A 139,847-nucleotide genomic window follows, 5' to 3' on the forward strand; every position below is an offset into this window, starting at 1 on the left:
AAGAGGAGAGAGAGAGACACAACGGGAGAAAGAGCGAGACAACAGGAGAGAGAGAGCGAGACAACAGGAGAGAGACAGACACAATGGGAGAGACAGGTTCGACCTTAAATCTTTGTGTGCCAATGTTTTATTAAAGGTTGAAGCTTTAGCATCGAAAACCTATTCTCCATATTATAACAATCAGATTCTACTAAAAAGGAACATGGCCAATGTCACAGACCAGTCCCTTTATGTATCCACCCAAAGTTTGCTCATATCCATTCTAATGAACACTGGGACGGGTTCATAAAATAAAAATCGGACGGATGGAGCAGGTGGCTAGCGAAGTTATGGTTTCTACTAATCGGGATCATGACGGAAAAGTTATTTGGGCCCAGGGTTCAAAATACCGAACTATTCCTTTAAGAATGGCGTAAGGGAGTTTGAGGTTTAAATTTGCCAGTTTGAATAAAAGTCTGTTATGCCATAGTTTGTGTAATGCTTTTTCTATATCAAAAAAGGCAGCCAGAGTGTGTTATTTTTTATTGAAATTTAAATGTTGTCGGTAGTTGATTGGTGTTTTCTGAAGCCAGCTTGATGTATTGGAAGGAGTCCCAGATGTTGTGATGATCTGCTCAAAGAGTGTTTCTGTACATTTCGCAACTTTTGATTTTGTGGCAGCCGTGGCGATATTGTGGTCGTGTGCCACAGAAGAGCATTGTATGGGAAAATCGCAAATGCACATTTCAGCAATAGGGAGTTAGTCAGTCAGTCAGCTATAATTTAACACTCTGAAAGGGACCATTCTTCAGAATGAGGATTTTTACTTTTGATGCTGATTTTGCTGCTAATACTTCTATAGTTTTACTGAACTAAAGTACATTTACTCAAGTGCAATTTTGAGGGAGTGGCACTTTACTTGAGTATTTCCATCTTGTGAGACTTTTTTGTTTTCCTCCACTACATTTCAGAGGGAAATCTTATACTTTTTCCTCCACTACATTTATCTTACGGCTGGAGTTACTAGTTACTTTGCAGAATAAGGTTTTACATGGAAAACACACAAGAATGCTCAAGAAATACTCAAGTAAAGTGCCACTCCCTCAAAATTGCACTTGAGTAAATGTACTTTAGTTCAGTAAAAGTATAGAAGTATTAGCAGCAAAATGTACATCAGCATCAAAAGTAAAAGTCCTCATTCTGAAGAATGGTCCCTTTCAGAGTGTTAAATTATAGCTGCATTAACCTGTACTGTTATACTGCTGGAGTTTAAAATCTAATGTAAAATATTTTATGAGCTTATTGTGTGTTCAACATATTTATATATATACATACATACACATTTACATATATACGTGCATGCATACATACATATTTACATAAATGTGTTTAATTGATTGATTCATTTTTTTTTAACATTCGTAAGTTCATATATTATTAATTAGTCTTTCTTATTTTATTCATGTTTTGCATTTGCTTTACATGCTAATAAATCCACTGATTTGAATCCTTTGACTGTTGTACATTATTGACAATACAGAAGTTAGAGTTATGCCGTGACTGCATCCATTTTAGACGTATAGAATATAATAACCATTTTTCCCAAAGGTACTTCAGTTATAGTAGTCAGTGTGAAATGGTGTATTTAGTGTGAAGCAATAGTTATTGATGTAGATTAACAGTAGGCCTATATACATAAATTATAGCTAAACGTCGAATTTGGGGGTTATTTGAGGAGTAGGGGCAGTCAAATGAACTGCAAAATCAGTGCGGGCCCTCTGTGGGCCCAGTGAGGGCAGCCCACACAACATTTGGGCTTCTTGAGGGCCAACCGTGGGCAGCCCGCACTTAGGTGAGGGCTGCCTGTGGGCTGCCCGCGCAGGGCCAGCACTGAGGGGCCAACACTTTGCCAATGAGCAAATTCTCAGGGGCCCTGCGCGGGCAGCCCGCTGGGGGCCCTTAGGCCAGCCCTAAGTGGGCCCGTACAGGGCCAGTGCAGGCTTGTACATAACTGTAATTTTGACGTTCATAATATGTATAAAACACGTAATTTTACCATAAAAAATTTAAAAATTGTAAAATTAATGGGAAAAGCATGTAATTACCCTAAAATTTACGGTATTATTCAGTTTAAATTACAGATTTTGCTGATGTGTACATTTAAATTTAGGGCCTACTACAGTATAAAACCATTAACCATTCAGCAAAAACATACCTTAATTTCTATAGCTACAGGATGTTAGAAATATGTTCTATATTGTTGATTGAAAGGAAAAACATTTTTTTTTTTATATAATGATTTTATGAAATGTCCTTATGGATCTAATCTTACACTTATGACACTTAATGCAATAGAAAACTAGCCTATAGCTTGTCTTTTATATTGTCATATACCAAAAACACAGTGATTAGATTTTCCATAGCATACTATTATTTTTATTTTTTTCATCATCACAATTAGCCTACATAGGTTATGCCTGTAGTGATGGGTCCCCGTATGTCAGATAGGAACCACCGATAGGGGGTCATGTTGTTGGACGGGGGAACAATAAAGTAGTTGCTTGAGGACATGAGAGTTGGTTGTGTGTGTTTGGTGTTCGTGTACCACATGAGGTTTCATTGTACCGACAAACAACAGAACATGGTGTCAGAAGTAAAAACCGACAGAAGTAGTGAGTTAGTTGGCGTGTAAAAAAAAAAAAAAAAGCATTGTCAAGTTTAGTCGAAGTTGCGCCTGACTGAGGTTCGCTACGGTTAGCAGTGCTAGTTAGCCTCGGGTAGCTGATCGTCGCGACAACATGAACCAGTTTCAAGTCACCCCACCGGAGAAGTTCACATTCAAAGCGGAAGATTGGCCAAAGTGGATTAAGCGCTTCGACAGGTTCCGTATCGCTTCTGGATTGGAAACGCAGGCGGACGAAAATCAGGTCAACGCATTAATCTACACTATGGGCGAAGAAGCCGAGGACATATTGGTTTCCTTGCACCTCAGCCCTGAAGACGCAAGTGAGTACGCGACTGTCAAAGGAAAGTTAGATGCTCACTTCGTAGCTTGCAGGAATGTGATCTTTGAGAGGGCGAAGTTTAATCTGCGGCAGCAAGAGACGGGCGAGTCGGCTGACTGCTTCATTACGGCGCTGCATTGCCTGGCAGAACGCTGCGGATACGGGCTCTGCATGATGAGATGGTGAGGGACAGGCTTGTGGTGGGTCTGAGGGACAAACGTTTGTCAGAACAATTACAAATGGACCCTGACTTGACACTAGAAAAGGCAGTCACCAGAGCCAGACAAAGTGAGCAGGTGAAAAAGCAACAAGAAATGTTAAAGACTAACTTTAAAGGGGACATCTCGAACACGCAGCTCGACAACGTGCACGCGCAGCAGCGCAGCGGCGCAAGATCAAAGCAAGCCAAACCACAGTCCAGACGAACATTCAAGAAAGCACAGGACAGACAGTGCAAAAGATGTGGGGACACGAGAGGGCATAGCCTACAACAATGTCCAGCGAGGGAAGCAACGTGCAACCAATGCAGAAAGAAAGGACATTACGCTAGAGTGTGCAGAACAAAAACAATGCATGAAGTGAACGTAGCTACAGTACATGAGAACACCGATGACTATGAGGTTGCGTTCCTGGGCTCAATGACGGCTGATACAGGGGACAGCCCCTGGATGACAGAGATAAAAATGGACAACTACAACACAGTGTTCAAAATTGACACCGGCGCAGATGTGACAGCAGTCCCGAAAACGCTGTACGCCTGGGGCCAGTTCAGCAGACTGGAGAGGCCAACAAAGATTCTGAAGGGGCCAGGAAGAAAACCTCTCAAAGTAAAAGGCAAGTTTGCAGCCACCCTCAGCAAGAGAAATAAAACTACGAAAGAGGACATCTATGTCGTGGAGGGGCTGAGCACACCACTGCTAAGCCGGCCGGCTGCCACAGCACTGCAGCTGGTCGCCAGGCTGGATGACGTCAGCCTGGACTCCAAAGAGACTATAAAACAGGAGTTTCCAAAGCTTTTCTCTGGACTAGGGAAGATGGAGAGTACAACATTGTACTGAAGCCGGGGGCAAAGCCTTTTTCCCTCTCGACGCCCAGGCGCATCTCCCTCCCTCTCCTACCCAAGATCAAGGATGAGCTGAATCGCATGGAGCAGCAAGGAGTTATATCAAAGGTGGAGGAGCCCACAGAGTGGTGTGCGCCCATGGTGGTGGTGCCTAAGCACACAGGCAGGGGAGTGAGAATATGCACTGACCTCACCGAGTTGAACAAATCAGTGATGAGAGAGAGGCACCCACTCCCTTCAGTAGAGAACACCCTAGGACAGCTTGCTGGAGCCAAAGTGTTTTCAAAACTAGACGCCAATGCTGGATTTTGGCAGATTCCGCTCTCCAAGGAGTCTTCTCTGCTGACCACATTCATCACTCCGTTCGGGCGGTATTGCTACAACCGTCTCTGCTTTGGCATCTCGTCAGCACCAGAACACTTTCAGAAACGCATGCAGCAGATCCTGGAGGGCTTGGAAGGAGTTCTGTGTCAGATGGACGATGTGCTCATCTGGGGAGCCACACAGATGGAGCACGACGAGAGGCTGCGGAGAGCACTGTCACGGCTGCAGGAGGCGGGAGTGATGCTCAATGACAAGTGTGAGTTCTCGAAGAGCAGGATAAAGTTCCTGGGGCAGATCATTGAGGCATCAGGAGTCAGCGCAGACCCTGACAAGGTGAGCGCTGTGAGAGCCATGACGGAGCCCAGCAACATCAGTGAGGTGAGACACTTTCTGGGGATGACAAATCACCTGGGGAAATTCCTGCCTCACCTAGCCGAAAGAACACGTCCACTCAGAGATCTACTGAGGAAGTCGAATATGTGGGCCTGGGGGTTACAACAGCAGCAAGCCTTCGACAGCATAAAGCAAGAATTGACTACTCCTCCAGGGCTAACTATACGATACAAACGCTGAAACACTAGTCTCTGCTGATTCGTCGTCGTATGGGATGGGTGCTGTTCTCCTCCAGCGGCGAGACAATGCGGAGTGGAAGCCTGTGGCGTATGCTTCGAGGGCTCTCACCAACACCAAACAGCGGTACGCCCAGATTGAGAAGGAGGCGCTGGCCTCCACATGGGCCTGTGAGAGGTTCTCAGAGTTCCTCATCGGGAAAAGTTTCTGTATCGAGACAGACCACAAACCTCTGGTTCCGCTGCTGGGCTCAAGGAGCCTTGATGAACTCCCACCGCGCATACAACGCCTACGCATGCGTCTAATGAGATTTTCCTACACCATATCTCATGTGGCCGGCAAAGAGATTGTGACTGCAGATGTGCTGTCCAGAGCGCCTGTAACCTGCACAACGGAGGGGTTGCAAGAGGAGGAGATCAACCTGTATGCCGACTCTGTCATAGCAAGCCTGCCAGTGACAGAGAAGAGGCTCAGGGAAATTCAGACACACCAGGACAATGACGACATACTACGGCAGCTGAAGCAGTACTGTGTAGGGGGATGGCCAGACAAGTTTTCAATTGGAAGAGTGTTCCAGCCCTATCTGCCATTCTCAGGTGAGCTCACAATTCAAGATGGCCTGTTACTTTTTGGCTGCAGAATTGTAATCCCGGCATCACTCCGAGCAGACATACTGGCCAAGCTGCACGAGGGTCATCTCGGCATAACCAAATGCAGGGAGAGAGCCAAACAATCGGTGTGGTGGCCAGGCTTCAGCAGAGAGCTGACAAAAATGATAGAGAACTGTGACACGTGTGCTCGCGAGAGAACAAACCCCAGAGAAACGATGCTGCCCACTGAGTTCCCGCCGAGGCCATGGTCTACTGTCGGAGCAGACCTGTTTCAGACAGAAAACAAACATTACTTAGTCATTGTGGACTATTTCTCAAGATACTTCGAAGTAGCCAAATTAACATCCACGTCATCAGAAGCCGTGATCGAGCACTTCAAGTCTATCTTTGCACGTCACGGGATACCAGAAGTAGTACACTCGGACAACGGACCACAGTTTGCGTCCGAGTCCTTCCGAAAGTTTGCACAAGATTGGAGCTTCAGCTATGTGACATCCAGTCCACACTTCCCACAGAGCAACGGGGAGGTGGAGCGGGCTGTAAGGACAATCAAAAGTCTCCTCAAGAAGGCCAGTGATCCTTATCTGGCCCTCATGGCCTACCGCGCTGCTCCTCTGGCTAATGGACACAGTCCAACTGAGCTACTCATGGGAAGGAAGATCCGAACAACCGTTCCTGTCATTCCATCCCAGCTCAACCCAGCATGTGCAGACATGGACAACCTGAAAAGGACAGAACAAAGTTACAGACAAAAGCAGCAGAGAAACTACAACCAGACACAGAGCACATGACATGCCACGCCTGCAACCAGGCGATCATGTGTGGGTCAAAGACACGCTTCAGAGAGGCACTGTGGTGTCTACAGCGGAGACACCGAGATCTTACGTCATCGAGACACCCAGAGGCACCCTGCGGAGAAACCGATTCCACCTCTCGCCGACCTCTGTGGCACCTGAGGCACCCACCAACATCCCTGAAACATCGCTGGAAAACATCGCTCCACCTGCAGTGAGTACACCTGCCACTCCTGAAGTCCAGCGTGTCTCCGCTCCACAGACTCCAGTGTGTGAGAGACGTTATCCTGCCAGAGTCAGGGGGACTCCAGGGTACCTACAGGACTATGTGAGGTGAACACTAACACTAACACTGAGTGAACTCTGGGGCAGAATACTCCCCTCACTCAGATGAAGGGTTTGGGCAGTCTACCCCATCCCTTATGCACACACACACACACACACACACAAAAAAACAAAAAAACACAAGAGATTGTTGTTGCTGTGTTATCAGAAAAGATTTTGTTGATGTTTATGATGCCGTGTTTACAGAAGCATAGGTTTGGAAAATGTTTCATGCCAGTGGTTTCATGGATAAGCTAATAGGTGAAGGGTTAAGCCATAAGTGTTCTTATCAATAGTGATATCATTTGTTTTGTTAATACTCGAATCCCCGAACTGTTAGCTGCTGTGTATGTTGGAAGAGAGTAGAGCTTCTCATTACTTTGTCAATATGGTTGTTCTTGTATATCAACAGGAAAGGACTCTTCTCTGGATAAGGGGGATGTAGTGATGGGTCCCCGTATGTCAGATAGGAACCACCGATAGGGGGCATGTTGTTGGACGGGGGAACAATAAAGTAGTTGCTTGAGGACATGAGAGTTGGTCGTGTGTGTTTGGTGTTCGTGTACCACATGAGGTTTCATTGTACCGACAAACAATAGAACAATGCCTAAGACAACTGAATAGAACAAAGAACATTTTAAAAGGAAAGATGTGCAAGCACAAAAAAAAAAAAACGGGCTTATCATGTAGCTCTCTAAAATACTCAAATTATACAAGTTCATCTTTTCATACGGTCATTTGTCCAAAAATTAGAAGCTTAAGAGGGGGTTAGTTATCACAAGCTTAGCGGTGTGAGGCGACAGCGTTACCCACAGGACTTAATCCGGCGATCTTTTGCATTGCAAACCTATGCATTAACCATTAGGCTACTGAGTCCTCTGGATGTTTACCTATGGTCAACTATGGTTACAGTACCACCAAATGTCGCATGCTACCTCAGATTTGACCTGTGCACATATGTACCAAATTTGTTTAAGGTAGGCCAACAACCTCCTGACTTATGGCAATTTTTGTATATTAGGCCTTGTCTACAAATTTTGAAAGCCAGTTGTAGCAAAACGGTATGGACTATCAAAAAACTGCTGAATAACTTTTGTGCAGGACAGTCCAGACATGCTGTGAGCGAGAATTGGTGAAGATTGGACAAAATATGTAGGAAAAGAAGCGAAAAAACTGTTTTGGACAAAATTCAAAATGGCGGAAAATCTAGTTAGGCGTGTCCTATATGGATGGATGCAGAATGAACCAAGGAATCCAGGGAAAGTAGAATTTTGATTGTGGCCCATACGGTTCAGAAGTTATAGGCCAAAACGTAAAGTTGCTTGCTATAGCGCCACCATGAGGCCAATTGACGTGGATTTCGTAACCTGAGTAGTGGCTGAGACTTTGGACCTATCTGCCAAGTTTGGTCGCTGTAGCTCTTACGGTTTCTGAGATCCAGAAGAAGAAGGAGAAGGAGAAGAAGAATCATCCTCGCACTACATGCTTGGACCCCTAAAAATGTGTGTGCATCATAACGTTACAGATATGAGATGAGCACCGATCTCATCCGGTCCGTGGCTCTCCACCACACAGCCAGTAGCTCCAGTCAGACCCGCGGAAGTAGGTTGAAAAAGAGGGGACTACTTTGTGAATCCGGTTTCAAAACAATAGCACCCGTCGTGTTCATAATGTTTTCTGCTTTTATTTTGAAAACAAACGGAGGTGTTTATTTTGTATCGTGGCTAGCTTGAGTGACAATTGTAAAGCCCTTTGGGAATCTAGGTGGTTACTTTCACACCTGGAATTTTCTTTTCAACCGCTGCTGACGCACAGGCGTTTTCTTTATTACCGTATTTCCTCTAATATTGGCCCGGGCCTTTATTTGCCTCAACTGCAGAGGGTACCAGGCCTTTATTGGAAGCAGGCTTATATTAGAGACAGGCCTTTATTTCTAATTCCCTCTATTTGATGAGTATATTTGCTCATATTTTAGTATGAAGCCTCCTTGTTTTCTGATCTGCTTCTGTTTGGGTTCGTGAGGTAGCCGTTTTTTTGTTACTGCAATGCATTACGATAATTACGGTAATCGACGAGGGCACGCTCCAGAGACTTCCGCCAGGAGTTTACCGGTGTCCACCGTTGTTTTTAGCTGTGACCAGCAGCTGTAGAGCTCGCTCTGTCAATCGGTCGGTCGATTGGTTGGTTGGTCCACAAAAAATTCCCCACCCACAGTACGTGGTCGCAGCTATGGCGAATTCACGATTGTTTCCTTTGTTTTTTTCCCCGGCCTTTATTTAGGGCTGGCCTTTATTTGTTCGTGTCGACCACGGCTCCGGCCATTATCGGAGACCCGGCTTTTAATTGACTACCGGCCACTATCAGAGGAAATACGGTATTATTTTTTTTTTAACTAGTTTTTAGTGTAGGGTGCACAACCAGACACCAGTACATTTAGCCTGCGTTACCCGTCGCCCTTGATGCTTATAAATTACTTCAGAGTACAGGGTAACTTATTGCTAATTGAGAGGGTGAGAGACTCTAACACACTTAACTTTTGACCCCATTTTACTGTTTGCCAGCGCCATTTATGAGCGCCCAGCTTCTGTGGAGACTACACACACCGTTCTGACTCTTGGGGACGTAAAACCTGTTATTGAGGTAAGCATACATGCAGATTTTTAATTCTTTTAAATTTCTTGAAAGTTCGTTTGTGTTTGTGTAACGTTGAAGAACTTTATCCAAGTTTGCTAAGTCAGGAGTACATTTGCACACAGATTTTTCGTTGTGCACGCATTAGGCAGTTCAGGCGAGGCGATTCTGAACAGCCATATTGTTCCTGTCTTTTCAACCGCTGAACTACTGACACACAGGCGTTTTCTTTATTTCAACAAGTTTGTAGTGTAGGGTGTCGTCGCTCTTGATGCTTATAAAAATACTTTAGAGTACAGGGTAACTTAATTGTTAATTTGAGAGAGTGAGAGTCTCCGACAGACGCTTAACTTTTGACTCCATTTTACAGAGTTAGCGCCATTTTCCGGCGCCCAGCCTTGAACTTCTGTGGAGACTACGCACACCGTCCTGACTCCTGGGGACATACATTTAAAATCTATTCTTGAGGTAACCATGTCTGCAGATTTTGAGTTCTTTTTCAATTTCTTGAAGGTTGGTTTTGGTTTGTGTAAAATTAAAGTTACTTAAGTTACGTTTGTTAGGTCAGGTCTTTTTGTTTTGCCTTGCAACATTCAGCATTTAACTTCTCTGTTGAACATTAGCTTCGTTAGCAAACTTTAAATAGTTGCCTAAATTGGCTAAGGAAATGTATAACTGTAATTTCTGTGGCAAGTCGGTTAATAAATCAAGGCATTTCATAATCTAGTGTGATTTCAAATTCTTGCCAGTCTCAGCCATCCAAGTCCCTTTCTTCAGTTCTTGAGGGCCTTTTCAATAATTGGTCACTGTTTAATAAATCTTTTATACTTAGTGATTTTATTAAATAGATATTTTATTCTTTATGGACAATTGGCTCAAACCAACATATTGCAGATTGCTGCCTCCTGCTGTTGCCTTTGTCCACATAGTTACAACCTTCTGAGTGCCCTGAGGAGCACAGGCTGTAATGGGGGGCCTTGCAGTTGAACCACCTCAGTTGTGTCTCTACATGACATATTCTAAGGCCTTCTATTACATATTGCTATCTAGTGATCCCCACCCTTAATAAAACTGAGGAAGCTACCCCACATTTCAGTGAATTTAGACACATTATCTTTCAGCTTGGCTAACATTCGTTAGAAGAGTATAGAGTTTACCATGGTGAGATCTTGTGGAAGGATATTCCAGTTTAGCGGAACACAGTGTTCCTGTAAAACCTTTGAAGCCTTTAATAAAAAAACAGTGGAGGACCTCTGTGTTCTGGCAAGGACATAAAATGATGAACAATCTTAAATATGTGACGGACCGCCATTTAGTTTATAGATAATTAAAAGGACTTGAAAATTGACTCTAAAACACACACGTAGCCAGTGTAGTGTTGCAGTGTTCTCTCAGCTTTTGTTAAAATTCTTGCCTCATCATTCTGAATTATTTGTAATTTATCTATGAATTTCTTTGATAGACCAGTGAAAAGAGAGTAACAGTAGTCCAGTCAGCTTGTGATAAAAGCGTGTATAAGTATTTCTGTGTCTTCGTGAATTAAAAAAGGTCTCACTTTAGCTATATTTTTGAGATTAAAAAGTCTGTCTTAGCTTTTTAGAATAAGAGTTAAAACTTTGTCTTTTTTGGTTTTGGGTCCTATGAGGAGAATCTCAGCTTTTTCTTAATGTAATTTTAAAAACTTTTTGCTCATCCAGATATTCAGGATGTCTGTCAGAAAGACAGGCAGTCAGCGCACCCAGAGCATTCAAGTCATCTTGTAAAACAGAAATATACAACTGTGTCATCTGCGTAACAGCGGTAGTTGTGATGACTTATGATGTTCCCTATGGGGAGGTTGAGTAATAATTGCAATTATTCTGTCCATCGTAGTTAAAACATCCATCTGAAATCCAGCTGTTTTCCTCTATAAATGTTATTCAATTACATCTCAATAATTTGAGCAAGACCACTCTAATTACTAGTGGTTTAGAATGAAAGAAGTTATTTTTTATTGTTTATATTTGTTTTGCAGGCACATAAAGAAAGCACACTTTATTTGTAACTTTTATAATTATTCATCACAAGTGTGCATGGGTGCTAGGGGAGGTTGGGGCAGTGTTGCCCTTTTTGTCCAGGTTGCGCAAGTTCCCCTCTTAAAATGAGCAAACATTTCCAAAGGCACATCCAATAATCCCAAACAAGGGTAAATGATAAATCAGTGGGACACTTGTATACTTCAATTTTGCCTCAAGGTCACACTTGGTCAGTCAAGTCAGTCAAGGTCACCCATTTACAGCACTGTATGCAGCTGACATGTAAATCTAGTTCTGGAGCCACATGGTGGTTATTGGTGTGTTTGCAGCAGATCTGTGTGTTCTTTGCACTGAAGAGAAGACAAGTGTTAGACAGGACCAAGAGGGATGAATACTGGAGAGTGACCTTATTGTGGTGAGTAGGTGCTCTCATACAGTTATGTAACAGACAGAGTGAGAGTGTTTCCCGGTCATTGAAGGGTCTTGAAAGCATTATTTTAGGCTTTTCTCAGTATGTTATTCCAGTAGAAATGGTTCCAATTTAACTAAACTCTTTAACTCAGCAATTATAATATAAGTCTACTGACATTATATTTTATACCTATAGTATGCTCAATATACCAAGTCATTTAAAATTTTTACAAACATTATAGTATAAAATTTAAAAAAAGCTCCAGTTCAGTTAGAAAACGGAACTGAAAACCACAGCCCAACTAGTGAGAAGAATCACACCTTATTAGTTTCTCTCATTACATTTATTGTTACAGAACAATGCAGATCACATTGCATGAATATGTTTGTGTCAGAAAAGCAGTAAATACAGACCTACACACATTTGCAGCTCAAGCTGCTTGCTGGTGCAGTAAGCCAAATTCAGTCAGATAAGTTAGATAAAAAAAGGACTTACTCTCTTATGAATTCAGTCAGTCAGTAACCATCTCAAGAGACTACACATCATCTATTGATCACTCTGGCAATCCAACACTGTACATCATTTCCAGTAAAACAACTGTATAATAATGAAACAGCTGTCATGAGTAGAAAAAACAGCATTTGTAATGAAACTATAATTTATCAATGGTACTGAAAGTCAATCCTATCTATCCAGGTTCAGGCACATGGAACACAGTAGATAATGTTCTGACCTTTCTGTTTTTATGTGTGAGGGTTTGTGCTGTGGTTTCATTCTGTGCGTCTGTTCCTCTTTGCATTTGCCTTCCAACTTTCAAATAAATCTTACCATCATCAAACTGGACAGACAAATGGAAAGAGGTGTGCCTCGGACATATTTAGTCCTTGGCAGCAACACTAAAGATTGAACCAATTTATAAAAACTACATTGCACAACGTGGAAGATTTATTAGTGTGAAAAATTTCTCTAATAAATTAAGGGGACAAACATGGCTATCTTAATATTACACCCTTTTAAAATGCAAAATAAATATCTATAAAACAAATATGGCAATGCAAACAAAATCAACAGACATAAAAAATCAATTTGCATAAACTTCTAAAAGCTTGATAACAAATAAATTAGAAAAATATGCAGTGCAATGAAAAATGGCAAACTCACTGATCATCTGTTAGTTACAGGTATTATATCATTATTTGAGACAGAGCATTTTGCCGGCAGTTTTTTAAATTCTTGCATTGGTGCCAAAGTTTGGCATGAAAAAGCATTTTATTTCATGATTGGATTTGGTCCTCAAAGTTAAAGCTTATATCATTTGTATGTTTGCTTATCACCTAAAATTTGGAATGTGAAAAATACACATTTTATTAAAATAAAGTGTAAACAGAAAGACCTTCCAATACGCTTTGTAGCACATTGTATTTGCCTTGTGTATGAAATGTGCTATATAAATAAAGTTTGCCTTGCCTTGCCTTGCTTTACTGCAAACTTGTAAACTAAATTAGACCCTGAAAATAGACTATTTGTCCTGTTACTACACTGTGCCCAGCACTCAACTGGGAGTTAAAAAACGATGGATATGTTTATTGCACTCACTGTCAACAGTGTTGAAATGTCTCGGCATTAACCAGATCATCGGTGCTAATGCATTTCTGGGTCCTGAAGACAAGTCAAGCTTTAGTGGTCACATAGCTCTAAATCAAACATACCCAATTTAGAGGCTTAATCATTAATACTAGATAAATACTGATAAAGAATGATTCTCTTCTGATGTGAATAATCCGTACTGATGATTAAAAAAAAAATGTATTGGCTTGAGGAAAAAAAAAAAGGTGTTCCAGAGTTATTCAGCTGCAATAATGAAAAAAAGTTCTTTGAATGTTTTTGGATAGCAACAAAGACAAAGTCTGTGAGACCGCACTAGAGTCTGGTGCAGTCTGTGAGGTCCATGTACAGTCTCTGTTGACCGTGAAAACAATGGTACTAGTTTAGGGAGGATGGTCCATTTAATGTACATACAAGAGTTGTGGCTTGAGACTGCACCGTCAAAAGCAAAAGGATGATGGAGGATGGTTCCTGTAGAGGTGCTGATGCTCCTGGTTTTAAGGCATCACAGTTGATGGCTTCGATTCTCTTTGATGAGGACTTTACCGATGTCCCACTGAGCTGGAGCGACGGGCAGGAAAGTAAAAGTCAATACAGAGAAGTGAGACAAACCAGCAAATGATGACAGTATTGATTTCCTTTCTACATACCTGCTTACGACTCACTCTCCATTGTGACAGAGACTATCTGGCCTCCATCTGAAAGGCAAAAATTAAAACACAACATCCTTCAGGAAATGGAATTATGCAGTGACCAAAAAAGTGTTAAACAAATCAAAATCGTATATTTTATATTCTTTAAAGCCGCCCTTTGCCTAGATGGAAAGGTAAAGGCTTTGGGAGGAAATTCACACATAGGCATCAACTTCACTATTTATTTCTAAGAAACAAATTTCAAGTATTTAAGCATAAGCCTTTAGATTATGACTTTTGACAGGCAGTGTATATACAGTATATACTGTACTATGGTATGGAGATTATTTAATACATACTACAAAATATAAAGCAAAATTACGAAATGAATATGTGGTAAAAGGATCGACAACACACCAGTTTTCTCTTTGCTGGCATCCGCTGTGTGTTGTATATTGTTACCAAGAACTGAAGGGTTGGGTTCACCATCAACAGGGCTGCAATTAGGTAAATCAGAGATTAATACCCAATAAAAGAAACTGAAAGTAAACTGGTGACAAATTATTTTCGAGAAATATTTCAGCAAAAACTCTGGTGTAACATGATCAATACTAGCCTTTTGCCATTTTGCTGGAGGACAGCATTAGCCTGCTCAGGATCTATGTGAACCAATCTGGTAACAAAGGAATGTCCATCACCCAGACTGACAAAACAGAGACAGAGAGAGCATTAGTCACCATGTCAGAGCTGGAGGGATGCAGGGTTATTATTATAGTTTTGTGTCTACTTCATTAGTCTTTATTTTCATCTCATTTTCCTCCACTCCATTAAAAGGGCTTTTACATTCACAATAGATATGACGTTAACAAGTTTTATGATACAAACATTACGCTAGTATACAGCTAATTAGCCTTGAGCAGCATAGACACAGTCCCACTCATTTATTCATATTGTGTGGAGTCGATTCACCTTGAGAAAACGGGAAAGATCCAGTACGTCTTCTGGTCTCCAAACACCTCAGCCACATTTCGGCTACAACCCAGAGAAAATCCATTTTTGTCTGGACCATTTGGGAAGATGGGGGCCCTAAAAGCCTCTGAAAGGTGGATAACATGCCGAATTTATTATTTTTTATTTTGACAGTGATGATCTTAGCATACTAGCAGACACAGCAGTAAGTGGTGAGTGGTTTTAAAGGATCAGTCAAATTATATGTGAATATTTGTTTGGAAATGCATGATTGACAGCTACCTATCGTGGTCCTGTTCTTTCCCACAAGCCATAGATGGTAGCTGAAAAGTGACAGGATGCTGATAAAGAACATGGCCGCCACGAAAAACAGAAACAAGATGTGGAATTTGGCGTGAGTGTCAGGCAGCTGTTTCTTCAGAGGGAAAAAGAGAGAACAGAAGTGTTAATATTGTCACTCTTCATCTCTGCAACACCATTTCTCTAATAGACTTTGAATGTTTCATTTTTCATCTCAAGCCGTCTTCACACAGCTGGCTGTGCTAAAACCGCCTACATTGCACCATTTTCCAAAATTGTATTTTATTGCTTTTGATGCAACATTTCATCTTTACACTGGACAGGTGAGTCATGGGAAACACTATCTTACGTTGATAAACATTCAGAGCACATGATATTATTATATACTATTATAGTAAGGGCAGACAGAGCGATTTCAGTGACAATCGTACTGGACTCAAATCATAAATATTAATATCTATACAAACATTAAACAGAATTAAAGTAAATTATGAATTTACGATGAACCTAACCATTTGGGCATGCCATGGTAGATACCATACAACACTAATCACCAATACTGATTATATAACCACTTTGCCTAAAGTTGATGGAACATTTACTTGGCACATAATGGTTAGAGGAGTTCAGTCAGTCATTGATGACAGAGTTGACCTACTTCCACACTAAAAACAAGACTAGGCTGCTTAAATGACATCAGGATTGCCCGACGTGAAACCTTTAAAAATATATAGTATTGGGCCGTCTAAACAGCCAATCTAGTAATACAACATATTCCTTCACTGGACTGGATGACAGGAGCCTTTGTCTCCAACAAAGCAGTATGGTGGCACATGGAGAGAGACCTCGTCTTAACCAGGGAGCATGAACAAATAATAAGCTCAGACACTGTAGAGGATCCTCCAATCACATGACACACACAGTTGTGCATCATAGTGACACATTTGTAAACCACTTGGTTAATGATATCTCACTTTGCAATCAGTCACTTTAGTCACTACACAACAACCAGATGATGACGACACCAGTTTTTGCAAAGTTTATTCAGATGTGCTCAAATTTAATTAAAAGTTTTAAATCAAATTTGAATTAAATATGTATCTGCTTATCGTTGGGAATACCTAAGCTTTATGGAAGCCTATTGCAATTTTGTTTCTGGTTAAAATGGTAATATTATTCAGTAACAGATGACGTGGTATTGTTTTGGCTCTACCATCCTCCTGTGGGACTTGTGCCCCTACATCACCTGCCATTCACAGTTTTCCTGTACCGCTTTCCTGGTTTTTAATCCCCTGCTGCTCCTGTTTCTACTGATGAATAAAATGGGCTTCAAAAGATGCTACACCTCCTATGACAACCTGCCATCACAACCACAGTGACAAGTAAGAACATGCCCATTTTTAGCAAAAAGAGGATGTTTGTGTACTTACGGTCCAGAATTTGATGAAATACTGGATGACTGTGGCAGAAATGACTACACAATACAGTGTTGCGTAGGCCAGGAACAAGACAAAGTACTTGTAGTTTGAGAATCCAACACAGTTATTCACCCTGAAAGAAAAGAAGCCAGGGACAGGAGCAAGAAGAGAACGCAGAGGAGAAACAGAGAGAGGAATCAATCACATGCATAATGATAACCCATCCACTGGCTGCCTGTAGAGAATAAAACACTGACAATTTTACAGTAAAAAATGGTCAAACATGATTAATACTGTGGGTAAATAAAGCTGAAGGAGGAAACAGGAAGATGAAAACAGCCTCTTAATCAATATACTACAGCCTCCTATGAATAACACTTCTGAAAGGCAAGTGAACTCAGACCATGATGGGATAAAAACAGGATAAATACAGGACTGTGTAGATACTATAACAGTGATAGGAGAAATAGCGTACCAGGGGCAGTGATGGTCCATCTTCAGCACACACCTTCAGGAAAGGGGGAGGTGATAAGAAAAAGATACAGCCTACTATTACAATCTAATAGACATTTAGCTGATGCTCTTATCCAAAGCGAATTACGAGTTCATCAGTAGAATAAAACATCAATAAAATAGATGACAATAGAATGTGTAGATAGAGGCAGAAACCACTCACATCTCACAGGTTGAGCAGTGATGGCAGCGGTCGGGTTTGACTACCTGGCAGTGGTCACAATATCGGACGGCTGTTGGAAGAAAATCCAAGTGTCATTATTGCAGTGTTAAAGTAATATTCATGTCATTCATTCATTCACACACAAACAATGCAAACATATGAATGACCAGAACCATCATGCTACGCTACTAGCGACAGGTGTTGAGGTGTATTCCCATTCTGTAACAAAACTGACTTCTAGGTGTATATCCTGCAATTTTAAACACTTTACTAAAATTTTTCAATCTTTTTTCCGGTTTCCTGCTATTAGTTTTAAGCAGGAGTTCTCACTGACTGGGTTAGTTGGAAAAAAAATTTTAGAGGACCATTTTCCCTTCCCAATGTTAAACATCTATAACTCTTCTTTGAATAATTCTAGATGTTTAATAAAGGTTGAATTAATAAATATGAGGGAAATGACTGTATATATACGATTTCCTTTCAAATGTCCCAGGCAAGGCATTTTGATATTTGTGTTAAGTAGGGAAGGGATTGGCTGTTGATGGAGAGGTGGAAAGAGCCAGGTGCGACCCATCGGGACAACGAGGTGCACCTGCGCCCAATTAACCATCCTGCTGCACGTCAGTGTGTTTCAGTAAACACAGGAGAGCTGAGTGTCAGCTGGAGCTGCTGCTCTGAGCAGACTCATACATTCTGTTCTTCCTCTTCTGTTCTACAGACTGATGGGACTTATCCCTAAAAGGTGAAGACTCATTATGGCAATAATCTTATGTAATTTTAGTTTCATTGGGTTTGTTTTCTGGCTTTTTTTTGTGTGTGACAAACAAACCCGACTGAACGATTAGGAAATCATCTCAGTGTTCCTCTTTCCATTAAGTGAAGGATCAGGGGAGACAATACTACTGCAGAACAATCGCCTAAACTTCATTTTCTCTGGAAGTCCACTTTCAAGTACCTAGGCCTAACAGTGAGCATAACTTGCTGCTGCAGTGTCAGCCTCACCTCCTCCTGTGGTGCGTGTGTACACCGGTAAATTCCTGGCCACTTTCTTAAGGATCTCCTGCTGCGTCTCGGCTCTCTCCTCTTTCTCGTACAGTTCCTTCTCTGCTTTGGGCAGACAGAACTGACAGGAGGAGAAAAGACTGTCATAGACAGTGGTGGAAAACGTTCTCAAATCCTTTACTTCAGTAACAGTAACAATACCACAATGGAAAAATACTTAATTAAAAGTAAAAGTCCTGCATTCAAAAGTTTACGTAAAAAGTAAAAGCATAGAAGTATTAGCAGTAAAATGTACTTAAGTATCAAAAGTAAAATTAGTAAAAAAAATACTCATTCTTTCAAAGTGTTAAATTATTGATGCATTAACCTGTAAGAAATATTTTAATGTTGTAGGTCTAACTGCTCCATATACTGACAACTAACAATGCAACATATTTTATGAGCTTATTGTATGTTTTGTATGTAAAACCTTATTCTGCAAAGTAACTAGTAACTACAGCTATCAGATAAATGTAGTGGAGTAAAAGTATAAAGTCTCACAAAATGGAAATACTCAAGTAAAGTGCCAGTACCTCAGAATTGTATTTTAGTAAATGTACTTAGTTACTTTCCACCTCTGGTCATAGATGCATTTGTAAATTTGTAGATTTTTCTTTTTTTTTTTTGTGAAATATGTTTTGCGAAAAATATCAGTTCTATATACATAAGTTTGATCAATTCCTGTACTTTTGCCACAGAAATATGATGGTATTCATGGGAGAACAAAAAGACAAGGATCCATTTTTGTCAAGCTTTTTCAAGGAACATTTTTGTGTGTACTTGAGGAAGGGCCATCAAAATGTTTTGAGAGGTCCAAATTCCTAGATGTACCTATTTAAATAAGTAGTCCCTGATTGATTGGCAGGAGCATAGTCCACACACACAGTTGGCCTACCGCTTTGGAGGGGCTGGCTGGCCTGGAGCAGATCGTCTTCCAGTAGGACCACATGAACATAATGAAGAATATGTGGAAGATGACCAAGTAGCTGACTTTTGAAAGATGGACAAAGACAGACAATTTTTAATGCAATTACATTTGTATCTATGACAGGATCTTCACTACTATTAATCAGAAAACATCAGTCACTAGAAGAATGACAGCATCAAGTATGTGAAATAGCAAGTATTATGAATGGAAAAAAATGAAGGTGGTGTGTGGATGTAACTTACTTCGTTCTGCATTATTGGGGATTGTAACTATATGAGACACACAAAAGAGAGCAGAAAGAAATAGGTGTTAGTGAGCGCTAATGAATGTGCCAGGAACGCATTACAACACATCTCTCTTTACCCCCAACCCCACCTCACCCCAGCCCCCATCCTCACGCCATGCGGCAGCAGCCTGGCACGGCCAGCAGTGACCCACCCATAAGAGAGAGCTTTGTTTCGCCAGCAGGGATGTCCCTGTCCCGACCACGGCCACTGAGTGATAACTACAGTAGCTCTATATGCTGTTAGTGGTATCATCAGTTCCAGGCTGAGAGGAACCATAAAAAAAAACTACTGTGTGTACAGGCCTGAGCAGGTCTCAGTTAAGATCTGAATTAAATCCACAAGTAAAATCATTTAAATCACCAAAGATGAACTAGAACTAGATTACCCAAGTGTGCCAAACCACAACTGGAAATCAATTATATACATATCTGCTGCTTTGCCATCTGTGTTTTTGTATGAAATTGAGTCCATTTGCTGTAATTGTTTTATACTGAAATGTTTTGAATTCATACTTATGTTGCTTACTTATGTTTTAAGAACCCATCAGACAAAGTAGGAGGCAAAAACTAGTGCAAGGCCCCTCTGCTGACGGACTTCTTTGTTTTGTTTTATACAAAGGAAAGGTCTACTTCTTAATGAATTTGACTTACTTTTCCTTTTGTAATGCAGCATGTTGCATTCAAAACACTGTATTTTATTTTATTTTTTTAAATATAGAATAATATCTTATGTCAATACATGCCACACTACTTTAAGACCTGTTCCTGCCAGTTGGTAATATTGAGGAAAATATGCTATTTATAAATGTAAATAAGTTAATAAAGTCTCTACTGTGGGCTGAATATATTTACAGTTTTAAAATAAATGATGTGAGTACAAAATAAAACACAATAACCGCTCATTTGTCTTCATGTTTTAGAATTTTATGTAGTTATATATAATTTCAAGATGCTGCTGTCCACACATTAATGGATTTTACATTCTGTAACTATCTGATCCTAATCACATTATTACACCTTTTTGGTCTTGTGATTGGTCATTCACCCATCCATTCATTCATACATTTATTCAATCTGGCAGTAACACATTTTTGCTATTGTATTCTTTTGCAGCCTGATAAAAATGTTTTATAAATAATAATAATAATGCTAATACATTAATCTGGAAATTAATGTATTTATTTTCTGATGTTAAGTATTTTATTGGTTAGAAAAACCATCATCTTAGAGAGACTTTCTATTTGACCATGACTAAAACATTTTACAATCTCTACATTGATAATGAATGCATGTTATGGTCTTGTCTAGAGGCTCAATGAAATCATATCAGCTCACTGAAGATATACTGTACAACAGAGAAATAACATGGAGAGTTGTAAGGAAAACATCTCTGATAAAAAAAAAAAAAAAGTTTTTTAAAATCACGTCTCCATGTCCAATGAGCAATTCCCTCTACATCTAATTAAGCTAAATGGTAAGTTTAAGTTAAAAAGTTAACTCAATATCGCTTCCTCAAAAACGCACTGAGAACATTGGCATTTAAAAAGCTTTTGCAAAATTTTACCATTATCCTGGACTTTATGTAGTTATTAATCTGTCCTATCATCTGGCTGTGTAAAACGGACAAACGAGTATGTTTGCCAAAAACTAATTTCTTCAATTGATGACCAAAAGCTACTCCTGGACTGTCTCTCGTCTATTCACTCTCCCCTGTCACTCTAGCCCAATACGTCCACTTTTTATATGTAGCCTACTGCCATGAACGAATGTGTTTGTGAATAGTTGATTACTATAACTATTAAGAAAGAAAAATCTATTTGTGTTTGCGTCCTTACCTTAGGTACAAACGCGTGCACAATAGGCTATGTATTGATGATAAACACAAATCTCACTCCAACCAGCTGACAAAAGTTGGAAACCCTGAATATTTGTTTCAGTATATGAAAATATCAATAAACACTTAAACAAAAAAAAAGTGTACTTACAGACACAGAGCTCCACGACATACGCATAATAAGACCAGCCGACAACAAGGTTTATAAACAGGACAGGTATCCAATTGACAGCTCGTTTACAGCACCTCAGTGCATGAGAGGGCGCCATCTTTAATCCGTGTGTGCAGGACATTAGTTGTGACGTCAAATTCCGGGTTTTAAAGGGTCGGGTCAAAGATACAGTGTAGCAAGACATGTAACAGGAACAGCGACGCTTGCTGACATTTGCAGATCTGTTTGTAGTTCTTAAGCATTCGACGTCACATTTTCAAGCGTCAGTGGGTTGTTGCTTGATGTATTTTTATCTTCACCACGATGATAATGGCCCATGATGACTTTATCGTACAAGTCGGAAATCTTGAACCTCACCATCTTGGGTTTGGGTGAATAAAAGATACCTCACTGTAGACTACTATCATATTCAGTATAGAAAACCTTTTCTGTTTCTGGTTGCAATGTTGCTTTGTTTTCTATTTTGGAAATATCACATGCTTGCTACTGGACTACACATTTCATTCATCGGCTATATTTGAAAGTAGATCAGAAACATTTGCATACTTTATTTGCCCCATAAACATTTAACATTTTAAAATATAATAATAATACATATATTAATGTATAATAATAACAACCAGTTTAAACAGGTTATGATTTCTTAGGCCTTCTAAAAGACAAAATTTCAGTGCAACATTCCTTGGAGATAATTATGACAATGCCATCCAGGGGAAACATGGAAAACTTAATAACAACAAATGTAGGCCTAATTGCAATTGTAACCTGTATTCACACCAGATCTTGTTAGTGTGAATTTTACACATTTTATGCAATTACCTCTTTAAGTAATGACAACATACTGGACATACTTAAATCAACACCCTACTTCATTAAAGTAGGCTATGATAGTATACATTATAGGCATTTCAAGCATGGGTGTAGGAAGTATCTTTTGGTTTGAGGCAGCTTGTTACCTCTTCCCAAAGAAGAATGAAACTACAGGGGCATATACAGGAGAACACTTATAATGTATAATTAAATAAAGTGTAAAATGGACCACTATTTTTATCCTGTCAAGGCACTTTGTGGTTCATTATTTATCATTTTGGCAAAACAAATTACTGAGCTACTGAAGACTAGTAGACAGAGGAGAAATCACACCCAAAGTGGATTTTAATGACTTTTTGAAAAAACCAATAAACCTTTCCATTAATTTCTTAACAGGAAACATTAAGTGGAAGGAATAAAGATGAAGAAGAATGATCCATTGCAACACTACAATGGTATGATAAGTTACACTTGGATACACCAATAGTAAATTAAGGTGCCTCATTTTCCTTATTCACTATTTTAAATGAATACCTTGCTGGAACATGTTAAGCACCAGGGCAATGAGCAACATATGAAGACATATAATAATGCTCAAAACATGTTGAAATATTTATGGAGCCTCCTGTATGTGTCTGTATGTGGAGGCAGCTTTGAGAGGGGAGGGTGTCTCCTGTCGAGGTGAGGTAGGAGAGGAGGGCGAGTCAGGTGAGAGGGAGCGTCTTCTGGTGGGACTGCTGCTGGGTGAGCCACGGGGTGAGCCACGGGGTGAACCACAGGGTGAGCCACGGGGTGAGCCACGGGGTGAGCCACGGGGTGAGCCATGGGGTGAGCCACGGGGTGACGAGTAGGGTGACAAGGCCTGGAGCATGCGCCCGCTCCGCTCCTGAATCGCATGCTAAACAAGGAGATTGAGAGATAGTTAACACTGTGTTTTGTCATGATTAGTTAGGAAAAAGTCATTTGTTAAGATGTATTTCTTATTTAGCTTAATAGACAGACTAAATTAAAGGAAAATTCCACCCTTGGATACTCTTACACTATTATATCAATCAATCTTTATCGCAATCAATCAATCTTTATTATAGCACTTTTGTAAAACAAGGTTAAGTGCTTTACAAGAGATAACATATCATCATTCTGGGTTGTTCAATGCATCCCAGGAGGTATTTTGTGATGCAAATGTTGCAACTGACCTTTCTGGTGTACCCATTTTCCCTCAACCTGCCTCATATGCTTCTACTCTAGTCAGTGATTTCCTACATTTCCCAGAATGCCTTTTGACAACCCCCAGAGAACGGGCCTGAACTTGTTGCATTCAGCTGCGAGTTACAGGCTATGTGTAGGTGGAGAGAGCAATCGCAATGGTGATAGCAGTGCAAGAGTTTTTCAAGTAGAATCGCTCCCCATACTCGAAACACAACATCTCATGTAGCTGCATTGCATTCTGGTCTATTGAGGCTACTGTCAGTAGAGATATTGGTGTCTCTTTCTCTTCTACGATGGATTTTTCCCTGTATGATTGTTGAATGTTGGTGCAAAATGGTCTAGAAAGAAACCCTTGCTCTTTGATTCTGAGGGACTGACACCAAAACCTGACATTTACTGTTGATGTTTAGGTAGCTGAAACATTTTCAATGATTAAACTGCATAGTTGCACCAGAAATATATAAATAAATATTGTGTGGCCAGTTATCCAAGGGAAAAAAAACATATGGACCCAGAAATGCAAGGTACATCGCCAATGGCTTTTTTTTAAAACAGTGTTAGCTTTTTTGGTGTGGATTTTTCTTCTAAATTAGAGTTAGATATTGATATGATATCCACTGTGGGGTAATGTAAAGGTAAACATGCCCATGCTCCATCGGGACCAAAAAGCTCCAGGAAGTTGCCAATGAATTCTCTCGACTTCTCTTCCCACTTGTGGATGAGGTCCTGACTCTTCTCCTCCACCCTGTAGACAAAGTGCTTGGACTTTTCCTCCACCGTCCGGACCGTCTCTTTCATCTTATCCACCTGGTTCTGGAGCCGGTATTTGTTCTCCTGTCAAAACAGACAAAGCAGGACCAAATAACCATCAGTACATATGCTTTCACGTTCTACATGGTTACAGTTATGGGTTTAATTGAGTATGAATTCAGTAAGGCCTGTCTTACGTTAATGAATCCAACATTTAGCTCTCGGGCTGTGTAGCCTCTTTGCAGGTTGCGTCGGACATAGACGTCGTAGTCCCGGACGATACGAGTGATCAGATCAGATGTGGAGATGCCTTCTGTCCTCTGAGTAGCCACAAACATTCCTGACACAAACACACATCATTCATTCAAGTGATATGACACAGGGCACAAATAATGGATTATATAATTACACATGTCTTCACCTGCTTCCTTGATGTGTTTATAGACATCCTCTGATCCGGCAGACGTGTAAGGGATGTCATCATGGGCCACAAAGTCGATCTGTGAGTGTAACATGACAGCATTCATAACTGATTTAACACCAGACACCTTTGTTAATCTGTATGACATTTGAAGGATAACACCAGTGTAATTTTACTTTTTTCCTATCGCCATTAATGCCCATGAAAAGTCTAAACCTACCTTTGTAATTGCTACAGTCAGAAGCTACTACTGTCTGTTCTGTACTGCAGGTTGGCCCTACATCCTGGAAATCATAGCCTCCCATTGTTTTCAAAAAATACATTAAAAACAGCTCAGATACATACATTGGTGGAGTTAGACTTTTCTTGGGCATTAATAGCAAAAGGAAAAAAATTAAATTACATTGATGTTGTACTTTAAGAGGGTGTGTGTGCAGTGACCGAAGGACCTTGTGTTTCTTGAGGAATTCTGGGGAAAGGGTCCAGGGAGCGTCCCGCACCACCTCATCGACGTAGCGGCAGTGCCTCAGGGCTTCATAGCGTTCGTCCTCTGTCATCACCGTATAGCCTTTATACTTGTGAGTGAGTTCATCACTGCAGACTGGAGGCACAGACACAGAGGAGACATTGCATGGACACGTCTTATTAAACCAGGAATAGGCCTTAATTTGGAATTGTTAAACTAGAAGATTTGGCATTCATGAACATGTTTTAAATTAGGCTTAGTTGCTTCTTGTCTGGGGAGTCTTTGAGGAAAGTCAAAGCCTAATCAGACCCAGTTTAAGAGTTTCCTTAACCCTTGTGTGATGTTCAGGTCTGTGGGACCCGATTTCAATGTTCACTAAAAGAAAAATGATAAAAATAATTATTTTTTCAACCTGAGACTCATTGGGCTTGGCTCATTTTCTGTGAAGAACATGTAAAAGAGCACATTTTCATTGAGTGCCCAGTGGACCACTGGACCCAAGGGTAATAAAAGTGTGTGTGTAGGTGAAAGCAAGTAAAAATGAAACAAAAAGTTTTGCTGTGTGTCTGTGAACCTGTCTGCTCCCGCTTTTGGCTTTCCCCACACTCTTAACCCTCTGTAGTGTGTGAAACTACAAAAAATCTTGCGGGAACCTGCACAATGTTATTTCGAAACATTGTTAACATTCAGTATTTTCCCACACTCTACCCCAGCCAGGTGCAAATTGGAGAAGACACACAACACATAAATCGCTTTACGTGTGTGGCTTTTTATAAATTGTTATGGCTGTATTGTTTTAAAAACCCAATAATGTTGTGGGTCCTCCAGACCCGCGAACATTGAATAACAAAAACATGAAGGGTTAAAAGAGTGAAATGGGTTGAACACATTTTAAAATAATGGATTAATCTGCAATTGCACTTTTTGTGTTTATGCTTAGTGTTATGACTGCCATAGTCCTTTCTCCTAAAGTGCAAGAGCCTAACAATGACATTGAGGGTACACCTGCCTCCTTGGAGGTTTAATGTAAATATTGATTTTGTCTTTGAAAGCTAACTGAATTAAATATACCCCCCACCCCCACCTTAGCCTGTGCAGCTCTTGGTGCAGCTGGCCCATACACTCTTACAAATTCCATACTGTACACAGAGGCTTAAACTGTCAGTGGGATACTACTATCTGAATACACAATATGTTGCCTCTAAAGTTGTAGATTGTTGAATTGTCTGATGTGGAGAGAGAGCAAGCGAGAGAGAGAGAGAGAGAGAGAGAGAGAGAGAGAGATTCGTACTTTACCTCCAACTATCAGGTGTGTGTTGGGGAACAGATTTTTGGCCTGCATCAGAGCTCGAGCATGCCCCGAATGGAAGAGATCAAAGATCCCATCAGCATAGACTCGCACTGGACGGTAAGCTACAAGAAAAGAAATTAACAGGGAAGTCTTCAAATACCAATATGACATTACATCCTCCCTCTCTTTCCATTTGTTTCCTCTCAAACTAGCTTTTCGTTGTTCCTCGCAGCTGAGATTCACCTGATCTGAAGACACATGCTTCTGTCTACACTACAGTGGAGGGGGCAGCTGAAAAGACTATTTATCTACAGGGATCAAGTGTCACATTTATTTATCTGTGATGTACCCAAAAGGATGTACATTGGAATTATATAAAATTGCCCAGGAGGAGACCCATTTATCCAAGTTATAATTGACATGCTGGCAATGGAAATAGAAACTAATTAGATGTGTAACCTGGTGTGCCCCTCCGTGCCTGGGCAACAGTCAGCTTCTCATGGGGAACCTCCGATTCGCAACCTGTAGCTTTGGCAAAAATGGCCGGCTCCCTCAGAGTCTGATTACAGAGACAGGACAAAAACAAGAGAGGAAATAGAACGTGTCGTCAAGTCTGAACCAGTTCTGTATTTTTCAATTCAATTCACTTCCATTCACTTCCATTCAAGTCAAGTCAAGTCAACTTCATTGTCTTTCCACCTTACACAAGTGCACAGTGAAATGAAAAAACGGTTTTATCGGGCTCGTATTACAATCTAAACAAGCATAAACAAAGAGAGCAGCCCAGACTGTGTATAACAAAACAGTGCAGTAAGACAACATAGCACAACAGTGCAATGGTAGGTCAAGTGTCACAAATCAGTAATCAATAATTGGGAATTGGAGAATCAGAACTGTGAATTCAAGGTTTGCAATATTAATGTGAGTGATGCAAAGTAATTCAACTATTTGAAGAGACATAAGCAGAGAAATAACTCAATTTAATAAAGGTAAGGAGTTGTAAATTTAAAGGTAGGGAAAGGCATTTGAACCTTGGCATGATGCCTATCAGTAAATGTGGATGACGTGAACCCACTACATTAAGTATCGTCACACCCATTTACCAACCTCTTTAAACCTCTATTCATTATGTGGCAAGAAAGATATTATCAATGCAAGATAAAATCATAACAACTTTGAATAATCTTAAGACTCTGAGGTAATGAGAGTCTGGATATGTTATGGACTTTGTGTTGTGTGTAGATAAATATACATGGCTTTATCTGCTGTGCTGGAAAGTATACTTTGAACTCTTGAACTGCTTGAAATCCACCCATGATTAACTATGAGATTATTGAGTTTGTAACTTAATCTCATTAAATTCCGTTTTGAAATGTGCAGTAGCCAACTTGTGAATGTATTTGTGAATGCTAATAGTTTTCAGCATACTACCACATTTGCATTGCAGACATGTTCTCTTACAATATGGTGAAACATTCATCTTAGTCGGAACTCAACACACACACTGGCTATGCTTACGTAATGCAACTCTACAGCCGTGAAACACAGTTTTATCATGTGAGTCTGCAAACACTTTATGTAATGAATCTCACTATTCTCTGTCTGACAAATTTCTCACACAAATTTTTTGTCCAGCTGAAATAACTTGTGAGGTTATCAAACATACATTGAATGAATGAATGATATATATAGAGAGATATTTTTGTGTGTGTGTCATGCCACATAATGGAACATTGTATTGCCGACATAAAAATGAGTCACGGCCATATCTTCCCACCTAGCTAACCGGTTAAAATTTAACTTCTGTAATAGTCATTTAAGTTAGTCACACATATTCAGAGAAAAAGCCAATACAAATCAAAGATATTAATTTGGCTTATATCATAGACATTTTCTCATTTCCCATGTCTTCTAATTATTTTATTAAAAATTACAAAAAAATACAAATGTTTCACATTATTTAAAAAATTATCCTTGTTTAAAGCTTTCGTTTTCTGACTTTAAGTTCCCAGATGATTTTTCTTGAAGTGTAGCTACATTAAATAACTTTAAATGAATTAAATGAACAGGACTTTAAATGAATGGAGAAAAAATACAGAATGTAGTTATGACAGGACTTACCCTGCGAGGGCCTCCTCTCTGGCTCTGCGGGGCCTGCTGCGGGACACCGCTGCCTCGGCCTCGTCTCCTTCCAACCATGTTGCTTCCTTATTTACGTACAATGCCACAGTGTCCACCTGCAGTTCCTGTGCTCTGCTGACTGTTGCGCAGGGCCGATTTCTAAGTGTGTGTGTGTTATTAAGTGTGCATCCCATCGGCCAGCCTGACCCTGATGACAGGAAAACGTAGTGAGCAAAGTTCAAGCCACTCTGGTAAAGGTATTCAGAAATTTAGTTTGCACTTGTCATCAATACTGAGCAAGGGGGACTTTCCCTTTCCTCACGTAAAGTAACACTGAAGCTTGTACCAAAAACGTAGGCCTGAATACCTTTGTATGATATTAGTAGACTGTATTTATGTCACAGTCTGTATTTATGCCTTGAATGTCGGCCAATTGGGAAATGTTCATGTTGATGTTGCAACCTTGTAATTCGTTGCTGCAGCTTACAGTATGTTGGGAAAGGCTAAATACGTTCAACTGTATTTAAACTGCACTCCAGCTCTGTCTTTTACACTGACAGCCTTTGGAACCAAACACAGTGGGACAAACCTGTGTACCGAGTGTTACATTGCTACATCTCTTATGCAATTTCAGTTGTGACAATAGTTGAGGCAATACATCTCAGACATTAAATGGCCGACTGCCTACTGTACTGTACTGCACTGCTTGTAAATCAACCATGTCATACGTCTGGTTGTTGTCACCACCTACTGGTAATCCATTACCGTATTGGTTGTTTACATAGGGACAGTTTGTCCCAGATGTGAGAGGCCATGTACAGTAAGACATAATTCAAACTTTGCTGTTCACACACACACACACACACACACACACACACACACACACACACACACACACACAAACACTCACACACACACATGAAACACTCACACATACTATACTCATGCATAAATAGCCTACATGAAACATATATGTAAAATACAAGTATGTGTATACATAGATATATATGAAGCATTCTATTCTATTGCATTGTCATCAAGATATGTTTATAATGCTTATTTTAATGCAGGATCATGTTTTCGCAAATACCATCATTATATACTGTAGGAATTTTCATTTTCAAAATGGGCTACTTTCTGATTTCTTTAAAGTTTGAAGTCAACAAGACTATGCCAATATTAATAATACAAATATTATTAAATGTCCCAAAATATGTATGAATAATGTTATTAAATGTTTATTTGAGTACCTTGTAATGTCTAGTTCTCGGCTTCTATCATGAGTATTGGCCCAAAATCTGACTGACTATGTTATCCGTCACCTTCTTGACAAACATTTACTTTTTTACTCACTTACAAATGCACAAGTGTCTTACATATGTACATGTGAGCAAGACCGTGCACAGACATTTACAGAGGCAGGGCCTCATAACCCAAAAAGTTTCCCTCCTCCTTTTCAGTTTCACAAATACTTCTTTTTTCTTTTTCAAGACCTGTCTTGTCATCTGCCCATTAGACTGAGAGGGGAGATGAAACTTCACCCAACAAACACCCATCCTCCAAGTCCCTTCCTGATAGGAGACTGCTGGCAGTAAGGGCAGAAATTAAAGGAATACTTCACCCCAAAATGAAAAGTCAGTCATTTTCTACTCACCCCCATGTCAGTAGAAACTCCATTGAAGTTAGCCCCCATATCTCATCCTTCTCTCAAACTACTGAAGTTTACGGGGCCATCTCTTTACAGCTCCAACAAAAGCCGAAAATATCATCCATCAAATTTCTCCAAACAGCTTGTGCAGCATAATTGTAGTGTGGGTCCAAAAGTCCAATATTTACCTCATTATCTCCTATATTTTCCACACTGATGATGCTTTGTTCCAGATTGTGCCATGCAATACAGTAGCAATCAACTTGTATGAAACAGAATGGGCTCAATAAACGGAGAAGTGTGTGATCAGGTCATCCTTATATGCACATGTCAAGTTCGCCAGCTACATGAAAAGTTGGCATAACTGGTTTGGCTGCACGAGTATCAGGAAACACTTAACACAACAGGAATGTTTCACCTGTGTACAGACTGGCCTGGGGCAAGGGGCGTGGCTATCCCTGTGAGAGTAAGAGGGTGGGAGAGTATTGCTTGGCTGTTCTTCTTCTCACTTCCTGGAGTGAACACCGTCATACTGTGCAGTTACAAGCTGAGGAGTACCCAAAATATTCTGGACCGTTAACACACCAGGCCAGGAAACACTTGTCCCACAGCAAAGGTAAGGCTCTTACTACATTGCAGCTTCATTATGCCTCTCATGCTTCTCAAATCTGAACATGTTAAATGTTAAAACTGAGGAAGACACTGACCGTGTACAGCCTTGCAGAAGAAACTGTCCGTCACTGGCAGATCTGACTGCCAAAGGAAGACAGGTTGTGTTTGCTGCACATTGGAGTTTTAGTTATACAAACATTTCCCAGAGGCAGAGCTGCTCTTCAGGCAGAAAAAAATCTCATTGGTTGAGTTAAACCTCACTGGGCTGAGCCAAAAAATCACAGTTTTTCAGAGAACAAGTTGGTAAAGATGGAACTCTTGTCAAAATATAAATAAATTTTATAAATGGCAATGGCTTATTTCTTTTCTCATTCATTCATATATGACATTTATGATCTTGGCAGATCAGCAGGCTAGCTAACTAGCTGAAGTTTATCTCTGCCTCTGAGAAATGCTTGTTTAAGTAAAACTCCGATCTCTTGTCCCCAAGGAGAGATGGAGAAAAGTGTCACAGCAAAGTTCTTCCCCAAAATGAAAGAAAGACAATGAATTTGACACCGCTGATAGTTCCATGATCCGATGCATTTTGGGAGAAAAACACAATCTGTGTTTATTCTTGAGGCAACCTGCCATAATCTGAGAGACAGCCAACGGGAGATCAAACCAACCACATTGGATTTGTATCCCAGCATGTTTGGTGTTCACTGGATGTCGCACCCTGTTTTTTTCTGGAGTGATTGTTCAATTGCGTGATATTGGCTTTTTCCAACTGAGTGATCATGTTGAAATATGTCCTCAGTGGTTTCAAGTTCCATTGATTGGTTATATTTAGAGCATTCCTTTTGGTATCTGTTTTGTTATTTAGAGCATTCCTTTTGGTATCTGTTTTGTTATGCATGAGTATAGTATGTGTGAGTGTTTTGTGTGTGTGTGTGTGTGTGTGTGTGTTTGTGTGTGTGTTGAATATCTCATGCTCTCTTTTAATTGAATTATTTCATGTATTTTAAATAATGCTCTGACTCTCTTTCTCTAATGACTCTTTCTGTCTGCAGATTCTTTGCACACTGCTAGTCTCAAGCATGTTCCTTTGGCAATATCTGACACCACTCTTGCTGATAACTATTCAAGTATGCAAAGGTACGGCCTCAAACCTAAAACTCTGATATACATCTTAGCCTTGTGCATGTATGTACACGCGTGCGCTCGCACACACATGATCTAAGTCCCATGTACATTTTTACTGGAAGATATTGGGCAACAGTACTTGTTGGAAAGAGGAAATTCCAACACTTGCAGTACTGAGAATTAAGATTCATTAGAAAAACGGCATGTGTCGGTAAGTGGCCTACGTGACGACTTCCAAAGCCACAGCTCTTGGGCAACAGTGGCTGAGAACAGCTGATGGCATTTCTGCCACTTGGCCATCTCAGCAGAATCTAATAGACACGGGTCATTTCTGTGCTGTTTTTGACTGGGAACTGATTCTCCAGCTGACCTCAATGATGGTGCCAGCCATGGGTTGTAACAGATGTGTGTGCTTATGGTTTGTCACATGACCACCTCCTCATGCTTTTCTATGGGTCCATGAGACTGTATGCATCAGTAGTCTATTGGCTGTGAATTATATTAATTGGTTTTAGTATATTTTTTTGTATTTAGATATCTTGGATGAATTGGTTTACAAACCCAGACAAAGGCCATGTGCCAAAATGTGTTAATTTTACTATTTTAAGTGTTGCTGGAATTTCAGCTTTCCCAGTCTAACTTGCCCATCCCATGCATTTTCACCATAGGGTGAAATTGTGCCAGAAAATTTCATCCTCAAACAACAATACTCCCACACTGACTATGTCATGTATGTAAATTTGTAATTATCAGTGTGGATTTTTGGTGGTTAAGGCCATTATTAAAGGTCATGCAACCTTTCTTGAGCAATAACAGTGGCTATTAAGGTTGATATGGTCAAGTCTAATTTCCTGTTCCTTCCTTTCTTTGTCCACCTCCACCCCTCCATCTCTCTTTCTCTCTCTGCCCTCCTTTTACTCTCACCCCCACATCCAGCCCAGAGATGTGATGAATTTACAGATCTAGATATCCATCACTCAATCATTGGAACCAACCTAAAAATGCGGTTGTTGCTGTACACCAGGGCCAATGCAACCTGCGGTAGACAGCTGTCCCACTCCAACCTGTCGGCCCATCCCAACTTCAACTTCTCCAGACCCACCACCTTTGTCATTCATGGATATCGGCCCACTGGGTCTCCGCCAGCGTGGATGGAAAAGATCATACAGCTGCTCCTGGAAAGGAAAGACATGAATATTGTGGTGGTGGACTGGAACTACGGAGCCACTAATCTAAACTACTTTAAGGTGGTGGAGAACACACACAAGGCAGCAGACAATCTTACAGCTTTCATTGAAAAGATGCAGGTATGAGATGTGTTTGACACTGTGTGGATGAAAATAATAAATTTCCCGCTGTGGCACTTCATTGATTCCTCTCTGCTTCTCTTTTGTCTTGCTAGATGGAAATTCCCCCTTGCACAAAAAGTAAAAACATATCTATTAAAGACTGTGCTGCTACTCTCTGTGTAACAAGACAAATGACCGTTTGATCTTTTCAGGAACATGGTGCCTCTCTGAGCTCCATCCACATGATTGGAATCAGTCTTGGAGCTCACATATCAGGCTTTGTAGGCGCTAACCTGAAAGGGAAAATTGGAAGAATTACAGGTAAGAGTATATGTGTGTGTGTGTATGTATATTTTTGTTAAACAGGCACATAGGGATGAGCAAGATCTGAGTCAGAAATAAAAATCTGAATAATTATATATCGATGATCTTGAATACTTTTGTCTAGATTTGTGAGCAGTAACATGTTTCTCTCAAAGCTGGAAACAAGAGTTAGGTTTCTTGTTGATGTCATCAGGAGACAAATCCTTCAGCTTCTTTTCTCTTTCCGCATAACATTTATGTTATGCGGAAATGGCCACAGTTTTCAATTCATTGCCAAACCGTTAGGACTATAATGAAATGAAGTGCATTTGGACCTGAAGCCATAAACAAATATGTCAAATGAAGGAGCTCCAGGTTTTGCGTCATGATGACATAACAGATTCAACACTTTGTTAATTTACATTTTATTCGTTCATTTGTATTTAGCAGACATACTTATTGAGAGCGACTCACAGTAAATGTGACTATAGGTTAAGCTTTGTGAGTTGTGGACTTCACACAACCACACCAGGGTTTTGCTGTCTGGGCAGGAGTCAATGGTGATCAAGATGTTTTGCAGCGGACAGGATTTGTCAGAGAAAAAGAGAAGCTCAGTCTTGATGAATCCCGGAAAATCCTAGTGGAGAGAGTACATGATGAAGGCGGAAACCCTCTTCACATTACCTTGTAAGAGAAGTCAGTCAGGTATGAGAGTAGTGCAGTGCAGACCCAGAGATTTTGAGGTCAGCAAGGGTGGCAAAGCAGCATCAGATATTAAAGGACCAAGGAGAGAGAAGCAGAACTAGTGGTGTGGACTGCTTCTGTAACAGCAAGGAGCGCAGTTACATTGAATGGGATGCTGTGAAGCCAAACTGGTTGGGATCCAACATGCTATTCTGTGAGAGATTTCAAGAAAGGTGGGTAGAGGCAGCATGTTCAAGGGTTTTGGAAAGAAATGAAAGGAACAATACTCGTCTGTAATTTTTGACTTGTCAGATGGGTCAAAGGTTTGTTTCTTGAGGAGTAACTCTAGCTCACTTGAAGACAGATGGTACACATCCAGGACTTGACAGTAATCAAGAAAGGGGGCAGATCAGCAGTAACAGTTTGGAGAAGGGGATGAGATCGAGAGGCCAGGTGGTAGCTGTGCTGGCGGTAATAGCTTTTAAACTAACCATGACCCAAACCCAGACAATTAAGTGAAAGATTCAGCCTACCCAACCCACTGGGTCTGGGTTCTGTTGGGTTTGGGAATAAACTTCAAGCTCTGTTGAGGCCTAATGATCTAATGTTTCCAGCTCTGGATCCTGCTGGGCCTCAGTTCACCGACAAGCCCCCAGAGGAGCGGCTGGACCCCACTGATGCAGAGTTTGTGGATGTCTTACACACAGACATAGATGGTAAGCTAAGCTGAAATGCAATATCACTGATTTGTAATGCTTTGTAAATTGGGATGGGACAATATGATTTGATACTCAACATGGGGTTTATGATTTGATACAACCACAATACAAGGTAATAAATAAAAGTAAATGTATTGCAATATATTAAATTTCAATATATCGTCCCATCCCTATTTGTAAACTCTTTAAAAATGTATTATTTGTGTTTCTGTTTTTGGAAACGTGTATATACTGTATATACTGTATGTATACAAGTTATGTAAATAAAATTAGTAATGTTGTTGTCATTGTTATTGTTATATAATGTGTCAACTGCGCATTTTACAGCATTGGGCTTCAGAAAGCCTCTAGGTCACATTGATTTCTATGCTAATGGAGGAACAGACCAACCTGGCTGCCCAAAGACCATCTTTTCTGGTAAGGTCATTAAGATTATGAGAGAAAAATTAAAAATACAAAGATTACCAACAAACTGTCGATTCATCTACAGTGACTGATTTTGTAAAGAGGTACTTCATTGTAGAGGGTGTCACACCTCTTTTAACCGATGATGAAACATGTAAGATCTCAAAACTAGTTCCTTAACAGCCGTATGTTTGAGTCATGGTTTCAGTTTCATGGTGATTCATGTTGTAAGAAATTGAACAATGTAGCAATAATCCACTTCAATTTTTTTTTTCCCACCCTGTTTAGGAGGAGCCTATTTTAAATGTGACCACCAGAGATCAGTGTTACTCTTCCTTGACTCTCTGACACGGATCTGCACCAGCAGGGCTTTCCCCTGCTCCTCCTACACAGACTTCCTGGATGGACGCTGCATGGACTGTGATCAGTTCAGTGCTGCTGGATGCCCTGTCTTCGGTTGGCACAAGATTGTCCATTAGTTGAATGAAAAACACAAACACTCCTTCTTCATCATCTCCACTCTCAAAATCAATGCCTTCATCAAGCTTATGCACAGTACTAAATTGTGTATTAAAATGCACATATACATTTATTGTGAAAGTTAGATATTTGTTTCATTACAAAACAAGATAAACACCATTTGAAAAATATAACTTCTACTCTTACAAAGGAATTGATGACATGGATAATGAAGTAAAGAGTAATTAGAGTGTGCTCATTATTTATTTATTTTTTCACCAAGATGGATGTATCTTTGAATGAAACACTTTTCTTCAAAGGTTTGTTGAGCTGACAAAGCTGTCACACTCACTTCCAGGTTATGATGTCACAGAGTGGCGAGACGCCCTAGTGAAGTTACAGCCAACAAAGGCTTTCTTCACCACCAATAAAGAGTCTCCATTCTGCAGTAAGTACTAAATACTAATCAATAATAGGATGGAAGCACATAAGACATACCTTTTAAGATCAATGTCAATTTGTTATTTGAAATTTAATTAATAATTTCAAATATAAATGTGGTATATATGCAGTACATTAGTTATGACTAAGGGAACACATTGAAAGACAAATTAGAATTTTTTATATTATGCAAAAAAAATGTGAAAGAGGGCTTCCAGACTGTCAAATGGATAAACTTCGTACTAAGACCTTTCTAAAAACAGGAAATACTTTAGTGCTTAGTGCTGCAAAAAAAAAGTAAGATGCATCCTGTAAATAAAAGAAATAAAAGAATTAAAAATAAAAAGCACAAAAAACGAAAATACAAAAGTCTGTAAAAAGAAAATATGTTGTAAGAAGAGATGTGAAAGTTGATAGTGACTTACTTTCTTAATGGATGATTATTAACGTTCTATAAATCTCATCAATGGAAAACCTACTGGAAATATTAACACAAAAATTTCTTTGATTGATTCTTTAGAAACTGGCAAAGAAGTTATCTTCTATGTGCGTATGAAGAGTTTAATTTAAAAAAATGCTACTGTATATATCCATATTAAAAAATAATTGCTACCTGAAATTCATTAGTCAATATTTCATTCAGAAGGATGATTTCATCTGCAGAAGTGCTATTGTTTTGTAACCAAAGATGAACGATAACTTCAATAATCTTCCATGTTGAGTTGCACTTTTATGCCAGCGATCATTTTCCAAGAAGAGGTTCAAGTTTATTATCTCATTTTGGAGTTAAAGTCTTCATATCCTCTTGCAGGGACAAACTACAGGGTGGATATAGTGACATGGAATCAGGAGGCAAGCTGGGGCTACATTACTATTAAACTGCACAGTGATGGTAAAGTAGCAGAGGCAATGATCAACCAGTAAGTCTTCCTTCATTCTTCATTAAAGCCTCAAAGTACCAATATTCCACTAGGACTGTTTTACCGTTTCCTCTCTCTCAGAAATCTTTTTTTTCTCTCCTTTTAGTAAAGCATCAAAGTTCAAGAAGTACACAGCGACCCAGTTGTTGGCCCAGTTTGACAAAGACCTTCAGTCGGTGAAAAAGGTCTCCATCAAATTCTCCACTGGGAATGCACTCAAGCACAAATATAAGCTGCGTGTTCTCCGAATCCGTCTCACACATCTGGAACAGAAGGACAGGTACACAAGGACATAATTGTTTTGTGAAACTATTGTGTAATATATTCACAAATTTGACCTAGTTAATGTATTATTTTAGCTATTCTCAACTAGCAGGTAAAGTCATACTTCTCTTAACTCTACCCTTATTACAAAGAGAGTTTCACACATTTTAAATAATGTCAGTCATTGATAAAACTCTCTCTCACTTTACTTTTTTTTCTGTGCTAAATGTTGTGTTCATATTTGGGAATCTAGATGTAGCTACAGACAGCTAGTCATATGTGACTTGTATGAAGTTAGATTTCTGCCGTAATCCCACAGAGTCAGTCACTATCTGGAACATCAGTGCTACACTTTACATAATGTTTATGTGTTTATGCGTTAGAGGATATCACCACTTTGATCATGATGAGGATTATGCGGGAAATTGAACTTCATATGACCTGCTCTGTATCTCTTTGTCTCATCCAGGCCTCTATGTCGATATGACATCCTTCTAGAGGAGAACAAAGAAAGAACCTTCAGACCTATTCCCTGTGAAGAGTCCAACTTCTGAGCCAAAATCAACATTTCACACCCACAGAACGAGATTCAGCAGACTGTTCTGTCCCTCCAGGATTTATTACAGGAAACGTGTGAGGATTGAAGAATAGCATGTCGAAGCACGGACTTGATATCAAACTATTTATTGACAAAATGTGATGATTTGTGATGAGACAACAGAATGTGATGACTGGTGATGGAATGCACAAAAAAGTAATCATCATTTTTAGAGAGTAATTTTGCCCCAAAACAGAATTTGTGTGTTTTGCTCGTAGGGCAAAATTAGACGATTTCATCTTAATTCATATATTTGAACAAGAATGAATCACCTCAAAGCTAGAAGAAAAATGTAGAGATGATGTCATTGGGGAAAAAAATGCTGACGATGAATCACAGTGAATGTGATACTGACTTTGTTGATGCAGCTACAACACCTATGCTGATTTTAAAAGTTGTTATTTATGTTAACATTTTCTGTTTTATATCTGTAAGCACTCTCTCTCCAATTCATTGTCAAAATGTTTTTGTCTCTGAGTGACACTGCAGATTAGAGCCTTGTTTCATTGGAGAGCCTTGGAAAGAGCTGTTCACAAATATTGTTAGAGCTGTTTCAAATCCAACGGCAACACATGAATTCTGGTTTAACAGCGTAAATTTGGGAAAATGGAAAAATCTGCTTCGTCAGTCCCTGCCTATGCCAATGCTCAATGCCCATGTGCAGTTTCCGATTGATTGGCCAACCCATTGAGGAGCAAAGTGGATGCAGACAGACAGACAGAAGGACAGAGTTTTCCTCATTTTATAGTAGGATAGTAGGATTAACTTTGAAACTGCCTTAAAACCTCAAAGATATCAGTATTTATTTTATTTAAAAAAGAAATCACAGGAAATATATTTTTTAAAAATCCCTACATCTTAGATAAACATATTTTTCAATGAGTCAGATATTTTTCAAGGATGATCTTTTTTTGTGTTTTTTTGTTACCTTTTTAAAAAAATAAAAACCTTTATCACAGGCCAGTACACAGTTGGACCTCATTCTTTGGTTTCTTAAATAAAGATCTCTTGACTTTGTTGATGGTGATGTTCTCTGTTCAGCTCATTTAGACATGCGCTTCTTCATGCGTTGCATCTCCATCTGACACAGAAGGAAACATTCAAACCATGAGTACAGTTGCTGTATGATATGAAGTGCAATATTTTAACCTGAAGGTGGTTCAGCCCAAATACTCTTTTTAAAACATATTTTACAGAAATTCTATTATTATTGTATCATATTTTGAGGTTGCAGATTTCCAATTTCAAGAATTTCAGTAGTATTTTGAAGCACAACATAATGTCCAAAAAAAAAGGGGCAATAAATCCTTCTTTTGCGTGACCTTCTATGACGTCACACTTAGATAACGGTTACAAATACATTGTTTGACAAGTATTAAAGTTCATAGTGCAACAAAAAACACAGACATGACAAACAGTGTATAAGTAAAAAAGCAGTAAATACCTGCCATAAAATTGATAGTGTAAACTATTTACAGATTTTACAACTAAACTGTACAGACGCCTTCATGTTCAGGCCATACCTGTAATGTCAAGCGAATCTTTTTCTCCTCATCTAGCTCATTCATCAGCAGTTTAATCTCTTTGCTAAAAACACAAGATGTTGTCAAATTAGTGCAACCAAGAATTCTCCATATGAAACCTTAACAAAGGCACTGATGCAGGGATGGGAATTTCAGTTGCCCACTAACATGTGGCTAATAGTTTACCCTTCCAAGCTAGAATCTTGATGGAGGCTAACGGAGAAAGCATTAAGATGGCGGCTTAATAGTGCAGCTGGGCTAGTGAGCTATATCTTCATATTCCATCCCTGCATTGATGCCATTCAGCTTGTCATGTGTAGACAGAGACTGGGGCACCTGGACTAAAATGACTTTTGTGGTTGTCAAGTGTATATACTGTACATATACAATATCAATATGTGCAAAAGACTTAGGCACATGTAAAAAATTCTGTGATGCAAAGATGCTTTCTAAAATAATGAAATGAAAAGTATCTAAAAATAAAAAAAAATACTATGAAGAGCATTCTACTGATACACTAATGCAGAAAACAAATAAATAAACATCTAAGACAAAATTTATATAAAAAATCATGGGTGCCTAAGACTTTTGCACAGTACTGTGCAAAAGTCTTTGACCATATGTCAAAGAAATCCATAAAGCGAAGATGCTTTCAAAACTAATGAAATGAAAAGTTTCTGAATATCAAAAATTGACAATAAACAGCAGTCTACTGACACACTAATGCAGAAAACAAATAAACATCGAAGACTTCTAAGAAATATATATATATATATATATATTATATTATATATTATATAATATATATTATACATTTATTTCACATTGCTCTGATTCTGAAACATGGTTTGGTTGAAATCTACAAAACTGCAAACAAAACCTTCTCAAAAATATGACACAGCAACTGTTGTGTGATCTGAGACAAACTGGAACAAGCAGGAATACAATTTGGCCAGGTATTTTCCTGAGTAGATTTTAAAAAATGCTGTACTCCCTGGACAGATTTTGAATGGGGTATTACAAATTGGGTTATGACAACTGATTAGCGCTGTCAGGTTAGGGCTCAAAACTCATTATTTCAACTAGGGATGTGCTCAACAATTGATCTGTAAACAAATGTGTGGAGGTGTGTTTGAGTTGTGGCTGGGTGGACATAGATGTTTGTCATAGTTGGAATAATAATGGTGGTGTGGGGATAAGAGGAAAGTGGAGCATAGATCCTGTGCATAGGCCCCATAATTCCTAGCTACGCCCCTGGACAGAGACAAACTTACTTATGCTGACTCTTCATCAGTTCCAACTCGTCCTTCAGATCTTTCAGCTCCGTCTGCAGTTGTTCCAGGTTTGGTGCAGCTGGATTTCTGCCGGGCTTGGGGTCGGAAGTGAGGCATGGGGGCGGGGCGGGACGCAGGACAGCAGACAGAGCCTCAGGTGACAGAGTGGAGAAGGGATGGGCAGCACTGGTGCGGGGGAAGGAACCGAAGGACTTTGTAGGCAAGCTGGTTTTGGTTTCAACCGTCTGTGCAGAACAACTTGTTGTTACAAGCTGACAAAACAGCTTGGGAAAATTCTGAAGCAATTCTTTACTGTCATGCTAATAGCAAAATAGTGCCATGTGGAGAGAATGTGTACAGATATATAGCCCATAGATTTTTCTTTATACTTACAGGTAGGACAGACTCATTGTTACATGTTGCCTGAGTGTTTTCTTGTAGTGTTGAAGAGAGGGAATCCAGCTCCTCTCTCTTTTCTTTAGTATCTTTTCTTTCCACCTCCATCGTGAGTGTTACCTGTAAGTCAATTCTAGTTTGAGACATCTGATAGACATCTATGTAAGGGGCATTTTCACCCGTGTATGAACTATATATTTGATGTAATTGATCCTCCAATGACGATGTTCAACATGGTCTTTGGGTACGTCAGTAACAATTTGGTTGTAACTAAAAAAATTTAAATATAGTTCAGATATATTACAGGGGAAGTACTGCTTTAACCTTGTTTTAAGTAAAGAGTCACTTTGGATATCCTGCTATGTGGCTGTGTGCATATGTCACCTACAATGGCCTGCTCAAAAAAGTTAAATTTATCCCAAGGACAGATGGGACACACAGCAGAGTGAGTAATCTACATGCTCTACGAAAGGGACTGGACCAAAGGGACTCTTTTCACATAATGAGTCCCATTATAATGAACTATTAAACTGACTAATTGAATAATGTAATAGCTTGATTTCTACACACAGTGATATCTTGTGCTAGCAATTCATAATATTGCAGAACTAGTATAAATGTATACTTCCCAAAGTCGGAAGCTCTGACTGTAATCTCTCATCTGCAACATGAGCTGCCTGCTCATTCAGCTTCTCCGTCACTGACACAATTGAATCAAACTCTTCAGTGTCTTGGAGAGAAATGGAGAATAAATGTTAAAACAAGCCTGGCCTCGTGTAGAATCTATTATAACTTTGAGTCCATTATAGAGCATGTAGGCCTAGCTCATTCATTTCAACAATAAGCCTAAGTATCATTCACATTTTCATGATTCCACAGCCTGCATTGACATTCAGCCTTAAACATGCAGTATTCAAGCATGCTCAAATTATGCTGCAACAGGTGTAATAACAATAGTCACAAGGCTTACCAGGAATGAGGGCAGAGCTATAGATGCCCATCGTGACAGAGAAGAATACCAAGGTAAAGTGTAGACAGAGTGAAAGACAGAAAAAGCTGCAGTCTTAAAGTCTAAATCTACAAATGACAGATTGGAGGGAGTCAGATGAGCAGATTCAATAGACAAGACACCAATCAGCTCAGTGCAGCCTGTTGAGGACAGACAGCTTCATGCTACACCTTTTAGAAAATACAAGTATTGTTTATTAGTGTTGAAAAATGTGAATTATTCTCATTTAAATATGACTGTTTTTTGACATAAATGGCTAACCCCAAATTGTATATACAACTGTGATAATTCTTCAAATATGGGGAACCTAAAGGAGGGTGGTACAGTAGAGACAGCTGTTTTTTTCTCATGCCATAGCAGTTAACAAATGTGCTGCACATGCTGCAACCAAGGCACAGGACGAGCACAGTGACAGATTTTACAGTCCTTAGAAAACACACTAATCCAATAACAAGATTATACCCCAGTTGCTGTTAAGGATTCGGTGCGTACACTCACCTTGTTTTGCCAGTGTTGCTCGTGAAATACAGCAGCATCTGCGGTAACTCGACACCGTCCACCCAGGGTCCCATTGTAACCTGCTGGTCTGGAGAGTATGTTGTGATGAGAAGTGCTACTGTCACGGCTAAGTTTAGCACAGGACAGCCTGGTGCTCAGATCTGCTCACAAATATCACTGGGGCAGTGCAGAGTGTGGCAGGCTGAAGGGCAAGAGCTGTGTTTAAAGGGGCAGACTGTGGTGTACAGTTACACAAGAATTAGGAATTGTAGCCTAATGTTTAAATTGGGGGAAACTGGGCAGGAGAAAGTCACTTAACACTGCACCTTACATATTTTCATATCTGGCAGTAGCAGGATAATGATTTGCATTTACTTTGAAACCTCAGAAATTGTTTTGAATGGCATTCATTAATGGTCCATATTCTATACTGGCGTAAGATCATTTTTATGCAGAATTCTTCCTACACCCTAAAAGTTCTCCCAGTCCCATGTTCCAGTTATATCAAGAGAGATTCATTCAAATTATATAATGGTAGTTTCTTTGATAAATATAGGGAATACGCTGTCAAAACAGTAATTACCAAATGTCTCTCATCATTAAAACATCAAATAAAGGTTAAAATAAAGATTTTGTCTCTGTTGTGTGCTTTTGGTTGCTTTGGGGAGAGATGGGTGTCGCTTCTGTAGAGAAGCGTTCTTCAATTTGATCCTCAAACTGGTTTGACAAAACACATCTGAGCGTCCTGGCTGAGAATAGGTAAACTTAATCCAATTGGAAACGCCTCAGCATGACTTGAATATTTAAGAGATTAAAGCCAGTCTGAGAGAGCAGCATCTTAAAGGATGGAACTGGGTGTGAACAGCAAACTTTGGAAAGCATACTGTTTAAACAGTCCATCAGCCTAATGAACTCAGTAATACAAAAGGTGAAAGTAGCGATGGGTGTTCCTCTTAAACAATGCAGCTTTTATTGTTTTGTTATTCAAATTATTGGTTGATTGTTCCATTATTCAGAAGCTATTAGCGTACTCTTGATTTTAAGACTCTGGCTCCCATTCTCTGCTTTGATAGTGCCAAGTCTACTTGGAAATGACTGATGAGATAAAGTGATTGAGTAGAGTGATGCTATCATTTGTCACTAATGATAGCTCATTCATATTTACCGTTGTCTACACACAAGTGATTCTATCACATCTCTGAATCTACATGCAAAACAAATAACTCAAATGAAGGTCACCAAATCCAACTTTTTACACCTTTTTATTTGATGTCTCAAACAATACATTGAACATATGATTATACAGTCATTACAAGTAGTAGCTAATTGTCATTTGACGAGTTGAGAATCATAATTAAACTTCTAACACCCACAAATTATCAATTAGGACCCTTGGAAAAGAATAAGCTTGATAATAAAGTAAACTTTACTTTGACTCGACAACCCTGAAATCTGTTATTCTTACTGCTGGTAAACGAAGATTATACTAAAAACAACAATCAAATGAAATGATAATTGCTAGTATCGCGAGCAGTAATTCCAAAATCAACATAAGCAGCAAAAAGCAGGACAAAAGAATGTAATGGCATACTTTACATACAAATATCCTAAAACAAAGTACTGAAGTACTTCAAATGTGAAACTTAAACACTTGTTTACAAGGGAAAAATTGCAAGCAAGAACACACTTCCAGGAAACATGGGCAGGTTAGAGAAGGTGGTGAGCAGAGAGTTTGTGCAGTTCACCCAGCAGCGAAGACCTTGGTGAGATATCCCACGTTCTCAAGTTTTCAGAACCAGGCGCCTGTGCTGAGACCAAGAGACAAACAAACTAATGAGAATGCTCCCCCAAAGTATTTTTTTGATAAACAGCCTTTAAATCCACCATTTCCTGGAAACCTTTCCGTGTAAATTACAGTCTTGTCACAATAAAACAAAAATTGAAGGTTGCTTTGATACCATTGCGAAGGATTCATATGAATATTAAAAGGAGGAGGGTTGGAATAGAGAGTAGCAATCTGGTGCAAAATTCGCAAAATTCAGTGGAGTCCCACAGCTGAAAACCTGGCAACAGTGTCAAACAGTCCACCGCATCTTGACTTGACCTGAATCCCAGTTCACCTAAACTAACTGACAAAATTGGTGCCAGCAGCAAATAATGGAACTATTTAACATTACAGAGCTGGACACTCAACTGACTGAAATTTTGTCATTTTAAATAGATTCATGTTGATTTTATTACAATTTGGTGCCCAACTAACAATGAAAAATTATTCAAACTACCTGGTACTGTTCTGCTTAAGATTACTTTGGAAATGGAGGTCATGTCATTATTGTTGCTGCCTGTGGATTGTATTGAAGTAAAATTGTGGATCACACATCAAGTAGACAATGGCCAAAAATCATAACTTACCAGAGGTATCACCAGCGTTGTTGGTTGGGTCCTCGGTTGTATGGAACACGCCGCATCACCTGCATGTTGCGGTATTTGGACATGATACTCTGACTTTTTCTGAACATTGGCTTCTGATGTGGGAAGGGACGTGGCACAAAGCTCTCCTAAACAAACACCAAAAATGTAAATATTAGTCCATAAGAAAACATTAGGGTCAATGATTTATTCAAATGGCAAGCAGTTTATCACTGAAGACATGGTGCATACCATGAGTGGTTTTCTAATATTTCCAGACAGTTCCGGGGCCATCTTCCTTGGACCACCAGTGAACTTCGGTCTCTGTAAAATATAAGTGAAGGCTGTTACTTTGCTGTTGCGTTGCTCTTACTTTATTTCTTGTGCATGTAAATTGGCAATAGATTTCATTCGGAAATGTCTATCCAAGGTTTCTGTCCAATAATCACAAACAACAAAATACAAAAAAATGTTTTTAATTGTAACACATAGATGCACAATTTTACTGCGCCGCTCACCTGAGTGGGTCCTGGTCCTGGTCTCCTGAAGGGCTTCCCAGGTCTGTGGCTCTCCTGTGTCATATGCAATGGCCTGCAAAACAATAGGTGAACATCACAACAGGGACATTCTCTACAGAAAGTTTGCACTTCAACAGCTTTTTGTTAAAAGGCTTTGAGAAGCACTGTAACAAAAGGGAATGTGAGCGGAATTCCAGGCAATTTACCTAAACGTTTTCCTGTCCGAATAGCCTCCTCTACGGTCATTGAGCGATGATCTGGAGTCGTGCATTTTTGAGAATCGGTTGTTTGGAGAGACACCCGAATCTGAACTGCGTTCTAAAAAATGAGGGAGAGAATAAGAATAAAAGAACAATATTGGTATGTATAGAGACACAAGACAAATTGTATAGACAAGCAATAAAGAAATGAGCCTTTGAAGTTTCCCATTTACAGTTCACAACATCACACACAGTTTGCCTACCTGTCTTTGACTTGGGGCTGCGATCCCTTGGGGATGAGCAGCCCTTGGAGCTGGAGCTTGGCCCAGCTTGCCAGTGGGAAACGACAACAAGGTCACATGACAGATGTTTTTCTATGGGAGAGGAGCTGAGGAGAGATCAGTAGAAGCAGAGTGTTAAGGATGTCAGCATTTCTAAAGGCTGAACTGACAGTGAACATCACAGTGTTATAATCAACGACACAGAATGGCAAGTGAAAATAGCAGGAAGGGCTGAATATCTACAAATAATATTAACCTTTCATTTCATAGAAGTACTGTAAATCAAACCACTAATGAACAGCACTGTTTGGCAGGCAGAAAATGATCATAAAGCCACGCATCACACATGGGTACTTACAAAAACCATGGAATCTCCATGCGTCTTTACTCCTATTATTGTACCCTGAATCAATCTGAGCTCTCCTCATTCACTCAGTGATTGTTAGAGAGCGGGCATATCTTGCGGAGGACTTTCAGAAATTTGTCTAGAACACATCACCAAATCTTCTATCATCCCTTTCTCTCTCTGAAGCAAAGATGGGCAACATCTTGATGGCAGTGTCACAGAGTCTGATCTTCAAAACGTTCATCTCTAAGCCATTCCTAATTGTTCCTGTAGTTGTCTTCATGTAATTTTCTTTAGGCCGAGTTTTACGAAATTGAGAGTTGACTGGGATTGAGTCTTGGGAAAATTTGTAGTTCTGAAGTGCATGGTTGCGCACATCCAAGTTGGTGATATGTAAGCTTAACAGCTTCTTCTCCACAGCTGTACAGTGGACATAATGAGGAGAGCCAGTGTTTATTTGCCCATGAACAAGGCCAGGTTTCAAAGCAATTTACTTTGGGCTTTCGCAGTGCTCACATCTCAGGCTTCTAGCTCCTGTTACCCTCTATGTCCAAATTAGACTGGGCTTTGGCCATGTCCAACCATCATGGAGATGGTTGGGCTTTAATGATGACGATCACCTGTTTGGTTATGCAATAAAAATACTGTCAAAGTGCACAGTGTTGTCTTCGCCTCTTCTTGAAATAGTTTTTAGGGTAGGTGGGATAAAGTGCCAAGTATTGGATGACAACTTCTTTTTTCATCACAGGGAGCCATGTCTTGTCATGTCTAGCAGATACTGGATACAAATCAAGGCTTGCGTTAGAGACTTTAAGTGCCACGCACTATACTGCCCTTAGTTGCCAGAAGACCCTTGCAACAGGCTTCCTATTGACATGTGGCTATTGAATATTTAGATTTCACTCGTTCACTTGATGCGCATTTATGATGATTATGTTTTGGTCACATGACTGACTGGACAGGGGAACCAACCACAGCACATGTTGACCTGTAGACCCGGCCCCAATTCATGAATCTTTATAAGAATACAAGAAGAGCAAGGTGCTCATAATAATCCTGCGTCTAGACCATGTTGATCTCGCTTGTGTCCCCATGTAGCATCCTCAAATTGGAATTCTAGCCACTTGCGATTTCAGGTTTCACCTTAACGTCCTTTTCAATGGTCATCTCCAGTCAATCCTTTCCCTTAGGTCCGCCTTTGTCGCTTCACCATTTTTGCTTCAGCCTTTTTGACTTTGGCCTCACTTTGCAGTTTGTTTTGTGCTCAGACACTTAAAAACTATCTTTTTCCAGCTGTTCAAGATGTTGCATCAAGGCCTGTTCCACTGAAAGCATTAATGACGTTATTAAAATGCCAGAGAGACTGTCCTGTCAAACCGGACACAGGTTTGTTTTGTCCATCCCTAGTGTACTTAATCAAGACACTGTGCTCCAACTTAGGCTTGGTTCATTCTTGCTCTGTGGCTAGACATGTCCGCGTACTTTGGTATTCATGCTTCTTGTGCTTCTCATGATGACCGTGTGCCTGGAAACTCCAGTACTTTAATGGCACTGTAGGAAATTTCAGCTCTTCAAAACACAAACACCAGAATTGGCCAGTAGTTCCGGTTCCTCTTTGTTCAGCCAATCCTGGACAGCAGCGCTGCGGCATCATCTGTGTCGTTTCAAATTTCAGAAGGTGCACAGCCTCACACATGACTCCAATAACTCAGTCCTTTTGGCCACAATTAAAAAATATTGACTGCGTACACTCTGACGCTTCCATTCTGCGTGAAGCTTGAACCAGGGGTTACTCCAAGAGCACTATGCATGCACGTGTGTCTGAGGGAGGTGTGGAGATTTAAAAAATCCTAATTACACAGTAATATGGTGCCTGAGGTCCAAAAAAGGTCCACGATTTGCTTCCTGTGTTCTTCGTCTTGGGTTTTAAGTATTTTAGAATTTGTTTTTTACTATAAACCTTTTCACACTTCATAAACTAAAAGTTATGATAATTTAAAATGCATTAAGTACGGAACTAGAAATGTCAATCTTTGCATATGAGCGCAGCTGTCAATTCATTTAATAATAATATCATTGAAAATGAATGTAGATGCAGTTTGCCACCTAATTCTGACATTGGCCAGTAATGTTCTTCAGCAAAATAAAAATTCCCCTTCCGTGATTTACGGTTTTTGTCTCTTTTTGGGGTCAGTGATATCATCATCATCATCTGTCTTGACATTGGGGCTACGTTGTCATAGTTCAGACTAGATTCGTTTGTAAAATCCATGTTCAAGTATGCCACTTAGTTAATAACTTTGCTGCCTTATGCTTCAGCTGGTGCTATGAAGTGAGCGAGATATTTCCTGAACTGATGCCCTTGCTGCACAGTCGTCGGTCACCGTCTTTGACATCTGATATTGATGCATCTCTTTTTCCAAGATCCATGTATGCTGGCATGTTTCCACTGATTTAAATAGGGCAGTGTGTGCCACTTCATGTTAAGTGCAGTCCTCTTCGTGTCCATCACTTCTCTCGTGTTACATACATACACTGGTTTAGGCTACATGTAGTAACTTGAGCGTCACTTGGCTTTTGCTCATATCAAGGATGAGGGGGATCTTTACAACATCCTGAACAGCACATCTTTCTATCAATATTGACAAAATATGGGAATCCTTCAGTGAAAGAGATCAACTTATTTTTCCTCACTCCTCCTGCATGATCTGTTTTTTCAGGTTTTAAAAACAGGCTGGCATTGTGGAGGCTCTGAATGACTTGAGCACAAACTTAGTACCTTCTCTTCAGCCCACTTGACATGAAGGTAGTTTGAAACATTTGTAGCACGCAGTGATATGAAGGTATTTCAAAACCTTTGTAGCATGTTTCATCAACTGAATCAATGTTGCACATTTACAGCTCATCACGATATCTCCATTTTCCACAGCTGGTACCCCCTTCATATAGAGAAATTGTTTCTTGACTTCCTAATCATCATCAAGCCCCTGCGCACAGTGTGAGAAGGAAAATACCATACCTGTGTGTGCTCAAGGACCGATGGGACTCCACCTGTTCTTTCACTGTATCAGAGTCTCTTGAAGACTTGCTTGAATTGCCATCTAGGCTGGGTGATGACTGACATGGTTTTGCCCTCCCCAGTTCCACCTTTTTCAGGGGGACAGCATTTGACTGGAAACGCTTCTTCCTGATAGCAAGAATGGAACTGACATTTCCCCGTGAAGCAGACTCTCCCATGTGAGGCTTGGGTTTCAGAGATGGAGGCGCTCTGAGCCTCATCACAGACTCTGCTCTCATTTGTCTGCCCTTCAGTATGCGACTTCTATCCCTGAGAGACAAAGGTTTGCCACCAAATCCCCTGGGAACATTGAGGAGCTGAGGTCTCTCTCTCCTGGGGTGCTTTGGATGGCCGTACTCCAGTGCGGGGCCTGCTGAGGGCATGTTGAGGTCTGGCATCCTCCTTTTGCGGGACATGGCCAGCTGCCTCTCCTGAGGGCTGTTATGGTAGGAGGACGACGATGACGGACCTCCTTTCCATGAGGGGGATCTGTAAGGGGGGAGGTGGGAATGGACTTCCTGTGCCTTCTCTGTGCTGTGGGACCTGCTGCCCTCCCTCTCCACCTCGCCACGCTGCCTCCTGGAGTCTTGCTCAGACGACCACCTGCATATCCATCAAACAATAGAGAAATAATTACAATGGTAGATCCATTGCCGTGTTAAGTGGGAAACGGAACTTTAACTTATCTTTACGCTGCCCCTTCATAATGCCATGATAGTATGTAACAGGTAGGAGAGGTAAACAATGAGCAATTACAGTTGTAATACTCCTCTCAGTGGCAGGTGAAAGCCACCTTTACATCAGAGCCCAATTAATACCCTCTATTAACTATGAGTTGGGGCAGGGTAGAGGTAATCATTATGACCCCTGTGACTGGGAGGACTGGGCCAGCTTCAGGCCTCCCCTTTAATAATTTTACCCAGCCTGCATTGTTGCTTCACTCCTGTACCTCTCTGGACACGAGCCTCTCCCATGTAACTCTCTGGGCTTCCTCTGTGAACCAGAGGGCCCGTGTTCTCCATTGTGCAGATGAGAGAACGCTCCAGCCCCATTCCAGCGCTTCACACCAGGGTGTTCATACGGCCTTTCTCTCGGACTGTAATGCCCCCGGGGGTCTCGACTCCGTTGCTCCTGATGGGGAAAACCCGGCTGCCTTTTGGGGCCCCTGAAAGACCCCTGGTAGGGTGGTGTAGTGCCTGGCCTCCTGTCAGCTGGGTGGTTACGATAATGCCTTGGCGAGGGTGACCTATGACTTGAAGGGTGGCCATGAAAAGGTGGTCCCCTGTGGCTTGGGGACCCTTGTACAGGACTGCGTGAGGATGACTGATGCTGGGCGTGGGGGGGCCGGGTTGGCCTAGATGGGGAAGGCCTCCTCTGGCTATGGTGTGGTTCCATTTGGGAGGGGTATGCTTGAAAGGAATCCTGGTTCTGGGACCTCCAGTGATTGAAAGGTGGTTCCCTTCGTTCTCCCATCAGTGGGGCCCTTTTGGCAAAGGGGGGTCGTCCTCTACCTCTGGATTCTCTCCAGTGGAAAGGGGCCTTTCCTGGGTAGTCCTGGACATCTCTCCGGCTTTTGGAGTTGGGGGTGTAGTGCTCTTCACATGGCGCACTGCTGTGTCCATCTGTGTAGGGTCTGCTAGGACACAAGGACGCAAGAATTATATGACACGCATGCTACCAATCTTTGAATACAACCTTTACATTTACCATTTCACAACAAAAAACATGACAACATCAAGCGTAAATTTGCATGTTTTTAATGCCAGCATCAGTAGCAAGGACGTAACAGTCAAAGACACAACACCAAACCACCTGGTTTCAGCTTCACATAATCAATATCTACATTACCTGGGCTTGAAGCGTGGAGGTCCAAAATGTGGTCGGACCATCTTTGGCAGTGAGTGAGTAATCTATGAACAAAACAGAAACTGTATGAAGTTTATGACATCCCAAGTAGATAAAATACAGCTGTGGCTAAACTAGCTAGATACTTAAAATTAGCCACTTTAGACCTGGCAAGCCCCCCCAGCTTTTACACAAAATAAATAAAGATAATAATAATACATCGTAATGCGTATATCACCTGTCAAAATCTCCAGTTAGAAAGGGAGCTTTTCTGCAGTATTCTACAACTTTTAAAAAGAGGTAAATAATTTTTTATGAAATGCAAACAGAAGAGAATGACAATTGTTTTTAAATGACTCCTTTTATGTTATGTAGGCTATTCTTTTGGATGTTCAACTCATCATGTTAACATGCTGATTAAAGCATGCAAATGGGGCATTCATGCAAAAGTCATGCAGTCATTCAAACCACACTTGCCTATTTGAATAGCTGGCTGAGTGTCAATTTATTCAAAGTGGATTCAAAGTTATGTCCAATTCATATTGCCTTTACTGTAATGTAACCACTGTTTGTCCATTGCGATTATTTTGTACAACATCCCCTATTTTTTTTTTAACCACAACAATATCCTGTCTGCTGGTCAAGGTGTGAAAATGGGGTGAGGAATCTTAGTGATGAATGCTCATCTCAATCATGATCATTTGCCAATGATTAGTTTCATCTGGGCCTGCACCCCATCACGATTTAATACACTCACATGTTTAAATAAGGAAATGTACATCTTAACTTATATTTCGAAAAAGACATGCTACTTCTAAAGGCCATTAAAGTCTTAACAGTCTTTTAGGCCAGCCTTATTGATTTCCCAAGTTGCTATACGGACCCTCAATAGTATAGTAACTACCGCCCAGAGGCACAAAATGGGAGTGTTTCCCTCTACCAGCTGGGACTAATGACGCATTTGATTTCACAACGACACCATAACAAATCAAACATGCAAATTGGTTGTTATGAATTTAATCATGCTTTAGAAGAGTGAACATCATTTTGGAATACATGTTCACTTCCCCTTCAGTATTTTATTTTCACATTACGGTGCAATCTGCTGCAGTCAAATCTACAGAAAAACACCGTCTGACGGCGTGGGGGTAGGAAGGGCTGGCCTGAAATCCACCGTGCCAAGAAAAATAAAGCCACCACAGCTCAACCGTTGTAGCTATCGTTGAAAAGTAGCGTTAATAATACTTCACCTTTTCACCCAACTTTGTCAGTTATTTTTCACGATGCATACCGTCTAGTTTAACTAGAAATCAGACAGAGCTAACAGAGTTCCCATTGTACACAAGGAGTTGAAATCTTTTTAACTAGGCCTATTACAGTGCTTTCTATCGGACTGTTTGCTTACGCCTGATTAGATCATGTAAACTACAGCCAACAATCATTTAAATTCAAATAACAACTTGCCTTTCGTTGGACACTTATGTAGGCAGCCAATAATATGTAGTTAGGTTAATTAGCAGTTACATTGAAACCGAACCGAGTCAACGATGACTGTTCAAGTTTCCCTTTTGGTACTTGCAATTTGCAATGGAAAACAAGATATAAGACGTAGCTAGTAACGTAGCCGCTACCAATATCCTTTTGTTAATTTTTCCTACGTGTGCAAAGCAGACCCATTACCGGAGTAGTGTAATAGTATATCAAGGTAACTGACAAGAAGCAACGCTGGCTGAAGTTCTCGGTTTGCAGCTATATTTAGGAGACGCAGGTCAACTAGTTAGGTAGCACTAGCTTAGCGCGTTGCTAATGCTAGTTAGCTAGATTAGGTATTTTGTTTGTAACGTAAATGGTTTGCAGCTCATATGTAAAACATAACATTCAAATCGCACACCATCCGTTTGCTTTAAAGATAACATATACATAATAAAACACGAAAAGTTCGCGTTTACCAGACATAAATGAGTGAGAATCAATACATACCAAAGATCGTCCTCTAAACGCTACGTGCGACACAACTCGACCAGACTCGTCGGGTTCTTCGGTTCTTCTTCCTCGTCGCCTCCGCCAAAGTGGTTGGCATTCAAAGTTAAGCGCCACCCACTGCTTCGGAGTGGGGACTACAAGTTCACGCTAACATAGGCCCTACGTATTATTTTAATAAAATCAGACCAAAATCCAACGACGACATTTTAAAAGCATTTGTTTTTACCATAATTGTATCGATGAACTAATGATCAAAATCAACAAACAATAGATCTGACTCTACTGATCAGTTAAGTCACCTCTTTCCTTATCAGTCCAGCTAAACCATGATGTGCTGCTGCTTCTACTATCACTACTACCCTGATATCGTATCAGTTTTTGGCTGTATGTGAAGAGCAGTACTACTGTTTGTTATACTTGCAATAAAATTCACCCACCTCCTCCACACCGCTTTATCACTCACTGCCTCACCTGAAATTCATGGATGTAGTCCTTCTTCTCTAGTGGGATTTAGTTCCTTGGCTTTAAAGATCTTATTCCCTACCTTCTCAGTCCTCTTTCTAACCTCTTTCTTCATCACACTCCATGTGATTTTGCAAATTCTCAACACATACCGACCACTATTAGATTGAAGGAGTTGAAACACAAGAGAGAATTAGCAGTTTTACTTTTTATTGATTCAGATAATTATGTTATGACCATGCCAACCATGCACAATGTCTACAGTAGTTACATAACTTACAGAGTTAAGTTGACTGTGATAGGCTGTTGTTGAGATATGGATTTGAAATGACTTGAATATTATTTTTCTATTAACCTGGTTGTGTATATTTGCTTTTCCTTAAATTCAGTTCCTTTTGCATATATCAAAAGCATCATATTAGTCAATGTGGAACAGCAATTTTTGAATAGGCAAAGTATACACCACATTGTAACTTTCAAATACTGTAGGGTACATGGTTAATTAATTTAAGACAACTCATACAACTCTGTCTTACTAGGCTATGTACTGTCCACTGAAGGTAAATGTTTAGTCATAGTATGCGTGACATGAACATGTGCATTAGTTGGCAACCTTGTTTACAGGACGGTGCAGCAGGTACTTGATGCATTTTAAACCAGGGTTCAAGTGTTATGGCACACACACTGCAATGGCCTAGCAGGAGGGATATACAACGAGCATGAGTGTCCACAACCAGAAAACTGCAAAATGGTCAGTACAAAAATGTGGTAACAGCTAGAACAGTCCCCCATAAGGCATACTCAAATTACATTAAGACATCACACAGAAAATGGAAACGTTCAATCATCATGGCAACAATCATTTGAGGAACTATGTTCAAGAAGTTAAAGAAACCTAATGAACATTCTCCATACAGGGACACAGAGGGGGTTTCCCTTACAAGATGGCTACGGTTTAAGGAGAAAAAAACAAAACACCAAACTGCATCTCTACAGCTAGAGAGCTTACTGTGAAAGTGCCCTTTAACTGATTAAGCAAACATCCCTGTCTGTACACTGCAATCTTGCACTTCAACAGCATCCCGCAAGATGTGCACTTGATTGGAATCTATGTATATTAATAAGTCTAACAGATTAATACATCCATCAGCCTTGTGCCTTTGAAACCCTGAACTAACTAGGCTACACATATAGGTTTTACAAGAAAACTTTTTATTACACTCTGACATAAGCTGCTCAGCTGTCACACATTGAAATAGCATTTACTCAGTATAACATATACATATTTGAATTGTTTGAACAGCAGTGCAAAGGACCTGTAGGATTAAGTATATGTGCAAAGCACACAAGAATGTAATCTAATGTAAATAATTTTGTTCGTCATTTGTATGTGAATATAATCTATTATAGCCCATAGGGATCATTTGAAAATAGGCCTCTTGTTGTTGGATTAGAGCTGTTATGATGCAAGTAATAGGGTCAAAATGGAAGATTCAACATGTACATTAACACCACTATTTGTGTTGATGACATGCTGTGATGAGTGTTAACATTCAAAATGACAGCTTTGGACCCATCCTTATCACTCACCTACAGTAACAATAACAAAGTCCCAGTTAAAGGTAAAAATAAAGGGAATAATCTCAACAGCAAGAAATGAAAAATATGAACAATCCATCCCCAGACCCAGAGGGGAAGAAGAGTAAATGACCCTCCATCCAACATGGACACTCTCTAATTCCCCCTTGCTGTATTTGTATAAAATAGGACTAGTCTATTGGAGAATTTACACTATGAATTTTGCAGGACAAAGAGTCCCACTGGATTTCATTTTGCCAGACAAATTGATAGACTTCCAGCCAAATCAGTTACCAATGCATGCATGCACATGATGTGCTAAACAGTATGGGATAACATTATCTAGAAATAGCATTTTAAAGTATTGAAAAGTAGGCTATCAGGAAGATGAAATAGTCATGCCTTGCCCCACAACACTCTGAACTTCATTTAAAGGCTTAACTGGGCACATGGGAAGGCAGAGGTACACAAGTCTTCAGTGGTCAGAGCAGGTTTTACTCCAATCAGGGATCGGACATAGGGACCTAAGGGAGCTGTGCAGGAGAAAATCTTTACCAAGCTACTGTAGCTTAGCAGTAGTGTGTGTTCTAAAGGTCTATAAGATTCAAAACCCTGATATTTGTGTTATTTTGTTATCTCTTTATTACTCTCTCTATTACAGACACATTCTCTCCCTCTCTTTCTTGTGTGCGCTCATCTTACACATACACACTCATACACACAGTTCTCGTTCTACTTGATATTGCACATATCACACAAAGGTATCATAACAAGAATTGTAAATTGAACAATATCTTTGATACTCAAGGTCCATGCTTCATTGCTATGTGGACAGATCAAAGAACGTTTCAATTATACTGCAATTCATGTCTTACAGTGTTTTGAATGATTCAAATCTGTAGTCAGTTTCTCCCCCATCTCACCTCAGTCTGCAGAAGACACCACCAAGACATTTCCACCTCAGGCTCTGTCAAGAGATGACAAGGCTGTCTAGACCAGCTGTTCTCAGCCTCTATGGCTCAAATCCCATAAATGTAATGCAATAACACAGCAGCACATATTCAAAATGGTGAACTGTGACACCATGTAATATGTGTGTGTATACACAAATATGCAAACTTAAAAAATTGCTTTCTTGTGTCAACTCCAAGGCTGAGAACCACTGATTTATCCCGAGACAGAGTACTTAAGTGTGTGTGTATGTGTGTGTCAGAGAGTGACATAAAGAGAAAGAGAGAGGGAGAGAGGGAGAGAGGGCAAGAGAAAGAGAGATTAGTGGACTACTGGATGCTAAGTTTATTTGCGGATGGAGGAGACATCTCAATGAGCTTTGAATCTGACATGGGACTAACAACACCCTCAATCAGGTTCTTGTTGCAGTCGCCTATGTTGCCTTCAGTGGACAATTTGGGGTAGGAAATATTGCCGGTGAGGTCCAGCAGGTCCTCCAGAGCACGGGTGTTACTCATACTGCCGTGCTGCACTTCATTGACTGGCGAAAACTCTGGGATGGAAATCAGTTCTTCTTTAGAAACTGGGCTGAAAAATAATAAAATAAGCAATTACTTATATTGTCCAGGACTAGTTTTATTTGATGACCAAAAGAACCGGTACACTGAAAATGACAAGCTATCCAGTGATTTTAACTTGTTTGCAGAACTATCAAGCTTATTTTGTGATATTTTTAGTCAAATTAAATTCTATTACTGATGTATTTATGAAAGTATGCTTGTCAGAATGTTTACTAGTCCAGTCTTGCATAATACAGTTTAACCTGATGACTTACCTGACCTCCATGGACTGCACCTCATCACAAGACCCGGTGCCCTTCACATCTAGCGGTTCCAGCTTGATGATTGGGGGTGATGGGTGTCCCACTGACATGGGTGTCACAGAGGGTCTGTTAACTTTCAGCTCACACCCTCCTGCAGCCTTCCCTTCAGTTGTTGACACACCGAGTGTCACTTCTACGTTGAGGCTTTGTTGTTTTCTCACCTCAGCGGTAAGTTGACTACTCATCCGGGCACTTCCTTGACCCTTCATTTCTCCGTTCATCATGGCACTCTCCTTTTGGTTGACTTTGGCATCTGCTGTCTTTGTCAGCTCTTTATTTATTTGGTCAGTGGCTTTCACATTTGCCTGTGCTCTATCCTGCTTGTTCACATGGGTTTCCACCTGTTTCTCCTGTTGCTTGAGAACATGAGCTTTACCCTCTTTGTTAAGTCGGCTGCCTTGCTCTTCACTGGCCTGTTTGGTGTCCAGTCCCTTTTCCAGAACAGTATGTGTTGGTGTCACTTGATCAGTTTGTTTTTTAACTTTCGTACTCTTCTGGTTGTCCATCTGTGCCATTGCTTCTTTCTTCACCAGGGCGTTTTCCTTTTTATTACCCTGGACTGAGACCTGCTCATTAACCTGAAATTCAACTTTTTGGATTGCTTGCTCATTCACCTGATCACTAGTTTGAACATTCATCCTTTGTTCCCCTGTGGAGAACAAAAACATCACATTGTACAGAATGGTCCCCTAAGAGCAAGCACCAGATATCCTATCCAAGGGCATTTTCAAAAACTGCTAATTTTACACACAACTCCCATGGTTCTGCTCTTTCTGTAAATTAGCTTTTTAACATTATATTTTGCCACAGTAGAGGTGCCCTATCAGCAATAATAGTAAAGTCCTTGGCTATTGCTCCATATTCCACAAAATGTTTGTGTAGTTCCTGAGATTTGTGCCCTTGGCTGTTTTAAATGGTTGATGCAAAGGCAACACAATATAGCACTTTTTTGCTTGATGGAATTGAGTTGATCATGTGATTTATCTGTGGTCATGACATAGACCATGAGTAAAGTTAGATTCATTGTGAAAATAGCCAAAGACCTCAGAAGTAATTGTTCTGAACACGATATATGATCCTCCAAATCAAAACAAATATTGGAAAAACACTGCCACAACACAGCCATAGTGCAACTGAAAATATAATACTGTCGCCAATCAATATCTCCCATTAACAAACAGCTATTAATGGGTGGGATTGCTGCTCAACATGCTCAAATAAGTAAACAAATTCATCCCATCATGAACCGCACACATCTTCTTAGCATAATTATAGTTACAAGGCACAGGGAGAGGGGTGGAGCAAGTAGGGACAGCAAGCAAAGCTACGGTATTTGGAGGGTGACTGAATAACATACTGTACCTGGTGGTGAGACAGACTTCGTCTCCACCTGTTCCTCCTTCTGATTCAATGCAGAACAGAGATGATCAAGTCAACAGTTGTGGTAATCAGGACACAAAACCAAAGTATCACCATCAATAAAATTTAATCGTGACAACAATTACAAAAAGAGACAGAATTTAATAAATTATGGTTGAAATCAAGATCACAAAATTGCTTAAAAATAGCAGGCGCTTAAAGATAACCTGCTAGAAGCAGAGCAGAACAGCAGGTTTCTCTTACAGTACCTTCAAGTCAGCATCACCCTTCCTAGTTCTCTTCATGATCTCTTCAATTCTCTGTAAAAATATATCATTTGGTTACTGTGTGAACTTATTGAAAGGTATCAACATGTAACAATGAATGGCACTACATTCTAAACATTCTTTCTACTTAAGATGCTGTTAAGTTAAAAACCTTCTTCCTCAGTTGCCTCTCCTCCTCTTCTTGCAGCTTCTGCAGCTCTCTGTCTTGACGCTGGCGCTCTGCGTCCTCTTGAGCCTGCTCTACCTTGGCTTTTTCTCTCTGTTTGGATCAAGGAAATGTATTTGCAATTGGAAACTGTATGCGAGACAGAACATTTTACACACCATGCTAAAAATAAACATCCTATACACCTTAACTGATTTTATGTGTAACTAGCCATCACCATATACTCAAAAAATCCAATGCACATCAAGGCATTAGTTACTGGCTGAAAACGACCCCTGACCTCTTTGTCCATCTGGATCTGTAGTTCCTTTTCCTGCTCCTCCTGCTGTTGTTTCTCATCTTCTTTTTTCAGTCTGTGAGGATCTTCCTCTTTTTTCTTCCCCTCCTTCACATGCTGAGCCTTCGCCTCCTGCCGTGGCTGCTCCTGTGCAAGTTGCTTTTTGAGCTGCTCTGCCTTCAGTCTGATTGGCAGATGCACACACTCGTTAATTCTCACCCGTACACGCTCGCAGACACATATCACACATTCTGTATAAAGCCGCCATTCATTTATTTAATTTATAGTCTCCTCACCTTTCTTCTTCCACCTGTTCACGTTTTTTCTCTTCCAGTTCTTTCTGCGCTCGGGCCTGACGCCTACGCTCCGCTAGCAACCTGGTAGCCTCCTCTGCATTTGTTGTGCCAGCAGCTAGCTTCCCTGTGGGTGTGCATGGTGCCGCTTCTATCACAGATAGAGAGGAAGAAAACCTGGTGTAAGAATTCATCAAAATGTATAAACTGGATAAGCATAGAAACAAAAACTACACTGTCATTTCTATAAAGTCCACCTTTTCTCTTGTCTGCATCTTGGTCATTGCTTTTCAACTTCTTCTTTTCTAAGGTATCCACTTTGGGAGACATAGGGTCCTTTTTGTCAGATGAGTCATTTTTTTCAGATGTGTCACCCCTGAGGTGCTTATCAGACGTTTCGGTCTTAGAAGACTTGTTTTTAGTGATTTCAGTGTTGACCAAATTTTTCTCAGCGGATTTCTCAGCTTGTGAAGATGGATCACGGCTGTTGATGTCAGAAATCTTTTTCCCAGTAGTCTCAGTTTTGGATTCTTCACTGTGTTTTTCCACCCTCTTGTCTTCTACTTTCTTGTTGTCATCAGACAGGTTTGGACGATGTCTTGTAGGAGAGGAATGGTACTGGTGTACATTGCTAGGAGAGTGGGCACGCATCTTGGATGTCAGCCTGCAGCCAGATAGAAATTATTAGCTTCTTATCATTGGCAGAGTTAAGGCTGCTGTACGAAAGGAATGGAATTTAAAAATACTGCTTTGGAAACACCCCACTAGCAATAAATAACACATTTTAGCACGAGGAAACAAAAAGGAGCCCTGGTGAGCTCCCACCAAGAATGGGCCCTAGTTGACTTATGAATGATCTCACTTGGAGGTAGTAGGAGAGGCCAAGTGCTTGGTGACACTAGCAGGGGATTCTGCTCTTCTCACAGGCGATCTGAAACCTGGAGATGCAGTCCTTCTCTCTCTGCGCAGCCGCTCTTTCTGAAAGCACACGAGAGAAAATGTCAGTGTTAAGAATAAAATTAAGAATAAAAGATTTAAGAGTGATTTAAGAGTTCATCTTAAGTAATTAGGACAGACAGGTCTGACCTTAGGGGTGTTGGGAGTGGACTGAGAGCCGTGAATTCCTGCTCTGTTGTGGTCAGCTGGGTTCAGCGACCTGTGAGGGCTGCAGGGAGCTGCATGATGACAAACATCATGCATATCAAGACCAGATGATAAAGAATAACAAGCGAAAGAGGGATACTAACACAGAAGCTAGGGGACATGCCTGTGCTGCACTCAACTGTAGCCTACAGACTCATTTCTGCAGTCAAAGTCAGTTGGCTAGTACACAAAGACTGTTTAAGACTAAGATAAAACAGTACAGCTTGTGATAAAGTCTGCTGCATTTAAAGCCACAATCTTGAATTTCAGTTGGCCATATTAATGTTATGTATATCTGGATATATATCATATAGATTCTTGAAAAGTTTGACTTTTAAATGGAAAAGAAGCTTTTTAAAAAAAACCGCTTACGATTACAAACATTACCAATGTAACCAAAATGCAAGAAAGATCTATAGCTCTAACATACTGTCAGATATTATATCAAAATTTTGTAAAAAATGATTTCAGTTTGGTAACCGAAACATATGCAGACCAAGCTAGTAGTGGAGCAATATTGTTAATGAGAGGCACCACACTGCAATGGCAGATTGGAAAATAAAAGGAATACTAAAGCAAGCATAAGCTATTTTGTTATTTTGTTGCATGTGTGTCATCATAGGCTACTTTGTGTATTTCACTTTGCAACAGTAAAACACTGCATGATTACTTTTATTAAGATTAACTCCCATTCGGCTCCTTTGTCCCTGTGGACTTTCTCCAATTGAGAAAATCAAAATTTTGATTTCCCAATGCTAGGCATGGCTGGGCATACTGGGAAATTGAGCAAACCCCCAAAGCCTTGGCATCCACTGTCTTTAAACTACCAGCATGATTGCTTTGGCTTACAATCAGATATGAGAGGGTGTGTGGATGCCAGAGGTGGTAAGTCAAAGTCCAATCATGTAGTGTTGTTAACAATTAATCATAAACACCTTCACCCAGTCCCATGTTTGCTGTGACTTATTGACTGCCAAGCATTTATGGCAGAGCAGAGTCTGTACGCTTCCCTGCGGTGTGGTGCAAGGACACACATGCCAGCACACTGGGTATGAACACTATCCCAGGATCCTGTTCACAACATGTAGCCATTTTTCTCCTGGCACACCCAAAACACAAACACTTCACAGCAACTGAAAATATACACAGACCTCACACAGACTCACAATCACAAAAGCCAAGGCCCTAAACACAGAACACATACTACAACTCCAAAAACAGAACATTATTTCTATCCTTGAGAAATACTGCCATGCCGTCTCTTGTCACTCCATCACTAATGTGTCAGCATCTCTGAAGAGTTACCTCAGTGGGATGGCTGTGTCTATGTCTATTTTAGTGCACATATTTCTATAGTAGGTCATGTATGATTAATCTGAATGAAACTGTTCTGGGGACCCATAGTCAGCACCACTTAGTTACTTCTATTTTAAAAACCAAGTCTAAAAATTATACTTCTAACACGTCTAAAAAGCACAAAAAAGTATCTCAGTGCATTCTGGATCATTCTTTTCAAGTGATTTTGACCAAATGTCAGTTTGCAGTCATTGACACTAAGAGATGAGAATAATAGCCCTGCATATCCCCAGGGCAGCTAATCCTGGAGGTTGACTTCTGTGAAATGTATATGGACATGCGCATAATAGATTCTCTACCAAAAAGAAATACGGTACACCGCATTAAGATGGGGTGGTGGAGGGGAGATAATGGAGGAGTTGGGTGGTGGGGACCTCGAACAGCTGTGAAACAAAGAGTGCAAAGCAACGAAAATGTCTTCCCACCAACAAGACTCAGGCTATGAATTAGCTGGGGCCTGTGTATTTCCTTATTGTCCTCTTTTTCTTGCATGGTGGTCCGCTTGCAGTGTCATACTGCAGAGTTCGCCTCTACAAGAAAGGGAAGAATGAATGTCCCTCCAGGACATTAGGATGATGAAAATGATGTAGCATGGCTCTGCCTAAAATTAGGTTAGATTATAATTAGACCAGCATTTCTGGATGAATGAAGATTATTTAAAATAGAGATGTTAGTTGTACATGTCATCAACACACTATAGGCTGCAGAAGGTATTAGAGTGAAATCTGCAAATTGATCCCCCCCCCCCCCCCCTCTTTGTATCCCTAAAGCCTGTCTCCACAGTATATTGCTCTAAGTCTTTCTTGGCTGAGTATGACTCCTACCACATAAAATCCACTGCAGTAGAGTGCAAACACACACAGCGCACACTGACGGCTACAGCTGGACATACACAAAGATATATCACATTGCACACAAGAGAACCATTAAAAATTCAACCACAGAGCAACTTGCGCTTCCCACACACAATTAACTTTTTGTTTCATTCAATCTGCATGCATTATGGGAAATACACATTTGCCTTTGGTTTGAGTTGAAACACCAGCCCATCCAAAGGCAAATTAACACTGTGATGGTAACTGTGGGATGAACAAGAGGGGAGATATTGGGAGGGGAGATATTGGGGAGGGGACTTGACTTTACCAGATTCGCTGGCAGCAGGAAGGGGGGAGGCAATGCCATGGGAAAAGGCGGAGGCAGCAGAGAAAGGGAGTGGGGCATTCTCACTGTCACCTATAGGCAGCGGGCGGAGCAGAGCAGAGCAGAGCAGACAGAGCAGAGCGTTATGAACAGTTTACCTGAGGACTTCCTCATCCAACTGTGTAGACCTGGACTGGAGTTTACATACCAGCAGGGATGTAGTGATGTAAACTATCTTAAACTCACTGTACACACATGGTTTGAGTCTAGTAGATCAGTCTGATGTAAGTTAAGAGTATACAGTATAGTAAGTAGAATCAACTCAGTTATATGAAAAAATAAACCATTAAAAGAAAATAAAACACACTTTTTATTATTCTACATCATTTTAAGAATATATTTAATTTTTTGATCATCTACTGGAGTTCATAACTGGTCTACCTTGTCGTAGTTTACTGCTACATCACTACATTCCAGTGTGGGTATGTAACCGCATCCCATCTCTGTGGGAAACCAGGAAGACGCACGTATTTATGCCCATGCTTTCCTCAGCAGCCAGGCTGCAGGCAATGATCAGGCCAAGAGAAAGGCTCTCTTTAACACACACACACACACACACACACACACACACACACACACATACACACACGCATACCTACACCATACTCACACACACACACACACACATACCTACACCATACTCACACACAAACACAACCACACTCACTGTTTGTGTAATGGTATCTCACAGCAACATAGCAAAATGCAATCCTTCTGAAGAGAAAAGACAAATTTCATTACACATCCTGCTGCTGCTCAATTTCTCATCACCCATCTGTCACACAAACCATGTCTTCATCCATGCACTTTGTTATCATTCACACTTGTCTACATCTCCTCATATCGCCTTCCATCCTACCTTTATCCAATACAAACTCTATTAGCATCTACAAAGTCTATTCCTACCTGCTCCTGTAGCACACCCCCTGCTCCAGCGTTTGGCCCTCTGCTCCAGCTGAAGGCTGCGCTCCAGTGAACGCTTCATCAGGGCCTCCAGCCGCTCCTGGACAGTACAACATAGATAGAGTGTTTAGATTCACTGGCGCTCCCTTTTAAAGCCCCCTGTATTGAAACACCATGTCACCTCACCACTTGGTTTGTTTACATAGTAATTTAATTAAAAATGTTTCTTTGTTCTTGCTCGGAAGTGTATTGTGTGAACCTTTCATAACATGAGATTTTCATGTATTCTGAGGCTGTACAGGTTGTGAAAGGTTGATTTACATTTGTAACGTTTGTTAACACTGGAGAAAAATACTGCTATACTTTGATTTACAATGGGTTAAGTTCAGTTAAAAAATATATTTTCCATTTATGTCAACCTCTTCAAGAACATCCATGAATTTCATATTCCTCAACACTATCATCACTGAAAACCTGCACACACATGCATGCAAATTAGATAGAACTACTCTGTGTGTACATATTTAAATGGAAAGAACCAACACTTGATTATAACTTCAAATCAAACTTAAACTTGACTGACCCGCTCTTCCTCAAGCTGCTGCCTCCTCTTCTCCTCCACAGCAGCTCTGCGAAGCTCCTCTTTCTGTCTCTGCTCCTCAAGCCGCCTCCAGCGCTCCTCCACTGTGCGTTCGTACTGCAGCCTCGCTCTGCGCTCCTTCTCCCTGATCAGCTGCTCCCTTGCCGCTGAGAAAGACAATTAACATTAACAACAAGTTTAATAGATAAAATAAGTGGGACAACTGTCTCAATGTTTTTGCCAGTATGTTATTCAGCTAATGCTTTGCACAGTTCAGGCTAGGTGTACAGTATGAACATAAACAAGTATCTCCCAGAGTAGAAACAACACACCCAGATATTTGGCCATTTTTCAATAGCAATTTGTTCAATAACTTCTAATAAATTCTCTCACTATTACAACAACTTATCTGTGTTACAATGAATTTGATTTTGAATTTCGATCCATACCCGAGAAATCACAAAGATACAAATCCTTGTGATGAAGAAGCAAATCCTGGAGCTACAAGATTAACAGTGAGTGACCTGCTACTGTGGACGGCTCCGGTAACGTGACATTCTCTAAAGTGACACAGCTTACCTTATCAGGAAACCAGTGAACTTGAAAGGAATTTCCTACTAGCTAGTGAACGCTTCCATAAGCAATTTCAATTATAGAGAAATGTGTAACGGAAAAAGCAATCTTCCAAGGCAACTGCACTGAAAAATAGCCACAGCAGGAGCAGTAACTTACGAGCTATCAGCTGGCCTATAAAGGTTAGCCTACTACCACAGGTTTTTCAGACATGCACAGTTCAGCAAGGACCTAAGGAAAATACTGCAGTCTCTGTAGGTGCTTGCCCTTCTGGCAAGCCTAAAGAACTCAAATGAATGTGAAAGTTCAAACAAAGCTTCTATGAGTTTGCAAAGTCAGCCTCTCACGACTTGTAAATGTGCCAACATTTGTCAAAAACAAAAAACAAGTAATTCGCCTACCCAGGCTTCTCTCCCTCTCCTCACGTCTCTCTTTGGCTAAACGCATCCTGTCATCTGTCTTCATGTAGCCTTCCACATCTGAAAGATAGAGAGAGATGTGAGAGATAAAAAGGCAGTGGCACTGGAGGCAGTGCAGCCAAACAACAGCAGAGAGACATGAATCTTCAGTAAAGGTAGTGGTATGTGGATGGAAGCTAACAGCGAGACTTACATGGTTTACCTGTGTGGTTGTTGTTGATGCTAGTTGGCAAGTGTAAAGGGGATGGATGCCCATTTGTCTGTGGCTTCTTCTCTGTGTTGGATGGAGCTGACATCACCAAATGTGAAGGAGAGAAAGCACACTCAGCTTGAGTTGAAGAGGAATGACATCAGCATCACAGCATTAATCTGCAGTACTGCTTTGTTGCCAGCAGGGGGAAACAGTTGAATGTCTTCAGCTCTGTGTGAGGCTGCACTACATCAAGGTTGAAAGCACTGTGTTGCAAAATGCCAAGCAGCCCATGCCAAGGACGAACTGCAGCAATATGCGGAGGAATTGAGGGAATTGCCCTTGGTATGATAGTCACCGGATATATGCTGAATGTCTCTTTCTGTTATCGTTGCTGTGCTTTTGTTATGGTCCCCTGAAGCTGCTCCAAGTCCTTAACATTCACTGATAACAGTGCAGCCATGATTCACATTTTCTTTCACCAAAACTCTAGATATGCAATACCATATTATGCATACTACAATATGTATGTAGTATGCAATAATCAAAATCATTGTATAGTAAGAGTGCTTTTCATCCAGATGAAGCCACTGTGAAGGAGTGTGTGAAGGAGTGAGTTGCGAGGCACAAGCTGGAGAGGATTACTCACTAGTTTTTCCACCAGATGCTACTCGGGCTGGAGAGCTTTGACCATTGCTGTGAGATTTCTTGTCAGGAAGTAGATTGATTGATGGAGGTGCCATTGCTTCACCTAACAGAGAAAACAAATATTCTCATATTAATATCACCAATCACAGTAGTTGTAAATTAATGGATCATTTTGCTGGTACGGCTAAATACTATGCAGTGAATGTGCACAACTCACATTTGAAACCCACACATACAGTATCACATATCAACTCATATACTGTAATAAACAGAAAAATAGCTACCTAATGTAGAGAAAGTATGCATAGGGCTTGCCTCTTATTGAACAGCTTTTTTATGGAAGTAAAATGGGCAGGATACTTTACTGAAGCTTCGAGATGAGGATTATGGTAGTTGCACAATTTTGCAGACATAAATGGTCAAAAATTAAATCAACAAATGTCTTAATCCATGTGTTAATTCCTTAATACATTCAAAAAACCTTGGACAATGTTCAGCAAATTTTAATGAATCGTATCTTGTACAAGTTGAAATAAATTAAATAATATGTATACTGAATGTTGATAATGGTAAAAAATAAAGGTTAAAATTGTTTTAGCCACTGACGCCTATTGCTGTTAATTAATTTAGGTGAGCAATTAATATTAGTACTCAATTATTAATTGAGTACTAATATTAATTGCCTATTAATGTACCAGGCACATTATGCTTGCTCTCCCACCTCACCCTCTACATAAAATCAGGCACCAAATATAGGACCAATTGGACAATAGGAGATATAAGAAAAAAAGGACAATAAAAACTAGATTCTTGCATTTAGGCTATATCTCGATATATTCGGTGTAATCTAACTTAGAAAGAGTCTCTCACCTGCCATGTGAAACACAGTAGTTAAATTTCACAAATTCACTGGATAGATTTGTGCACTGTAGGCTAAACCGGCAATAAAAAGTCAATTGCCTTGCTTCACTTGATGAAGTGAATTACTCTCTTTGCAGTCAGGACTTTTTATAATGCAGTCATTTTGAGAAACCTGGCAGACAAGATTGAATCCCTCTTACTGTGGATTGGCTGATGTCAGATAGAAAAGCTTTGCAAATGCTTTCCTGATCTACTGGCTTAAGATTTTCTTCTTCACAGAAAAATGGCTTAACTAAACATAAATCAACAAGAAAACCACCTTTCACTTATCTCGTAAAATCTGCTATTGTGTGTCGTGTGCTTTGTTCTGCTTCCTTGTGTTTGTCTTAGATCATTCTGTTCTGTAGCTGATTGTTGATCAGTTACATCTAGGTAGGCTCATTCTCTGTAAAGTCCATTGAGACATGCTTGTGATAAAGGGCTATGAATAAAATAAACTTGAACTTGAACAACTATTATTTTCCATTATAATCTATTTCAGTGATCTCTTTAATTTCTGGTCTTTAAGTCATTAAAACAAGAAAAAATGTTAACTAAGAATTATGTACTGTTAAATACATGCTCAAACACCCGAATAATCAGGGAAAACAAACTATATTGAGAAAAGTGTTATGGCAACGCTGTTATGGTGTGGGGTGCATTAAGAATTCACATACCCTATAATATTTCTTGTTGGGTCAATATCTGTGAACATAAACAATGTTCTCACAGCCACAGCAAAACTAAAACTGTGTGTTCAAGATGCTAAAATAGAGACGATGAATGCTCCACTGACAATGAACTGAACACTGATTTTCCTGTATCCCTTGAAAATAACCCCATGTCCCATCACAGTCACATTGCATCCTTTCCCAATACCAAAATCTCCTCTCTCATTTCTGACAATATAGGAGATTCAAGTAAACGTCCACTAATACAAACCTAACCACTGCTGTGTATGGGAATAACTTTGAATATTGATATTCAGTGATATTTCCCTGTAAGTCAACTTGACCTCTTTCAGGGAAGGATGGGCAGGGTAAACACTAACATCAAGTCAAACCCAGACTTCAGTAGAAAATGTTCATCTTCATCCTGTGATGAAGCATTTCCACCCTGATGGGAGTGGTCTCTACGCACACAATGCCCCTTTCCACAGGGCACAAGTGATCACAGAATGAACATTTGAACATACAAATTATGTAATCCTCTGGCCCTGTGCCACAGCCCTCTCAGTCCAATCTAGTCTCAGTATCCCAACCCATTTTTTTTTTAAGTCGCGTCATCAGCAAAAACGACAACATGAGCATTTTGCTTCGGAGTGACTCTTGGTAACAAAACTGAGTTCCTTTATGTGAAAATTCAATCACACCTTGGGCTGTATGCAGAAACACTCAAAGAGGCCTCAAGGCTCTCTAGTTTGTCTTTTTATCACTTTAATTCATACGAATAACCACTATAGCCATTCTATGTTTATTTTAAAGAAAACTGAAAATCAATCAGTTCATCTGGTTTTTACAGCATCATATGGGCATCTTGGCATCCCGTGGAAACAACAGCAGCATAGGGAGCTTTTGGGGGGCAAAAAACCCCAAAACAAAACAAAGCAATTTGTCCAGTGGATTGCCCTCTGAGCACAGGCTCAAGTGCTACATCAAAGCCGTATAAATGGTAGTTGCGTCATTTGTGAATCTGCCATGAAGCGCAGCCCAAATACAACAGAGAGCCCGACAGTAGGCTCTAACAGCATCATCTGTAGCCTTGCAACGGGTTACATCGAGCTTACCTGTTATTACACCAGGCGTTGGGTGGGCTGTCTTCGCCATGGTTCGTTGTCACCGGCGGATTGCACTCAAATGTATGGGAGCGCTGTCACCCAAAACACTCTGCAGCGATTCAGTGTCAATCCAGCTACCCGTTATCGCACAGGTATCCGTTTTCCACTAGCCCAGCAATATGCGCAGCCCCCCCCCCCCTTTGAAGGCCAAAAATAAACCACTCAACTAGATACTTTGAAGGTCATTTTGAACGCTAGATGATGTGAAAAGAGTATTCAGTGCCAGGATGGATGGAGGGATGGAGGGATGGAGGAGAGAGACGGGGCTCCTCCAGGATGATGGGAGCAGGGCTGAGCGGAGATGATGCGCACAGAAACTGTTTCACCGACCACACCACGCATCGCCCTGTAGGCCCGCCCCGAGTGATAAATATTAACACGTTACCGGTAGATCGAGGTGATTTAGCCTATTGTCAAAGTCCCTGTCTCTGCTGTTATAATGCAGACCTGGCTACTGCGAGTCCTCATCCACATCCAAACCAAATCAGGCCTCAGCGTCGATCAATAATAGCCTACGTTACAGACAATAGCTTACTTTCCCCAGTAACGAATTACAAATAGATTTTCGATATTACAGTTACAATCTAAAAATGTATTTTTGTTAGTAGCTACCTATAAATACCGGATTGAAGTTGAACAATCCAAAACTGTATCCTCCCGTTTTTTTTTGTTTTTTTGTTGTTGTTTTTTTGGCATATCATCATCCACTCACACAAGGCTAGCTTAGGCTACATGAGAAATAGCATTAAAGTTTAGCATAGCCTACTTTCTCTGAGTGCATATTCTCAGTAGGACCTAGTTTAATTTTACCGAGCAAAACTATGACAAGAACATTTGACAAAAATGCTATTTGGTTACCCCAATCATTCACTGGAGAGATAACCGAGTAATCACATTATTTGAAGGTAAGTTAAGAGGATGCCAACTGCCAAATTGAATTGTGTGGGGTGTAACGAAAAAGTAACGAGGAGTATGACGAATGACTCATCACAGGGAGTAAAGTAATACCATTTATTTTCAAATGAGTAACAAGTAATGAATAATAATGAGTTAATTTTTGACTAACGAGCCGAACCCTGTGCCCGACGTCATAACGTGCTAAACTCCAACAGCTGGTGGCGGCATCAACGTTTTCGAGCCGTAATTGAACACAGCGAAGAAGAAATGTGAGCAGACCGGAAGGACAGAGCCGCGACAAGAAGGACGGAGCCGTAAAGTGGGAAACAGTAGCGAGTTAGCTTAGGAAAGATGCTGGCCAATATCTCTAACGTGCTAAGAGCATGCGCTCAGCGAAATGTAAGTACCTAATTTTTAAGCTAAATATGATGTTAGCTTAAACGTTGCATCATGTTTACCATCTAAAACCACCGATTTTTACCCAAAATAAGATTAGCATTGGTGTTCTGACCTTGCCAGACTGAGGCCGAATGATAGCTTGCTTGGCTAGCGCAGCTAAAGTCAGCACAAAACTTAGGGTCAGTGTTTTGGCATGTGAAGACTCCACCCATTAAGTTTTTGATTTACTAGAATTTATCCCAATGGAAGAATGTAACGTTACAAGGTTGAATATTGTAATCATATGTTTAACTCGCACCTTTATTATCTCCCCACATACAGTATAAACAGAATGCAATTCAATACTAAATCAACAACAACAACAACAAATCTACCTGTATGGACAAAATCTCATCAATTGGGGGGTCCATGGTCTAATTTTGTCTTTTTGGGGGTCCTTGACAAGAAAAAGTTTGTGAGCCCTTGGTCTAACATTCAACGTTATTGTTATTGCACACCTGCAACCGTACTGTCAGCACAGTTGTCAGTTGCGACAGGTGAATATACTGGTAGATATCTGAGTAATGCGTTGAAGGTGTGGACTGCAGTTGAATTAGCATATTAGTTATATTAGATTTTTGTTTTCTCAATATCTTTCCTCCTGGGTATGTCCTTTCATCACATGTGCCTTTTTCTGCCTCTCCTAGCCTGTCTTATGTTTGCAGCACAGTTTATTTTTTACTCAACATTTTTCCCTTTTCTCCTGCTGCAGGGGACTGCAGCGGTCATGTCAGCACGCACATATGCTGACTTCACATCCCAGGCTACTTTTGAAGTAAAGGTAAGCTTCAAACACCAAGTTATATATGTTTTTATTAAACTTATATGTACACATTTCAAACTGTAAGTTACTACCATTTTTTCCCCTTCCTGTAGAAATGTGATGTCCACAAACTGGATGAGGCTCCGGCAACGGAGGTGGTTTTGACTCGTGAGGAGGGTCTGCAGTACTACCGCACCATGCAGACCATGAGGCGTATGGAGCTGAAGGCTGATCAGCTCTATAAGCAGAAGATCATCAGAGGATTTTGCCACTTGTATGATGGCCAGGTTGAGTGCCCAGTCATTTTCCCTAATATGTACAATTACAATGTGTAAAGCATTTCATTCTTCCACCATTTGAAATGGAGACACTGTAGCAAAAAGACTGCTATAAAATACTACCAAAATACTACCTGAAATTATACGTTATCTTAAGACAATTGCTCAGAGACTACAGCTTCATTAAGCCGCCACACAAACTGAATGGCACAGACTGTCAGATGGCACAAATAAAACCAGCTGTTTGTTTTCTCCTGATAGGAAGCTTGTGCGGTTGGTATCGAAGCAGCAATTAACCTGAAAGACCACCTGATCACTGCGTACCGCGCCCACGGCTACACCTTAACCAGGGGAGGGACTGTGAAGGAAATTATGGCCGAGCTCACAGGTGAGTTGGCTCTGCTGAAACAGCATCTCAGTGACATATTAAAGAATGATTTTGAGATCTAAGTTATTCTTCTGTCTTGTCATTCACCCCTGCTATCTCGCTCTGTTATTTTCAGGCCGAAGAGGTGGTATTGCAAAGGGGAAGGGAGGCTCTATGCATATGTACACTAAACACTTCTATGGAGGAAATGGTATTGTTGGAGCTCAGGTAATTCACTTGCTTTTCTTAGTGGAGTGTCTTAAGCCAGGGGGGTCAATGTAAATGTAACAGAGCTAAAGGAAGGTGACATTGGTCATCAACACGCTTAGCCATGCCTATATGTTCAAACAGCCTGTTTTGTGCAAGATTTTTGCTAGAAATGACATAGGAAGAAACCAGGAGGAAATGACATAGGAAGAACCCCCACCCCAAGTGCTTTACAAATAAAGATTAATAAAATGTTTATTATATAGAGGTTGTGTTCCTAATGTAACCTCAGTCATGTCTGGATCCCCTCAGGTCCCCCTGGGTGCTGGTGTAGCTCTTGCCTCCAAGTATCTGGGCACAGACGAGGTGTGTGTCTGTCTCTATGGTGACGGTGCAGCCAACCAGGTACGTCATAGAAAGTTTGTATATTGAATTGAGATACATTCTGACATTGACATTCAATTTAAGAATAAAAAATAAATAAATAAATATATATATATATATATATATACACATATACACATGTATGTATATGTATATATATAGATATAGATATATATACACAGTATATATGTCTATATATATGTATATGTTTTAAATTTATTGCAAGCAAAGGTCGTTGGAAAAAAATACGATAGAGTGAAAATCAGATCTCTTCGCCAAAAAATGTGACCATATTTGTGTTTCACAGGGTCAGATTTTTGAAACCTACAATATGGCATCTCTCTGGAAGTTGCCCGTCATCTTCATCTGTGAGAACAACAAATATGGCATGGGCACTTCAGTAGAGCGAGCTGCAGCCAGCACGGACTACTACAAGAGAGGAGACTTCATCCCTGGTCTCAGGGTAATGCTCTGTCTCGTTTATTTTAACCTTTTTTTTTTTGTTGTTACCACAGGGTAGATTAACTGAGCACACAGGCTCTTTAACACCACTGCTAGCCATTCAGAATCTCAGATGGAACAATTTGGGATTATATACTGTACCTTGCTCATGGGTCCTCAGCAGTATTTGTTAAAGAAGGGGAGTGCATTAGTCATTAGTTTCTTGCACCCACATTTTCCCTGCTGGTCTGAAAATTCAATCTTGCTATCCCAGCTGACTCCTAACTAACTTGAAAAGTGTTGTATTAAGGCTGAGCGGGAGCTCTGTTCTCCTAAGTTCATCATTCCTGTAACTGGGTTTAGTTGTGTTAACAAGTTAAAAGCCTTATAATTATTGTTTAAGTGAATGGTTTTTCTATCAAATGAGTGTACTTACAGATTTAGTTTGTCTATAAACGCATGTCATCGTTCAATATTGTCTGTCTCCGTCTCTGTTTTTAAATAATTGTGTTGGTGGGGGTTGTTGTCTTTTCACTTTTCCGCACCACTTGCTGGAAAAGAGGCACGCATTTATCTAATAAAATGGGGATATGTTATTGTTTCCAGGTGGATGGGATGGATATCCTGTGTGTCAGGGAGGCCACCAGGTTTGCAGCTAATCACTGCCGATCTGGGAAGGTGAGCTAACAACTTGCATTGTATTAAGGAGTCAGTGTGGTGTTTTTTCCCCCCCAAACTAAATTTGTTTCTTTGTTTTTTTTTATTCCACCTGTAATCAGGGTCCTATCCTCATGGAACTTCAGACCTACCGTTACCATGGACACAGTATGAGCGATCCTGGTGTCAGGTAAATGCTCACCTTTCTTGATTATAATAATAATAATGATAATAATAATAACTTTATTTATATAGCACCTTTAAAAACAGAGTTTATATTATACCTTTATTATACCTTTGTAACTTGTGAGTTCTGAGTAATTCATGCATTGATCGCTATTACTGCTTGTTTTTATGATTATCTTTAAAGCAATATTTAAACTATATATGTATAGATTTTTTAATGAATAATAATCTCAATGAAGTTTGCTGACCTAGAAATGTTATCCACACTCTGTTGCTGCCCCTTACTCCTGCTGTGTGCCACAGTAGTCTTCATGCACTCTCCTGCCCGCTGTAGTGGCTCTGCAATGCCCTGACCACAGCATAGGGATGGACTGAGCTCAGATACCAGTACTGTTATTGGCTGTTGGGCTGATACCAGGCTTAAATGTGAACATATCAGAAATAACAGAAAAGCAATTCGATTTTCTGCTAGTTCGCATGCAGAAGGATGTTAGATCTCTCTAATGGAGTAAAGGGGATAATATCATTATATTTTTGTCCAGCAACCTCAAAATAATGATCTTAGTCTTAATGTTGTTTAGTGAACATAATGTATTCTAGTACTGGTAATCAGGATTGTCCAGTACTTCAAGTTTAGTGGTCAGAATTTGTATCAGCTGTAGTATTGTGCTATTAGTGCATCCCTACCATTTCCCTGCCCCAATCTCTCCATCTCAGCTACCGCACACGTGAGGAGATCCAGGAGGTCCGCAGTAAGAGTGATCCCATCTCCTTGCTCAAGGACCGGATGCTCAGCAACAACATGGCCAGTGTGGAGGAGCTCAAGGTAGTTATATTTTCAAACTTGGAAACTGAAAAATGTTACTCCAGTGAGATGTCCAGGGTTACATTACCCTTGATGTTAGGGCTGGGCGATATGACTCAAAATCCATATCACGATATATTGTCACATTTACCTCGATAATGATAAATTAAATGATAATTTGTTTATTTTTTTACCTTGATGCACAAATATTTCAGTCTCTATTAGTGTCATTGCCATTGCCTTTACACCAGAAATTAAAATGCATCCAACAACACAAGCAGGTTAAACAAGTGGCAGGCTTCTCGAATAGTACTATATGTTGTCAAAATATCATAGAAACATACCTGTTGGATTTTCAGGATATTGATGGAACAGGAACGAGCGACACAAGGAATTAACTGTCAGTTTTAAAAGATGTGAATGTTGTGAGAGAAAGTGGCATACCCAGTTTAGGTGAAGGAAAGAGATCCAATTGAATGTGTGTACTGGAGACACATTGTAATGTCAAATGTAATCCAGGTAAATTATATCTAGACACAATACAAATTCAAGATGTGTGTTAATACCAGTTGTAAAGGGGGCCTATGTAAAAATACCTAATGAAACAAAAAAAGTGTTCATAACCAGTTCTATCTTATCTTTTCTCTGCCTTGTGTGTCCTGTCTATGTAGGAGATTGACGTGGAGGTGAGGAAAGAAATTGAAGATGCTGCTCAGTTTGCCACCACAGACCCTGAACCCCCACTGGACGAACTGTGCAACCACATCTTCCACAACGAACCACCGCTGGAGGTGCGCGGCACCAACCCCTGGACCAAGCTGAAGTCTATTAGCTAAAGTTTATTCATCCCTTCTTTCCTTCGCCTCTTCCCCACTATTCTTTATTTACTTGCTGCCCTCCCAAACAGTCTCGTTCTTAACATACAGTCATGATTCGCTCCTAGTCCACATACTGTACCCTAAACTAGTGCCTCAGACCCAGAGCATAATAATGTAAATGATCAGTTATGCTATTTTGAAACGTCAACAAGTAATTTAATGTTGATACTGTATGTTCATTTTAACAACAGGGGCCAAATTCACAAACATTTTCTCAGAGTAAAATTAACAAACACTGATAGGAAGAAAGTTAAGTGCTTAAATGCACTAAAAGGATAATACCAGTGTTTTTATTTTAAAGTTTGTGCCAATTGTCTAGGTTGTCCCTCTCCTTTACAATATTCATGATGGTGTCTACACACAGTCAGCGTAGTTGGAGATATCAGGGCTCATTTCCTACCTTGAGAAGATACTATTTGCTGCCTCTTTCTTCTACTTTGAAATTACCGGTGCTAGATAATCCCTCACAGTAAACATGAAGCATTGCAAAATGACTGAGGGAAATGTAAACTAGACGTAGACAGTAGCTAGAACTCTAAATGACACCAGTATTTTCCTTTTAAAACAACCGTAAGTGCAATTGTTGATTACTTAGTTACAGTGTTGCCAAATTCTTTGCCGAAGCCCTTATGTTTTTTACGTGAGAATATTTAACTATTGGCTACCTCACCTCATGTTGGGACTTCCATTTTACCTTCAGAAATATTGAATTACAGGCCTTGTCTTTGACAATCATTTGACGCTACCCCAGTGTGAAGTTAACAGTGAGAGGAAAACATTAGAAATATTAACTTAGCTTCTCAAAACACCTTTTATCCTAAAGGTTTTTTTTTTTTTTTTAAAGACAAACTCAAGTAAATACTATTTCAAGAATATTAACCTCGATTTAACTTATTGCTGAGGGCAAAAATCACAAAAATAGCACTTAAGGAGTTTTTTGGGTTTTATTTAACTTAAGAACGTTTTGTAAATCTGGCCCCAAGTGAATATATTTGGTTGACAGATCCTAAATTTGCTTGTTTGGCGGTTATCTTGGGTCATTTTCGAGGTGCCATTATCCATATGCCATGTGTCACTATCCATCCAAAAAGAGACCGCCTGGCCTGTGGAAATGGCTTTGTATTAACTCAAGTGAACATAATAAATTATTCTGTGTGAGTTAACTAATTCTTGTCATTTTCACATAGTCCCTTGTTACAAAGGCAGCAGAAAAGGCAGCAGGGTAAAAAGACAAACTTTAGAGAAGTGTGACTTGGAAAGGACTGTTGTTACCCCATATGTTTTTCTTTGAATATATGTAATAAAAGGAGTAAAGAGTTAGCAAGGGAACGGCATCAGGTTTAAAGCATTTTCTTTTATCTTGCCAAACCAAACATGTGCCTGGCAGATCTTGTACTGTTGTTGCTAAGAAGATGAATGTGTCAAATGTCATGTTTGTGTAACACTCCAAGGTGAACAGGCAGACTCTTAAGATCCCCATAGAAAAATTCTTGGTGATTCTATGCATCAAAAAGACAGATGTTTGAATACATATTCAGTGAGTGTGTTTATTCATATGTTAATTTTGGAGATACCTAGGTGTCCTGTCTTTGAGTTGTCTCATGTAAACATTACATCCTATTTACAATAACCTCGGATGAGCTCTTATCCCGATTTCAACAAACCTGGATTAGAAAGCTAGATCACACTAAGCAGCTGGGATGCTAAGGCACGTATGCACCTTATCCCATTTATGTATACAGGGGTATTTATTTTCCCAAATATGCATATTTAAAACAACAATGACTGTAACCGGGATATGAGCTACTATCTGGAACAGCTGTGCATGTTAACACACTTTTACTCTTAGTCTCATTGTCTTCATCAGTCAAATCTTTCTGGTAGCATTACTCTCTTTCAAATCAAAAAGAGATGCTGGATTAATTATTTGTTCATCATTAGCTATTATCTGCCATGTGCATTTATTGCTGAGAATGTGTTTTGTGATAAACATGCCAGCAGTGGTACATTTTAAGTTGGAATTTACAGGGATACTTGGACATTTTGAATTTTCTTGTGCAAGTACTTGACCACATTGTGGTGAAAAAGTTTCACACCAACACCTCAGTTAAAAAATACGGTTCAAACCAACACTTGCAGCTAACAGCAAGCTACCACATTAGCTTGCAGCTATTGGCACCCATCATTTAAGAAATTCTAACAATGCTTGCAATCCTTTATCGGGTAGCAGGAGTAAGACAGTCTTTTCTCTGTAATGTGACAAGTGCTTAATGAAATAAGACGATAAACTAATTCAGAATGTCAGTGTACCTGTTTTAATAGAACTGAAAAACACCTATGAGAGTCTTTGTGGTAGTAAACTGTTACATTGCAGATGGCAGATTATACAAGGAAATGCACATGGAAACATTGGTTTTATGTATGTGTACCCTTGTAATAAAAAGATTGGAAGATGTATGCGTGCCCGTGTTTGTATGTACCTCATTTGCGAAAACTGTACAAAAATAGCCATTGCACTTGTATAAATGCAATGGGGTATGGTTTTCATGTTCATACCTTTCCATTTGGTTCTTCGACAGCCCCAATGCAGATAGCTTCTTCAGTATGAGGATGAGGAGGATGTCTTCCACTATGAAGAGGAAAGTTAAAGTGCAGTCATGGTTGAAGATATTGACACATTTTTTTTTTTTCAAATGATGCATCATTTTTTCCAGAAGATTGTTGCAATTAAAATATATTTTGGTGTCCAAACATGTATTTCTTTGCAGTGGGACAAAATAAAAACACAATTTTGCATATATTCCACATAGAAATCCTAAAATGGCTCAGACAATGTTGCACCATTTAGAAATGGATACAATGATTTAATTTCAAGCAGGAGGTTCTCATTTACTGTGGAACTGAACTCACCTTGAATGGAGAAAATAACTCATTCGGTTGTTTTATTTCACTGTGTACCACAATAAGCAGGGAGAGAATAAAGAACACCAGAGATTTATCTGAACCAAGGAATCTATTAAGATCTTTTAAGTATGGGTATTGTCAAGGCTAGAAGTCTCATCTCCAGAGATCTTCCACAATATGCAATGTTAGATTTTTTAGAGTTCAGTTTTCATGTTACATAATGTATTCAGGTGTACATAAATATATATATATAATTATTTAGAGATTCGACTACAGTTGTGTGATTTTATTAACGTCTTTTTTTGCATCACGAATTTAATGGTGATTCAAAACCACACAGCAGGTCCAGCTTCAGCCCACATCCTCGAAAATTTGGATGGGCCTTGACGGATAGGACACATGCTTTTATTTTGAAACGCCGCACCGGATGAGGCTGCACAGCTCCTGCCAGATTGGTGGATGATTGAGGCGGCTAGTGGCTAGTATTTGCTCTCAAAGGAACGGCGGAATGGAAGTTTTGCCCCACGCGACCACCATGAAGGAGGTTTTCTGTGCGCTGTGCACTCTTCTCCTCATCACCAAAGCCACATCTGCAGAGGAAAGCGCAAATGTGAAAAACTCCCAGTGCCACAACTACGCGGGAGGACACGTCTACCCCGGGGAGGCTTCCCGTGTGCCTGTGTCGGACCACTCCCTGCACCTCAGCAAAGCGAAAAGTGAGTTCCCGAGACGTAGCATTATGTTGCATTGTCCACTGGCTGCAAACTACATAAGGTGCATGGTAATTTTCCTCACTGACAACGCAGGTGCTGTTGCAGCTAGTGCTAGCTACAGCTTGGCTGTCCTGCAGCGGTGCCTCGTACAGTCAGAACAATAGCAACAGCCAGCGAAATGTCAGTGTCTTTTTGTAGTTTATGCTATCACGTGATGGGCTGTGACTTTGGGTGTATTTCTGAGGAGGCAATGTGGGGTTTTTATCGCCACTTTTAACAGTAGGCCTAACTTTTTAACAAACCACTTTGGTAGGACACGTCATTCTATGAATTTCAGTGGTTGTGTTCCTCCCTCCGCCCCTCCGGAGATATTGACGACTGAATCACTCCTGGCAGTGTGGCACAGCACCAACCCTGGTTAATATCATAGACAGGTTAACATAGGAAGATTTTAGCATGACAGTATTCCTCTAACAAGGGGGCGGGTGAAGAGTTGTTGACAGGAAGTGGAGAAAGCACTATAGAGGAAGTGGTGAAGCTCAATAATAATCTCTAATCTGTTATTTTCCCTCATAAAATAACAGAGATGACATTTGAACATTTGCACAAACAAAGAATAGGTCATGGATGCTCCAAAGGACAGTTATGGTTGATATTCATGGTTTGATTGTTTTTTTTCCCACTCCAGTTTCCAAGCCTGCACCACACTGGGAGGGAACAGCTGTTATAAACAGTGAATTCAAGGAGCTGAAACTGTCCGACTACAGAGGCAAATATCTCGTCTTCTTCTTCTACCCCCTGGACTTGTGAGTAATGTTTGAGACAGACGTTCGTACCATAATGACTTTTCATTTGAGTTTTGGCTCTGAGGTTGTGGGTTTTTATGTGTATTTGTTTAATCTTTTTGCAGCACGTTTGTCTGCCCCACTGAGATCATTGCATTCAGCGACCGTGTGCATGAGTTTCAGGCCATCAATGCAGAGGTGGTCGCCTGCTCTGTTGACTCCCAGTTCACCCACCTGGCCTGGTAAGCTTTCCATCCCACTAAACACACTCAATCTACACTTTTATACATCTGGTTTTCCTGTCAAAAAATAGAAACCATTGTAGCCTGACTGAGTTGGTGCCATGATGGAAATACTTGAGAATTTTCTTTTCTATTTCAACCATATGTTGATAATCTGTTGCATTTTATTTTAGAAACAAGCCAAGCTTTTGATTTTAGTGTGGAAGAAAATTGCTTGCTGCAGCATTAATACCTGCACTTGTTTACCTGTTGTACATGAATGCATCAGCTCTTTGTCTTTCCATGTTGGAGACAACTGAACCCTCTCTCTAAAAGCCCTCACTTGTCATGGCATATTTGTTTTTATGGCTGATTGGTCAACCTTGTTTTTTAATCATAATGCAATTATACGATCTTTCACATTTGTTTATATCACAAAAAAACATTTGGATGTCAGCATAGTTTAAGGGACCATGATTCTGCTCTACTGACTGTCCCTTAAAAACAGTTTGACCCTTCATCTTCTGTGGAATAGCAGGGAGAAAGACTGAAACTTAATGAGCTAGTTTCTCTCCTTGCTCTTAGTCTTAATAGATGATTTTTTGGGTGGATGTGGGGTGTGTGAAAAAGTTGTTTGCCATCCAAACCTTCGTTATATGCTCTCCCTCTCTCGCTCCTCAGCATTTCTATTGTCTTGATAATGTTGTAGTCTGATTGTTTGTTTTTGGTTTGATTAATTTTGCTCCTGCCCTCTTGGCTAAAATTAAAGACATTTTGGATCACAGTAGAATGAAAGAGTCTGAGGAAATGTACACACACAGGTCTGTTTTTCTAATATTTCTTGTTATCAACAGGATCAATACCCCCAGGAAACAGGGTGGACTTGGGCAAATGAAAATTCCACTGTTGTCTGACCTCACTCACCAGATTTCCAAAGACTATGGAGTCTTCCTGGAGGACCAGGGACACACACTCAGGTAGAGCATCACATATCTACATTACATTGTAGATCATTAACTTCATATAATGAAACAACACTTGTTATAAGGCCATAATGCCATGCCATGAACTATACAACTAACAGAATAAGGAGAGAAGTGACCTTTGAGTTGCTGCAGGAGTGAATAAGAACTGATTGGATATAGGAACAGGTGTGAACTAGAAGGGCACTCGGAGAGCGCAGACCTCCGCCAAAGCCAATAGTCCAGTCTGCTATGATATGCAAATTTCGTGAGTCGGATCCGATCCACTCCAAAATTTAATGGGTTCTTCCTTGGCCCGTGCTACACCCTTCCCCGAAGTTTCATGAAAATCGGCCCAGTAGTTTTTCCGTAATCCTGCTGACAAACAAACAAACAAACAAACGGCACCAAAAACATAACCTCCGTGGCGGAGGTAATGATAGCTGGGAATCAGCATCTCTCCTCGGTCTTCCTACATATATCCACATAATCATGGACATACACCAGCTTTCATACAGCTGTGGTATGTCAGAATTTCCAAAATTGTAGTTTGTCTGGCATCAATATCTGTATCTTTCTGTAACATCTTAAACTGCCTGCGAATCAAATTTGTTGCTTTTACTAACTTTTTTGAAATGCATCTAAATTGCCCCACTAAATGGGGATTTTTCATACCGAAAAAGTGGAAAGATTTATACAAGGGAACGTTACTGTGTTTTTCACTTGTCTCACTTGTCCCACTTGTCCTTGTCTCTCTCAGGGGGCTCTTCATCATCGATGACAAAGGTGTGCTGAGGCAGATCACCATGAACGACCTGCCAGTGGGACGATCTGTGGATGAGACTCTGCGGCTGGTCCAGGCCTTTCAGTACACTGACAAACACGGCGAAGGTACGTGAAACTCAATATTAATTATAATTTTAATAAATGTCATACATCCATTTTGTTCCCTTGTTGTGACAAAGTCATTCGGTAGCACAGTGAAACTAGTAGCTGGTTTTCAGTGGATGCTTTGAGCTGTCGCTCTTAAGGTACTGACTGGAATGATGTCATTTTTTTCAGTTTGTCCAGCAGGATGGAAGCCAGGCAGTGACACAGTGAGTATCACTGGTTGATAACATGTTCTACTGAATGCGGTTGTGGTGTAGGTATGCATTTGTTATGATAAGAAATATTTCTTGTGTACTAATGCAACACATTTTCTCCCACAGATTATTCCAGACCCTTCGGGCAAGCTGAAGTATTTTGATAAACTGAACTGACCTGCCTTTCTGTGTTACCAGTCTGTGAAAGCCACCACTCACTAAAAGTTCAAATAAAGACCTTTTCGTAAGATGCTGTCTTGTCTGGTCCTTAGGAATTTACCAGCTTGTCTGACTGAAACACCACAGGAAATGGTAACTCAGTTCATGACTTTCGCTTTTTAACCCTGAAAGTTTCAGAGGCTGCACCACACTGGGAAGGAACAGCTGTCATTGACGGTGAATTCAGTGAATGTTTGATAGATTCTCTGAGGCGGCAAGCCAACAGCTGATTACAAAGTATTACAGAATTGGGTAATAAAACAGCAGTGATGAAATACGATTGTAGTCAGACATGTTACCATACTTGCTGGGGGTCACCGTGACCATTTTGAACTTGCTCAAGCACAGTCAATCAAAATTTTTACCTTTCCAAGTGCAGGTTGAGTCAACCACCCTTCACTGAGTTTTTATTCGGGGAATGAAGAACAAATATTTGGGAGTGTTCTAAGTACAGATTACAAATTTTGAGTATGTTTTTCCATGTATTTTTAGGAATATATCAGCACCTTAGAGAAACTGAGTTTGGACATTGCCAAAAAAAAGTCAATACATGTTGTTACATGTTAAATGTGAATTCCATTGGAGCTTGTTATTCTGACAGTTGCCTAAAATTTCCCACAGTTTTTTTTTTTAATTGAGTTGTTGGCTCTCAAGGTAAAGTTAAGTCCAATGGCATTATGAAAATGCACTGCCTGAGGTGGATGAAAGCAATGTTAGCCATGTTCCTGTTCCTACATGAAACTTTTTTTTTTTTTCCTAGATAACATAGGAACAGGAAAGTGAAAGTGTAGTAAATGGCAGCCACAGCTGAGAAGAAAAGCAGTGCTCAGAGAACAAAACGCAAAGTAAAAGACTCTAGTGGTGTGTGTGTGAATTAATGTGCCAAAGCTTCTGTATTGCACATTGGACAGTTGACTGCAAGTCTATTTAATCTTCCTCTATTGAAGCTTGTGGAGAAAACGGTGTTGGTGGATTTTATGAAACTGAACTATTAAAAAGCTGAATACAGCTACTGGGGTGGATCTGAATTTTGTATGTTAAACGGTTCAGGAACACTGATTTTGGAACCGCCTGCTGTAATTTAACATTGAGTAATTAAATATACAAATGAACCACCTTTAAAGAGCCATAAAGAGGGAGAAACATTCATGCTTACCCTTGAGCTTTAGGGCCTTGCATGAAGAGACCACGATAGGAAGTGTAACTAAAATACATGCAAAAAAAAACACACTAAATGGCAGGTTGGTTAGGGAGGATGTTGGTTTCTTCCCTGGTGCTAAAGGTAGCAAAAATAAGAAATTGCATACTGGCCTGTTTCAAAGACAAGTATTGAAAACTAGCCAACTAATACATAACTCTGTTCAGTGCCCTCAAATAACATGCAAGAGTGCTTTTTATTGTGCTATCTGGTAATCTGTCATGCAGTCATTTGGCCACCCTAAAACAGTAAACTGTCTGTGGCAGGCAGGTTTCTTTTTCTTTAGCAAAGCACCAGAGGTCAGGGATGTGATGTTGTGAGAAGCTGCAAACTCTTGAGTTCAGATGGGAACTATACAAAGGCTCCAGCACTGTGCAAGTAAAGTTTGAGTTAGGTAAGGTAACCCTAACCCCATCAGTACAAAATCTCAAATGCATACACACAAAAGGCACTTTCCTGGCCTACCATCAACGCTACTTGGTGACTGTAAGGTTAGCCATGTTTCCAAACATGCAGCATTTATGGCACTGGACTTGCATTTGTCTAGCGGCTGTTTGGCCTCATGAATCTGTTTAAGTAAGAGTGTTTTCCAGGTCAACCAATGACAAATCTCACCTCATGCAGTTTGTCATAGTGTTGGCTGGTAGATAGTAGTGACCATGTGCCTCATAAACAAAACTGATATAGCCAGTAGTTAGCCAATTAATCTACCGTCTGCTCATTCTTACAGTGATGACCTGAACAAATTCATTTTCCACCTTTCCTATGGCAGGAAAATGGACACAGACAGGATTCAAATTAATTGTTCATAATGAACAATATGAAAGGTTACAAACTTGTTTTTAAACAAAGTGGAGGTGAGATGTCAGCAGAAAGCTAACAATATAACTAGCCATTGTATAAAGATAAAGTGGCGATCAATAAAAACTTATTTCCTATCTAAAAAAACATGACTTTGTGCTTGTGTGTCTGTGTCAGTGCATCTCTGTGAATGTTTGCAGAGCAGAAGCAGAAATGACCTACTGAAAAACAATCAGACAATCTGAATCTTTTATTTCTGTGAGAAAGAGATTTCACACTTTTCCCACATATAAGTTACTCTTTACTCAGCTGTGTACCCATACTATATGTAAAGGTGGTCTCGTCTATGTACTCATCTACACTAGGCCAAGTTAATATTTAACTTTTCAACAACATTCAAGTCAGGCACTGTGACCAACATAAAGATAAGCAGTTACAGGAAAAAAACAGAGGCATGATCTAAAGGGCTGTTTGCCCAAATATGGATTTCTGAACACATTTACTTCCTCATAGGAATAGATAAAGAGGGTGGAGGTGCTCAGTGAAGCCACTACACTTTGTGTGAAGAGGCCAATGCAGTTGTGCATAAGGTTTTCTAAATTTACGGGGGGTGAACTCCTGAGGAGCGAATGAAGAAACAGATTTTGCTTACTTTTACATTCAGAGGACTAGTGAGGAAAGGAAAAAAGAGTAAAAAGAGAAAATGGACAAGTTTATATTACGGAAGGCCGAACCCAAGGACGTGTCAGATATCTTGCGACTCATAAAGGTAAGCTAAATGGCATAGCCTAACATTTTGTCAACCAATAAGATATGTGGCCTATTTGGTGGCAAATCAACTAAATATGCTAATTCACTGAGGTTCTAGTTAAACTTAAGTCATGTTTCCTCAGATGTGGGATAGGCATAATTAATTTGCTTTATTGCTTCCTTTCTTTCTTTGCAACTTTTAGGAACTTGCTAAATTTGAAGAGATGGAGGAGCAGGTCATATTGACCGAGAAAGGTGCTTTATTTTACCCTTCAGTATATTTAACTATGTTCATATTTTATACACATATTTACCGATGTTTTTATTATTTTTACCTAGATGTATATATTCTTACAAAGAAAATAAAGTTAGGTCAATATCCCACCCACTCTTAGAGCTACTTGAAGACGGCTTTGGGGATCATCCGTTCTACCATTGTTTTGTTGCTGAAGTTCCAAAAGATCAACAGAGCTCAGAGGGTAAAGAAATCGAACCCCCCCCCCCCCCCCCCCCCCCCCCCCCCCCCCAAAAAAAAACACAAAAATAGCCATGCACTTAACATTCTAGAATGTGCGAATCATACAATAAGCTTCTTTTATGTTTTTTTTTAGGATACACTGTGATTGGCTTTGCCATGTACTACTTCACATACGACCCTTGGATTGGGAAGCTGCTTTACTTGGAGGACTTCTACGTCATGGAGGAGTTTAGGGGTAAGGCAGGTTGACATGCCAGATGTTATATGATGGGCGGTAAAGGTTAATCAGTTCTGGAGAGGCTGTTGCAGCAATAAGGGGCATTTTAACACTGTCCCCTAAACTGCTTGAGTTGCAGTCTGTATATTTAATCTGCTATCTTCTCTCCAGGTCTCGGCATTGGTTCACATATCCTGAAGCTTCTGAGTGAGGTACAGTAGCCCATGTAGTTCTTCATTTGGTGATAGGTTGAACTTCATTTTGACTGCATTCTGTACTCCAGTTGCTGCTTCTAGTAATGTTTTTCTCATCTGCCCCCCCTCAGACAGCCGTGAAGACCCGCTGTAGCAGCATGCACTTCATTGTAGCAGAAAACAACAAGCAGTCTATCGAGTTCTACAAGCGCAGGGGAGCAGCTGATCTCTCCTTTGAGGAAGGCTGGCGTCTTTTTGCGATTGACAAGGAGGAGCTGCTAAAAATGACTTCCAAATAGAGCTGATTGACTTGTACTGATTACTGATAACAATGATCCTGTTTTGCTGTCAGTAATTTGGCAGTTTCGAATAAATACATTCATCAGTTGACTTTCCTCCATGCATGTTACCTTTAATATCAATTTCTGCTGGTCTAAAATTTAGAAAGACTTCTGCTTGTTGGTGATGCGACTTCAAGGTCACAGAACTCATGCTAAAGCTTTACCTCATGTTTTGCTTTATTCTACTTACTTATTATTCTAATTTGTGTTTTGTTTTTCCATCTTATGTTATTCAGCATGTCTAGCCATGAAGATTAAATGTGGATTTGTTTTGATAAACGAGAAAAACAAGTGTTCAAAGTTTCTAAAATGCCTTTTTCCTAAAGCTAGCGTTAGTGTACTTGTTCAAGATACAGTTTTTAGTGTATTTGTTCATTTATTGTCAAACCCCATGCTCAGAATTGAATAAGAAGGTATTGTTTGAGTAGCACTTTGTGAATAACAGGGCAAAGTTCCCCCATAAAATTCCTTGCTTGATAAAACGGAAAAAGTGAACTGTGTTTTTATCTAAGCTTGCCAGGTGCTGCACAGCAGAATGATAAGGGTGTTTATTTATTCTTAATAGTCAGATGTTCTTCATATTTTAACAACTGAAAAAGTCTCACGTACCTTTGATTCATGGACATATATGCATAGCGATATTTATGTTTTGCACTCACATTTTTGTGACTGAAAGGAAACGTAGGGCTTTAATCACATACATTTCCGAATAAATAGCCTGCTGAATTAAAGGGTACCCAGGAATGAACCCTGAGGCATGCCACTGCAGACACCTAACCAACATGAAGTCAGCCCATCAGACTGCACACACTGGACCTACCAGCATGGTGTTATAGGCCTACCTCCTGACAACACCTGAAACTGATCTGTCCCTACCCCACTCCTTTACAACAAGAATACGGGCTTTCCTGGGCGCTGCCTTGTCACCCCAGCTAGAGCAAAACAACAGCTTTCACTTTGCTTTTTAATTTATGGAATGAGGTGATTACTAGCCTACTACTACTAGTAATAATACCGTAATAATAATAATAATATTAATAACAATTTTATTTACTAACATAACGTCAGTAAATCTCACCAAATACAGACTAATTCAATTTATATTCTGGTTATTGGACATTTTACTGGGAATTCAGAAGCAATGCATTGATTTTGCTATTATCAATTATGAAATGCTTGAACCTGAAGTGATGACACTTACCTCCCTTTCAATGGTTTAAATTGTTGGCGGGCAGACAGTGAAAACCACTGACCAGCATGTATGAAGTGGAGGGTAAACCCACCTAAACTCATTTAAAAGACACCTTTTTAGCCTTACATAATATTCGTGATAAGTCAGTGCTTTTCAGAAAATATAATTGCGGTTTGTTTAAATGGTGGATGTTTGCCTCATCATGATGATCACCGTCTCGAGGTCATAGTTTACACACCTTTTTTATTTTCCACTACATCACTGCAGACGAGACTATTTTTGGGCAACTGAAATACAGCTGCTAACAAAACAGCCTGCACCTTAAGGGGACTAACTGAACTAAACGCTGTGAAATGTTTGAACACTTCTTGGCTTGAGCGTGGTTTCAGAAAGTATGGCCTGTTTGGTGACTGCCAGTGTGATTTCCACCACAACCCTTCCGCATTTTCCTGCTAGTCTCAGGCTGTGACGTGTAGTGCTGACGGCGGCCTCGGAGCTGGAGGAGCAGGGGGCTGTAGCATGACAAGATTTGGCTCTAGACGTCCTGCTTTCAGCGGAGCTCCAGAAACAGCCGGCCCCTCCTTCTCTGCTCCTCTCTGGCCCGCCCAAATAACACAAAATTCCCGATTGAATCCTGCCCGAGTCTGGGGAAACCAGGCGGCCTGGGAAACCGAGAAGCGGAGAGAGGCCATCCCTGCAGCATAAATCTGGTATGCAGGCCGTTTTGCTCGTAGGGCGCCCGTTTACAGACAACCGTTGGCCTTTGTGCGCGTATATCTCTGTGTTATTGCATGCGTATTGTGATTTGTTTTATTCTGTCGGAGAGGCCGTAAAGGGCTGGGCCTTTTCTTTTCAGGCCCAGGCCTCAATAGAGGCCATAATCGGTAATTCAGGCCTAGCCGGATAGCTAGCCATCCTGGGGAAAATAATGAGAGGGTATTCATTGTCTGGTCACCGCAATTGTAATTAATTATTTGCATCGAAGTGCACCCATGTCTGCAACGGAAGAATTGTACACGTTTTCGCCACCTCAATTAAATATTATCAATGTTTATTAAAGTTCACATTCGTCCAGACATCAAGCTAACAAAATGGCGCACGCTTCTGTGTTGAAAATCGGTTGTGGAGAAGGCGTTTGTGGAGCCCTCCTCCTCCCGCTAGCTAGCTAGCTAGCTAGCTATCAGAGCCATATCAGCTTTCATGCTCCGCGGTGAAAATGTACCTTCCTCCCTACTTTAGAGAGTACATTGAGTGTGTATGTGCAGTCAGCTGTCTCCTAAATGAATGTTTTGAGCATTAGGTTGGTTTTGGTGTCTGTAAATTAGTGCTGCTTGTGTGATCAGTTGGAAGATGTAAATCGGTTCATTGGTCATCATCACGCTGTATTTAGACTTGCATGGAGCTGCGGTGGATTAATGCAGATAGTCTGTCCATCCTTGCTGGGTTTAATTCATAGCAGCATCTTTCAACACACCGCTGCTGCTGTGCTGTGCGCCACATCTCCACACCGTTGTCATTTTCCACCTGGAGGTGGGGGATGGTACATGCAGTGGAAATTAAATGGCACCCCGGCTGCATCGCTCACATCAGTGTTTACATCTCGGTACCCGTGTGTGTCGCATTATATCAGGTTTACACCTCAGCCTTGTGGAGATGAAGCTAACTGGGCGGTATGGCTTGTCTTTGAGAAATCATTGTAGCTGGTAGCTGAAGTAATGGTGCAATTATGGACGTCTCTAATGCCACTGATCCTCTCATTTGCTGTTCTTTGCCGCAGACACAATCAACGCTGCATAAAATATCCAGCTTATCAAGTCATCTAGTCTACTATTTAGTCTTAAACTGTTATTTTTCCTAAAACAAGTTCATAAATTTGCCAGTGAGATGATTACACTTGCTTCCAATGCAAATTACTTGAATCATGAGATTATTTTGATACTGTGTGATTTGCCCTCTTTCAAGATATGTTGCTTACTTCTAGAAGATTCTTAAAACAGATGAATATTGGATTGCACTGTAAGCAAATGAAATTATTATTATGCCTTTTTTTTACTTTTACTTTTGAGGAAAACAAGATGCTAGATTGGATAAAATTTAGATGATCCCCTTGGGAAATTGGGTCATCGCAGCAGCAAAAAATAGGATACAGCAAAGTGAAACAGGATATAAATAGAACAAATGGGATTATATCAAAGGTAACACAGACAACAGTTACATTTGTAATGTATTAATTAAGTGGAAGTGTGTGGACAGAATGTGCAAAGCGTGCATCATATTCATATTAACAGGTCCACAGAAGGGCAATACACAAAATAAACTCAATGCTAGACTTGTTAAGATGTATGTTTTGCAGTGAGGGCCCAGCTCAGGCTATGGTCTCCCAGCAGTGCAACAGAAGGCCAATGAAATTTATTTCTTTATCACGTGAATCACATGCTATCTTCGAATTAACACACACTCCATGTTTGTGTTCATGCTCCTCAACGGAGCATGAATAACAAGCACACTCTGGCTTTCCCTGGGTACATCTGTGAAAGGAAATTACACAGTTCTGCGTAGGTTAAAAGCATGATGTTCAAATTATGTCCAACATTGTTGTTCTGTTATAAATTATACTTGATCTTTTGAATCGCAAACGCATCAATTGCCAAGTACACTCGCATGAATTTGGCTTGGTGACATTGGTTCAGAGACATGTTGACTGCTTGCAGAGTTTCACAGTGCTAACACACAGTACAAAGGAAAATGACATACAGTGAGCAGCAGACGATACATATCACGCTACATATATATATATTCAACAGCTATGTGCGTTTGAGCAAGGTATGGATTATGGTGCAGTTGGAGAGGAAAGCGAATTGGGTGATCTGTAGTGCATTGGTCCAATGTGCTTTGAGGAAGTTATACTGAATAGAATGAGATGCATGGAATAATGTATCAGCACGGGAAAATGCATTGATGATGCTAAAAAGCATCAGTCTGCAAAATCTAAACTACACAGTTGTGCAGACATACGAAGTGAAGGATTGTGTAAAAACTGAAAATAAATAATAAATAGTATGGTAATACATGGTAACAGTAATAAGGTTTACAAACAGTTGTATGTGATGGTGAGACGGAGTCGAGATTGTGTGGGCTTGAATGATGTCTTGGTGTTTTGTACACTTTATGTTTTTAACATCTTTGGTTAGTAAAGATCTAAGCCTAGCCTTAACTTTTCATCATATGCTTTCAGCTCTCCAGTGACAAATGCAGTGCGAGGACAATGGATGAGGATGACACCAGGCTTGCAATACATTCTCAAGAGCCTAAAATAATCTTACACGGATCGGGTAATTGGTCATACTGTAATTAACGTTTGTTTGCATTTACCACATAATATACAATATGTTTGTGGGTATGTGTGAGTTCCATTGAACATTGTGATGTTAGGATACTTCAAGAAGAGGGATCCTTCAGTTTGCCAGATAACTGTAAAAAAAAAAATGTAATGGCATAAGTTAATCAAGTGTTGTTCATAATGAGATTATGGCTGCTGTGCCTAATTATATTAAAGAAGTTATGATGGCTGCAAGACATCCAAAGGAACCAGTATCCAAGACATACCATTCAAAACACTCAAGAATAACACACAGTTCCTTTTCACCGTTAACTGGTTAATCCTGCTTGTTCCAGATGAGGGTGGTGCCGGCGGGCAGGAGTTTGTTGTGGAGCTACAAGAGACTGTGTTGGTGTCAGAAGGCGAGGGGGAAGGAATGGCGGTTCACAGGTTTGCCCCCGACGAGCTAGTGATCCAGGATGCCGTTGAGGATGTGGTGTCTGAGTATGTGCACTGCGATGAAGATGAAGACGTCGCTGTAGAAACCTGCGTGATGGCCCTGGAGGGCGAGGAGGAAGGCGTTGCCATGGGAGACATCCCTGAAGATGCGCTGGATCCAGAGCAACAGGAGGAGGACCAAGACGGCTGTGGCGATTATCTGATGATATCTTGTAAGTTTACCACTCTTCTATTAGCTCTTGTAGAGGTGTAGTATTTGTGCTATTACCAAAAAATATTTATAAAATAATTAACGGTATAGCCAATAGTGGTTTTAAAGGTTATAGGCTGTTCTACATTACAGAAAAAATGGTTTGTAAGGTAATAGTGAAAAGTGGTTTTAATATTAGTTTGTTTTTCAGCCACCTATTATTGCAGAACTTTGTTGAATACTCAATTCTGATTGGTCAATGAACACTTTCTAAGGTCAGTTATTACTGAACAACAGATCACTGTTTCACATCTAATATTCTGAAGTCGAGAAGTGCAATCGATTTTGTTGATTTCGAATCAAATTAACTAGCGACACCTTGTGCCAAAAAGACGTGACTCTGTTCTGCTGGAGTATTATTGCTTTAGCTTTTAATAAATCATTATAAATCTATATTTTGTGTCAAATGACAAATGTCTTTGCTACATAGTCATGTAAAGAATAGCCATAGTGCTACCTTTTTAGTATAAATGAAATGTTTAAGATCAATTACGTAGGAAGAGTTTTCAAGAGTGAAACTTTGGCCTATCTTATACCTGGCTAGTATAACTTTGCAGAGTGGCAGCGTCCTTGGTGTACTGCTGCCTCTAGAGGTTACGCCTGACTGCAGACAAAGACTGCGGGCTGATTGGGATGAAAATGGAACAAGACACGTTGGAAGCACTGATGGAAATATTAATCAGAGCCTTAATTTTAAGCCATGATTTTATTTTGTTGGGACTACTTCTAAACTACTTCTTCTTCAGTCAATTTTGTGTGAAATGGTAGAAAAGTTGCATAATCAAAAAAAAAAAGTTTTAATTTCATTGCTAAAGATTGCAATCATTGTTAAACAAATGTAGATATCCTGAAATAATAAAAATGCTAATCCAAACAATGTGTTTAATTAAATTGAAACTGCACGTCTTCACCAAAATTAGACTGACAAGATATTTGGCATATGAGTTAAACAACTGATATGGGTGGCAGGATTTACAATGTTTTCACCAGCTCATGGATGGCTGATCACTCAAACCTTTACCTCTGTAATGATATGTGATGTGTAGCTCTCTAGTTTTACAATGTCCTTCTCCCCTTCTCTTTCCCCCCACAAGTGGACGAGGCTGGTAAAATGGTGTCCGATGATGGAACTGAGGTAACAGTGGAGGGGGCTGTGGAGGATCAGGAAGTGGAGAAAGATGAGGATGGGCAGGAGGTGATAAAGGTGTACATCTTCAAAGCCGACTCCGGGGAGGACGACATGGGTGAGTCGCAAGTCCTCAGCGTCCCTGGGCAGGACTGATGCAAGCTCAAATTATACCAGCAACACCCAAAATCACAGTAAAGAATGCCCTGTTATTATGGCTTTTATACAATGGTCACCACATGTACTCTGAAAGGTTTTCTTCAAAGTGGCATATATGCATAAGAATAAAAGTTAAGTGTGGTGTTTAGCTCCAGTTACCACCATTGGCATAGCAACCAATAAATCACAGATAGCTATGTTTTATGGAAATGAACAGCACAGTTTTGACCAGATTGCTTGGCTGAAAGTAACTGTTGTGTAATGGACAATACAATTGTAAAATTGCATTGTAAAGGGTTAGGGTTAACCCTAAATTGTGTAATTGTTCAATACAAATCATTGAGGATGGGTAAGCGCAGGTTTTTTTGACTGAGGATTTATTAAGTGTTGGTTCTACAGGAGAGTCAGTTGACATCAGCGATGGCGACACGGAGAGCGTGGCGCTAACGGAGTCTTCAGGCCAAACACTCAGAGAGAAGATGGTTTACATGTCTGTGGGGGATTCTCATCACAATCAAGGAAACCATGGTGAGTCAGTCAAATCTAACAAGCAGTTTCCGTTGCATAGGGATGATTGTCATGAAACTAAACGTCGCTATGACACATTGGTTTTGTACATGTTGGGCTCATCTGCAGGTGGGTCCAAGGTGACTGATGAGGTTTATATGGAGGTGGTGGTAGGAGGTGAGGAGCCAGTAACTCACGACCGCTCGTATGACAGTGTGTCTCTAAGCAAGGACTTCATGCCTGTGGCCTGGGCAGCTGCTTATGGTCAGCACCCCATCTACTAAATTGATTTCAAAACAACACTGGAAGCCTGTTCATCATACCATGTCTCTTTGTGTCGCGGCTTAAGAATTACAGATGCCAGTTTTTGTGTTTTGTTTTAATGACATCCTGTCGCTCGCACAGGTGCCGAGGATAGCGAGAGTTGTGAAAACCGAAACGGTGCAGCCAGCGCTCTGCTGCACATCGATGAATCGGACGGTGTTGACGAAATCAATAGACAACGCAACAAGAACAAGAGACGGTCGGAGCCTCGGCAGGTCCAGACAGGTAAGGGGCAGCGGAAACTTAACGGATATGTGAGTTAGCCTGTGGGGGTGCTGTGGCTGGAAGGCCACCAGTGCAAATTCCCAGACTAGTTGCAAATGTGAATGATGAATGCTCTTCAGTTCCTCAATGGCAACCATTTTACCACCTTGAGGAAGGCGTTTAGTTCCCAGCTGCTCCGGTGGAGCTGCTATCACTCTCTGTTGGCAAGGCTGTGCAGTATCAGTACATCGACCGCCAGTCACTGTTAGCCTGTTCCCCTCCAGTTCTTCTGTCTGTCCCAGCAACGGCTTCCCCGGGGTTGCAGCTTGACTCACGGTGGCAGCTCATTCTTGCTTCCTTTGCTAATGTGTGGACTCTGATAAAATGCTGTCATCCGTTGCATTTGACAGTGGCATTCTTCTCTGAAACACATTCCTCTCTGCCGCCATAGTTACCTCAGCTTTTGGAAATAAAAGTTCACAGGCTAAGTGGCTAATATGTTGGCATTCAACAACAAGTTTTTGTCCACACTCATTACAAGCAGTCACTGTTAAGACAACCATGATTCTGGCCATGTTTTAATTTCTCTCTCCTTCTTGTCAATTCCCTCTAGCCATCATCATCGGTCCATATGGCCAGCCTCTGACAGTATACCCCTGCATGCTCTGTGGTAAAAAGTTCAAGTCAAGAGGCTTCCTAAAACGCCACACCAAGAACCATCACCAGGATGTTCTGACAAGGAAAAAGTACCAGTGTACAGACTGTGAGTTCACCACCAACAAGAAAGCCAGCCTTCACAACCACATGGAGGTGCACACACTGAGCAGCAAGGCCCCCTTCGAGTGTGAAATGTGTGGCAAGGAGTTCCACCAGCAGGCGGCGCTATTCTCTCACAGACTGCAGCACCACCACCGGGAGCCCAAGAGTCAGGCGCCTCCACCAGCCACCAAGATGCATAAATGCAAGTTCTGTGACTATGAAACTGCTGAGCAAGGACTGCTCAACCGGCACTTGTTGGCTGTTCACAGTAAAAGCTTCCCGCACATCTGTGTGGAGTGTGGCAAGGGCTTCCGACACCCTTCGGAGTTGAAGAAACACATGCGCACGCACACAGGGGAGAAGCCTTACTCCTGCCTCTACTGTGACTACAAGTCAGCCGATTCCTCGAACCTCAAGACGCACATCAAGACTAAGCATAGCAAAGAGATGCCATACAAATGCGAGCGCTGTTTCCAGACCTTTGCCGAGGAGGAGGAGTTACTGCAGCATGGACTGACACACGAGGAGAATAAGACCCACCATTGTGCCCACTGTGATCACAAGAGTTCCAACTCCAGTGACCTGAAACGCCATATCATATCCGTTCACACCAAGGACTATCCCCACAAATGCGCCGTCTGTGGTAAAGGCTTCCACCGGCCATCTGAACTGAAGAAGCACTCGGTGTCCCACCGCACCAAGAAACTCCACCAGTGCCGGCACTGCAACTTCAAAATTGCAGACCCCTTTGTTCTCAGTCGCCATATCCTGTCTGTCCACACTAAGGAGCAACAGGCCTCTCCTGAAAAGAGTGAGGTAAAGAGGACGGTAGAGACACATACTCCTGTTGCAACACCTAAAAAGGCTGCACCCAGCAGTGCCAGCAGCTCTGCTGCACCCACTAGGGTCAGCGCAGCCAGCTTGGCCAGCAGCGTGACTGTGGTTATTGGCAAGGGGCAAAAAGAAAGGAGAATCTACCAGTGCCAGTACTGTGACTACAGCACTGGGGATGCTTCAGGCTTCAAGCGACACGTGATTTCCATTCACACAAAAGACTATCCCCACCGCTGTGAGATCTGTTCGAAAGGCTTCCGAAGACCCTCGGAGAAGAACCAGCATATCATGCGCCACCACAAGGACGTGGTGCAGGCAGAGTGACTGACAGGGCCAAATACTGTGCCACCACAAAGAACACTGTTGCAGCCACCATCACACCACAATCACTGCAACCTCAGCACTACACTTGATTCACATTAAAATAATGTGATGTGTGTGCGTGCTGCACTTAGTCCGTTTTATTGTTTCGCTCTTTTTATGACCCTCAGCCTAATGTTCGTTCAGAAATGTATAAACATGTACATAACATTAATGCTCTTCAGAATAGGCAACAGAACCCCTCCATAGACTTGCACTTTTAACTGCATGTCCCTTGCTGGTGACAGTGTGCATGGCAGATTGTGCAGATGTCTCTGGTCTCTTTGTAGATACACCTTTTTTAATTTTGCAGGCAGCAATCAGTTCTAAATCATGATGGTCCTAATTATTTGTCTCACAACTGAAACGTTATTTGCAAAAGGTTTGCGTCGTTTTGTTAAAATGGAGTTAGATTTTCTGTACTAAACACAGCAGTATGGTTGAGGAACCTGTTTCCAATAGCACTTGCCAACTTGTTGAAGATGATGAATGCAGTAATTAAGTCATGTATGGTATTTACATGTATGTATGTTTGTGTGTGTGTGTGTGTGTGTGTGAGTGAGTGTGTGTGCATGCGTGCGCGCACGCGCATGTGTGTGTATGAGAGATAGAGCGAGAGAGAATGACAGAAAAGTATCTATTGTGCTTCCCGGTGCTCTGATCCCACCACTCTGTAACATATTGCTTTTTGTTTTGTTAACAAAAAAACACAAGGCTGGCTATGTACAGCACCCAGAGAAAAAATACCAATCATTCTCAGCTTTGGTTATATGGGCCTATGGACATGAAAAACACAATGAAATAGTGGATGTATCATGGTAGTGAATAAAAGTTCACATATGCACCCATATTGCAATGCTATCAGTACCCCCAACGCTTGATCATTACACACTTGTCTGAAATTTCTGTTGCAATGCAGTACGAGTCGTTCAGAATGAGAATGCCCAAAGCAGTAGAGATGAAGCCCTGACTGACAGTAATTTTGGATCCAACATCGCTTTCTGGGGAGTAGAGTTACATTCATTTGCAGATGCAGGCCTTTTTTGTGATCAGAGAAAAATGTATGTCTAGCTTTCAACAAAGATTAGTGATGACAAGCTGTTCGAGCGGCTGGTTCCTTTACCTATGAACAAATTGTTTTTCATATGGATTGACATGGCAATATACTTTTAATCATGGACTAAGCATATTCTGCAAGCACCAGTATCTGTGGATAAGAGCTGATACCGATATTAGGCTGGTATAAAAAACGAAAAAAACATTGGCAAATATTAGCCAATCACATCAGTGTACCAATATGTCTGTCTGGCCTTAATAGGGATGGAATATCTGGTGCCGCTGTTATGAAGCTACAGACTGAACTCTTTGTTTTCCCCCACGCAGATCTACTTTTGCCAGTAGAAAGGGAAATGTATTAGTCTCTTTAGATGCAACTTCAGAAGACTGGTGCTGGTGGTGTATTTGTACTATGGCTTTTACTTTTATTTCACCTGTGATTATTTCTGTTTTTATATTTATTTCGTCATTTACAAGTTGTTGTATAGTTAAGTGTAACTAGACTTCTATGGGACGTAAATTATTGTTTTGTACACAAATCTGTAAAAAGTGTGTAGATGTAAACACTTGATAAAAAGGAAATCTGAACTGTGTTGTTATGGATGTACTTCAACGTATTTGTTAAAAAAAGGTAATAAAAGCAAAGTATTTTAGATGCGTATCTTTTATTTGCGTATCTTATGGATGATGGTACTCAGCTAGTGTTCCTGGGAAAAGTGCAGGCGTGTGCAAGCAGAGCAGTCTGTATATCAAACATGTTTCACTGAAGCTACTTTGTGTCGTAGCATCAGGAGTGATTCGTTGCACACACTAAATGGCCTATTTGAAAGAACAGAGTGAATGACACAACTGGAAGGCACTAAACAGTATTTTACTGTCTCATTTCATAGAAGTGACCATGGTAGATTTACCCTGATCACAACAAACATTCAAAGACGAAATGGTTGACGTATGAAGACCAGGGGCAGCAAATTAGGCAGCAGGGCACTCATCTAGAGAAGACACAAAGATTAAGAAACAGTAAGACATTCAGAGTATAACACCATTGCAAATCTTAATGATGGGTTACTTTACATAAAGACTCTACCAAAAAAAAAAAAAAACGTACCATTTTTGGGAAGGATAGCAATATTTTCAGGCAGAATCCCAGTGTCCAAGGAAAACTGCCTGAACTTCTCCAGCAGTTCGGGGCGGAGCTCTGACCCACGGCCTGTGAAACCACATGTTAGACTGCTCAGTATTTTGTTGGGTATAACTGAATTAGTGACTGGAATCAGATTCATTGGACAGTGTGTAGAGACAAGGGTAATGACTATACCATATAGTTTGTTGAGCACGGTGGAAACGCTCCCCTTGGTCTTGATGGTGTGGATCAGAGCGTACTCGTCATACTTCACATCAACCACGCGCATTTCGTTGTCGTTACTCCAGCCTGACAGGGAGGAGGGCAACATGAAGAATTAAGCAGAACGTTTTGGCCTGTACTCACTTCTTCCAGAGGCTATTTTAGGGTTAGGACTTGGTTTTAGGGTTAAGGCTAGAATTAGGATTAGGTTATGGTTAGGGTAAGCGTTCAGGTTAGGCATGCAGTGGTGAGGGTTAAAATTAGGGTGAGTGGATAGGGAATGAATGTCCTCCTGAGGATAGAAGTACAAGGAAGTGTGTGTGTGTGTGTGTGTGTGTGTGCAGTGTACACTCACGCTCGCTCTTGAAAGTGAACTTCCCAGGCATGTCTGTCTTCTTGGCCAGGTGGTTCATTCTCCAGCAGGAGCCCTCAGAGCTGGAAAGAGAGAAAACAGTGAACATGATGAGTGACCATCCTCTCCATTTGTTTCCATTCATCTCCAGCAGCAGCAGCAGCAGCAGCTCTCTCCTCTACACTCACTTGAGACTAGCATATGACATGTCCAGGTCCCCATCAGCAGTTGGAGTGAGTATGGCCGTGCCCATCTTCATGCTGGCTCTGTGGTTCACAAACCACTGGGCATTAGTGGCAAATCCGATCAGGTACCACTTCCCTGTCACCTGTGGACATGCAGAAACACAAGTGGTTTAATCACACAGTAACCTCTTTTACTGCTGTTAACATCTAGGAGGCAAAGCTAGAAGAAATGTGACAAAAACACAATAGCCTTGATCTACTTAAAATCGAGGAATCTGCTTGAAAAACCAGCTGCAAATTTGCATGCATAAAATGTGGAACATAGCTACTGGGGCAAGACTACAGACCTGAGCTGAAAGCATCATTAATGATTAACATTGTAAAAATATATTAGACCCTATTTAGAACCCCCCATATTATAATTAGAATCGCTGTGGGACACTTTTTCCACATTTAATCCTAATTAATAAGCATTTTTAAGTGTGTTCGTCCATATGATTTACTGAACAAGAAAATGCTGAGTTTTATATTTAGTGTCAGAGAAAGCATGCGATGGAAGGCACAGGACGAGTCGAGTGATGCCTATGTTTTTTTTTTTCTCATGACAACTTTGTTTCGACTGATAATTACTAAAACAAAATAGAACAAATGTCTTTTCCCGATGCAGAAATATGGCCAAAGCAGATTTAATCCAAGGACACGTCCACTTATATGGGTATTTTAGCTGATTTTAGCCTTTTTTATAAGTAATAATAATAATAATAATAATAATAATAATAATAATAATAATAATAACTTTATTTATATAGCAACTTTAAAAACAGAGTTTACAAAGTGCTTTGACAGAAAAAATAAAAGCAGAATACTCAAATTATGAATTTAAAAGGCAATAAAACAAGCAAACATTCAAGTAAATAGTGGTATAATTCTAGGATGAAAACCAAAATAAATAAAATAATAGAATAAAAGTAAGATAAAATTAAGATAGAGTTAAGATAAAAGATAAAAGATAAAAGACGTAAAAAGACAATAGAAAGACGATAAAAAGATGATAAAAAGCCGATAAAGAGACAATAAAAAGATGATAAAAGATAAAAAGACGATAAAAAAGACAACATCACATAAAAGCAAGTCTATAAAGATGGGTTTTAAGAAGTGATTTAAAAGAAGTCACTGATTCTGCTAGCCTTCTCTCCTCAGGCAGGTCATTCCAGAGCCAAGGGGCCTGATGGAAAAAGCACGGTCACCTTTAATTTTAAGTCTAGACTTTGGAACAGCCAGAAAGGCCCGCCTGAGGATCTAAGGCCGCGCACCGGCTCATATGGGGTCAACATATCTGTTATGTAGCTTGGAGCCAGACCCAAACGTGCTTTAAAAGTGATCAGTAAAATCTTAAAATCGATTCTAAACCGAACAGGGAGCCAATGGAGAGAAGCCAGGATTTGGGTGATGTGATGTCGTCTGTTAGAACAGTAAGAAGCCGAGCTGCTGCGTTCTGAACTAGTTGGAGGCGAGAGAGTGACTTCTGGTTGATGCCAGGAAGGAGAGAGTTATAGTAGTCTAGTCGTGAGAAGATTAGGGCGTGGATTACTTTAGTGTACAAAGTGTACAAAACATATAGGAAACTTAAAATTATCCGCCTAAATAAGCACGTTTACAACTTCTGGGTATTGAACTTAGCACATTTCATATAGTTAGATTATTTTAGCAAATTTTACATATGCCATGAAATAACCTACTTTGACAAATTATTGGACTACTGTAAAGGCATGCTGTTAAACATGTTCATCTTGAAAAATCCTCAGGTTCTGGTTTTTTTTTTAGACCAAATAGCTATACAGAAATAAAACAGTTGCATAAGTGCACCATGAAATCTAAATGGTAAATGAAAAAATTTCCCCAAAACTAACCACACATTTGATCTTAGTTCAGGTGATCATCTCTCTTACCCCCTGTAAATTGAAGTCTTGTTGGGGTACGACCTCAGAAGAGACCATCAAGGAGCAGAGCGCTGCTCCCAGCAGTCTCAGCAGTAGAGTCATAGCTACTGAGGAGCAGGATTAGTCTCAGAAACTGTGATGGAGGTGAAGCCTGGGTGAAGATCTGGAGGTCTGTTATCTAATTTCTGCCTGACATCCCTTTATATAGTGGAGAGTGAGGTTGCATAAACCCCTATTGTAACCTTTTCCCTCCCAACACACACACACACACACACAAACCCTGGAGCTAGGATGGGTTCAAACATGAGAAGAGTCTCCAAAAGCCACACCTACCACAGCAAATGAACAATGAAAAATGAACTTGTATCCCAAATTCAAGAAAGAAAGAAATGTATGCTGTCTGTTACATACTGTAAGAGAGAACAGCCACAAAAATCTTAATCTTTATAAATCACTGACGAGTCAAAGCAATTAGGAGAAACAAAGCAAAGCACCAACATAATCTGCTAAGATATGAGCAGAGTTAATATACTGTCTGTCAGTTTGTTCAGTATGTTTTTATAATTTACGCACAGTATTTGGTAATGCATTTATAATTTGTGGCTTTGAAGTACTTGTGAACATCAGCCCAAAACTGAAAAAAAAGGAATAACAACAAACAAAAAGTGATAAACAAAGCAGCGGCTGCCCTCCAGTCCTTTCCGTGGGCAGAGACCAGAGAATCAAATCCTCCTGTCAGCAGTTACAATAGTAAACAGAGACACCACTGTAACACATATGCCCTTTGTGCATTTGTGTGTGTGTGCATCTGTGTGTGTCATGCTTGGACGCTTGAGAGAGTGTGTGCTTGATGATGTTGTTTTTTTTTGTTTTTTTTTACAGAACATTCATTTCCTCACCAACATAACATCTATCTTAAATGGTACTCTAAAGCTGCATTGTTGATATGCATTAATTGAAATAAAAAACAGCGTAATACATTTGTGAGAGTGAACTTGAATGCTTTCCTGGGCCGCTGTCTGTGTATTGTACCCTGCATTAGAATCTGTAATGCTTCTCTGTCCCCTTTCCTGTTTAACTTAACTCTAATACTGACATTAACTGAAGTTCTGGAGGAGGATAGCGCTGTATGCAGTCAAATCCCTCTGCTACTCACTAAGCATTCTCTTTCCAGTTTATTTGCTGTTACACAAAGCGCTACACACTTCACAAGCACATTTCTCTGACTTCTGAAACTTAAAAAAAAACTTAGACAACTTCTATTCACCATCCTTCATGAATAATGAATAATCTACAAAATATTTGAGCTACAGTCACCTTGGAACCTGCTTCCTTTCGAGACTTTGAGACAGAAAGGAAGTGGTGAGACCATATCCTGTCTACTGGAACCAGACTCCATGGAAGCCTCATTCCCAAATTCATACACACCATACCTCTACTGGGAATGGGAATGCTAACTAGCAAGAGAGTCAGAGAGTGAATATATCTGGCATTATTTGTTTGCAGGTGTTTGTGGCACCAGAAATAAATAACTCCAGAAAATACTGCCCACCAAACATAGAATTGTAAAGTAATATTGAATATGTTCATACTCTGCTTCTTTTTGCAGTGATGGATTATGCCTCTTAACCAAGCAGTGTGGCTTCATAAAATAGTTTTTGATGCTGTTAGGAACAGAAGTGGAGAGACTGGCATCAGGAAGTGACCACAAAATTCAACAGAGATCCAACAATCTGCAAGATTGACACTTTCCAGAATGGTTAGATTTGTCTGTAATTCTGTTCTCATTACTATTTTTCACCTAAACTTGCTGGAGGCAGCTGTTCCTGCTGCACAGTGTCAAGTTTGAATACAGGAGTGATGAAAAAGAGGTGAAGAATAGTGTAGAGAGTTGGAAATAGATCAGTGGAGTCAGGTGCAGGTAGATACATGCTGCAGACAGACACTCCTCCAACCTACATACCACGCCAGTTTAAACAGGCAGGCCATCTGTCATTCTTATTTCTGAGAAATCTAGACTATATTCTTGGGAAAAAAATATTTTATATTTGCATCATCACAAACACAATCACATAAAAACAATAAAAAAAAAACTGTAATTACTGTATTACTTTGGCTCTGCACTGAATACAGGAATGTGTGATTTGACCTACTTTATTTGCCTTTTGAACTTTTATAAACACCTAAAACTTCCCACTAAAAATTCTTTGATTATTAAGATAAGATAAGATCGCACTTTATTGATCCCCTAGGGAAAATTTGGGAAAAACATCATCACAGAGAAAAGATTGAAGATTGAATGAATACGTTGGTGAGAGCCCACTGCCAAAAGAAATCAGGTTATCTCCAATGCTGAGACATCTGTCCTGCCAAAGGCATAGTAGTCCAAGGCAGGCATGCACACACATACAGTACAGTAATATAGTACACACAGTACATACAGTGCATAGAGGGCAAGAGAAAAGAAAAAAGCAGTGATAAAATAATAGAAATAGAGGTCACATAGGAGGATTAGGGCATAAATAATGCAGAATACAGAGAATTAAAGGTGTTAGACATTATCAAAAACATTAGCATATTGAGTAGATCTAATGCTTAGTGTAACAATATTCCCACATTAAAGGGGGACATTAAAGAAAAGCTCAGTCTGGGCTGCATGAGTCTAAGATAGATAGATAGATAGATAGATAGATGGGCTGAGAACTACAAGAGAACTCCAACCATTTATGGAAAAATAACAAATCTAATGAGAATAATTAAAATAATCAAACATGGTAAAGATATTTGGCTCTGGATTGCCTATTCACATGGGAAACTGTAATGAGAAAAGAAGAAATAGGGTAATTTTGAGACAGAGACAATTATGGCATGTTCAGGGTTATTACCTAAGGGGATTAGCAAATGGAGGTGCACTGCATGAGTGAAAGAAAAATCTATTTCAGTAGGGTTAGAAAATAGAGACAGAACAGTGAGTCTATGTGAAGAGAAGATCTGCTCTCTCAGAAGCTGCCACATGAGGTCAGGCTTACAGAAGAGCCCCCTGAACAGATCAGAGCTGACAGACTGATTAACCTTCTGTCAGACACAGCGACTGGCCCGGGTCTACATGCATGGGGCTATTTAAGGGGCAAAGGGAGAAGACTCACCAAATCTTAGGTGTTCCCTCACATCCCCTTTTTATTGAATTTGACAAGCTTCCCTCTGGCAAGCAATACAGAGTGCCCAGGGCCTCTGAAAACATCATTCACAAGGTCTTTTAGTCCACAGGCCATTAACCTGATAAATTCTTAACTATACTTTTCAGCTATTGTACTTATTTTACTGTGGTGGCCATTGTACCTGTAGCTCTGTGCTGTCTTTTATGTCTGGTACTATTTGTACTTGTTCTATATGTCTATTGAAATTGTTTTTTATCTCAACTACGGTGAAGCCAAAGGCACATTTCCAGAAATGGACAATAGAGTACCTATCTATCTATCTATCTATCTATCTATCTATCTATCTATCTATCTATCAATCTATCTATCTGTCTATCTATCATTACTCAAAATCAGAAATGATCTTTACTGTTGGCTTGCACTGCTCATCTGGGAAGAGTGAAAACTGTTCAGATGAACGTCTTCTCCATATTATACCCTATAAATGTTTTCCATTAAGATTTCTATGTCTGTATGAACTATTTGTGACTGCCTGACCCTCTTATAAGCCATGGCAAGTGAGAATTCAAATCTCTCCACCTGCCAAAAATGAGGAAGGCCTTGTGCTGCCCAGGTTCAAATTGTATTTCTGGGAAATGAAAACTTGTGACCGCTTGGACTGACAAGAGCAGTGATTTAGTGTTTGAACACTGAGAAGGCAGGCGGCCAACATGTGATCGCAGAGTTACCGTTCATGGAGTTACTCTTCAAAGACTGTCATGAGATCAAGTGGGCCAAAGGGATATTGCAAAACTGAAAATAAGTATTACATTCATATGGAAATTCATTTTAAAATTAGAATAGGAAATAGCAGCACTTTATTCAGAAATGAATCCATTTGTCACATCAGCCTGGACAGGCTATACTGACAGCTAAAACTCTTACTGGACTTGACAAACAGAGTAGGCTAGTTAAATTGAAGTAGGGCACTAATATAAGCTATTACAGCTGCTCAAAATTAGATTCAATAATTAAATAAAACACATGTACATCTAGTAGAGGCAAGCGAATAATTGTCACAGCAGTCATCCTAGATAGATTGAAGTACTTGACTAGCTGGAAGGGCAATGTTTGTACAAGAATCGTATTCGTCCTTCACCTGAGAATTGACAGTCTGATGACAAAATATCATTTGCTATCCAGCCTGCGTGAAAAAAGAAAAAATACAAGAGAGTGCAGAAGCTGCATAACCTTGAAGCTGATATACTGAAGAGTGATTTACTTTTAGGAGGTTTATTGATTTAAATAAATTGATTGATAGCTTTAATCCACCCATGATGTGCATAATGACAATTGATAATGGGAAGTAAAGGGAAATGCAAGGGACGAGACAATGGAGTCCGGACATTAATGGAGAGTGCACACACCCGTTATGTTTAGTTTATTATCTTAAGAGAAGATAGAGGAGTTTTACTTTGTTAAACATACATTAAATATTGAACATTAAAGTGGTGGAGTGGTTGATGGCCTTGATCTTGATATAATTAAATAAATACTGCACATGGAAGAGCATATATAATTCTAATGAAGTATAGAGATAAAAATCGTAATAGTATATAGTGTTTGTTTCATACATGTGATTTGTGGGTCTTATAGAACCAGTGGTGCCATGAGAAAGAAATGGGCAGACACCATTAGACTGAAAAAAATCAATAATGTGGAAGATTAAAGAGCAGGAAAAGTGAGATTGAACAGTAAGAGATGAGTTAAGCCAATCCAGGAAGTGTGATGCTACTGTATTCCTGGCATTGACTCACAGGGTCACATACAGGTTTCTATTTGTTTGTGTCAGTGTGTGTATGCACGATTGGGAGTGTTTTGAATATGAATTTTGGTGTGTATCTATTCAGAATTAATAATATTGATTCATAGAAAGTGGTGAAAATGCTGTAATGTACTGTGTCAGTCAAATCACATGCAGAAGAAAAAGTGATGTATATGAGGCCAGAAAAGCACTTTCTGCCACTTTCTGTAAAAAAAAAAAAAAGACACTAACAAGAGCTCTATTATTTTTTTTATTTTTTTTTCATTCATTTCAGGTTGCCTCATCTTTTTTTTTTTAATTTCTTTTAATCTTTTTTACAGACATAAATTCAAAAATAACCCAATCAGCATGATGCTAAGACCTTTCTGCTGGTATAATAAATATGTAACACTGCAGCTGTAACAGAACCAATCTGCATGTGGGTGGATGACAGAGTGAGACGATGTCTGATAGCTTATATTCACAGCCTGATGCCGGTGCTTATTTCTATGGACAGACAAAATTCAACACAAAGGTGTATCAGTGTGTAATCTTTATGCAGTCAATACTGTTAGCACCTTGACATTCCCCTGCAATTTATTTGACAGAATTACAAGTGGCATACACTATAAATGACAAGAGTCTGCAATAACAATAATAAACAATAATAAAAATAATCAGATACACTAGATTTCCACATTTACTTTGTAGCTTTTATTGTAAATAATCAAATGCAGCCAAAGGTTCTGTGATAACTACTGATCTGAGTTGTGCTGAATCACTTTTGTTTAGAAATACATGAAATGTGACTTCTTTAAATGTGCTATGTTCACACTCTATTGTTAGAATATAAATTAAAATAATAATGAGAAACTTCATTGATCCCCACAGGGAAATTCTCTTTCCACTTCCCCTCCTCCACAGAGAGGTCAGAGGTCAGAGTCAGCTACAGAGCAGGAGCCCTGCAGCTGGTGAGGATTCAGTGTCTTGCTCCAGGACACTTCAGCAGGGCTTGAGCTTGGGTGCTTCGTTTTTAAAGGTCTCCCTGCTGCCTCCAAGCAGGTGATGTTGATGCATAGATGTCTTCTGTGTGATGATTAATCCATTTCATTGTCACATTACTGGAAAAAGAGCCAGAGGGGAGCTGCTCTAAATTCTTCACGTGTGGGGAGTTGATTAGTACCTGCGCCCCATCAGTGTGGTGGATGTAAGGGTGTTGAGTCTATAGACTAGACCAGGTCAGTGAGGCTGGAGCGAGGACTGACCGAGGCGTCTGCCATGGTGAGGAACTCAACCCAGTTCTGGTAGAAACCACGTGAATACTCTCCAGTGTCGATGACGAGTCCGTACAGTCGGCTCTGGCCCGTTTTGTTCCTCAGAGCGAGTTGCGCCTCCCGCTCTGTCACGTTGTAGCTGATATTGAGAACTTGTAACACCAGCAGGTGTAGCAATCCACCTGTGACAATACTGCTGTACCAGGCACAGGTGAAGCAAAGTGCTGTGCTGTAAATATAGTAGATTAATAAGGATAGTTATAGTTTAGAAATATTAGTTTCCTTCATTGAAGTGGATCAGTCTTTGAAATTGTTATTTCTTTGTGCAAACAACTGCGAACAAATAGCATTTTACAGCAATCACTCTGTTGGCAATAACAGATAAATTAGAATGTGTTTTTTGGCACTGGGTAAACAATAACAACAATAAGAAGTGGAAAATTATTGTAGCTGTAATGTACAGCTCTACAATATTGTACTACAATACTGTAACTTGTAAAATTTAGTGAATTTTACCTTGTAAATAGTAAAGTCTCTATCAAGCATACAGGTCTGATTTCACAGTAATAATGACAGAATGCATGAGTGAATAATAACACCACAACTGTATTATAATAACTAAAAAGTAATCAGATTTGGAGTCGGGTAAACTGTTTACTGTAGTAAACTGCCAATGTCGAGTTCTCAGAATTTATCTGCTACAAGATTGACATGGCCTTGTTGCTAATGCTATTGATTGTGTTTTTTCCAATGTGTTTTTTACACTAATGTTCACTGTAAAAAAGGGTAATGATGAAAAGGTTGACTCATAATATAATAGCAACCCAGAATGTTCAGATTTTATGACCAATATTTATTTTGATATTTATAATTTTAATAACTTTTACAATGTTGTACAACCTTGTGGCCCTGTAGCAGAGAAAGTGTGTGTGAGAGTAAAGTACCTATAGTGACTGTAGACCCCGGGACAGTAGAGCAGAGCGGTCATCAGGTACTGTCGGGGACAGAGGCTGCGCAGCACCAGACTGATCCCATACAGGGACGTCAGCAGGAACACCAAGAGGGTCAGCAGGAAGCTGCGGTGGTTGGCCTGTCCGACACAGCTGTTTATCCTTCAGCACCTCACCACATACACACACACAACACATGCATGCGCACACACACACACACAAACACACACACACACACACACACACACACACACACACACACACACACACACAGACACAGACATTCAGACTCAGACCCAAAATAATCCACCAGTGTTTGGACAGCGACACACTGTTTGATATTTTGGCTCCATATTCTTATTCTCTTCGTGAAATGATACAATGACAAGGTTTAAATGTAGATTGTTTTAATTTGAGGTTATTTTCAACCATATTGAATGAACTGTTCAAAGAACTACAGCTCTTTTTGTATGTGGCCTCCCCATCTCAGGATGCCAAAATTATTATGTTATTAGTTAAAGATGTCAATTTCCCTGTCTAGCCAAAAATTCTATTGTGCAATTGCTTCTAAAAGTCTGCATCCCATCACCAGACGGTGGGATGCAAAGAGTGGTGCGGGGTGTGAGGTGGGGTGGTGGAGTGATAAAGACCTGTTCTATTCTACATATGCTTTTAGCTATATGCTTTATTTGCTAGATGAAGGTGCCTCTGTTGATGTATCTAGATGACATAATTAACTGACTGTCCTGGTTTGAAGTCACTTCAACCTTTTTAAGTTGAACCTGTGTGTCTCTGCAGCCTGGTTTGTATTTGTGAGGTTTTCTCTGTGTGACCTTGTGCCCATGTGTGACTTTGTAGAATCCAGGCCCAGACAAATTCTATTACGGAGCTTAAGGGGGCTTTGATCTGTTATTAGATGTGTGCACTTAATAAAGTAGCTAATAAACTGGCTGCTGAGTGTATAATGGTGTAATGGTAAGTTTGACATTTCCCCAGTTTCCCTATTATGGAAGGAAACAAGGAGTGGAATGTAGAATCTATGTTGAAGCTATTTTTGTTGCTGTGAAATTATAATGCAGTTATCTATTTCTTTTTGAATTACATTATTTTTCTGCTGCAGCAAAAGTATAACTGAATGACAATTACTGACTCATTGCCCCTGCACCGCAGATGGATACAAGTATTTAATCTGACCCACCAGATACAGTGGTGGTCCAGACGCTGGACACAGGATCCGCAGATACGACAATGTCCCGCCCGCGGGGGACGCATCATTTTGCACACAGCACACCTGCTCCCTTTTGCAGCCAGAGCCTCTGTCCGCGGCTCCACTGAACGGCTAGATCCATTAAGGTGAGGAGAGACTTTGTCCGGCTCTTGGCTCTGACTGTGTGAATCGGCTGGGGAAGTCCTCACAAAGCCTGGGCCCCTCTTGGTGTGAACAAGAGACACAATAGTGAGAATCATCCCAGTGGTCACAGCGGACACCTGCAGCTGACTTACATCCCCACGGGGTAAGATCTCTGTGATGAAGAGATAGTACATGTAGGCCAGAGAGTAGAGCGAGAGGGTGAGGAAGAAGAGGGTGCGTCTCTTCCTTCGATGCGTGGCGTAGTAGTACCACAGCACCAGGCCGGGCAGAGCGGTCAGGATGACGACGCCCAGCAGGACGTGCAGCGCTGCCACTCGCAGCAGGACAGGCAGCAGCAGCAGCGCCGGGATCATAGAGATCTCCAGCTTGTCGATCATGGCCATGAGCAGAGGCCACTGACACCCACTTTGATCAGGTTTACCTTTCAGCCACCTAGAGAAGACACAAAGTCACAGTGGGTGGAGAGGAGGCAGCCTGGATAATAACTAAGATTCTAATTCTGAATGGGGTTTATTATTATTATTATTATGGTTTATGATCCTTTTCCCCCTCAGCCCCTTCTTACCTGTTACAGGCTTCATCCAGATCTTCACAGCAACATCCATACTGGTAGACATCACACTCACAGCAGCACATGGGATCCTCCGGCTCTGGAGGCTTCAACCTCTCCCATTTCATGATGGCTTGCTAAAGATGAATTTTCTGTGAAGTTTCTGTGCAAACAAGCTGTCAATTCAATAAAAAACAACAACATTGTATTAAAATCTTGCACTATGTAGCTATACCTTACAGAATTACAGATCATTAGTGTAAATTGTTTAAAAAAGTAACTCACTGCATTACTGTTTAATTTTGACACATGCACTGAAAGCTTTGTTGGAGAATCACAATCATACATCTTTAGGCTTGGTAATAATTTAAGGAGTGAAAACAAAAAGTGAAAAAAAATAACAGAATTCCTACATAAAAATAAAGACTGTAGCGCGATCAATAACAATCCTCCGTACAAAAAGGTTTTATTGATTAATATGTTAAAATGTTTTTGCCCGTGCTCAGGCAATTTCCTGCAATTAGTGTCTAAACATGCACTCTCTAAGGAGCAAGTGTAGGCGGCCCTCCTGCCCCCCTGACCCTGACTGACCAACCCCCGCCCCTCCCCTCTTCATCTCTCCATGACTGAGAAGCAAAGATGCCAAACAGCACAAACTGTGAATCCCAGGACCTACAGTCCAATTAGGTGTAAAGTTGTAAAAGAGCATAGGAAGAACATGGATTTTGTTTTAAAGAGGATCACATTACAGTAGGCTTAACATGTACAACCATGATGGCCAGTCCAACATAAACTCATGGCATGGATACTGTACAAATTGCCAACACATAGAAATATCTCTGTGTACACACACATAGAAAACAACAACAATACTACCACTACTTATAATGTAGTTTGTCTATAACCCTTCTCTGAAAGCAAAGTTCACAAAGCACTGTACATGAGAATTGTAAAGCCAAATAACAGTTATACAACTAATTACAATACAATACCATACCATACCATACCAAGTAGATGGCTCTACTGTAATTACTCTGTAACACTTTCCTATTTCTACAATAAAAGGGCTGAGTGACTAGCTATAAGATTTTGTTTGTTTTAAAATTATCAAAAATAATTTTCATAATTAGAGGTTTCTCAATCCTGTTATATCCCCAAGAGCTACTAATGTAATTTGTTGAAACAAGGCCACTAAGTCCACAGGGACAAACTATCTGGGCCAACAAACCCAGATCCTCCACAGCCATAGGAATTTGCAATGATAGTATGTACTTGAGTTATTGTCAGTGTGTGTGTTTTTATTTTAGTCGGGTTTATAGTTTTGTCCTCCAGTGTATATCTCTGATCTACAGTGGAATTAAAAGAACACAAAATTCAGCAAAAAAAGACAAAAAACAAAAAAAGTCACTTTTTTAACTATGTAGAATTAATTGGATTAGGTTTTCTCATAAATTTGTCATATCCTAATCTTCCTAATTCCTAATGGAGCTCCTTAGTATGACTTTACATCACGTTGTAGTATCTAATAAAGATACACTGACATAATGCTTTATGCACATAACAAAAGTCTTTTTATAGGCGAATCCTAAAATGTTCTTTGTTAACTTACCTTTTGTTTCCAAACCGAGAACGCAAATTCATCAATAAATGTGGGCTTCAATCTTGCAAAGATCCAATAAGGGGTTATAAAAGTCAGATCTTTACTTTCCAGTCAAAAGTTGTGATCTTCTCCTTGTCACCGACCTCCTTTTTTTGATTGATTGAGGCAAAAAGCAAAAACGACAACGTATTTAATCATCAGTCATTTGTGTTGAAAAAGGAAATTGGCATGCTGCTGCCCCGGTGGTGCTGCAGCGACACCGTATCAGAGCAGAGAGATGGTTGTCATTTCATGGGTTCCCACGCTGGAAGTGTCCCAACAGAAAACAGATTCTTCTGAAGGGCACATAACTCTGATTCCTCTTGACAAGTGGTTTGCACCGGCTAGACATTGTGTTGCACCTGCCAACTCACTTCCCAAAGACCACCATCTTCCTCGTGTTTCATTAAATAGTTCAGAAGTCATTCCTCTAACACACTTAGCCTACTTTTGCTTTATAGCCTCTATCGGTTACCATTTTAGGTTTCAGTGCTGTCATGCTTGGTAAATGTAGGTGCTGCCTCAATTGGTTGGGGAAGCTAGGGTGCCAGCGAGCTGTCATGTCCCTCTCTGCAGCTGAGGGACTATGTTGAGGTGTTCAGAAGTCCAAAAGTATTCCTGATAATCCACACTGAGCAGAATGAGAGTAGATATGAGAAACATGACAGGCACTTATGAGATGAGAGAGTGAGCGGTGATCCACGGGGCAGCCCCACCCTTCGGGATCAGATTTCCTCCCACAGGCAACCTGACCTTGCTGCTCACACATACAAGACTCTGGAAGAGTGTGTGTGATGGGAGGCAGGACCCCGAGGCTCCAGTGCTGCTCCTGATATGAGCCAGTGTTTTTATACATGACACTATGTGTATGACATTATTGACAACATTGTATAGCAAACAAACTGTGATACTTAATTGATCCCTGTAGGGAAATTTGCTTTTTGTTTGCCCCATTCCAGGGAGGTCAAAGTCAGGCTCAGCACTACTGGAGCTGTTAGGGTTTCAGTGTCTTGTCCAAGGACACTTCAGCAGGGCGCTTGGTTGCCAACACAGGGCTTGAACCCTGCTTCCCTATTCACTATGTCATCGAATATCATTTAAAAACAAAACATAAGCTTCTCTTGTAGATGGCTAGTTAGTAACAATATGGAATTAATGTGATAAACAGTGATCAGAAATAACTTGATATTTCAGTTTGTAGGAGTCTTGCAGTGCCACCAGCTGAAGGCAGCTGAACACAGTCCAACAGTTGTGCTCTGTTTGCAGGAAGGCTAATAAACTGCTCCACCCCTAAGCTAAGAGCCACTGAACTGTGACACTGCAACTCAGGAAACCTAAACATAGAATATACCCGTAAGATGCAATACAGAGCGTAGTGGCAGTTGCCATGTGGTTAGAGCAATAGAAGTAACAGGTTGTTTTGATTTGATGCTCAGAATTGAGAGCTCAATGAATTGGAAAAAAACAGTGGCTTCTGCAAGAATGAGCAGATAGGAAACACCATGAAGTTCATGAAGTGGACCAGTATCTGCTCTGGACTGATTCGTGGAGAGCACAACTGAGTCCTCCAGTGGCTGATGGGGTCAGAATTCGACAAATATTAGAATTAAGATAACTTTCAGTCATATTTACTAAATTCAAACACATCAAAGGAGCACTTTATAATTCTGTTTTCTTTGGAGTGGTCAAATCATCCTCCAAGTCCAACAAATTATGGTTGCTTCAAGAATAACCATCCAACAATCAACATCAAATGATACAAAGACACTATTATCTGCATTTGATGGCAGACACAACTGTTATCTGTTTTTGCTGTGAAAATGTTAATTGCTGTTCTTGCTCTCCCTCCTAATCTTTTACACACTCACACCATGTCAGCCATGACAGTTTGATGAAAGAGAGAGGGGGAAGGAGGGGGGGAGGCATTATAAGCTGAGCCTGGGATATTCAAAGACCACTGAAACCTCCTAATGTCCACGCTAGTGCGAGAATATGGATGGACTGAATCAATGCAGAGAAAGATGCTGCCCTTGCTCCTGTGTGTTATGCCTCCATTAGTCTTGATGGAGCCCGGAACCTGAGATACAGGCTCTAATCTATTTTGGTTGGATTAATGCAGTCAATTGTAGACAGTGGAGTAGACAACTAGCACAAGATTACACATCATACAAACTGCACAGATAGTCTGCAGTACATGTTAAATTTGCAAACAACAAACAGTGAAGGTACTTCACGACTTCAAAACATTGTTAAGACCAAATATTTTGGGCTGTCATGTCTATATGTCACCACTGCAGGGCCTCGGACACTGTGTTTCAATCAGTCTGCAACACTTCTGTTTGTACAATGCACATGATGAATGTGGTTATGAGACAATTTCCGGTCATCAACTCAATCATCCTTGAGATAACAAGATTATACTGAAATTGATCAATTACCAAAATGAGCCTTTCCCTAACAGAGTAACCCTATTGCATTAATGCAAAGTGTGTGTGTGTGTGTGTGTGTGTGTGTGTGTGTGTGTGTGTGTGTGTGTAATCATGGAGCTGACGAACAGTGCAAGGTACATTCTCCCACTAATTCTATTTTGAAGGTAAAAGAACCATTGGAAAATAATGTAAAATGGACGCCCTATGACCTTCCCTGTCACACCAGTTGTGTATAGCTGTCATCAATAAGAGTAATGACTGCAGGACATATTGAAAATGATACATCCTGGGTTTAACAGTGGTAGCTTGCAGGCTAGAGAAGTTGGCATGTGAACAAAGGGTTGCTGGCTCAAACCCCTGGACTGACCTGGAAAATCTACACTACATGGCCAAAGGTATGTGGACACCTGTTCGTCAAACATCCAAAGTGATGGGCATTTATATTGAGTTGGTCCCCCTTTGCTGCTATAACAACCTCCACTCTTTAGGAATGCTTTCCGCTAGATATTGGAAGCCACAAGAGCATTAGTGAGGCCGGGCACTGATGTTGGGTGATTAGGCCTGGCTCGCAGTCGGCGTTCCAGTTCATCCCAAAGGTGCTGGATGGGGTTGAGGTCAGGTCAGGACAGGACAGGGCAGTCAAGTTCTTCCACATCGACCTTGCTTTGTGCACTGGGGCGTTGTCATGCTGACACAAAAAGGGCCTTCCCCAAACTGTTGCCCCAAAGTTGAAAGCACACAAGCACACAAGCACAACAATCTAGAATGTCACTGTATGCTGTAGAGTTAAGATTTCCCTTGACTGGTTCCAAGGGGCCTGAACCATGAAAAACAGCCCAGACCATTATTCCTCCTCCAGCAAACTTTACAGTTGGCACTATTATGCATTTGGGCAGGTAGCGTTCTCCTGACATCTGCCAAACTCAGATTCATTCGTCAGACTACCAGATGGTGAAGGGTGATTCATCGCTCCACAGAACGTGTTTCCACTGCTCCAGACTAGTCCAATGGCGGCTGAGCTCTTCAGTACTACTGCCAATGTTTGTCTATGGAGATTGCATGGCTGTGTGCTTGATTTTATACACCTGCTAGCAATGGGTGTGGCTGAAATAGTCGAATCCACCAATTAGAAGGGGTGTCCGCATACTCTTGACCATGTAGTGTATGTGGGTAAAGTGACTGAAGAAACTGTTGACAAAAATAACTAATTACTTTAATTTGATAATTAAAAAATGATTTTTAAAATATCATCTGTGTGCATGCTCCTACTTTTGACACTTTAAGAAAAAAATGAATTTCCCAGTTATTTATTTGGATTTAAATTTATTTCTGGAGACAACAACATGCCATAAATATAACAGTGTGACATCTGTTACAACAGAATTCTAACACAGTCTCATTCATTCACATTTTTACAAATATAGTAATAACAAAGTCAACAACATCACTATCACACTTGAGAGGTAAGAAGAGGAAGAATGCCTCAACCGCCTGATATAACATGGTGCTTCTGTCCCTTTACCCATGTGTATGTTCCCATTTTGTTAATAATCTGTCATGGTCATTGTCACATCTGCAGGAGATAAATGTCCCTCTCCACTGGGGAGGACTCCATGTTGCAGCTAGTAGTTAAGTGCAAGTGGAGCACCTGATTGGGGCCCACTGATTTTAACCGCAACATAGTAATGGGATAGTAATCTGCTCACCATGGTTTACAACCGAGAAGATCAGGCAAGACAACAGGCTGAGTAAAGGTGTTGCTGCTGCAAAGGCAACGGAACCATATTTTCAGGTGTCCTAGAGGATTTCCAGTACCGTCTTGTTGTTAAGCCGGTGAATCGTCAAAATAAACAAAATGTAATGCAAATATGTGAGCATACTGGAATGTGTCAGGGGAAGTAAACAACAAGGAATGAATAAAATCACATGACCTAGGTAGACATTCAAAACAGGGGCCGCTGAATTTGCACTACATTGCACCGCACAGTACAGAGTCTGACAGGTGACACTGGAAACATTATTTTTTAATGCGTGGCCACGACTGGGTAGAGTGTGTGTTATGAGTTACTAAATCATGGGCACGATACAGGTAATACATGGGCACAATATGGGTAAAGGGTGTGCATGGTTTAAAAAATAAAAACCTTTTTGTGAGTAATATTGCCACTATTTTCTGATAGTAGAGATGAGATAGAGATTGAGAGATTGCAATTATTTCATATTGCTGCCATTCTCTGATGGTAGACATGGAGATTAAGACAATTACAATTAATTATTTTTTATCGTTTACCTTGGATTCATGGCTGTAGCCACACCGAGGTCCACATCTCGGAAATTCAAAAAATAATTTTTCCATGTCACCTGGCGGTCTCCGTAGCACTCGGGTTTGGATGGTTAGGAGAGGAACTGAGAGGTAGCAGCTCAGTCTTCCAGGCTACGGAAGGAGTTCTGCATGTCCTCCAGGAGCTGGGCGAAGTCCGCTTTGATCTTGGCCTCACCATCTTTAACTGGGTCCTAGAAAATCAATTAAAGATACAGGGAGATTAGATCCAGAGAGAACAAAGAGCTTTCCAGAAGTTCTTATGCTCACATGGAGGAGGGGGGATAGTACGTTACTACAGGATCACAGATATCAGTGGGTTTTGATAAGAGGTCTGTCTGTTCAATCAGTTAGTTGTCCATCTTGATCGATTGAAATATACGAGAGAAAACTGATGAACCCATTGATCTACCCCAAAATAGTATTGAGTAACATTCCATGTACCTTGAACTTCATGGAGCTGATCTTGTACAAGATCTCTCCCATGTGCTCCTTGATCATGGCCCAGGTGATTTTGTTGTCACTCTGAGCTGTGGTCTCCACTGCGTGTCGGGCCATGTCATAGAAGGCAATCGTGTTGGAGAGGATGCCAACAGTTTTGTAGAAGGGACAGAATCTGTGTGTAGGGGCAGAAGAGAGTGTCAGGCTCAATGATATGTGTATAGGCATTAAATGAAAAAAACGTAAAAGCATTTACAGTGTGAGACTCATCTACCCCCCCTCTCTCCTTGACAACGGCTCAACCTGACAATGTTGCTGCCTTGCATTATACTCACTCGTCTAATGTATCCTATGAGCTTTTCTGCTATTATCAAGGAAATTATTTGACATTCTGAGACTCATTAATTTTTAAGAGGTGTAGCTGCTGGCCAGTAATAACTAGCTCATGCCTAGCTTGTCTAGAAACTTTGCTAACATGCTGTCTTTTAAGGAGAATCCATCTAAAAAAAAAAAAAAAAAGCACTTAATCGATGGAAACATTTTCCATGTTCACATCTACAACTGCTGTGGAGAAAAGCGTTTCTGAAAGAGCAGCTACTATAAGATTACTATTTGAACAGTTTGGATTTGGGTGGAGAAGAATAAAAACACCTCTCCAAACACAATTTTTGACTGCAGTCATTTGTTACTCTTAATCCATTTATTCTATAATGGATGTTAAAGCCGCATCAACCCAAGTAAATTAATCATGCTCAATAGGTCTTGTGATTTTTTATGTATTTCTACTGTGCCCCCTTTCAGCATCAACAACAGAAACACCCCTGAAGATCATTTTCCAAAACTGACAAGTCTGATAGGGCCCTCTACTGGTCGGCCTTGTTCCCAGCATCCCATAGGAGAGGGAGTGTGTGTGTGAATGGAAAGGAATTTGTTTTGTAGTTGGCGAGGTTTGTTTTTACCTGTCATAGGGAGTGTAACCATTCTGCTGCAGGAAGTCATCCTTAATGAGCTTAGCGACTTCTAAAGTAATCTTGTCCGTCTCAGCAAGAGATGCCTATGATGAAAACAAGAACATGAAAATTAGTGCTGGTCCATTTTCACTATTCACTATTTTCACTAAAAATGTGACTGACAAAAAAGAATGGTGTTTTTCTTTGGAAACATCTATTTCATACAACACACGACACAGACTGTAAAAACATGTGCATTTGAAAACTATAAAATGACGTGCTATTTGGAACTGCGAAGGGTGTGATCACACCTTTAGTTTGTTTTCTTTGGTCTGAACTGTAGTGGAAAAGTTTACTTTGCTGCATTTTTGCATTTGATTCATGAAGGTTCACATTGCACAATTACAAATAAACCAGGGCTTTTAAACAAAAGTCACATGGACTCAAAAGTAGTTTGTTTAGTGGACAGAGTTTTGGTAACCTGTCATCCTACAAGGTTAAAGATTTTGGGGGCGGGGCAGGAGGGAATGAAAACAAATCCAATTCCAGTCGCTTTAACATTAGCCAAGAATGATGGACTTGTCTGCGCTCTTTGCTGTAATTTACCTTCTCTGGTGTTCATATCAGTTAAGAAAGCATGAAGAAACAGCTGAAAATGAGCATTAGTCGAGATTTCAGCTGGACTTCATTTGTAGGTACAAAAGAAATTGACCTCATCTCGACTTCAAGTATACCCTCAGTTCCAAGCATAAGTAACTGCTGGCTATCAGATGACAACACCCGTCTCCGTATATCCATAAAACCATGCATTTTGGGTTTTGTCTCCTGTAGTTGATTCGGATTACATTATCACTCCTACTGCAGTTCACTTGGAAGACAACCAAGACTCGTATTTTCAGGTGGTCTCAATGCGTTATGTGATGCTCACCCAAGTTCGACTGGCCTTGTTCTCACCCACCCAAATGAACCAAATTAAAGCTGTAAATTCTCCAGAGTTGAATTAAACTGCTCCAAACATCATTGGTGTGAACGTACCCTAATTCAGACCTAGGCAAGTCACAACCTGTGGGCTGGATTCAACCTGCCGGGGCGGTTGTCAGTCAGTTGCAAAACAAATACTTTTAGAAACTGTAAGCACACCGTTTCCACCTGAGGAGGGCTGAAATTTCACAATAAAAAGTAACCCAACTGCCAGATGCTTTTATACACAACTACTAATGGGGAATTTGATATCAACACTGCTAGTGATGGGTCAGAGCTTTTGATACAAGGACTGAAGGCCCAAACACATGTCGTTGTTAGATGTTTTTACACCATACTGGAATTCGTCATTACAAAGAATATAAGGATTTTGTTAATTATTTTTCCTTGTCCATGTTATGGCTTACTGTAACGTAATTCTCACAAAGAACACCTGGAATAAAAAAAACTTGCATGATGTAGTTTTGCGTCAAAATAGCTTAACAATGATCTTGTTTTCTAAAACATCATGAAAACAGTCGTTGATATCACACCCAGTTCAGAGCAGATGCATCAAGGTGGCTGATGTGCTTGATGTGTCCAGTGCGCTTATTTGAAAACATGCGCATATGATGTTTGCAGTGTGATTCAGTTGTGACAATATGTGACAACTAAGTTTCAAGTGCTTCTGAGGCAGTAAAGGGTTTGTTTGCAATTGTATTATTCATAAACAGAGTAAAACAGACCTGTATTTTAGATTATGGGCTAAGAAATTTGGACCGGTCAGTAGCACTCAAGTACCAGCCAGCTCATGTCACATGTACATGTGAAAGGTTTAAGACTTAAGCTAAATGTCTGTTCTGATTAATCGAAGGATTGATTAATAACACGCATCATTACAATTGATGCCATTCGATGACCAATTTTAGAGTCATGTGAAATCTTAATCTCCTAACAGTCATATTTAGCCATACCTTGCCAACAAGCTGCACGATTTCAGCCAGGTCCTCCTCCTCCTGCAGAATCTCCTTGGCTTTTGTACGGAGAGGCACAAACTCTGGGAAATGCTTGTCGTAGTATTCATCCAGAGCACGCGTGTACTTGCTGTAGCTGATAAGCCAGTTCACTGAAGGGAAATGCTTTCTCTGAGCCAGCTTCTTGTCCAATCCCCAGAACACCTAAAAAGGAGAAAATAAAAAATATTCACACACACACTCAGAATGGCAGGCAAGGAAAAAGAAACTACAATGTGTGTGAAGTCAAATGTTAGTAAAATGTCTGAAAAGCCACTGCTTAAGACTTACCTGAACGATACCCAATGTGGCTGAAGTGACAGGATCTGAGAAGTCTCCACCAGGAGGTGACACACTGAAAGGAGTTAACAGCATTATTAACAAGTCGTCACATTGAGATATTTCCAGCGGAGCTACAATGGAATTTAATAGGAGAACAAATTTCAACTGTTTAAAACAACGGTAAACGTCAGGTTTTGGTGTCAGTCTCTCAGAAACACTATTTTGCACAGACATTCAACAATCATATAGGGAGAAATTCACAATAGAAGTGACTGAGAGACCAATTTCTCCACCAACAGTAGCCTCAATAGTCCATAATGCAATGCAGCCACATGACATGTTGCGTTCTGTTTAGGGGGCACGACTTCTGCTTTTTGTCAACTGCCAACAACAGCTATCGCTTCTGCTCTCTCCACTTACACGTAAAACCTGGAGGGAAGTGAGCTTGATTTTGGATACTGGTTATAGATTATTGATGGTAGAGAAACAAATATCCACTGAATATCCAATATCAAGCTACCTTACAGTAGACGAGGCAGGTTGAAGGATAGTGAGTACATGAAAAAGGTCAATTAAAACACAAAATAACTCCTGGAATGTATTGAACATCACATACTGATGATATATAACAGTGAAAGAGTATCTGAGGGTGGAATTTTCCTTTAAGACATTCACCTATTACAGTAATTCCATTTTAACCTACAAGAGCAAGAATGTTAAACTGTAACAGCAGAAGATGTTGAAAAAAAACTGCTTGACTTAATGAACATAAATCTTGACGTTCCCTGATTGTGCAAAAATCTTCAACTCACGCTCCTACGATGCTGACGCTGCCCTCTCTCTCTGGATTTCCCAGGCACTTCACACGCCCAGCGCGCTCATAGAAGGAGGCCAGCCGGGCGCCCAGGTAGGCAGGGTAGCCGCTGTCTGAAGACAATAATATGCACAACTGTAACTGGCTCATAATAGCTTATCTACTGTTGGAATTGTCTTTACAAATAAGCAGTCCAATTCCTCTGAGAAATGAACTCACCAGCAGGCATTTCAGCCAATCTTCCGGAGATTTCTCTCAGAGCCTCGGCCCATCGGGAGGTTGAGTCAGCCATCATACTCACATTGTACCCCATGTCCCTGAAGTATTCAGACAGTGTGATTCCTGCAGAGGCAAATCAATTCAATTCACAGCCTTATTTTAACCGGAAAGAGCCGTCTTTTGCAGAAATGCCCTTTGACAGAAGTGCTAAAAGATACACAAATAAATAAATGGATGATGAACTAAAGAACAAAAGTAAGTGGAACATGGAAAGCAAGAAAGAAAGAAAGAAAGAAAGAAAAGGCCGTTCTCTTTAATGTGAATGGTTGGTACCTGTGTAGATGGAAGCCTCTCTAGCAGCCACAGGCATGTTGGAAGTGTTAGCAACCAGCGCTGTTCTCTTCATGATGCTCTCAGTCTTGCCATCTACTTCCATTGTAAGCTGTTGGGCACAGAGGTATAACATTATACAAAGTGGACACTGATGCTTTATTACAACATTTTTTTTTTTTTAAAAATACATCAAATTATTCATTCACTTTACCCGTTTATTCCTTTTCAGGGCCATGAGTATACACTGGACAGAAACATGTTAAATCAAAAGGTTTACATTCTTTCACGAACCTCTGGGAAGTCTCTTAACACTTCAGACATTTCATTTCCACGCTCTCCACAGCCCACGTAGATGATGACATCACTGTTGGAGTACTTGGACAAGGACTGTGAGATCACCGTCTTTCCACACCCAAAGGCGCCTGGAATAGCAGTGGTGCCGCCCTGCACACAACTACAGAGCAGGGAAATCACATAGTTTCCAAGGCAATTCCAAGGATTTCTGTCAACTGTTTGTGGCATACAGATTTCACCACACAACATACTGTATGTGGTTCTACACACTCGACAAGTTCAAGCGATTATCCATCAGTATATAAGGAGGAGTAAAAGAAGTTAGAGTGGTGGCTGGAGGTGCTCAACTCAAACCACCACTGTGAGGTGCAAAAGCTTAACAAATCGCAAACTGCAAGAAATGGTCAACGTTCTTTAAAAAAAAACACTAATACACATAATATCAACTTGAACAGCAACTATACAGCCTTGATCAGCATCAAGGATAGAGTAAAAGCAAAAATGACCAAAAGAAGAGAGGACTACTCACGGGAAAAGGGCATCCAGAACTCTCTGGCCAGTAAGCAGAGGATGATTGGCTGGTAGCTTCTCCGTGACTGGGCGGACTTGTCGTACCGGCCATACCTGCAGCATGGTGAACTTCTCCTTCACTCCTTCAAATTCTAGTTCCAGCACCACATCCTGAACACCAAGAGATCAGAAAATCACCATCCCATAGAAATTCTGCTCGAACAAAAAGGACAGTTCTTTCTCGAGCGTCACTCACAGACACGTCATAGTTTCCAGGCGGGGCCACGTAGGTGACAGTGCCTCTGTTGCGAGGCGGAAGCATCAGCTTGTGCCTGATCAGGGAGTTCTCAAACACCATGCCGTAGATATCGCCACCCGTTATGTGGCTGCCAGCCTGGAGAGGGGATCACATGCCATTTGTAAGAGTTGTTGGTAGTGTAGAGATTGAGTACACATTCAAGTACATGCAACACACTAAATGCACTTTTCTTACTCTAAGACTCTGGCCAGGAGAAAATTCCCATTTGATGTCTCTGTTGAGAGCACCAATGTTTACTCCTCTCGGGATGTAGATACTTTGAGTGAGGTCGTTGATGTCTTTTAGGGGACGCTGGATTCCATCAAAGATGGACCCCATGATTCCTGGACCCAACTCAACAGAGAGGGGTTTTCCTGTCCGAAGAACAGGGTCACCGACAGACACACCGGCTGTCGCGCACAGTTAGGGAAAACAAAACCAAACAGCATCACAAATAGCATCACATATGTATATGTATGTATGTATGTATGTATGTATATATGTATGTATGTGTATATGTATATATATAAATCAAACTCTTCACATACTTCTTCTGTCTCTCATAATGTAAATATCTAAGTGATGGGATTTGTAGTTTTTGAGATATGGATGTTTGTTCGGCACTAGTGCTATACCGTGTGTGCCTTTTTTGAACAGATTTTTTCCTTTAACATTACATACATATGTTATATATTAAACTCCTCAGCTACTTCTGCTCGCACTCACAATGTAAATATATAAGCAATATGATGTATAGTTTTTGAGTTATTAACGTTTGTTCGACACTAGGGCTCCACTCTGTTACACTACTTTCTGTTCCACTGCTGCTGTCTTACACATGCAGCTCTTCTCCACTTCTCCTTTTTTCAGTCTTCTCCATTTTAACATGTCTTTTACATATTTTCATACTTGTCACTTCCTTACTTTCAGTTTTATTCTACTCAAAATATACCTTATACTCTACATTTGTACTCCCTATACCTTCAGGCTTTTACACATAAGCCTTTCTAAATATTTTCTTCCTGCTGATCAGCTGCTTACACTGGCTCCACTACCTCTCTCTCTGTGTCTCTCCTCTCTCTAACGTTGTTGCGAGACTTCATACTTCTAATACTTCTACTGCTACTACTACAGTTACTTCTAGTACTACAAATACATCTACTACTACAGCTTCTACTGCTACTACAGCTTACTACTACTAAATACTTTTCATTACCTTTCTCTCACTCTCTCTCTTTCTGTCTCACGTTGTTGGGAGGCTTTATACTTCTAATACTTCTACTGCTACTACTGCTACTACTACAGCTACTTCTAGTACTACAGATATTTCTACTACTACAGCTACTAAATACTTTTCATTCTCTTTCTCTCTCTATCTATCTGTATCTGATCTATCTGTATCTGTGTCTCTTCTTTCTCTTTCTCTGTCTCTCTCACATTGTTGGGAGCCTTTATACTTCTAATAGTTCTACTGCTACTACTACAGCTACTTCTAGTACTACAGATATTTCTACTACTACAACCCCTGCTAGTACAGCTACTAATACTTTTCATTCTCTCTCTGTCTGGCTGTCTGTCTCTCTATATATATCTATCTGTATCTCTCTTCTCTCTCTCTTTCTGTTTCTCTCACATTGTTGGGAGGCTGTATACTTCTGCTGCTACTACAGCTACTTTTACAGCTACTACTATAGCTACAACTACTTCACATACTTTTGTCTGTCTCTCTCTCTCACACACATATTTTCTTACGCTTTTCTTCTCACTATTGTTACATTTTAATACATTTCTAACATCATTACTTGTCACTTCCATACTTTCAGTTTTTTTCAACTCAAAATAGACCTACACTTCATACGATTTATAATCTTGCCACCTCCCAGCTTTTACAAATAAACCTTCCTACATATTTTAGTACATTTCTAACATTATTACTTATCACTTGGACACTCATTACAGCTCCTTCACAGAAGTGTTTTAAACTGTCACATTTCCCACAGTTTTAACATTACATACACATATTATACTTTGTCTCAGCCGCTTCAGTTTGAACAGACGATCCAAGGTCAGTCATGTTCAGAAACCTGCACACACACACACGGACAGGCCCACACACACGCCCATAGTTTGCACTCTCAGCAATCACACGCATTTTCTCCAGAAAATGCACCTTTCTAGTTGTGTATTAATGTTCAGGACTCTTGGAAGAGTAGCCTTTCAGCTGAAAGTGGTCCTAATAAAACTCAAACTCAACATAGCAAAAAGGATACAAGTCTCTTCGTAGACCTGGATAGTTGCCATGTCTCCCTCTAGACGAATGATTTCTCCCACCAGCTCACTGTGTCCCACACGAACCAGCTCATACATGGCTGCTCCTGCCATTGCAGTGGCCGTCACCACTGTGGATGGGATAGGTTCGAAAAGGAATTAACAGAATTAACAAAAATTTACATTTTCAAAAGGGAAGCTCTGAAAATCTTTGCCAATACAGCAGGGGCTTACATCTACATTTTTAAGCCATTTTTGTGTCCACCTAAATAATGCTGTGTGATTTTTGCGATAAATGCGTTTTATTATTTTATAACCTCTAGGTGTGGTCTGAGGCTGTCTCTTCAATGCCTTACTGATTCTATCACTTCAATCTTTGTTAACCTGTGAGTGAATTTCCCCAGGAGGAGAAGAGATTTAAACTTCTGTGCAATCACTGTTTGACTCTGCTAGGATCTGATTGAATCAATCAGCATCTTTATCAGAGTGCTGAGCTCTGTGGAACCGTCTTCCTCAACACAGTGGCAGGGAGTGTCCAAAAGATTTGAGACTAAAATCTGTTCAGATAAAGAAACCACTGTAGCTAAAACAAATGTTTTAAGTGGATGATCCATCAGTTAGACTGCTCTTTGTTGTGATATTAAGTAATAAAACTGAAAAAATGCCAAATACTACATATTCAACCCTATACAATATATATAGTATATATATGTACAATACATAAGGAAAGGCATATCCTCGCTTATAAGCCAGACCTGGTCCAGAGACTCCATGTACATAACCAAACTGGCTTTCTCGCTCCTCGTCCTGGATCTTAGGAAGTTTAGAGGTATCCATCTTCAAAGTAACGGTCCTGCAAATTACAGAGGTATGGATCAGAAAGGGATGATGGACAGTTGATATAAATTGAATTACACTCAAAAGACAAAATTAAACTGTCATCACTTGAAAACACCTAACCTTAGTTAGCCAGTCTACAGAGCAAAGTTACTGCTAATATCTATGGGTACAGATATCTATTCACCACATATGAGAGGAGCGTTTATACATAAGCAACCTGTTACAGAAAACAAAACAAACACAGGATAACGTTGGTAAAATGAATGGCCAAGCTCAGAGCAATTAGCTAGCTAGTAAGGTTACGACTCTGCTGAGGCTGCTAAACATTTCAAGTCTGCGAGAGTAATTTTACTCTCGAGACTTGCTCGCTATTAACATCGACTAGATAAGGCAAAGACATTGCTATTCATTGATAAAACTACGTTAGGTAGTGAGACAGTGTCAATAACGTTTGTTGCTACACACACAGCAGCAAAGCTGATTTGTGCGTGTGCGTGTGCGTGTGTCAGTCAGGTGACTAAGCTAACGCTAGCTAGCTATCCTTCACATCCTAATGCTAAGTTCACGGTTACTCACAAATTATTTGGTTGATTAAAGGGGAAAAATACCAAACTGTTAGAAATATAAAATCACAAATTATATGTCTGATATAAACATGATACCTTGTCTTGATATGCAGAGGTCCAGGTTTGTTTTCTTGTCTCTGACCGAGCAGACTGATCCAGGATGAGGAGGAGCTTCACAGCTAATCACCTGCCAGGCACAGGACTGTCACGGGCAGAAACTCCTCCATTGTGGCTCAACTGACTCACTCCGTCGCCTCACACTGAGCCAACATGGCGTCCAATGGCCAACAGTTTCTTTAAGTGCCGCTGTAGATCTTCTTCTTGTATAATTTCCGGCAGTTTGAATGCTTCCAGGCATATTACTGCCCTCCACAGGTCAAAAACTTCACTTCAACTACTTCAGCCTAGATTATCTGACATAAAGAATCTATATGTAAAAAAAGAAAAAAAAATCAAGACTCTCCTTTCATTTAACTGATGATTCTTGCTTCTGCCAAACAAAGAAGAAATACAACGGTCTGACTTTCTTATGAATAACCATTCCCTTTCTTTGACATAATGTCTTGCAATGTAGCATAATATGTTATACTGTCTCAGGACTTCTGCATTGACAGACCATCTGGGTGTTTACCTAGTCAGTCTTTTCCCATAAAAACACTTATTTTCTCAACTGAATCTTGAAAGGAAAAATAAAGCCTCCCCTTTTTCCCTATTCCTCTCTTCCTGCCATTCCTTCTCAAGTCTCTCCTTAATTATACTGCAACACTGCTCTGCCCAGCTGAACCATAAAATCCTCTTTCTCTCTTCCCAGCATCATTTAGCAATTTTATCTGCTTCTTCATCGTCTGCTTCTTCATTTCCATCCACCACAGCATGTCCTGAAATATGTATGTAAATAGCTACAAGAGGATTGTGGTACCAGGATTCTTTGTGTCACTTTGCCTGTTTGGTGAGTCAATTCTTTTTCTATCCATAGTATTCTGTTACATCACCCACAACCATCTTGGTAGGAAAATAACAGGTGATTGTAATAAATGAATGATTACAATCAAATGACAAACACAGCCAATGAGCTGTGTGTATTGTAATGCATGTGACATCATAGGAATATTATGAAGAGTATAGATACTTTCAGGTAAAAAAGAGAAGACAAACACAATGTGAAGACCAGCTAATACTGAAATAATTTACTGACATGTCAACATTTTCAAAGACATATCACAATAAATGATAATTCAATGGCAGAACAAAACTGCACTCACAGTACATGATACACACACCATGGGAGAATCAAATACTCACAAATTGAGGCAGCTATTACATTTTGCAACTATTAGTTGGCTTACGGGTAGGGTAGTCGTAAAATGGAATGACCTATAAAACACGGACAGAATATATTTTCGTTGTGTGTGTGTGTGTGTGTGTGTGTGGGGGGGGGGGCAATCATTTCCAATCATCACATTTGGTCCAAACAGTTTTGAAGGATAGAGGTATGTGTTTAATAAAGTGATGTTGACCAAGCAAGTTCTTGAGTGTTCATTACCCTGATTTTTAGTTCATTACCCTGCTGTACTTACTAAACTAATACACAATTAAAGCCACATCATATTCCAGGTCTACTGTACTACTTTACTGCAACAGTGCCTGTTTCTGAAGACTAGTGCAAATTGTGCCTTCTAGTAGGCCCCAACTACCTCATGGGTAATTAAATCAGCAGCATAAATATGAAACTAAATAAAGTTACTATGGCAGCACTGGGACAGCTTGTATCTGTTCATGGAGTCCACCAGGTGGAGCCAGAGATAGCCTTTCACAGTCCAGTAGTCTCACAAGCAGCTGGACATGTTTGCCTCATTTGCACTCAATAAAGCCAAACTAACGGCAAACTTCAGTCAGCTGCCACACTTTGGCTCAGTCTGACCACTCGTTGTCGTCCAGCTCCGAGTCGTCGTCAGAGTCGCTGTACTCCACGGCGATCCGGCGGGACAGGATGGTGGCCACGTCGTTCCCCACCGGCTCCCGCTTGCTCTGCTGCTCCTGCTGCTCTTGGACTTTCTTTAGCTGGATGCCTAACAACGGCACACAAAAAAATTAGATTACACACACACACATACAGTATAAACAGTACTGTGCAAAAGTCTTAGGCACCCTAGATTTTTTATATAAATTTCTTAGAAGTCTTAGATGTTTATTTGTTTTCTGCATTAGAGTGTCAGTAGACTGCTGTTTATTGTAAATTTTTGACATTCAGAAACTTTTCATTTCATTAGTTTTGAAAGCATCTTCGTTTTATGGATATCTTTGACATATGCCTAAGATTTTTGCACAGTACTGTATATATACAAAAACCTGAATCCAGGCTCTTAAAATTAGCAGTTATCCCTCATACTCTGAAAAGCTTTGTGAATACAGGTCATGAACCTTATGTACTATAGCGTCTGCCTTTACCTGTCCCATAGAAAACAACAACGAATCACAGGCGTCACCTCGACTCACCCATGCGGATGGCAGAGAGCAGGTCGCTTCTCGCGTCCCTTACAGGCTGATTATCGGCCCTCTTGCCCTCACTGTGTCCTGCCAGGTGGGAGGGTGCAGCCGGAGGGACGGGTGGAGGCGGGGGTCCGGGGGGAGGGGGGACCATGCGAGGCCCCGGGGGAGGAGGTATAGGTGGGAGGGAGTAGCCTGGGCCGACATGCAAAACTCCATTATGGGGGGTGGGGGGTAGTGCGCCCAGAGGGAAACCAAAGGCTGTCTGTGCTGACGGGATGGGCGGGCCTGGGACAGGAGGTGGAGGGCCAGAGAACTCCATCGGGCTATCAGAGAGACAGAGACAGAGTATTATGTTTCAGGTAACACTACAAATGTGCTGGAGAAATTATATTATGTATGTAATTCATTCCGTATTTGACTTATGCAATAGTTGAGACTAGGAATGGGACGTTCTGCTTATTTCACGATGCAATTCGATACGCAGTACCGGGTTCACGATTCGATACGACCACAATACGATGTAATAAATAAACGCTCAATGGCAACAAAGCCTACTGTGCAGAATTCTGTTTATTTCTGAGCCACAAATCTTTCTAGTGATGGCACTGGCTTGCTAGAATGTAAACAACAATTTATAAATGCCATTACAAAGTGCAAATAATATAATTTCGATGGAGAGTTTGTGAAATTGTGATGGTCTCATTTGTGATTACTACAGCAGAATAAAATTTGGCTAATATCACAATTCATTTTTCTGCCCCACGATACGTATTGTCACATGTATTTGTATTGCATTTGTATTGCGATATATTGAATTTGGATGTATCGCCCCATCCCTGGTTGACACAGTTCTTTAAACAAACATACTTGTAATCAACAGGTGGAAGTAATGAGCCATTCATTCGGTTTGCGGAGTGAGGCTCTGCTGCGGAGTAGGTTCCACCCTTGTAGTTGACCTCGATGCTGTGGTATTCATGCTCCACAGGTGGGGAGGGGTGTGTGTTCCCAGGCACATAACTACGAGGCCTGGCGTAGTGACAGGCACCGTGGGCGGGGCCTGGAGGAGCGGGGTAGTCTGGGAGCTCAGGTCTGGATAGACAAAGGAGAAAGAGAGGGCCTCTCATGCTGACACCGTCTTCACAGAACGGCAGATCTGTGGTGGATCTGCTATTACTAAATCAGAACTTTACACAAGAGAGAAAACATGGCATAAGGGCTCTCTGAAGTCTCTGAAGTTGTTTTCTATTATTCAATGTTTGGAGTTTTGGTTTTTTTACACTCAAAATTCCTGCAGCCCGACTTTTTGTCTTGATCATTATATCTATGTGTATGTGTTGTTTACCTTATCTTTGCTCGCAGTATGTTAATCAATATTTACTATATTATCTTAACAAGAATATTTTATCATTATAGACATTGCCATTGTGTGACTGACTTTCCAGTGAAGGTAAAACTATCAGGAAGAGCTGCTCACAGCCTGTAGTAGTTATAAATGTTATTTCTGCAACAATTCAACCAAAACCGCACAATCAGTGGTATTCCCAGTGTAAGTCTCAATCCCATCTGAAAATACTAATTCCATGATTCCATCTGCAGTTTCGACACGAGGTCATACTGTATGTAAAAGCACAGACCTGCCGTCAGGGGAGAGGGAGCCCTCAGACGACGCCCCTCGACGCAGAGTGTGTGGATGGCGGTGATCTGGGCGGAGCTCTTTATCAAACGCCATCATGTTCCACTCTTGCCTGCGGTTTCGGGCCTTTCTCACCTTCTTCACCTCCCGCTGGAGCGTGCTGTCAACTACACAGCGCTTCTGTTCCTGGGAAAGGGAGAGGGACGGACAGCAAATGAGACGGAAACTAATGGTTAAATAAATATATAAAAATAAACAGAAGAAGTCAGTGGTCAGAAATAAGTCTTCTCTAACCCTTTGCCTCCGCCTTTCTTTCCTCTTGTCCTCTGTGTCCTGCAGCATCTTCTCCTTCCACAAGTCAAAAAAGTACGATGGGTCTGTGTAGAACTTCATCGCATCTATGCAATCCTCTCTGTGTTAAGATTTAGAAAACAATCATCCACATGAAACGAGACACATGAACTGACAACTTAACCTGACTGGATGGCGGTAACGTCCAGTGCAGTTTCTACGAAGCGTAGAATACCTGTAAGAAGTGAGGGCGCTGAGAGGAGGCGGCTTGTCACTGGTGTTGTACATCTGAGCCACAGGGTTTGGAGAACTGTTCTTGGACACGACCTGCTGGTCCTGGATAGTAGAGCTTTTAAAAGCCTTCCTCATATTTATGTCCTGAAGAGAGACTGCAAAACAATAAGATGGAGATTGTAAGTTTAATATGATACATATGAATATGACAGATGATTTCACACAGACTAGTGAGTAGTGAATAGTCTGTGAGTTCTACTGAGTACATTTACGTTTGGAAAACAATGTTCCTTAACCCCACACTAACCCTCTTCCACACTGGAATCCAGCTGGGTGACCTTAACAGCCAGGCGGTCGATGCGATCCTGGAGAGAGTTTGCACGCACATAAAAGGTGTTGGCCTCATTAAAAAGCTCCCCAAAAACATTCTCTGCATGCTTACCTGCAACCAGAGAAAACACAAAAAGGAGCCATTAATAAACAGAAGAGTGTGTCAAACTATGTCAAGTGAAGAAAGAACAGCAGTACATTATAAAACAGAAAAAGACCAAACAAAGCACAGACGTGCTGGAATCTATATTTACGCAACAAAACAAGCAGGTTTTGTTGTGCAGCTTTTTACACTCAGATGCATTGAGTTCAATATTGCACCCATTGTTCAACTAATGCATGCTGTACAACTGTGGGTTGTGTATTTCTGGATTCTTTATGTTTCCCCATATTATATACGGACTGCACTTCCCCTGCCCATTGCATTACAACATTATTGGCACATGTCGAACAGCACAGATCCACTTAATGTGGAAGCTATCATTAGACTCTCTCTTTGTGTCTCTGCCCCCTCACTCTCTGCCTTATCTGCTTCTGTGACACAAAGCTTTACGGTAAGCTCTAAGCTCCTGTAACTTCACAAAATCCCACACACACACACACACAGACACGCACAAACACACGCTACACAAACACATTCTAATGAGAGTATCCATGGGCCAGATGTCGAGTAAATTTGCTTCCCAAAATACTCTCTCCCTTTTCTCTCTCTCTCCCTGTCTCACACATTTAAATGCACCTGCTTGTACATTATTACATATATCTAGTACACAAAAATAAACAAGTATACCAATGCTTATTATTTTGCGAAACATAAGTTATCCTTTAAAATGCTCTGCCTTCATGCAAATTGACCGGTTAGAGTCTAGATGAGCAGTATTGAGCAGCGGAAAGTGAATAACTCAGATAGCTAAATGATAATTCCTGTGTTTTTAACGCCCTATTCGTGTGGTTCTTGGACTTAATAGTAGTCAGAAGAATCAGGTCAAAGTGGAGAAATGGTCTTTGTTTTCTAGTAATCACCATTCAAACATCAGGAAAATTTAAGTAGTCCTAATGCTAAGCAGTGACAAGTCCACACGTCATTCATGGTCAAATCATCTCAGAGGGCATGAGAAATTTTTATCTGATTCTCTTAAGCTCTTTATTCTTTTTTTTTTCTTGGTGCCTTCTGGGGCCCGAGGTAGTTCACACAAGTTTGGGAAAGAATGAATGCTGCAATATCAATGAAAGCCTTGTCAAAAACTGCCATGTTTATTGACCTTTACTCTCATTTCTAGCTTTTCAGCAGGTGGGGCTGAAAATAGGATGGGCTTATGAAAGCAGAGGTTGAAGCTTAAATCACACTGCATATTAAATGAGCACAGAAAAGAAACTGACCTTCCCCATTTGTGGCACTTTTGTCAGTTTTCTCAGTGCATAAGGAAACTATGTACTGTGTTGTTCCAGTTTGCAAAAACCACCACCATCCACTTTGCCGTGCCTTGAAATCAACTTGTTTTATGCTAAATGAGAGTGATTTTGCGCAAAAGTTGCTGTGGTTGTTCATATGATGTCCATTCATTTAACATTAGCAATGGCAAAACTGCAGATGTTTTGTGTGACAGTTACCAGAAAACCAGGCCATACGATTCACTTTGTTATGAGACTGCTGATCATCTGAAGATGACTTGATAAAAGTGTTGCTAAATATGATGAGTTGCTAAATATGATGAGTAGGTGTGATCTTACTCAGACTGCTGAGCTGTCGGATGATGGCGGACAGCGTGTTGTTGGTTACACATTCCAGCTCGCTGCCGATTCCATCAGGCACTGCACCGTGGCACAGGTGCCGAGGCTCTATGTTTCTCTTGACAAGAGGCATGACCCCTTCTCACATCTCGGCCGCAATGTCTGCTGGGAGACACAGGACAGGTCTGAAAGGTCACAGACGAGTATGCAGCAGAAACGCAAAGAAAATATCAACACATTACACTCTATAATGCCAGATCAACATATCACTGTTGTCATGTGAAAACCTTGTAACTCCAACTTCAGTAGTTTTCAGGTTTTAACTTGAATTGAAGAATTACATGCCCCTCTATGGGTTGAGAAAATACTATGACCCTTGGGCTTTTGAAACCTTTTAAAACCTCATTGAATAAACTCAAAAATACATAACTGTCAAGCTAAAAACAAGGCTTCACCAAATGGCATAGATTTCTGGTGTTTCACTGGTATTCAGAGATGGGACTGAGTCCCAACTCTGGACCTGAAGTCACATGACTCTAGCCCCCACCTCTGCTAGTATTAAACCAAAACCAAGCTCAAACTGGCTACTAAATATACAGTTGTATGAATTTCAGCGTTGGATGGTAATAACTAAGTAATAGAGTAATAGACAATGAATGGGCACTGACTTTGTGGAGCCATAAGATGCTAAATTGAGATGTCACACCAAAATTAAGTTCATATTCTAACATTGCTAACAGGTATGAACCAGAATTTAAAGCAAAGTCAGCGCCCCATTCATTGTCTATGGAGCAGCGGCAGATTTTACATCCCAGTGACATCACAAATTCAAGGGATAGTTCTCCAGTTTCTAGTAGTAATAATTTTAGGAAAGAGTAGTGCATGCTCACAAGACTGAACTGTCCTAGGAAACAGGATTAACATATGTCAATTTTTTGTGTGTGATTTTTTTCTGCCCAGTTGTGGCCTGTGACCACAAGCTAGCCAACTGCTAGCTAGCCCTACATGCAACCCAAGTCAGTTTTAGTTAGATAAAGTTGATAGGAAGTTCTTAATACAACTCATTCAATAAAAATATAACAACTGGAAATATTTATAAGTACCTAAATGCAAAAGTGTAAGTTACATAAATTTGTAATCTACATTGCTCAAAAGATTAATTCAGGTAGAGTGACAAAGTTCATTATTGAGGAACATATAGAAAAAAAAGATCAATATATATCAAGTTTTGTTTCCAGGGTGGGGTGTAACTAGCATCCCAACTGGACTGTCCCATGATTCATTGCGTGACTACCTACTACATTTGCTGCCATACACTCAATGGCGTTACAGCAAACGGTAGCTGTTCGCTTCTCTTTCCTTTTTAGGCTCTTTGAAAGGGCTGTCAATCACAGACATTCGTGTTCTTTTTGAGTGAAATGTGGTCATTAACAGCAAATAACTGCTTTAATACAACAACACGCAACATGGGATTTCGAGTATATACTATCGGCATCAAAAGACGCTTACCAAAAAAACACCATTTAATTTCTGTCCTACCATGAAGCTGCCAATGGGTTAGTTCGATTCACCAGCCGGCGGTTTTTTCTTACGTTTTTCACGTCAGCACGCTCGAGCGGGGCAGTGAAAAACGAATCCAAGTTGTCTCATCCAAACTAAATGAATTCGGGCTGACCTGCTGCAACCTTGTGCTGAACGGCGTCAGTCATCTCTTCTGGGCGGGATTCACACTGTATAACCATCTCTCGTCCAAATCAGAGCTTGAGCTAAGGGATTTAGTGAGCAGATTTACTTCTGTCATCCAATCACAGTCGTCAAGGACATCATGCCGGCCATTTGCAATCTCATGTCACAGGGGAACGTTTTATTTCAGGATGCCCTAAGCCTGATTTTGTTATATAGGCCTATGTGACTAATGGGCCTGCTGTATTACCATAATTTCCCTCTTGAAGCTCATCATGATTATTATCAGAAGTACTGACGTGTACTGAAGTGTCTTTTCCAACTGCTTTCATCTCAGTATGCCATGGTTTTTCTTAATAAACTCAATAATTAGGCTACTAGGACTATATAACTTTGGATAGCAATATTAGACTTGCTATTAATCAAGTGCAGTACAACTGTTCAAATGCTCCATGGTTTTGAAGTTACCAAATGCTGAATGGTGGCACATTCATAGTTTGACACATAATTTTTTTGTTCTCTTAGCTTGTACATAACCTTTTTATGTTCTTTAGGTATCACCGTTAGTCAGAAAAGTTCTATTCTTAACATAATCTCCTTGACCTTTTCTCAGCTCTTTCATTCTTGTTCTTATATTTATTCAACTGGCCCACTGTTTCACTTTTCATATGTTAGTCCCATTCTGTATATTAACATTCTAACATCTTGCTCATCTCAGTGGGTGTGACCTGGATAAATAAAGGTTAAAATGAAATAAATAAATATGACATGCAGCATCTGACTTGTAATCTCCACATTCTGCTCTTTTCTCACAGATGGCATCATCTGGACAGTGGGAGGGAATGGTGTAGCCTAGATCTGGGGGCTTAACCCTTTAACTCGCACACCATTAAACTATAATTCATATTTATTATGGTTTCGTAGAGACAAAATAAACTAGACTATCTTGTAATAGGCTGCATTTACAATGAGTTTACCCTAAACAGGTAGGCTAAGTCTTGACATGTTTTTCACACATTTGCCATCAAGGGCATTTGACTGTTTTTAATTGTTGTTTGAAACATGACTTTTGGTGCATGTTGTTTTTATATGTGGGATTTGTAAGACATCTTCTGGTTTTTCACTGCATGTAGCCTAGATCTGGGGGCTTAAGGGACTGAGCTACTTCCTAATACAGGATCACTGTTAGCATCATAACATGTGCTCATTTCTTTCAAAGTATGTCTACGATGATAAACCCCGACTTGGTGTCAGTTTGCTGTTACGGTTGGGAGCAACACATTTCACTGAGGGGTCTTAAGTGTTTTAGACACCATAATCTCTTGCCAGCTCAAAAGTATTAACCCCAATACAGCACTTACCCTCCCCATTATCACCGTCATTGACCCTGATGTTTTCACACAGTGCTACCAACCACTGCCTTACCCACTAACTGCATACCCGCCCCAACACTAACACCTCTATTATCCATTACACACAGACTCCCTTTCCTCTGATGTTTGTCTGCTTATCATGGCTTTCTAGTCCTAGTCTATATTGATTACTGCCAATGCCTTGGCAGTTATTACCCAGTGATAGTGGGAGTTACACACACACACACACACACGCACAGAGGTGTATGATAAAATTAAAGTCCTGTTTGTGTTGCTCTTCACTGAAATGTGTGTTTTTTTGTCTTGGTTTCAGGTTTATTACTTTCAGTGCTTATATCCACACAGTTTTTGAGCAGTCAATGTCACTAATGTCTGTCTTCCTTGTGTCTGAAAATCGTAACTACTTAGTTCCATTTGGCACTCACAACTCCTAAAATTTGTCTCATGATGAACTAGCTGGTCTGTGGTTGGCTGTCAAACCCAGAAATGAAGCATGAGCAGAAAATAAGGGAAATAATAAAAACAAAAGAAAGTAAGGGATGAATTTTGCCAGTGACATAATTACTGATCAACAGGATTAGGGGTTCAATTCTCACTGGGGCTCGTACAAAAGACTGCTACAAATTCATATGAAATCCATATGAGCCCAACCCCTTCCCAAACGCCATGCAGGAATCTCCCAGTGCTCATCAAATGCTAAGTGACATGTCTGATGATGAACTGGAATATGTGACGTCTGGTGACTGAATTTGAAGCTGGAGAATAGTCAAATGGCTAAAGGTGAAGAACATTACAATATCCCCCTTCTCATGGAAACCATAAAATCATCAAGTTAGTTAAATTATCAGTTATTTCCCCAATTTACACTGTAAGTTGTCAGAAGATGCAGAATGACAGATTCAATATGTTGGCAGCGTCAGTGTTCAGTTTCAGGTCTCAGTCCTAGTCACAGTAACTTGCACGTTCACAAGACAGTCCTGCACATGTACATGTATACACAAACTGATTACCTTCAGTGTAAGGCCAATAAATCCAGGTAAGGTTACTTTGTAAGTAAGAGTAGTGTTAAAGTTAACTGGAAAGGGCACTTTGGTCATGAATTGGATAAGGCCTGCATTGTGTCTTGTCAGTTCTTTGGAAGGTCGGCTTGCAGGTTCATCTCTAATGTCATAGCCTACACTAGGCTTTCATAAAGGGATGTGATGTGTTTTCATAAAGGGATGTGATGGCTTCCCATTTTTTGCCATTTAATGTTTTACATCTTTGCTTTTCAGGATGGGAGAGTGATGCAGATGTAAAGGAAATCTGCCTTTTACTGTCAGATTTCAGCAACATATAATCCTCTGTTGCTCTTACATTCACTTGGCGCCCTCTGTTTGTGATTGATGGTAGCACAAGTGAAAATTGCAATCTAAATAAGCTTGAATATAATATGATATATACTGTATCTATATATATATATATATATCATTCAAGCTTATTTAGATTGCAGTTTAAAGTTTCTTAAAACAATTTTATTGATAAATTTTGTAATTATGAATAATATTGAATATGTATTCAATCTTTTGGGACATTTTCTATGTATTAAGAATAATAATGATGATATGGTAGCTATACCATTTGCAGGAGCTGCTCTTTTTCTCTGGCTGTGGAGTAGAATGTTTTTTTTCTTTCCAAATATTTGATAGCTATATAAAATAAATATATATATATATATATATAAAAGCAATGTTACTGTTATACGTTTCAAAATCTGTACGTGGTGTTATGGGTTGTGCAAAATATATCGTCAGGTAGCATGCAAATGGATTAGCTGCTGTTGCTGGGAACCATCTGGTCATTTTGATCTCAGTTTTGGTGGCCCAAGAGCAGTTCCTTTTGTAGCAACCTTATTTTCCATTTTTAACTTTCCACCTTGTTACCAATTTTTTCTTTGTTACCATCCTTTTGGGCGAATAAAACCCATAATAAAACCGCTCCACCCGGAACTCCTTATACCTCATGATGGCAGTGGTGGGATCAGCCAGTGGAAGGTTGCAGGTTGAGGCCATTGCAGGCCCGATGGAGGATTCATGAGTTGTGGTGCTGGGCTTCCTGGAAAGCTGCCAAGGACACCCAGAGACCAGGTTCCTGGAAGTGCCCCAGGTCTTCACTGGTTTCTCCCCATTTAAACTGCTCTACGGTCATGGCATGATCAGTCAGCCTGGGAAAGGAACTGTGATCCCGAGGAGAGCAAATTGCCAGCTAAATGGCAACAGCCTTTTGAGGTAAGGAAGACACTGGGGCCTGCAGCTTATGAGGTTTCTACTCTTGGACAAAGCCACTCTAACAGGGTTCTGCATGTAAATCTCCTTAAGGTCCCTATGTGTAGAATTTGTATCTGATTATATCATCCTCCAATTAATTTTGACACCATAAAGGTTTGTCAGTATAAAAATGAGACCATCAGAGAAATTTGGTTTAGTCTAACTTATGTTTTGCTTTCAGTCTCTTCATTCTTCTGTCCGCGGATACGAATTGGCGCGAAGTGCCATACTGACTTACGGCATAAAGTCAAACCAAACCAGCAGGAAAACAGACGCAGTTTGAATGCAGACTAGTTGCTTAGATTGAACACCATGTAGCTAATCAATATGGCAGATAGTGGTAACATGGAAAACAAGACTAGACTAACTGCTGGACCCTCTGCAACAAAACAAAACAAGAACCCTTTAACAGAAGAGGCTGAAACGGCTAAGAGGAAGAGGGAGAGGGAGGGCAGCGCAAGACCCGGAGCTCCCGGTAGCCCAGTGGATTGATCGGCTTGAAGTTTCCGTTCCCTGGTCCCCCGCAGGTCAGACCGGAGACTCTGGTCACCATACCCCGGGAGCCCGACGGACCCATCGGCGCCCAGCACTAGCTCTGTAAGAGGCCAAAAGAGCTACGAAGGAGCGTGACAAAGCACGGCGTCAGACGGGAGCTGAAGAGGTTTAAGACCGACACATACCTGGCTTTCTTTCTCCTACACATGTAAGTGAAATACCAATAAGAGTCTCGAATTGTGTTACCGAAGCTTTTAACTATTTTTTAGGACCTGTGTAGTTTATATCTGCGGTTATGTGTAATGGCATAAGTTTATTATTTGTGTAGTCAACTACCTGTACAGCTACTAATCTATGTAACCTAGCCTAGCAAATTAGCTTCACTTGTCAGTTATAGCCGGCTGCCGACAGAGAGTGGGACTACAGAAGGGAAATAAACTATCATACCCACTTAGGTATACTTGCTTACATTTGTCAGCAGACCATGGCATCCCTCCTGTCCAGTGTGTGTGGGTTGTAATCGCGTCGTTTAGTCCGCATTTGCCGTCTGGTTCCGACGACTGTGTCATGTGTCCTGCCTCCTGCCAGCTTGATCAACCGTAATCGCCACATTTAATACAACTCCATACTCGGATTACTTTACTTGATTTGTGTTCAGTCTAGTTTGTTAGCGGTAGCATTTTCCATTAGCAGCAGCTCGTAGCATCAGAATAGTAAATGTTGGATAGGCTATGTTCACAACGACAACAATCCCCCAAATATCTGTTAACCCGAAGTCTCACAACAACAAACTACTTCATAGTACAATGCTGTGATTAAGAATAATAGGAACTAATGAGCTACAGTTATTTGCAGCAGTATTTTGTTTACATATTGTGGCTGTATGAAGCGGGGTATCACAAACGCCGCCAAGAGGTTGCAAAGACGTTCCATCTTCAACGTTTGCGACAGTATATTTTTTTGGCACTACCACTAGGAGTCGCCAAAATCAACAATTTTCAAATCCTAC

The 139,847-nt window shown here is 40.5% G+C and overlaps 13 protein-coding genes across 18 annotated transcripts; 5 read left to right on the forward strand and 8 right to left on the reverse strand.

Moving 5' to 3' along the window:
• Positions 1 to 12,064: 12,064 nt before the first annotated feature.
• LOC139651951 (palmitoyltransferase ZDHHC20-A-like) lies at positions 12,065 to 21,692 on the reverse strand. Its single transcript, XM_071528853.1, has 13 exons — positions 21,569 to 21,692; positions 19,540 to 19,566; positions 19,265 to 19,359; positions 18,331 to 18,451; positions 17,329 to 17,398; positions 17,128 to 17,160; positions 16,665 to 16,785; positions 15,217 to 15,349; positions 14,935 to 15,061; positions 14,582 to 14,668; positions 14,383 to 14,462; positions 13,984 to 14,031; positions 12,065 to 13,894 (listed from the first exon to the last, which is right to left on the reverse strand). The coding sequence occupies exons 1-12, from the start codon at positions 21,684 to 21,686 to the stop codon at positions 13,988 to 13,990; spliced, it is 1,056 nt and encodes a 351-aa protein (XP_071384954.1). The 5' UTR covers positions 21,687 to 21,692; the 3' UTR covers positions 12,065 to 13,894; positions 13,984 to 13,987.
• Positions 21,693 to 22,135: 443 nt separating this feature from the next.
• On the reverse strand, positions 22,136 to 30,636 carry LOC139651949 (choline-phosphate cytidylyltransferase B-like). The gene is made up of 9 exons (XM_071528851.1): positions 30,312 to 30,636; positions 28,658 to 28,865; positions 26,996 to 27,095; positions 26,542 to 26,658; positions 25,229 to 25,380; positions 24,780 to 24,858; positions 24,556 to 24,698; positions 24,254 to 24,442; positions 22,136 to 23,297 (listed from the first exon to the last, which is right to left on the reverse strand). Exons 2-9 carry the CDS (start codon positions 28,733 to 28,735, stop codon positions 23,013 to 23,015), a joined length of 1,143 nt encoding a protein of 380 aa, XP_071384952.1. The 5' UTR covers positions 28,736 to 28,865; positions 30,312 to 30,636; the 3' UTR covers positions 22,136 to 23,012.
• Positions 30,637 to 30,811: 175 nt separating this feature from the next.
• Positions 30,812 to 38,134, forward strand: lipia (lipase, member Ia). Its single transcript, XM_071528850.1, has 11 exons — positions 30,812 to 30,921; positions 31,970 to 32,054; positions 32,979 to 33,349; positions 33,544 to 33,652; positions 34,933 to 35,034; positions 35,365 to 35,454; positions 35,731 to 35,898; positions 36,260 to 36,349; positions 37,154 to 37,262; positions 37,369 to 37,542; positions 37,996 to 38,134. The coding sequence occupies exons 2-11, from the start codon at positions 31,997 to 31,999 to the stop codon at positions 38,078 to 38,080; spliced, it is 1,356 nt and encodes a 451-aa protein (XP_071384951.1). The 5' UTR covers positions 30,812 to 30,921; positions 31,970 to 31,996; the 3' UTR covers positions 38,081 to 38,134.
• Positions 38,135 to 39,078: 944 nt separating this feature from the next.
• Positions 39,079 to 42,931, reverse strand: LOC139651950 (SH3 domain-containing kinase-binding protein 1-like). Its single transcript, XM_071528852.1, has 5 exons — positions 42,825 to 42,931; positions 41,315 to 41,437; positions 40,922 to 41,166; positions 39,648 to 39,711; positions 39,079 to 39,205 (listed from the first exon to the last, which is right to left on the reverse strand). Exons 2-5 carry the CDS (start codon positions 41,423 to 41,425, stop codon positions 39,167 to 39,169), a joined length of 459 nt encoding a protein of 152 aa, XP_071384953.1. The 5' UTR covers positions 41,426 to 41,437; positions 42,825 to 42,931; the 3' UTR covers positions 39,079 to 39,166.
• A 1,138-nt stretch (positions 42,932 to 44,069) lies between these two features.
• On the reverse strand, positions 44,070 to 53,534 carry LOC139651958 (spermatogenesis-associated protein 31H1). Of its 2 annotated transcripts, none has more exons than XM_071528861.1 (10): positions 53,462 to 53,534; positions 51,485 to 51,546; positions 50,586 to 51,269; positions 49,598 to 50,239; positions 46,215 to 46,339; positions 45,958 to 46,069; positions 45,752 to 45,824; positions 45,486 to 45,557; positions 45,237 to 45,382; positions 44,070 to 44,627 (listed from the first exon to the last, which is right to left on the reverse strand). In XM_071528861.1, the coding sequence occupies exons 2-9, from the start codon at positions 51,523 to 51,525 to the stop codon at positions 45,245 to 45,247; spliced, it is 1,887 nt and encodes a 628-aa protein (XP_071384962.1). In that variant the 5' UTR covers positions 51,526 to 51,546; positions 53,462 to 53,534; the 3' UTR covers positions 44,070 to 44,627; positions 45,237 to 45,244. The 2 variants fall into 2 exon arrangements, with proteins under 2 accessions (XP_071384962.1, XP_071384961.1); XM_071528860.1 differs by having other exon boundaries at positions 44,070 to 44,632.
• Positions 53,535 to 56,639: 3,105 nt separating this feature from the next.
• On the reverse strand, positions 56,640 to 69,458 carry map7d2a (MAP7 domain containing 2a). Its single transcript, XM_071528864.1, has 16 exons — positions 69,419 to 69,458; positions 66,088 to 66,183; positions 65,877 to 65,954; positions 64,906 to 65,069; positions 64,326 to 64,422; positions 63,363 to 63,452; positions 60,807 to 60,895; positions 60,583 to 60,698; positions 59,978 to 60,384; positions 59,724 to 59,871; positions 59,431 to 59,611; positions 59,136 to 59,243; positions 58,967 to 59,017; positions 58,701 to 58,740; positions 57,291 to 57,987; positions 56,640 to 57,043 (listed from the first exon to the last, which is right to left on the reverse strand). The coding sequence occupies exons 1-16, from the start codon at positions 69,456 to 69,458 to the stop codon at positions 56,785 to 56,787; spliced, it is 2,661 nt and encodes an 886-aa protein (XP_071384965.1). The 3' UTR covers positions 56,640 to 56,784.
• Positions 69,459 to 70,643: 1,185 nt separating this feature from the next.
• On the forward strand, positions 70,644 to 78,225 carry pdha1a (pyruvate dehydrogenase E1 subunit alpha 1a). Its single transcript, XM_071528858.1, has 11 exons — positions 70,644 to 70,765; positions 71,517 to 71,585; positions 71,681 to 71,854; positions 72,107 to 72,233; positions 72,349 to 72,440; positions 72,732 to 72,824; positions 73,111 to 73,266; positions 73,851 to 73,922; positions 74,024 to 74,091; positions 74,805 to 74,913; positions 75,564 to 78,225. Exons 1-11 carry the CDS (start codon positions 70,718 to 70,720, stop codon positions 75,726 to 75,728), a joined length of 1,173 nt encoding a protein of 390 aa, XP_071384959.1. The 5' UTR covers positions 70,644 to 70,717; the 3' UTR covers positions 75,729 to 78,225.
• Positions 78,226 to 79,105: 880 nt separating this feature from the next.
• prdx4 (peroxiredoxin 4) lies at positions 79,106 to 82,688 on the forward strand. Its single transcript, XM_071528859.1, has 7 exons — positions 79,106 to 79,390; positions 80,076 to 80,193; positions 80,298 to 80,414; positions 81,248 to 81,370; positions 82,116 to 82,246; positions 82,418 to 82,452; positions 82,567 to 82,688. The coding sequence occupies exons 1-7, from the start codon at positions 79,183 to 79,185 to the stop codon at positions 82,615 to 82,617; spliced, it is 783 nt and encodes a 260-aa protein (XP_071384960.1). The 5' UTR covers positions 79,106 to 79,182; the 3' UTR covers positions 82,618 to 82,688.
• Positions 82,689 to 85,223: 2,535 nt separating this feature from the next.
• On the forward strand, positions 85,224 to 87,116 carry LOC139651955 (diamine acetyltransferase 1-like). The gene is made up of 6 exons (XM_071528856.1): positions 85,224 to 85,427; positions 85,612 to 85,663; positions 85,804 to 85,887; positions 86,020 to 86,121; positions 86,275 to 86,315; positions 86,429 to 87,116. The coding sequence occupies exons 1-6, from the start codon at positions 85,362 to 85,364 to the stop codon at positions 86,594 to 86,596; spliced, it is 513 nt and encodes a 170-aa protein (XP_071384957.1). The 5' UTR covers positions 85,224 to 85,361; the 3' UTR covers positions 86,597 to 87,116.
• Positions 87,117 to 88,392: 1,276 nt separating this feature from the next.
• On the forward strand, positions 88,393 to 97,410 carry LOC139651945 (zinc finger Y-chromosomal protein 1). Of its 4 annotated transcripts, none has more exons than XM_071528842.1 (8): positions 88,393 to 88,540; positions 91,066 to 91,177; positions 91,506 to 91,820; positions 92,953 to 93,102; positions 93,543 to 93,671; positions 93,780 to 93,914; positions 94,056 to 94,199; positions 94,792 to 97,410. In XM_071528842.1, exons 2-8 carry the CDS (start codon positions 91,096 to 91,098, stop codon positions 96,093 to 96,095), a joined length of 2,259 nt encoding a protein of 752 aa, XP_071384943.1. In that variant the 5' UTR covers positions 88,393 to 88,540; positions 91,066 to 91,095; the 3' UTR covers positions 96,096 to 97,410. The 4 variants fall into 4 exon arrangements, with proteins under 4 accessions (XP_071384943.1, XP_071384944.1, XP_071384945.1 ...); XM_071528843.1 differs by having other exon boundaries at positions 91,066 to 91,162; XM_071528844.1 differs by lacking the exon at positions 93,780 to 93,914.
• A 627-nt stretch (positions 97,411 to 98,037) lies between these two features.
• Positions 98,038 to 110,224, reverse strand: LOC139651946 (palmitoyltransferase ZDHHC23-A). 2 transcript variants are annotated; one of them, XM_071528846.1, is made up of 9 exons: positions 110,112 to 110,224; positions 109,373 to 109,978; positions 108,169 to 108,336; positions 107,216 to 107,453; positions 99,073 to 99,212; positions 98,888 to 98,967; positions 98,506 to 98,619; positions 98,296 to 98,397; positions 98,038 to 98,179 (listed from the first exon to the last, which is right to left on the reverse strand). In XM_071528846.1, the coding sequence occupies exons 1-9, from the start codon at positions 110,222 to 110,224 to the stop codon at positions 98,160 to 98,162; spliced, it is 1,581 nt and encodes a 526-aa protein (XP_071384947.1). In that variant the 3' UTR covers positions 98,038 to 98,159. The 2 variants fall into 2 exon arrangements, with proteins under 2 accessions (XP_071384947.1, XP_071384949.1); XM_071528848.1 differs by lacking the exons at positions 107,216 to 107,453; positions 108,169 to 108,336; positions 109,373 to 109,978; positions 110,112 to 110,224 and adding an exon at positions 101,019 to 101,197.
• A 5,255-nt stretch (positions 110,225 to 115,479) lies between these two features.
• On the reverse strand, positions 115,480 to 126,502 carry LOC139651944 (V-type proton ATPase catalytic subunit A-like). The gene is made up of 15 exons (XM_071528841.1): positions 126,369 to 126,502; positions 125,622 to 125,719; positions 124,869 to 124,997; positions 122,794 to 123,008; positions 122,557 to 122,694; positions 122,320 to 122,471; positions 121,788 to 121,950; positions 121,497 to 121,605; positions 121,164 to 121,286; positions 120,943 to 121,057; positions 120,140 to 120,203; positions 119,810 to 120,013; positions 117,885 to 117,979; positions 116,929 to 117,100; positions 115,480 to 116,678 (listed from the first exon to the last, which is right to left on the reverse strand). The coding sequence occupies exons 2-15, from the start codon at positions 125,701 to 125,703 to the stop codon at positions 116,586 to 116,588; spliced, it is 1,854 nt and encodes a 617-aa protein (XP_071384942.1). The 5' UTR covers positions 125,704 to 125,719; positions 126,369 to 126,502; the 3' UTR covers positions 115,480 to 116,585.
• Positions 126,503 to 128,183: 1,681 nt separating this feature from the next.
• LOC139651964 (actin-binding protein WASF3-like) lies at positions 128,184 to 133,114 on the reverse strand. Its single transcript, XM_071528868.1, has 8 exons — positions 132,982 to 133,114; positions 131,228 to 131,362; positions 130,922 to 131,075; positions 130,690 to 130,807; positions 130,397 to 130,581; positions 129,630 to 129,851; positions 128,769 to 129,085; positions 128,184 to 128,341 (listed from the first exon to the last, which is right to left on the reverse strand). The coding sequence occupies exons 1-8, from the start codon at positions 133,112 to 133,114 to the stop codon at positions 128,184 to 128,186; spliced, it is 1,422 nt and encodes a 473-aa protein (XP_071384969.1).
• Between the last annotated feature and the right edge of the window lie 6,733 nt (positions 133,115 to 139,847).

Source organism: Centroberyx affinis, unplaced genomic scaffold, assembly GCF_046629955.1.
Source record: "Centroberyx affinis isolate AG114_WGS23_722 - 3 ecotype Tasmania unplaced genomic scaffold, CSIRO-AGI_Caff_v1 ptg001735l_1, whole genome shotgun sequence".
Classification (NCBI taxonomy): domain Eukaryota; kingdom Metazoa; phylum Chordata; class Actinopteri; order Beryciformes; family Berycidae; genus Centroberyx; species Centroberyx affinis.

Excerpts from the sequence above, each read along its gene's own strand:
- LOC139651955 (XM_071528856.1), top strand. The coding sequence starts at position 85,362 with ATGGACAAGTTTATATTACGGAAGGCCGAACCCAAGGACGTGTCAGAT. Across the intron at positions 85,664-85,803 it reads GGTCATATTGACCGAGAAAG|AGCTACTTGAAGACGGCTTT; the intron begins GTGCTTTATTTT and ends ACCCACTCTTAG. Across the intron at positions 85,888-86,019 it reads AGATCAACAGAGCTCAGAGG|GATACACTGTGATTGGCTTT; the intron begins GTAAAGAAATCG and ends GTTTTTTTTTAG.
- LOC139651958 (XM_071528861.1), bottom strand. The coding sequence starts at position 51,525 with ATGGTCCGACCACATTTTGGACCTCCACGCTTCAAGCCCAG. Across the intron at positions 45,825-45,957 it reads TCGGACAGGAAAACGTTTAG|GCCATTGCATATGACACAGG; the intron begins GTAAATTGCCTG and ends ATTGTTTTGCAG. Across the intron at positions 45,558-45,751 it reads CAGGACCAGGACCCACTCAG|AGACCGAAGTTCACTGGTGG; the intron begins GTGAGCGGCGCA and ends TATATTTTACAG.
- map7d2a (XM_071528864.1), bottom strand. The coding sequence starts at position 69,458 with ATGGCGAAGACAGCCCACCCAACGCCTGGTGTAATAACAG. Across the intron at positions 63,453-64,325 it reads GGGGTGTGCTACAGGAGCAG|GTGACAGTGAGAATGCCCCA; the intron begins GTAGGAATAGAC and ends CGCTGCCTATAG. Across the intron at positions 57,988-58,700 it reads GAAGTCTGTCTCACCACCAG|GGGAACAAAGGATGAATGTT; the intron begins GTACAGTATGTT and ends TGTTCTCCACAG.
- pdha1a (XM_071528858.1), top strand. The coding sequence starts at position 70,718 with ATGCTGGCCAATATCTCTAACGTGCTAAGAGCATGCGCTCAGCGAAAT. Across the intron at positions 72,234-72,348 it reads AATTATGGCCGAGCTCACAG|GCCGAAGAGGTGGTATTGCA; the intron begins GTGAGTTGGCTC and ends TGTTATTTTCAG. Across the intron at positions 74,092-74,804 it reads ATGAGCGATCCTGGTGTCAG|CTACCGCACACGTGAGGAGA; the intron begins GTAAATGCTCAC and ends TCTCCATCTCAG.
- LOC139651945 (XM_071528842.1), top strand. The coding sequence starts at position 91,096 with ATGGATGAGGATGACACCAGGCTTGCAATACATTCTCAAGAGCCTAAA. Across the intron at positions 93,103-93,542 it reads CTCCGGGGAGGACGACATGG|GAGAGTCAGTTGACATCAGC; the intron begins GTGAGTCGCAAG and ends TTGGTTCTACAG. Across the intron at positions 93,915-94,055 it reads GGCCTGGGCAGCTGCTTATG|GTGCCGAGGATAGCGAGAGT; the intron begins GTCAGCACCCCA and ends TCGCTCGCACAG.
- LOC139651949 (XM_071528851.1), bottom strand. The coding sequence starts at position 28,735 with ATGGTTGGAAGGAGACGAGGCCGAGGCAGCGGTGTCCCGCAGCAGGCC. Across the intron at positions 26,659-26,995 it reads GGCACGGAGGGGCACACCAG|CTTACCGTCCAGTGCGAGTC; the intron begins GTTACACATCTA and ends CTTTTCTTGTAG. Across the intron at positions 24,699-24,779 it reads TAAACACATCAAGGAAGCAG|GAATGTTTGTGGCTACTCAG; the intron begins GTGAAGACATGT and ends TGTTTGTGTCAG.
- LOC139651950 (XM_071528852.1), bottom strand. The coding sequence starts at position 41,425 with ATGGAGGTGGAAAGAAAAGATACTAAAGAAAAGAGAGAGGAGCTGGAT. Across the intron at positions 39,712-40,921 it reads CTGATGAAGAGTCAGCATAA|CAAAGAGATTAAACTGCTGA; the intron begins GTAAGTTTGTCT and ends TTGTGTTTTTAG. Across the intron at positions 39,206-39,647 it reads AGATTCGCTTGACATTACAG|ATGGAGATGCAACGCATGAA; the intron begins GTATGGCCTGAA and ends CTTCTGTGTCAG.
- LOC139651951 (XM_071528853.1), bottom strand. The coding sequence starts at position 21,686 with ATGGCGCCCTCTCATGCACTGAGGTGCTGTAAACGAGCTGTCAATTGG. Across the intron at positions 16,786-17,127 it reads ATGGACCATCACTGCCCCTG|GGTGAATAACTGTGTTGGAT; the intron begins GTACGCTATTTC and ends CTTTTCTTTCAG. Across the intron at positions 14,032-14,382 it reads TGCCAGCAAAGAGAAAACTG|ATGGAGGCCAGATAGTCTCT; the intron begins GTGTGTTGTCGA and ends TTTGCCTTTCAG.
- LOC139651946 (XM_071528846.1), bottom strand. The coding sequence starts at position 110,224 with ATGAAATGGGAGAGGTTGAAGCCTCCAGAGCCGGAGGATCCCATGTGC. Across the intron at positions 108,337-109,372 it reads CTGGACCACCACTGTATCTG|GATAAACAGCTGTGTCGGAC; the intron begins GTGGGTCAGATT and ends GAGGTGCTGAAG. Across the intron at positions 99,213-107,215 it reads TCACCATGGCAGACGCCTCG|GTGACAGGGAAGTGGTACCT; the intron begins GTCAGTCCTCGC and ends GCATGTCCACAG.
- lipia (XM_071528850.1), top strand. The coding sequence starts at position 31,997 with ATGTTCCTTTGGCAATATCTGACACCACTCTTGCTGATAACTATTCAA. Across the intron at positions 33,350-33,543 it reads CTTTCATTGAAAAGATGCAG|GAACATGGTGCCTCTCTGAG; the intron begins GTATGAGATGTG and ends TGATCTTTTCAG. Across the intron at positions 33,653-34,932 it reads GAAAATTGGAAGAATTACAG|CTCTGGATCCTGCTGGGCCT; the intron begins GTAAGAGTATAT and ends TAATGTTTCCAG.
- prdx4 (XM_071528859.1), top strand. The coding sequence starts at position 79,183 with ATGGAAGTTTTGCCCCACGCGACCACCATGAAGGAGGTTTTCTGTGCG. Across the intron at positions 79,391-80,075 it reads GCACCTCAGCAAAGCGAAAA|TTTCCAAGCCTGCACCACAC; the intron begins GTGAGTTCCCGA and ends TTCCCACTCCAG. Across the intron at positions 80,194-80,297 it reads TTCTTCTACCCCCTGGACTT|CACGTTTGTCTGCCCCACTG; the intron begins GTGAGTAATGTT and ends ATCTTTTTGCAG.
- LOC139651964 (XM_071528868.1), bottom strand. The coding sequence starts at position 133,114 with ATGCCTCTTGTCAAGAGAAACATAGAGCCTCGGCACCTGTGCCACGGT. Across the intron at positions 131,076-131,227 it reads GGATTCCAGTGTGGAAGAGG|TCTCTCTTCAGGACATAAAT; the intron begins GTTAGTGTGGGG and ends ATTGTTTTGCAG. Across the intron at positions 128,342-128,768 it reads GCTCTCTGCCATCCGCATGG|GCATCCAGCTAAAGAAAGTC; the intron begins GTGAGTCGAGGT and ends TGCCGTTGTTAG.
- LOC139651944 (XM_071528841.1), bottom strand. The coding sequence starts at position 125,703 with ATGGATACCTCTAAACTTCCTAAGATCCAGGACGAGGAGCGAGAAAGC. Across the intron at positions 121,287-121,496 it reads AGAGGCTTCCATCTACACAG|GAATCACACTGTCTGAATAC; the intron begins GTACCAACCATT and ends TTGCCTCTGCAG. Across the intron at positions 120,014-120,139 it reads CCACATTGGGTATCGTTCAG|GTGTTCTGGGGATTGGACAA; the intron begins GTAAGTCTTAAG and ends TCTCCTTTTTAG.